A 142,466-nucleotide genomic window follows, 5' to 3' on the forward strand; every position below is an offset into this window, starting at 1 on the left:
ATATGTAGAAATTAAAATACGTAGTTGGGATGCTTCTTTTCTCATCGTTATAAATATTCTTTTTTGTGTCTGGAAATTTTTTGCAGACTTTTATTTGAGAACCTTTTCTGACTAATGCAAAGCTGGCTGCCAGAATTGTAGTGCCTGCCAACCTGCTACAAAACTACGGTAAGCACTAGTCTTCAACCTTGTCATCATGGTGGTGGTGTATCTGCTTAGATGCCAGAGTACATTTCTTTAGACTAGAGTCTCCTCAGCGTTTCTTTGATGTCAGTGAATTCATAAGTGGCATAACATAGGTCATAAATTCAGAGCGCACTCCATTTTTATTGAAACACTAGCCTACTCCTGCAAAGTGTCTTTCATCATTTGAAAGCCGGACCAGAAACTCTCCAGGTTTCATTGAAAATATGGTCCCTGACAAGAAAATAATTTTAAATCTAAATCAGATATGAGAGTAATATGAGGAATGAATAGGAGTTTAAGATCTGATCTACACCTAAATCTAACAAACATGTTAAAAATACATTCAGGGTTATCATTTAGATCGTATTTTAGAAGGTAGAAGGTATTGTATTTAGACTTTCCATAACCAGATATATGAGGACAACCTTTAAAGCACTAGCTCCCCTGAGGTCACAGGGAATGACTTGGGGTCAATATTCTCCTCTGAGAAACAGTGTAAGACCTGACTTTTGGGTACTTGAGTGGCTCTGTCTTCATATAGTGCCAAGATTTTTATTCCTTTTAGACTGTTTTAAGGAAAATTAGCTTCTCTGTCACTTTTCAAAACCTTGATCTTAGGCCACATTATTATTGAAACCCAGCTAGTAACTTAGCATGGCTGCTTTTGCTTATCAGAGCTCAAGGAATAAGTCATTGCCATTTAGAAGTACATGGAAACACTCATCTAGAAGACACTGCACAAGTCCTTGAATGACTATCTCTGGTAGACAGCCTTATGAAGTTCTAATAATATTTTGATTATTCAGCTCTGTTAGTTTTTGAGTGCTGGGCTATAAATTAGTGAAATCATAAAAACCGATGTTTTGATTACAGGGGAAAAAATTCACGTGTGAAACTGAAAAGAAGCATCATCAGTCTTTCACATCTCTCCTGTAGATATGGGCATCTCTGTGGAATGGTTTCCACAGCAGCCTATAATTAGATATTAATTTTATATAATAGATGATAAAATGACAGCTGATAGTGGGGAAAAACCACTAGAACTTCCAGATGTGCTCTGAAGAATATGAACTGAGGTGAATATGTTCCAGAAGAAAAATCTTTTCTGTTTGTATTTCAGATTTTGGCTTTACTCCTAAGTTCAGCATCATGCAAATTGACTCTGACAGAGGTATGATTCAGAGTTGTTACAGTCCACGGAAATGTTTTCCTCGCTTTTATTAGACTCTTGATCAGTCCTAAATGCGGAATTTGGAAGGGCTTAAGGAATAGTTTGCAGTAACTTAGACATTGCTTCTGGTATTATCAAATACTCTGGAAGCCTGATTACGATATACATTTGGTCTCTATTATGCCATGAAGTAGGCATATCAGTTAATTAGCTATCAGCTATTTTTTGCAATTCCTTTGTTTGTGCAATGTAATTGTTTACCATGAAAAAAATTAGATTATTAGCTTATATTAATTATTTAAATGTACCTAAAATAAAGCGGCATAGGGGATAAATTTAAGATCATTCTACTAATTGCTTAGTAAGCTAATGGAAGATTGAACTCCAAAATTACTTCTGCTTAAAACTTATGCAAAGCAACAAAAATTACAGAGCAAGTAACTGAGTGCTGTCTCTGCCTCTGGTTTTCATTTTGTCTTTTTTCAATGAAGCTGCATTCAGAAAAGGTGAAACTTCTTTATTTTTTTTTTATTCAGAGTCTGTATTTATGTAGATGATATTCTGATGACATATCTAGTGTAATAATGCTGAAGGTAACACAACATGTGGCACCCGTTAAATGTGTCTACAGTAATTCATATTTCTGGCCTCCTGTTTTACAGAAGATATGTTGATGTGCACCATCTACTTATTGAGAGTTTATAATTCTGGACTTAACTTACATTGGTGTCTTTCATAGAAAGCGGCTTATCTGTGTGTATCTACCTCTTTTCGTGGTTGGGAAGATAAATGTATATTTGATAAATCCAGTTTGTATGGGTTTTGGCTGCTGATTACAAAACCCTAAGGTTAGTAAATTGGATTTTAGTGCAGTTCTGTTTGAACAAGCTCAGTGAATCCAGAGCAACTGTGAGCTCAGATGCAATTTGACGTTAGCTATAGCTAATGAGTAAAACAGCAAAAAGGGATATTGAGAGACAGGGTTATAAGGACTTATTTTTGCTTTCAAGGAGGAATTTTAATGGTTTTGCAGAAATACCCCCATAATTATCAGTTAAAGCCCTCGCCAAGGTCATCGCCTTAAACTCAAAGCATAAAGGCTTCCAAGTGTGTTGGACACCTGCCCCATTTCTGAAGTCCTCTTATGCTCAGGGGACATTACAGACCCTTAACTATGAGCAAGAGGAAATGCATCTGGGAGTACTTACATGCCAAGGCTCTTACAGTGTAATGTGATGAAACCTTAGTTTACCACTTTGGGTTTCCAAATTTTAGTAGATTTTTAAAATTAAGGTTTGTTTTTTTTTTTTCCTTAAGGGCTTCTTTATTAAGGGGGTTATTCAAGAGCTGTCCAGGAGCAAATCAGAATGAAAAGTGGTAATCAACCCATCTTGATTTAGTATAGTTACCTTATGGACCATGAGCAGCTAAAGAGAGTCAATAGCTCTGACAGTAACTCTTGTCGTTAACTCTTCCAGAGCAGAGGACTGAGCAATGCTGCTGCATCCAACGCTGAGCACATCAATCCCAGGAACGAGCGCACCTGGTGACAGCTCCACCACTGCAAACCCACGCCAGCCTGTGGCCCCGCTCAGGATGGAAAGCCAAGCAAAGACAGCAGGAATAGAAAGGAAACGGGGGTAAAAAGGGATCCAGTTAAGGTCCATAAGGATCAAATCTTGTATTTTGCATTTGTAGTAAAAGATTAGGGTTTACTTTTAGTTGTTACAGCCTGTGTCTAGTTTTATAGAGCAATCTGCAAATGTTTACAAAGCTGCGAGACTAAAGTAATTATTTGCTTTATTTGCACTGTTTCTCTTCAACTCATTCTCTTCAGCTTCTCTGATTCAACTCATTGGATCATGAAGTGTTGAGAATGTTCTTGGAAAAAATAGACTGTGTGGACCAAAAAGGACAATCTTCTAAGACGTTAGAAGAGCTAGGTGGCATAGTTTAGCCTTTTCTTGAAGGAAAAAGAGACACATAAAAAGAGTAGCCTACCGTTATAGAAAGAAGCCTTGTAATGTACAGAAAAATGTCTTTCTCCAAATTGTCTCACTGGTAACTATGTTTAACTACTCTTCTTTGAAATGATGTTTAGTACAGTCCTCATCATGCTGCCAAGTATAGATAGAAGGTTTAGCTGAGCTGAAAGTTAGGTGAGCATAGCTGATCTGGAGATTTATAAAACCTTCTGATCTCATGTGATTATGTGATGAAAGGCTAGATGAACACGAGAGCACCATGCAAAATGTGAGTGGAATATTCCAGGAGTATTTTTCTATGATTCTTTTGATTCTAGGTTATCATATTTAAATCTGCTCGGGTCTGGTGGTGAATTAAATCTGTTCCTGGTGGACTTGTTTCAGGAAGTTTTTGAAGCAGAATTCTTAATGCGTTTTTTTAAGGAAAATATGACGCTGTATAGTATATAGCCCAGTTCAATATTTTACGCTAAAGATGGAAGCATTTATAAACTTGTCAAAATTTTTTTCCATAATACCTACAATAAGGAAATGAAAGACCAACATAAGGGAAATTCGGTAGACTTAAGAACTCCTTCCAATATAGGTTGTTGCTAATAACGAGGAATTCATTACCTATCTCTGAATGCTCAGCCAACTTCCTTACAAACATGCTCAAAATGACCTAAAGTTGAATAATTTCTATTCACTATTAATGCAATTAAAAATGCTTTTATTAAAACTAAGAGGAGTTAATATGAAGAGTTAAAGCTCTCTGGACCCATTGGAACTATTGTTCTGACTCCTGTTAAATTCTGTGGAAATCTGATGCTTCTAGAGGGCTTAAAGGAAAGAAATTCAACTTCAGAGAAGGTCTGAAAATTTCCCACTACCAAGTTAACAAAAAAATATAACTGTAACGCAAATGTATGTGTCATAAAAGATTGAGTGCTCGTAAGATGAAGCTGCTTGCAAGAAAATACTTTTAAGGCATTAAACCAATGAAAAAGAAAAACTGTATAGAGAGAGGGCTGCTGAGGGTTGTGAAAGGTCATGTAATCCATCTCTCTCCCTGAAGGAAGGATAGAAGAAATAGTGCCTTTAGAGCAAACCTTAAGGAAGGATGCTTTACATTTTCACTGAAGCTAGTTAGGCAGAAAAATGTAAACCTCTGTGGTTCAAGCAAGCAAGACTTTCCACCCCTTCCTCAGCTTTTTTGACACTGATGGTGGCTTATCTGCTCGTCTGTGCTAGCAGGCAGCTGAAGAGGACAACATGGAAAATAAGGAAGCCACAATATCTGGTCACGGACGAGGAGCCTTGTGCATCAGTAGAATCTTCACTGGCAGAAGAGGAGGCAGGCTTGCCCCTCTCTCTAGCAAATCAGTCACTTCGTTAGTCCTCCCCAAAAGAATCTTCTGTAATTATATACTCTACCTCAGTTCTTCCAAAACTTTTTATTACCGTCTCTGAATGTCATCAGGGTTTTCTCCAGTTATTTTCTAATTTACTTTGCTACCAGATATCTAGAGTTTCTCTATGGCTTTGCGTTGGTTACTTGTGCTTTCCCTGTAAGCAGCCTGGAAAGGATGGCAGAAATGTCTCTCAAATATGCTATACTTGCACATAATTCTTATCTTGTCATTGTCCTCTCAGGGCAGGTGTTTGGGTAATATATTTTTCTTTTGCTTTCCACATTTTCCTCTTTGGAAATGTCATTGACAAGAGCACTCAATGCCATTCTATGCAAATATAAGGAAAAAGGAAATAAATTTTTGCAGTTTTGTTCATTGCAGAGTTCCTGAGAGCAGCAGAAAAGGTGAGGAGGATACTAAAGAAAGACAGGCAAACAAGATAAAACAGCAGCCGTTTTCAGACGGAGGAGTCTCCCAGCTTAGCTAATAATAGAGACTAAAGTCAAGACATGCTTCTAATAAGGCCAGTATTAACTCACCGTAATTACCTTACAGTAATGCTAATTCATCATCACGGCACTGCTATAAATAGAATATCATCACTTGACATTATCTAACAAATTCAATACATTCTGAAATTAAGTAAGGTAGTAGAATTTGTGATTCCACACAGTAACACATAGCAATTGCTATTTACCACAGAAACCCCTCGTAATGAATGCAGTGTTAGGGGTTAGAGCTGATTTTAATTTCAGAAGAGAGACAGAATTTTCTCCTGAAATTATAATTTATATATTTCCAGTATATCTAGGTCAGTGCAGTTGTTTGGTGTATGTGGAAAATTGACTATTGTGTTCATTATTCCATGATGAAAGAAGAAATCCACTGTGTATCACTGAAGTCTTTTCACTATTGTACCTCCTCCCACCAGGTAACTTGACAAAGCCTGTTTGGGCAAACTTGCACAGAAAACAATGCCTCTTTTCCACTTAAATAATTTTACTAAGGCCAAAAGGAAGGCTTATAAAGCCATTACTCAGGCAATTATAGGAATTTATTTAAGAAGGACATAAATGCAAACATCTGAACTTTTAAAATATTTTCAGTTCTGGAATTCCAGTTAAGGTCCATAAGGATCAAATCTTGTATTTTGCATTTGTAGTAAAAGATTAGGGTTTCCTTTTAGTTGTTACAGCCTGTGTCTAGTCGTTTTATAGAGCAATCTGCAAATGTTTACAAAGCTGCGAGACTAAAGTAATTATTTGCTTTATTTGCACTGTTTCTCTTCAACTCATTCTCTTCAGCTTCTCTGATTCAACTCATTGGATCATGAAGTGTTGAGAATGTTCTTGGAAAAAATAGACTGTGTGGACCAAAAAGGACAATCTTCTAAGACATTAGAAGAGCTAGGTGGCATAGTTTAGCCTTTTCTTGAAGGAAAGAGAGACACATAAAAAGAGTAGCCTACCATTATAGAAAGAAGCCTTGTAATGTAAAAAAAAATGTTACAAAAACAGGGAATAAAGGTCCACTTCCTCTTTTCAGGGTGAGAAAGGGTCCTTGTTTAGGTAGGAGAAGCTGGTGTAGCTTAGGTACGGCAGCTTCTGTTAGCCAGTTCCCTCATACAGGTACATTTTGAATGGTGAATCAGAATGAGATTGGCTTTGCAAGTGGTTTGGACACCTGTGGGGTTGCAGGTTTTGTTTTGTCCCTAGCTGAGAGATACAGCCAAGCTGCTGCATGGCTGGTGGTGACACATAGATGACCTAAACAATGGCAAATTAGTGTGTATAAGAAATACAATATTCCTCCAAGAAAAAACATTTCCCAGAGTTACTGCAGCTTCCTTGAGATCTGACTGGAGTAATTCTCCAGGATCTTAGTAACACCAGCGCAATGTAAAGGCCATCTCAAAGGGTTCCTTGTTGCAGGACGCCTTTGATCCTGAACCCCCTAGATCTTTCAAAGAGCCACAGAGCTGGAAACCCATTTAAACTTTTCATTTGGAGTAGCAGTACTTGGCTGAACTGACATCAAAGTAAATTGGCAAATTAGCTATGCATTTGTATGCAGTGCTCTCACACGTGGGTCACTCAGGGAAATAACGTGGCCTTGCTCAGCAGGCTCCTAGAAGCTGCCACTCTGCTATGCTGTGCTGAAAGTAATTTAGATATATTGTGCTTCTGGGTCCTCCTCATTCTCCTGTTCCCAAAAGGCATGATTGCTGGTGGAAAAATATTCAAAACTGATGTTTTTGAAGGTGACTTGAGACTTCAAAAGCTCTTCGTTGCCAAGCTGCTGGCAGCTTGCTTCTCTAAGGAAGTCAGCAGCAAGCAGTGCTGTAGAATAAATAGCAACTCGGCATAACCATTACCTGATATACAAGCAGGAGAAATGCTTAGGCATATTAGTAATAAAATCCTACAACTCGAACTGGAATACAATAGAAACAGAGTGATAAAAAGAGAACAATGGACAAATATGTAAGTGAAAAGATGGATCCTATTAGTAATTTCTGGCTCTTTCATCTGCCGGTCCCTGGGTTATTTGTCACTTGTTTTAAATATGCATGTTCCTTTATAGGTTGTCAGTGTATCATATTTAAGTAACATTTTGGACTATATTGCATAAATGATGTCACTATTATGGCTGTACTGTATCACAGTAACAAATTTACTATTTTAGCATTCCTGCTTGGATTCTATATTGAAGTTTGTCAGCTACATGGCTTTCTTCCTTCATTCATTTTGTCATCAGTGAAAATTAATTTTCTTGTGTTCTGCCTTTCTTATCCTTTTAGGCAAACAGAAACCGTCTGCTGGGTAGTGACTCACTGAAAGGATATGAACATTCCTTCTTACTGCAAGGTGATATTAGCGACAATAAATTCTCCCATGACCTTATTTATCTATCATTTGCTAGTCAATTCACAGTTATGTGTGAAAACCTGTGATGTACCCTATGAGTATCTAAAAACAGGTTAGAAAACATTGGGAGAAAATTATGGTTGTTTTTTAGGGCTTCTTTTTTACGTATGAAAGCTGTTGGGGATCTATTCTATATTTTTCAGAATTATGTCAGTATTTAGACAAGCAATCTAAACCAACATATTAAAATTAGGCTTCTCAAAAAAAAGCGGGTAGGTTTTAAAAAATTCTGGAAACTCACAACTCTCATTGAGGTCAATGAAAACTTTGGGGTACCAGCCTTTTCAAAAGTATGACAAATGTCTTTGGGCTGTAGTGAGAGGGGCTCCAGAGACTTAGTGGTGTAGACATTGCTTATCTACTAGAGCAATTACTAACAGAAAATAGTCTGTGCCTGAAGATCTTGTTCTATTATATACTTCACTTTGTATTAAAGATTATATTCAAACTAGTGGTCACATAAAAATTATTTGGACTATAGGAGTGAAGTGACTAACAGAGTAACAGTAATTCTTATTGCACTGGAGCTGCAAAACCCCCTTTGGATGGGATATGACTGACAGGTATTTGAGAGCTAAGGGATGCTGTCAGAACACATTAACAAAAACCTGGTTTTGCATTTCTGTCATCATATATAGACATCTTTGGCTCACTTTGTTTGGAAAGATCTAGTGTTTTGAAATCCTGGGTCTGGAAAATCTTGATAACTTGTGTATTTTTGGCAACTGCATTTTAAGAGCAGTTAGGATTCATTCCCTAATGTATTTCTAATACCAAGACACATCTTGTGGAAAGATACTCTACAAATGCAACAGATTTGATTTCTAATAAGTACTAATGCTATGAAAGATTAATGACAACAGCTAGTTGTTTGGTTGGTGCCATAAATTAACCAAACTGTGGGGAGGGGGTTTAAAACAAAAAAGCAAAAATAAAAAAGAGGGCCCATTTTGATTTTAGTCCATAATGTGGGGAGATTGTCTATGACATTTACAAAATGCAAAACTTCATCTCTGTTGTCCTTGTATTCGAAGAGTCAGGTCCAGAGGAGGCACTGGGGAGAAACAACTTGTTCTGCATTACTGTCTGTCCACTATGTAACAGCCTACGGATGCATCTCAAAAGGAGCAAGTCAGGCTCAGAGCATACCTCTAAGCAGGCTCAGATGCAAAACAGCATCTGCCCCGTGACCAAGCTGTGAAACTACTCCAAAACCATTCAGAACCTTAAAAGGTCTTGAAATAAAGAGGATGAGTAAGTGAAAACATAATAGGAAGTTATTTGTATGGTTTGTGTTTGTGTGCAACAAAGTGAATACAAGAGAACTGGTAAAATATTTGTGGAAAGTAGGGGGATAGGAGCTACTGTATTAGAGTAGTTATTGTAAGTATTTAATTTATTTGCAACTATTAGATGTTTGATTTTTTTATTTAGTTCAGCATTATCCCTGATACGTGCTTAATCCACAGTCCAAAAAGTCAATGGAAAGCTTAACAGTGTCTCAGCTGTTGGTCAAGCACCATATGTACTTTAATTAAATTCAGATTTTAAGTCAGCTCACTTTTGAAGCCAGACTAGTTCTTTCCTCTGTTTGGGTAATAATTTTGGGGGGTAATAATTGGAGGAGGTGTTCATTTGTAGACATTCCCCATTATCTCTAGTTCAAAAGCACCTGGTTTACTAAGGCTTCTACATAATATGAGAAATTGCAGAATAGTTAACAAGAAAACACCCTAACACCAGAAAATAGTGAGGGAGTGATGACTGGAATGGCATGGGAATGGATTTGGCATGGGAATACATATATTTGAAATCTACTTTAAAGTCTGTAAAGATCAAGCAATTTAAATTCAGTGCAAAAGGTCACACAAAACTGAGAGAGATGCTACTACTGTTTTATTGCATTCGTTTTATTCAAGATGCGTAAATGTGTATTATTTATTCATTAAATTAGTCTTCTGTTCCTTCGATATTGCTTCAGCGTAATACAAGTGTGTAGTTCAGAGTTAACACAGACGAGTGTGGAGTTAGTGCAGCGCAGCTAGTGCAAATCAAGCCTGCTCTTCATGCTCTTCCATGGCTAGCACCAAGTTCAGAGAAGCCGTAAGACTGAGACACACACAGAGTCACTCAGGCACCTGAGTGTCTGGCCATGTTTTTCTGTGCCCATATTGGAGATATTTTGCCAGCAGAGCAGAGAAGGAGGAGTTGAGGAAAAGGAGATCCCAGGTATTTAAAAAATAAAATTCCTTCTTGAGGTTGTACATATTGTTTGCACATCCTTCCAACTGGTAACAATGCCTAACTATTTTCTTGTTGAAAGATTTTTTTACTGAAAATTACATAGTTCTGGCAGAGCAAGTGGAAAAAGGTTTTGAGACAGCTGTATAAAAGGCACGTAGAATCTGAATTTTCCAATTGCTTATAGTTACTAAAAGGCATGATAGCGCTCCCAGTATGGTACATCAATTCAAACTGTGCAGATGTACCACATTATATTGCAATACCTCTTCGCCTGAGATGTTCGTTGCTAAATTTATGTCCAAAGGAATGCAGCAATGGACAATGGAAGTGCTTTACTAAAGGTGAAAAAGTGCATTCCTCCTTTGCTTCCTTTGTTTACTAAAAAGTCTGAAAGTATTGGTTCTAGAGAAGAAACGTAGCTCTTTAGCATAAACATACAATTGGCCGTGTTGCTGTTGAACCTTAAATACTTGAAGAACATTTAAAAAACAGTGGTTTCTCCTCCCATGCCTCACACCAGCCCTGTTTTAGCAAAAGCTTGATCAGGCCTAAACTGTTTGTCACTATCCCAACATTATAGGGCTCAGCTGTTAATAGAAGTATTGGAATATATACTAAAGGAAGCATATGGCTTTGCAGATCAGGGAGGAATTTATTTAGTGATAGAATTTTATTTACAGATTGCTCATTAATTCTTTAAATCAGCTTTTGGTTACAAGAATTTGCTTAAGTTTATGCAACATAAATTGCATACAACTACAGCTCAAATTATTTCTTATGAATAATGTATTTGAACAAATACAGGCCTTTAATGTGTTTGCAGTTGATTTGTAGTCAGTTCATAATTTTTATGTCTGAGCTCATTCTTTCAAGTTGTTTACTCCTTTGTGTTAGAAGTGGGATTTTACATATCTCCAAGTATTTACTATGCGATTTTCAGGGTGTATGATTTATTGCTTGAGGTGCTTTTTTCCTCTGCTTGAAAGTCTCTGGGAGTCCACCTGCCTAACAGCCTCCTGAAACATTTACTGTGTTTGTTTGCCATGCAGGTAATGGAAATAGATGCATAAACTGATGAAAAACATTTCTGTTTCTTGTGCAAATATTAGTTCATGCAATGGTTGTGCTATCATCTAATTAAACGCTCTTGCATACCTCCTATATGATAATGCACATGTCCAAATATTCATGACTAAATAAATGTATGCATAGATTGTCATCATTCAGATTGAAGAAGTAGAATAAACCATGAGAAATATTCCAGGAGGAAATAATTTTATTGCAAAGTCATGTTTTCTGAAATAGGAATGTTTCTTTCAGATCAGTTTCTGAGAAACTGCTGGAATGGTGGCTGTTTCTGGACCCAGATGTCCTGGTGTGCAGCCCTGCTCACCCTCACGCTGGCCCTTTTGAGCTGGAATGGCCTCAGGTACATCTCTTGTTTCGTCTAACTGATCTGTTTCAAATTGTGATAGCTTAAGTTTCTGCTTGCCTCCCAGCCCTTTGCTTGTTATTCAGTCACCCAGAGTCTCCAGTCACACAGATCCCTTGAGAGGTCAGGGATAACAAGCCCTTGAAAATGAAATGGCTATTTTCTGTTTCGTTGCTTTGTCTGGGCAGCAGAATTTCAAGGCAGCGCAGGTCTGCAGGTCGGATGCGCACCATCAGCTCTGCAGCCAAAAGGCTGCTCGTCCTCCCCAGGAAGGAGAGTTGCCATCCCTGCAGCCCCTGCCCTGGCGTGAGGGCCCCGTGGCTGTGGCCCAGTGAGGCTCACCTTGCGGGAGACTTCAGACATTTCCAGGAGGTGTTGAGGCAAACTGTACTTGGGCCTCTCGGAGGAGGGAGTATGAGCGGAAAAAGGGAACAGCAGGCTTTGGCTGGGAAGTGAAGCTTCATACGTTGTGCTTTTACACCTGTGTGTGCAAATGGTGCTGAAAAGGAGGCATTTTTACTTTTGTGATTCTGTCCATTTCAGTCGGTGGGTGCTAGGCGTATGCTGTACAAGGGAAGGAGCAGCAATTAATACAGCATGTGCTTTGTCCCAGAGTGATGGTAACTTGCAGTACTGCTGCTTTAGCAGAAAGAGCAATCAAGTCATAACAGGCAATCAGGGAGAGACGAACATGGGAACACTGTCTAAGGGAAAAGGACCACCATTTGAGCTCCTTGTTATGAGCCTTAGGCTTCATTTAGGCTCAGGTCTGGGGCTGTGCTGTTTAAGTGCAGCACAGCCTTCCTGGAGCAGTGCTAGCTCTGATGAGCACCTGCGTCACTCTCCATGTAAGATACGAAACCCAAAGCTGTACGGCTTTTTGAAACTTTCACACTGTCTTCTGAAAAGCTACTTAGACAGAAATGTGCTCTGCCATTTTTATCTGTGCTCTGCTTAGTACTGTCACAGCTGTGTTGACTTACATTCTGCTGTGATTTCTCCAGTGCAATTTTCCTCTCTTGGAGAGTTAAGCCGGTCCTTAACATGACTAGCTAAAAAAAAAAAAAGTGTCTGTAAGGGTGCTGCCTATTAATATGCCTCATAATTATTACATCCTGAATCTATGTTCAAGAGGCAGAATTTCAGTTAACCTCTTTGGCTGGTGGGAGTTTCCTCTCAATGCAAGTGAGAGGGGAGAGCCAAATGCTGGGAGCTCTGCAGCTCGATTCCCTAGCTCCTCCAGTCTCTGAGAAAAATGACTTACAGTTCAGTTTCCATGGATCAGTGGCCATCATCTTCTGTGAAGAGACTTAGTTGCCAGGACAACTGTTGCCAAGACAGACTGGTTTTCCTTGGGAACAATTTTAGTGTGTTATTTCTGTACAGTGAACCATCTCCCGTGTCTATTGTTCGACCCAAGCGAGAAGCTGTTGGAGTTTTAGCTCCAGGTGGAAATTAGGAAACGGTAGGAAGGGAAAACAAGTCTAATTACCAAAAGGGAGTTTACAGTCCTACATAGATCTGCACCAAGTTCGTGGTCTGTCAAGACTGTGCGTGCACTCTGCAAACATGGGCCCCAAGACCCAGCATTGGAAGCCTCGTGAGATCAAAATGAATTCCCAACCTTACAATTCTCTTTAAAAATATTTAGTTGGGAATAGGATAAGGTCCTTGGGGATATGCTGTATCATAGTGCATAGCTATAAAAGTTCTTATGATTGAGTACAGTGGTTGTGATCCACAGCCTGCATATGCTGGAAGCAACAGATTCCACCACCTCACCTGACCTGGGAAATGCTGGTGGTTTTTGGAACGACTGGCATGCCCTCAAAGGACCACTCTGTTCCCTTTGAAATTGCTTGTGAATTTTATATCACCTGAAAGATTGCCTTAGTTTCACTTTGTTAATGGTATATATGCAACAGTCAAGAATGCCTCTTGTTAAAGAGGTTTTTAAAGTTTATGATTCAAAACTTAACCACTCCTGTATTAGTTTCCAGTTTTTTTGCATGAAATACTTTTGGTTCAAGTGGAAAATATCTTTGATTATTGTATAATATTAGACAATAGTCAACTGAGTGGTTGTAAGCTGGTTAAATGGACAAACTGCTCCCCCGAGAAATACAAAGCAAATTTAACACTGTTGTTGTTGTCCACCAGAGGTCACTTACAGGCCACTTTATTCGTTACTGGCCGTGCTTTCACTTGCCTAGTTAGCATCTGTTGCTTCACATAATAAGTACTTCTGGATCAGCTGTGCAAATGCAGGTCCTGAAGACCCTACTAATGACTTTGAATCTTTTCTAGAATCTTTAACATTAAGAAACAGGAAAGCAAAATCCTGCTAAAATGTAAGAAAAATCATGAAAAACTGTGAGGATTTCATTGATCCCATAATCTCAGTAACTACACCGTGCTTCACAAGCTTTGCTGTACATATTGAAGAATTTTCAGTGTGAACAGACTCTATCCTGTATTACTAAATCTACGTGGGATTCTTATCTGAATTCTTATCTGCTCAATCTTCACAAAACATCTTTCAATGTGCATTTAAATTGAGTAGCAAAATGTGTTTACAACTTCTCATACTTCAACAGTATGTGAATCTCAGCTGTTGTGTGCTTGCGGAGGCCTTTGCTTTGCAATTTTTTGTTGCAACATGAAGAAAACCCCTGAGAAGTCTTTACTTGACCGATTAGTTGTCAAATGTGAACAAATCATCCAATTTAGGCAAAAGATGCCATTCTGCATCTTCTATTGTGGCTAGAGTGAAAAGCTGGAAATCAGAGGTGGTGTTTTACGAGCCCTTAGGCATCAAGAAAAGGCCTGTGTTTGAAGCAGTCTGAACAGAAGATAACCCCGTTTCATTCATGTTTCATTCACAGCGGATGAAAGAAGAGGAAAAGCAAAGGGAAAGACCAAGAAAGTTCTTCTTCCTCCAAGATGAATGAAGGCCAGAAATTCTCCATTAGTGTTAGACCCCATTAGCCCAATGGTTAGATTATGTGCTCTGAACTTTGTATGAATGGCATTTATTTTTGTTTTGTTACTTTTTGATGGCAAGATTTAACCACTTCTTGCAGAGAGCAACATAGCACTGAACAGTTTGGCACCGTACACCCATGTAAGCATCAGCATATTTTTTTTTTATTCAGTTTATTAAATATCAAAGTGTAAACTGTGGTTTTATCATGAAGCACTGTAATTTATCCTTGTGTGTGGGTATGCTAGAGCAGAAAAAACCACTGTAAAATCCTCTGTCTCTCTATCTCCCTAATTCTTCTGATATTGGGACAAGATTGTAGCTGCTCTCAAATATGAAGGTGTAAATATGTCATGATTTTACACTGTGCTTAGTTTTCCAATTGCACTAAGCAGTGTGTTCTTTGCAGAAGTCAACCAGAAAGCTGGGTGAAAAGTGACCTGGTGGCGGGGTAAAAACTTTTCTTGAGTGATGGGTGGTCAACGCACAGATACATTACAAATTTACAAGGTAAATTCCCTTATATCTCTATGTAGGTGAATACAGAAGTTGTTTGACTTTATAGTCAAACTTTTACAATGTAGGTAAAGCAGAACAGCTGACTAGGGATGGTAAGAATAACATCTTGATGTTATCTTCTTTCTGAATCTCATGCTTTTAAAACTCAGATCTTTTTTAGCTCAGGTGACAGGAAGCTCAGTCAGCAAATTTTCAAAAGAGGAGAAACTCGGTATGTGTGTTCTTAATAGTCAGTAGCCTGAGTGAGGGATCCTGTGTGAATCGTGAACTTTATCTGAATCTCAAACTGAAATTCCTCTGAGTAAAGCAGGTTGGTTGGAGTTTTTTGGTCTGGTCTGCTTCAGAACTGTCTCAGTATCTTACAGCTTCTGTAAAGATTATATGGTCAATCTTGCAAACTCCAAAGTACAGACTCAGCACCTCTGCAAAGTCTGTTTTAAATAAGGAACAGGAATCGGTTTTGGTTTATAATCTTAGGTCCAGACTAATATGCAGTCATTTGAAGTTTGAGGGAGGGGAAGGTGGTACAAAATTCCACTTTTTTCCTAGTTTGTCAGCTTTCTGGCCCAGAACAGAAAAATAATTTAAAGAATATCTGACTCTTATTAGTGTCCACTGGAAACTTGCTGGGATCTGCTTGTTTAGGTCTTTATTTTTATACATAGACATGAACTCAGAGCATTTCTGCCGTGAATGAAGGGTGAGACTCTGTAATAGTAATAACACTATTATTCCTATTCCTACTTATCTGCGTTATTGGTATGGTATTGTTCCCACTACGTAAGTTCCCTCCTCTCTCACAAGCAGTTGATACTTTTACCTTGCTCTTAATATACAGAGTGGACAGAGGGCGTTCAAAGATTGGGGTTGACTCAGTGTGCAAGCCTAAAACAGGAAGCAACTGTTCATCCACGTAGTCTCTGTGGCAGCCTGACAAGTGAAAAGAAAGAGATAAAGAGCTTCAGCTCTGCTCCATCCTTCTTACTGTGTAGAGATACGGATGCATGGTAGGTTACACAGGCAAGGGAGAAATCACTATTAATTCAGAAGAAAAGGATCCTGCATAGGACAGCCTCCACTTTATATCTTTCTAAGAGCTCTAATTAAACTCACTGTATGAGCACCTATTAAGAATGGTGGTCCATAATGCCTGGTCTGAGGTTTTTCTGAAACAAGGTTATTCCTAGGGTTTTGTTCTTCAAAAGTCTTTAATCCTGACTGTAGTTGTTGCAATGAAGAGCTTGAAATACTTTGTAAGCACCTGGTTTTTGGGGATAAGAACACTCTGTTTGGTCTGACATCAAAGTGAATCAATGAGCTAGCTGTGCATTTCTATCCACTGCTGTAGCCGTATATTCTTTTGCAAGTGTCTAGAAACTGTCACCCTGCTATGCTGTGATGAAAATAATTGGGATATAGTTCCCACTTCTGTTATTCCCATATGATATTGCTTCTGGTGAAGAATACTCAAAACTGATGGCTCCAAAGGTAAGTTTCAAACTTCAAAAGCCAAGTGTTCTCATGTGCTGAACTACTTGCTTCTCCAAGGAAATCTGCAGAGAGCTGCACCATATATCAAAGAGCAGCCAGGAATAAGACCATTCCCCAAATGAATGATATGCAGAAAGGAGGTACATTCAAGGATCTAAATAGTAAGGAACTCAGTACTCAAACTGGGAATCAGGAGAACCAAATAATTCTGGAGGAAGGGAAGGCTGTATAGAAATAAGGAGATAGAAAATAAAATTACAAATCCAGTGAAGACAACAGGTGTCTAATAATTTATGAATACTAAGCTACCTGCCCTTATGATTTTTATTTGTCACTTTATGCGGGAATTTACAATAGTCTTGTAGGTTTGGATACCGCATAAAACATGCTGGGTTTGTCACAGCTTAGTAAAATTTCTACAGTGCGATAAAATATGTTTCAGCAAGATGGTGTCCTGACCTGGCGCGGACCTAGAGCTGGGGAAATTGCTGAGAATTCTATCTGCTTCATAGTTCTGCTTTTGTGGGCAATCAGCCTTCAGGGAAGTTCAACAGACATGCAACAAAAGAGACATTTTTGTGGGTTACAAGGTTACAAGATGAGCCTTGGATGCCATGTGTTGAGACCATATAGATACCATGTTTTGTTCTTGGCCACAATAGTAAAGGTCAGTGTGGAAAATTCAGCTTCCTATTTAAAAAAATAGATCTCTAATTCCAAATCTCTGTTTAATGATGTTGGCTCTGCAAGTTTTGATGAAATCACGGTTGCCAAATAGCACTGCTCTGAACTGATGTTTTCATTTTATTTTTACTGAGCCTAAATTTATTCTAGCTGCTGAACAGGAATCGTACAAAGGCAGCCTGACAGCCTACAACATCTCTATCTAATGCCACCACATCAAAGAACAACAGCCCCAGAAATGAGATCTTGGGAACAAAATCACTCCTGACACTGCTGCAGGGATAGAGAGTTGAAGCTGTTTTTTGCAGCTGGAGAAGTCATTTGTACTGAGACAAAGCCAATGTGTGTCCAAGGCCAGGCAAAGAGCAAAGGGCTCACTCCCAGAATGTCATGTGCAGTACCTGTAAATAGGGGTGGTAGGATTGAGGTAGGCAATCATTAGGATTATGCAAGACAGAGATAAGTCAGTAAGCAACCTCTTTCCAAAGTAGAGCACAAAATTACAGCTTTTAGTAGAACAGTAGGAGATTTTTTTATTTTTTTTCTCTTGGCAGGCTTGTCCTCATGGTAAAAATCCAGCAGGTTTCTGTTCATTTCTTCTCTACTAAGAGTTCCACTGTGTACTGATCAAGCAAAGGTGTTGATAAGTAAAGATCTCTTTTGCTGTGATAAGTATTTGACCATACTGAGGCCGTGCAACCCTTGCGGGTGCAGACGTGCCAGTTCGAAAGGACTTTCGTAGGCTGCTCTACTGGAGCATGGCAAGCTGATGAGGGGGACTGTCAGCAGGATGTAATCTGACAATTTAATAGCATTTTGTCCCTGAGTACTCTCTGTATAAATGTAATATCTGCTTTTGAGGAGCAGTTTCCCTAGTATTTGGCTTCAACAGGGTTGTCCTGTTCTGTCAGACTCTTGGGTTTTGGGCTAATGACTCAGAGATGTCAGAGCTCTGGTGACAGACTAGGTCTGGAACAGGGACTTCCTCCTGCCTCTTCCAGGATCCCTTCCCTGCTCTACCTGCATTGGGTGAATCATGTCCTAAAGCATGTTTTATGGAAGAACAAAAGAATAACCTGAGATCTCTGTCTTTAAATAGGACCTCCAGAACTAGCTACCTCCTAAATATAAAAGTTTCATGGCATCTTTCAAGGTCTAATTCTGATCTCCCTGCTAAGAAAGTCTTCAACTGTGTAAGCCTTGGGACCTGAGGATTGTCATTACATCCATGCTTTGTGGGATTCTCCATCTTCTATAAATATAAATATGGATTGCAAAACCTGTTTTTTCTATTTCAGGTCCCTAAGATTTACTCCATTTTTGTGAGAAATTTGGAACATTTTGCTTTTTTATCTTTTTTTTTTTTTTTTTTTTAATTTTGCACCATTGTTGGTGCAAATTATGATTAGTCTCTTTGGAAAGTGATTTCATTGCTAGGAACCCCTGCCACCCGTTTGCCAAAGGTAAACAGGCACTTCAGCTCTTCTAGAATGAAGGATTGGGGTGGCCAACTTGGAAAACTTCGCAGGTAAAAAGATCTCAGCTCATCGCAGGCAAAACCAAGAAAGGTTTGTGTGAGGTTGAATCTGTGTTGGCAGAGAACTCCTCTGAAAGCTTACCACTTTGTTTTCAAGTTTTCTTCTGTTGTGATGTTATTTTTAGCTTTGTTTTGCTGCCTTCATGGGAGACTGCAGCAATGTCAACTTCCCTGGTATTGGATAATTGACATAGTATAAAATTTCAGCAGAAGGAAGTCCTTAGCGCTGGAGGTAAGAACTGGCTTGAGTCCATGAAACTGGATAAGAAATATAAACCAGGATTCAACTTTTGTTATACTAGTTAGCTAAATACCTTTCCTTATTTTATTTTAGTGTATGCCATTGCCCCAGATTTTGATGTGAGCCTAATGGAGAAAGCACAAAGGAGCGTATAGAAAAATGGTGCTTCTTAAACTCCGCTTTTTATCCTGAGGATAATGTTCTCACAGTAATATGCTAGTGATTATACTTTATATTGTACTTTATTAAATGAAACATGACAGGAGAAGCCGCTCTCTGTGGGTAATCTTTTCTGAGGCTTAGAATAAAAAGAAATAATTCAGGTGACTAGCAAAATTCACGCTGGATTTTATTTTCTCTCCTTACCCCAACCTGTCAACCAAATGGTGCTTTCTTAGTCTTGTTTTTCATTTTAACTGGGAGAAAATAAGGCCAGTTGACTTTAGTATGTGGCTTAATTACTGTAAAAGTTTGTAAGCTCATGCTTGTCGTAGTTTAATTTTATTTTTTCAGTTAAACACAGAATACACGGGACATGATTGCCTCAAATTTGACCCTCATGTTAAAATCAAGGACAATTACTGTGGTGCAACTCATCAGAACGTCATGCAGAGCTTTACCTTATGATGTTACTGCCTGTTACTGTTCTGCTCAGAGAGGGCAGCAAAGTATTGCAGATCTGAGATCCAAGAGGACTTTAGCTTTGAGATGTAATACTGAGGAGGAAATGTATCTTATTAATATACAAGGTCTGAAAGGAGGAATCGGGAGGCAATCAGATCAGTACTACTCAAAGGCACTTAGGCTTTTTGTCCTTTAATCTATGGGTGTTTGCTAGTAGTGGAGATGCTATCAAGAGAAACAGCTTAATCACTCTAAGTTCAGACATGCAGCAATCCTGATAGCTGTGGAAAGAGTCAGAATACGGATAGTATAGGATAGAATAGAATAGAAATGAAATAGAGTAGCTGAAGAGTTCAGGATTCATCCCAAACTGGAATACTGTATGGCTCTTTGGCACAAAGAGAAATGCTTTAAATTTAGACATACAATGAGCAAAACACTGAAATGGATTTGCAGCACAGTGAGATTGTTGCTATATTAGGTATTCTCATTGCACCTGGAGATTTTCAGATTCTTATAAGCTTGGTGGTTTCTTTTCTGGTTTCCATACATAAAGATACAATCAGAGGCTAGATGAAATGGTTCAGACGCCATCCCTTGTCCTTGGTCTTTTGGCTGAAGATGGGAGTGTATTTCTTAGGCAAGGTAGGCAACTCTGTCCTAGGCAATCCTTTAAAACGATGTAATCAAAGAAATTAATGAAATTAATCTGCTTGATTTGTCACAGATCTGTGGACGTAGCAATGTACTTCTTCAGCCTTTCAATGCCTTGGTACTTTGGCTTTCACAGTTGATGGTAATAAGTTCAGTTAACAAAGATAAACCTGAAGAGAAAATTTATTCCTGACTGGTAATTCAGTGCAGTGCTCCTGTAGTCAATGGCTTACCAGGCAGAGGTGGAAGAGATGATCCCAAAGGTGAAAAGGGAGAACCAGGAACAGAACTATAACCCTTAGCAATATTGTATTTTTGACACTCCTTATCATCCCTTTAGTCTTGTTCCATGCCTCCTTCATTCTTTCATTTTGTCCTTTTACTTCTCTCTTTTTCTTCTGCCCCATTAACCTTTTGTAGGCTCTGCACAGTTTCAGGATGCTGAAAATGTTTTCTGCATTTATAATACTACTATAGATACTTGAATTTTAATAAATAAAAAAGTACAATATGCTTTCACAGCAGCCCATAAAACAGAGATATAATGAGATTCTAATCTGATTGTACCATTTGTACTCTGAATCACTTACAGAGTTTCCTATGATACTCTACTAAATGATTATTGCTTTTTCTTTCCAGGGGCCAGCTCTCAAAACCAGTAATCATGCTTGCTAGAGTTGGCTACTAATCTGATGGTCATAACTCGATTGCTTCACACTCACTAAGTCCCAACAACAGAATTCCCCCAAGGCATGTTTTGCCAGTTAGGTAACTTTTTTCATGCATCGCTGCAACCAGCAAATAGATCAGCAAGTGCTTTCTGTCATGTGGTAGAACCAAGTCACCTGCTCTCCCAAGTTGCCAAATCATAGTTTCTGTCCAAATACTTAATAAGTACATAGGGAGTTTTATACTTTCTTGCTGTATCCTGTCTGTATTATCATGTCTATATCACACATGTTGGAGTTAGATAATTGCGTTTCAACCTCCAAGCAAACTCACATTATCAATACCACTCGATATAAAATTTCAGTGGCATATATTGGTATTCTGTATAGACATTTTCTGGTCCACATACCCTCAGTATGCCTCTGCAATTTTTTGGTTGAAATAAGTAAAACCACCACTATCTGTTTCACCAAACTGCTTCAGAAGTATCCTTAATCTGATGATTTAGCTCATTTTCTAGGTCATGTACTGTGATGTGTGTGATTGGATTACAGCTGAAGTATATTGGCTTTCTGGTTTTAGAGCATGTGTACCTCTGCAATAACATGAGATAGAGCATTTATTTCATTGGATTTTCAGTGCCATAAGTAGGTGTAGTGAGAATTTTTCATCAAAGTAATGAATTTCCTAGCAAATGAAGCTTTCCGTGGGAGCAACTCATTTTTTTGAGTTGTTTTTGTTGTCCAGTGACGGGGTGGGGGAGTGTTTGGTACTCTTTCTGAGCATTAAGAAAACATACAGGGAGAAAAACTTAAAAAACATTCAAATGATTTTATTTTAAATCAATCTCTAGGAGAAGGATTGGGAGGTCTACAGGGTTTCCCTGGAAAAACAGGACCTCTGGGAATAAAAGGAGATTTAGGACCACAAGGAAAGAAAGGAGAAGGAGAACATGAAAGTAAGAAGTAAGTTTCTCAAATTTCTATAATCTGGTTTTCAACCTTTTAGTATATTTTCAAAAAAAATATTTAAGTTAATGTCCAGTATTCTTATAACATCATTTGAAGAACGGTGTGATTTCCTGAAGTGTGAGGAGCAGAAACTTAAACCATCTGTTACACAGGAGATGAGTTGACCAACATAACTAGGGGGAAAAAGTGTTTGGAATGAATCACGAGTTTACTGTTGTCTGTGACTGAAATAGCAAACCCTCTATCTCATATTATAAACAGCATTTTTTCTTTCATTCCTTGCCTGTTCATGTATTTTTTGACTTCAATTTTAATTAATATAAAAGTGTTTAAATGTGTGTTTTGCCTTTGAGAACTGGGCTTTTCCCTCTGAGTAAAAGATGACTTCAGCAGCCCTGAGAATTCAAAGCCCACCCAAGTATTCATCCCCGTCAGGGATAAGGTTCTCCCAGTTGGACAAATTCCCATGGATCAAAACAGCAATGCGGCCTGTGGTTTCTGCTCTGGAAACCAAATAGCTCTCTCACATGGCATCAGGTTACAGGAGAGCTAAGCATCTCAGAGACAGTTGTTGTGTAGTCATTTTAGTATAAATTACTAAATAACACCCTTAATTCCTAGTTGTAGTAACCAATGACCTGCGGAGACAAGTAACTGCTTTGGAGACAAAAGTACAGGTTTTGGAGGCTGAACTAAACAGATACAAAGAAGGTAAGGTCCAGTCATTGATTAATTTTCCTTTTGGCCTGGTAAAATGATGGACGTGCTTGTGCTGGAGAAGGGACTCAAAACAGTAGATTGAAACAAATATTTCAAATTTCTCTTGTGTTGCTCATGGGAGATGGTCATTAATTAAATGCTGTCCCACTGCATACACCCTTCCTGAACTGACCTGCCAAACTTTAAGGATCATTTTGCCAACATACAGGGCAGGGGCTTTGTTATGTGGACTTGCGGGATCATAGAATCGCTTAGGTTGGAGAAGATCGTTAAGTCCAACTGTTAATCTCGCACTGCCAAGTCGAGATGGACTAAACATGGACTAAACCATGTCCCTCAGCACCACATTTACGTGTCTTTTAAATACTTCATGGGATGGTGACTCAAACACTTCCCTGGGCAGCCTGTTCCAATGCTTGACAACCCTTTTGGTGAAGAGGTTGCATTACATTTCTCTTATTGCCTGTTATAGATAGTTTTCTGTGAGTATACATGAATTGTGACTAAACTGCTGATTTGAAAAAGATTTGGAGTAATATTTTTTAGACGTGAATGATTGTGTTCTTTCAACTGATTTTTTTTTTTAGAAATACTATTCCTAATTGCCATGTCATGCCATGTCAGTCACCCTCTCGAGTCTAGCGCTGAAATGTAATTTAAACTAATTTTTACATGATTTTGCCCAGCAAATCTCCAATATGGTTGTTAGAAATTTATGAAGCTTCTTGTAACCTTATGTTAAGATTGTTTGTGTGTGAAGACCACTACACATCATTGAAATGGGATGTACACAAACTGCAAAACTCTGCAGGTAAGTGCAAAAATATTCTTAAGCTTAAGACACTGGGAGTTCATGGAAGCACAATGGGAGAACATTCATATTGTATGCTCGGTTTCATACAGTCCAAAGTTATCAGGTAACTAAATTTTTTATCAGGCTGTGTACATGAAAAGTGTATTTGGCCCCAGCAAGGATAGCGTATGTAGCAAATTCAAGCTGCATTTCTTGAATCTGCTTGAAATAAACACCCGGTCAGCTCATCTCTCAGGCCCTTAAGATATCTCAGGCTTCAGTCTGGTATCCTTTCTCCTGTTCCTAGCATTCCCCGTCTTGTAAGTTTACCCTGGTGTAAACCATCTCAAGGAAAAAGGTGCCCCAGCTGAAACACCTTCTGTGCAGAAGGGAAGGTGGTAACCTCCCTTCCTTTGTAGAAAACCAAATTCTGCTTTGTATTACAGTGATGAAAATCCACCTCTGACAGAGCTGCCCAAGGAATGCAGCTGTGTAAGTGAAAGTATAGCTCTATTAGTCTGGGCTTACCCAGCAAAATGTCCTGTCCTGAACCATTGCTTGAAGGAGCAGAATAGCAGTGCTGAAATCTGTGAGCTTTGGCAGGGCATTGCTTGGGAGCAGGCTGATCGTCTCAGACCATAGGGCGGGAACAAGTCCTGGAAATAGAAAATGAGCTTTTATTAAGTCATTACTTGAAACTTTTAAACTCAGTGAGGTACTATTAGATGTGCCCTAAGTTCTGACCTTTCTGACTTTGCATGGTAGGGACACCTTTCTTCAGTAGGTGCTGAAAGAGAGAAATAGTTTGAAATTGTATTCTGTTATCTTCCAAGAGGCTTAAATCAGCATCCCTGACCACTTAATTTTGCATTAATTATAAACTAATCTGTATTTGCTGTTATACCCCTGATTAGCACCATCTCATTTGGTGCTAATATGACCTCCGCAGAGCTCCTGAGTAATTCAGGATGAGAGCTGCATTTATTAATCAGCTGCTGGGTTTATCTTTTTAAAACAGCACAATTTCAGGCTAAGCACAGGCTTGGGAAGAGCTATCCTGTCACATGTGAAAAACACAATCTCTGAAAAGCTCTTTTCCTTCTCTTTATTTTTCAAGTGGCAATTTTCCACGGGAACTACAAGGTGGAAACAGGAAGCTATTTCAATCAATAGCAACTTGTACTTACTGCTTTATTTTTCAATTATACCACATAAATATGGGGGAAGGGGTGGTTAACTTATGCTCAGAGCAGAGGAGAAACATGCCCTTTGCTCTGGCGTCTTTCCTGTTATGGAAGAAGGCATCACCCTCCGGTGTGAAACATGCAGAGGAGAAGTGTTATGCAGGGAAGTCTGTGGCTTTAGTGCTACCAAAGTGGTTCTACCCTTTGGCCTCGCACCTGGAGACAGAAGGAAAAAAAATAATTCCTGGATTGTAGTTTGGCCAAGAGTGCCCAGGAGAAGAAATAATGCAGAAGAGCCTGGAAACCCAGGTGTGCAGTCTCATCTCTCTCTTAAGCTCTCTGCCAAACCTCTCAGCAGTAGCAGTATGACTGGATCCTCTGTGTTATCTCTAGGGAATGAATTTATCCTGAGGCACCTACAGTTAATATCTCTTTTTACGCTCTGTGACCTTAGTGATGTTTCAGACATGGGTAGCTTGAGCTGTTTAGATCAGTGCTTCAGGGTAGACAGTTGTGCGAGCTTTTTCCTGGCTGGCTGTGTGTTCTGGTTTGTTTATGCCTTCAACTAGTGGCACAGTTTGTCCCACGGGGCTGAGCTTGTGCGTTAATCCTGCAAGAAGCTTCTGGCAGCTTTGCAGTGGGAGGAAGACTCTACAGTGTCTAGCTGGTTAGCATCCCCTTCCAGGGTTTTTAAATACAGACAAAACTTCAAGCAGCTGGACTAAGTATACAGAATGTAAGAGCAGTAGTCAACCCACGTTTACGTCTCTGATTTCAGAGGGTCTGAGTGTGCTAATGTTGGGCTTCATGGGAATGGGCCTGCATCAAAACTTTTGTTTTGGTACCACAAGGGAAGCTAAACTACTACAAGCTGCTTTAGCTGAGGTGGGCACTGCGCTTCACCAAATTTAGTTGCAAATCCTGAAACCTCTTAAGCAACATCATAATGAATACATGGGTGACTCTCTTGATTATCTCCCACCTTGCATTTGACACCTGTGCACTTGACACATCTAATGACACCTGTGCAAGAGTGTCCTACTCAGAAGTGATTTGACCAATGCTACTTTGCTTACAGATCACAACCTTTTAATCCCTCTATCCTCTTCTGCCCTCTCCAACCTGCTTAAGCAGCTATATGCATTCATGGAAGCAAGGTAAAGAGGGTAAAGATAGGAAAAGAGAAAGGCATGAGGAAGGAGTGACGCAATTTTTAAACCTTTCTACCTCTTTACCTTTTATAGATAGTTACGGCTAAACTGAAAAAAAGGTGGGGTATTAATGGTACTTCCTAAGCCTGCTAAGTTGATCTTTTATTTGTGCATCAAAAACTAGTAAAGTGAATATTACCTTGAAGCCTCGGATTGCCCTCTATGTGCTATTATTTTGTAGTACCTGGGATTTAGCTTAAAGTTGCAATTGCAGCATCTGGAGAACCTCAGCTTTCATTTCCAAGACTAAAGTGCATTTCTAAGCTTTTATGACTAATGGTGAAAAAAGCTTAAAAGCCTTTCAATTGGAAAGTTCTACAAACAAAGTGAAAATATTTGTTTCCTTTTAATCTCATGCTTTGAAGTCTATTTTAAAGCAGAACCTGTATTTTTAACAAATGGGGATTAAGTGTTAGCAACAGTATGGCAGGACTCTGTATGGCAAGAAAAGCTGCAAGCTCATCACCCAATAGCAGTTATAAAAGCTATTTAAGAAATGTTTCAAATGCTGTCTGTGATGCTTAAGTGTATTATATATCACTTCACTGAAAATTGTATACTACAGTCCGTCTTGAGTTACTTGGAGCTCTCCAGTGGTTTTGAATGCTGCTGCCCCGAAGTTTATCTTTGTCAAGTGCTCTCAGAACGGGTCTGAATTTGGCCTTTATTCTGGCAAATTGTGTGAGCCGTTGGAAAGTATAACAGTTTACATCATTTATCTCTGTTACAGTGGCACAGTATGTTACTCTGGAAAGGTAAAAGAACATAAAAGATGGAAGTTATTAGGCAGTTGAACCCCATTTGTGTGGAAACATAGCTGGGGGGAAATAGATGCTAGAGAAATGCAATGTACCATTTGCATGGTAACACTGGTACTGCAAAAGTTAGGAGCACAGTTGTTCTCTGCAGGTTTTGAAAAATAATTTTTAGAAGTTAATACTTAAAATCCATTTCAGCTTTAGAGGATTGTCCAAGATAACAGTGGATATGGAGTGACCTTGTGAAAGGGGCATTCCGTGTGCTCAGCAGGATGGGCTCTGCACAGGGCTGAGCACACCTCTGAAAAGGCACAGTTAGGAAAAACCTGTGCTACACTTATTTTCTAGCTTGAACCCCTGAGACAGTCTGGTAAGACAGACAAGTAATGAGATCGCTTAAAAAATAAGCATATTCGAAGCGCTCTTGTGTCGATTCCCACTCCTGATGAACAAGCGTATTCCTGCCTGCCAGCTGCTGATGTTGCAGGCGGGTCTCTGTCACAGTCCATTCCCTCACAAACTAGAAGTTTATAAGGTATCACAGCCCGCTTTTATAGAGGGAATGCTACAATCTTCTTCTGTCTCATGAACATAGATAGGAATATTCAGAGAACAGGTAAGTATATGACTGGTGATATATGTGAGAAACCACTGGGGGACTTGGGAGATGGGAGAAAGGCAGGAAAAGGAAAATGTTATTAGCAGCACAGCAGCTGCTGCAGTGATTTAGCATACTTGCATACTTATCTGAGGCTATTGGTCTAGACCTTTAGGTAAACTTCACTGTACCTGTGTCATGTGAGCTACACCAATGTGAAAAGGCTTGTTCTAGTTCAGTATTTGTTTGGAAGTTTGTGTCCCTGATAAAATGAAAAATAAAAAAACAGTCAACATTTTGTTGGGCACCCCCATAGATGTGCTGCTGTTTATATTTCCAGAATAGTATGGATAGGCCAGCGATCTGTACCAGCTTGCGTAGTCACTTCTGTGAAGACAATATTTGAACGAGACAATGGCTATGTAGTTGCATGGTACATACATACGGTGGGACCAAGACAAAATGAACAGAAGCTGCTGTTTGTGCTTTTGCATTTTGGGTGGAAAAGATATGGAGACACACATAGCCACTGTACAGCTATGCATATATTTGCCATGTTTAGCAGAATGGATCTGAAATCTCCAGGCCAGGCTGTAGTCCAGATTGCCTCACTAAGAACAGGACAGCTGCTCCTTAATCAGGAATAACTAGGCAGTGAGCTGCTTGAGCGTACAAGGGCTAGATTTCTGCATACCAACCCCCAAGAACGGTTCCTTGAATCAGAGTAGTGAATGCCAAACCAAATGTAAGTATACATACATAAATAAATAAATAAATAAAAATTCATCAGGTAGCTAAAATGGTTATTTATAATTTTTTCAAGTTTCTCTTGTCTTACTAAGAAAAATAATGTTTCAGCTTCAAAACTGCATATAAAGCTGCTATAAAGGCTGTAAGGAGCGACCCCCATGGAATAACAAATTTATATTTTATTAGTTAAGTAGTTGACATCCACGGTTATTACATTTCCCAGGGTTATTAAACATTCTCGCTGATTTGTCATGCAAACTGAGTCTGCTGTGTTTTAATAACCTACTAAACAGTTTTAGTTTGAATCATTCTGGCCTCGAGCAATATTCAAGATCTCCCAGTCTCTCCAGAGAGACTCAGGTTGGAGGGCTCTCTGTTCATTGCCTTCTGTTTTCATTCTATTTCTCTGGGTCTTCATCTGTTCCTTTTTTTTTTTTTTTTTTTACTCTACTAGATGAACTCCAAGGGGCTTTAATTAGCTAGCTAAAAAAGGAAACGCACTGCGGAGTTGAAAGGAAACAGATGTGAGTGTGTTTCTTTGTGCAACTTGCACTACAGGTTGCAGTGTCTGGTGCCTTGGCATAAGGAAAACGCTACCAGCGCTGTTATCCTAACTAAAGCCTGAATTGCCCAGCTTTTTGCCTCTCGATATCCAATTAGAGGGAAGAATTTCCTCCCAGGGATATCCCAGACCTTCTTTCTCCAAGTTCTCCCATTCCTCACTGGTTTTCATCTTTCTCCTCAACATTTTATGCGCCTAAGAAAGTTTCCAAAGGGAAATTAAGTACCAAATTCCCTTTGAAGGTCACTGGAAATTAGTTTTTAGAAGTGCAGGTGTTATGTTTTAGACTCAAAGGGAGTTGCATATTCCTACCTTAATATGTAGTGTTCCCTGAATCATTCTGTTCAGAACAAAAAAACTCTTTACTGGTTAAAAAGTAAAAAATTAAAGAACTTGCTGCTGTTCTGTTCTGTTCCATGTGGATATTTTACTTCGAAGAAAGAAACAAGGAAAAATTACTATTGGGTATTGCAGTGCTTTTTAAAATGCCACAGATTCAGCTGCTTCAATTTCAGTTACATTGTAGCAGTCTTCTAATCCTCACAAATGAATTAATATATGTGGTTTATTGTGCTAATCTTTCCAGTTCTGGGTATCAGTTTTCATATCTTATAATCAGAACAAGAGAGACTTGTTTAGCCCAAATTGTAATAATAACAAGCAAAATGGTATAACAGGGGTGTAGTTTTAGCAATGATAATCTAAGGATATAAACATGCCACATGTTTGCAGGGAGAGGTCATACTTTTAATTAGGGCACCAGACATGGGCTTTAAGCTTTTATTTTGTATGCGAAGAATTTCTGTGCTCAAATCTTGCCATTTTTACTGTATCAAGATGATGAAAACATGAGTCCTTATTCCTCAGGGAGAATCTCAAAAAAGTATATGCTGAATCAATGCAACAAGTGTTGCAAATAAAGCCATTTTGGTTTGATGTAAGTTATACTTCTGTTGAGAGAATCCTCTCAATTTTAACCTATTTACCCAATTGCTAATTATGAAGTAAAATTTACCTCCAATTCCTCTTTATTATCTCCGTTAGTAGATGAATAGTTTTGGTTGTGTCTCACTATATATAAAAATCCAAACAATTTTGACAAGCTGTGTTTATTTTCTTGCAAAGTCTTCCAGAGAACTCAGCAAGGAAACTGGTTTGTAATTAAAGAGTAAATTAAAAAGTAAAACTATAAGTATCTTTCGAAATACCACTTTAACCTAGTAATAAACAAATCTACTGCAGAAAACTAAAAAATAACTCTCTTTAGCATTAAGACTCCAGAATATTCTGTTCTGGATGCCCAGCTGCAGTCAGGGAATGCTCAGGCTAAAAGGAAAAGGGTTTTAATAAATATATGTATGTAGCTGAGCCTTTTTTTTCTCTTTGGCCCTTACAGGAATCTTCCAAGAACATTTCTACACTGAAGCCTCTGCAATAACTGCACCTTGTATAGTGTCACGTCAGCTCAGGTATCAACAAAAGGTAAGGAGATTAATCTACTTGCTTGGGCACTTCAGCCTATGGCCTTTCCTTGGCATCTCAGCGCCCTGCTGTCCTGCCGGCAATGCCCGCCATGGCTGGTTTGAAGCTGACGGGGATTTACGGGCTGCAGTGGCTGTAGGAAGGGCCACATGCCTGCGCTGCGTTAGGCTGCTGCTGTAAGGAAGAGCGGGATGCAGCCGCGGAGCACAGGGAGGGCTGGGGCCCCGCAGCACCGCTTGCTGCTGCCCGATCCCCCCTGCCCCTGGGGAGCGAGATCCTCCCCTCTGGAGGGGAAGCACAAAGGCACCACGCTGAGTTGCAGGAGCTGGATGGATGCGCTGCACCAGCCCACTCAGCTGCTCAGGAGCTCTGCTTTGCACGGAAACTGAAATAATAAAGTACCTTAATATCTTATCTGCTACCAAAGAGATATAAAGTGTTACCCTATACTTTTGCACTAATTAGAATCTAAAAATGTGCCATTACAAAAGAAACAGATTCAGTATATTAAATACCATATGCTTCAAACAACACAACCAGCTAAAACATGCAGAATTTTGTGTTCAATCTCCTGAAAAGTTCTGTGCAAAATGAAATTCTGTAATACCTATTGTCTTAATTTTCAGCTCATAACAGCAATGACAACCACGCTATGTGGTGTTTCGTGGGAATTCATTGCCAATTGGGGTCCCTTCAGTAAGATGCAAAGCAGCTTCATTCTACTGTGACCACCAGACCTTAACAGCAGCTTGGTGAGTTTATTATTTTCATCTGTAACATTGTATTTTCTGCCATGTGTTTTCAATAGCAAGTTTATCCCAAGGACTTTGAATTTCAGTTGCAAATAAAATGTTGACAATGCTTTTTGGATATATATGTTGTAACACTTATCAGTGAGACATTAGATGGGCCATTTCCCAGCAATAACAACGTAATCGCAGTTCAGCAGGATTTTTTTTTGCTGTCTGCAGGCTAGATTATCTTTATTTTAAATTGATAACAAGGGCCAGGTGGCTGTTTATAAGGGCAAGATAGAAATTACAAGCATATGTTTCCAAGGCAATGTTGGCCAGTGGCTGTTCAAGCATAAATTGCTTCCTATTACCACTTTTGATAGGAGGCACGCAGTACAGTTCATCTCCATGGGAACACAATGCAGCAGGACACCTCAATGATTACTCTTTGCACTATTTCCAGTAAAAAAAAAGGTAATATTTTCTCCATTATGATACCACTAATTGATGCTGCAGTGGGTGATTTTGTTGTGTTGTTGACCAAGAATTAGGAATCATCTCCCATACTGCTGTGTAGTATTCCCATAGAGGGCTACGTGCTTAGTGTGGGAGGTACAAGGAGGAATTACAGAGTCGATACAGGCCTACAGGACAGAAAAGTGAATAGATGCTTTGGAAAAAAACGGGCTTCCGCAATGATCCTAGGGATAGCATCTCTCTAAACTTTAGTTTCTCTAGCTGTGAAACAGGTAAGATACAGACCTTCTGGAAATCATTCTTAGGTTGTGAGGTTAGAATGAGATTATTTATGGGTTTCTGTTTGTTTCTAAAAGGAGAAGACAGAAGCTGACTACGGTATGGTTAAATTTTTACTAAACCTGGACAGACAATATGGGAAGGGAGGAAATGAGAATACTTGTCCTGCCTGAAGGAAGAAGGCGGTGTCTAAAAATCTGCCATGTTACGTCAAAGCAGGAGCTGCTTCCTGCCTTTATTTTAATGTGCTCTAGTTCATTTTTCTCTCATTTTTTTTTCAAGACATAGAAATAATGGCTTAGTCAAAATGACTTGTCAAGTCATTTGTCACCATTTTCATATAATCCAAGGGGATGCTTTGCTGATGTCCTGTAGTATGCTGAGTACAGATCTGTAATTGAATTCAGTTACTTCAAGTTTATGAGAAAGAGGAAATCAGATATAATCTGAAAACAAAGGACAAGTAGTTCTTCTGTTAACATAGTTCTAAGGTTATAAGTCTTTGGTGGGAGAGACTTATGCCTGTTTTTTTAACAAAAGCTCTGAAAAAACTGATCACCCCTTTTCTTGATAGTATAGTTTGCATTTGTTTTTCCTAGAATGGAATATAGATTGAAAGGGATGTGAGGGGTTTTTTTATTATTATTTCATTGCATAAGGGCCCTTTTTCCTTTTTTTTTTTCCCCTAAGCTTGTGTTTTTTGTACTTTGCAAGCACAATTCTATGCAAGGGCTGTTCAGTACCGTCTGGTGGAGCCAGCTGTTTAAAATACGCTACTCCAAGCTCTGTTCCCTATCTCTGCTGCCCTCTCTTTAGGAACCTTGTCATCTATGTTCAGCATTCCTTCTTCTCCTCCATCTACCTGTTTACACTTAAACCTAGAAATCTCTGCCCTGATCCATTCCCCTAAATAACAGTGTATTATTAAGCTGACAGCATGTCACTGATACCATGTTTGTTCATAAATATGTCTCATCAGCAATTACGTTCTTCCTGCAGTATGCTTATCCTCAAGTTAAAGTGGCATAAGTCTAGTGTGCTGTACTTACAGCAATAATACAAATTTTAAGACCTACCCACAGCAGAACTTGTATTATTTCAGTATTAGCAGTGTAGTAAGGTACCATACTCTATATTTTTCATCCTATTCCTGCATCAATGCACAGTAAACTAGCATAAAAATGATTTTTTTTCAGTGTTTCTTCTTTTACAGAGGCAGGGGAACCGTTGACCTTCCCATATTTGTTGTTTGGATTTGTCTCAATAAAGTTAAACCACAGGTGGGGAGGAGGCAGCACTTTACCCATTGTATCGTTTCATTACTTAATAAGCGATGTATGTTTTGTTCCCTGTATTTCTGATGAGGGCTTAAGCTGATGCCAGTGAGTCTTCTTAGAACTGACTATAGGCACCTAAGTTGGGGTGATTTTAAGATCTGTAGCAGCAGAGCAAATGGATTACAGTGGAAATACTAGGCAAATATAAAAAAAAAAATGTTGTTTTGAACAAGGTAAAGATGGAGAATTGACCACACCTGCTTACCACACAGATGCTGTGCCAAGGACAAGCTCAGAGAGCTGATATCAGGAACTTGCAGCACAGTGACACATTTAAGATTAATGTCTCACAGATTGCTAAAATAAACTAATGTGGCTGTATAGCACTGCATTTTACGTGAAAGAGTGAAATAGCTTTATGCAGTTTGGGCTATGTTAAGGTTTTTCGTAATCAGCTCATTTCAAAACAGTGTGCTGAGCAAAATGGAGAGTTCACCTTGTTTCTGAAAAATAGAGCTTTGAAGGCTATATAAAATCGGTTCTGGTTTTGAAACCACCTTGGCAGTTATTAGTTTTCAAATGACTTTTTTGAGGGTAGCGTGCACAGCTGCTATATAAAGAAGCAGTCTTTATGGGTACATGGCATCTTTGAAAATCAGATTCTGTTTTTTTTCCAAGTTCTCCTTTGCTGATACTTGAGCAGGCCATTGTGGGGTTTGGGTTTAATTTGCTGGCATTAACGACACAACATATTTAATACATTAGGGGACATCAGAAGGAATGTTTTTGTTCTGCTTAAGGACAGAAAGAAGAATGCAGTATCTGGGGCCCACTGAAACCATTAGAGTTCCCTGGCTGGGTTTTGTGCGTGTAGCCCAGCTAAAGATCTTCAGCCATTACCACACAAGTTTACCTGTAAATCTCAGAATACCAAGCCTGATAGCTATTCTACAGCAACGCCAGGTTGCAGAAAAAATATTTACTTACTTTCTTTCTTATTCTAGTATATTTGTTTTCCCTAATTATCTGCCACTTAACTAAGGAAAGTAAATCTAATGACTAAGTAATCTCTCATGTTGGACCACGTTTTAAATTTCTTATCAGCTTCCATTGTGTAAGTATAATCTGAGTCATGGGAGAATAACTGCTATCAAATGTATGTTTCTTTGAAAGTTTGGTAACAGATAATAATTTATAACACTTTTATACATCTTAAGCCTTTATCAGCCGTGTTTTGCTCATGTCACACTTTCCTGAATTGGACAGAGATAGTGTGTAGCTAGTGGGGCTTTACTGACTTCTCTGATTACTCTTTCCATTTAATTATGTATTTATTTATTTTTAAGTATGAACTGTGTTAGGTGGAAGAAACAGTACAAATCTGCAAAGATTCATAGTGTTACTCTTGTATTAAAGTTGCGTGCATTGTGTGGGGAGGATGCATATGGGCAGTGATATCACAGAACAGTATTAACCATTACAACTGTTGTAGAGTGGCCTAGAAACCGAATCTGTATAAGATTATGTTCCAGCAAGTTAGATTCCCAAGAACTTGAGCACCTAATAATTTTAAATGTTGCTTCCCAAAATCTGGACCCATTAAGTTCCATTTTATGTTGCAACTGCAGAAATTTCTTAGAGCTGTGGGTACCCCAGAGGTCTGTTGCCATTCAGAAACAGAATTATTCATGTCTTGATTGTGTTGAATTGCCTGGTATTTTACCTACCAGGTACTATCTAATCCACATCTTATACATTTAACACCAGTTCTTTTTATCTACCTCATTTGGACTACAGAAGGAAATAGCTTCAACTAGTGGGATAGAGGTTTTGTAAAACGACTAACCTGTGTTCAAAGCTTTGCTGCATATCAGCTAGAGGAAGGACTTGAAGATAGTTTGTTTATAACATACATTTGTGAGTGTTAATTGATTATTTGCTAAAAAGGACACTGATATATCTTCAATTTGCCATATTTTTGTGTGTGTGCAAGGGAGGACAGACCATGTTGAGTGGTTTTAACTGCAGGACAAGGCTCTCAGTTGTGAATGGAAGTGGATTTAAGTGACTAAGTTATTTCTAAAGGGGATCCTAGATATATCTTCTCTTTTGGTATTTTATTTTGGCTAGGACAGACAGTTGGTATTAGACATCTCTCTCTGTTGAGCAAGGAGCCTAAATATGTTAGCTTGCAGCTGTGAATTTTGCTAGGTAGAAAGACGCTACAGTTAGGCATCATGACAAACCTTAGGTAGTTTTGGTAAAATGCAAATGAAAAGTAGAAACAATTCTGTCCTTAAGAGACCACACTGTAAACTGGCAAAACAAAGAAAAGCTGTGAAGCAGAGGTATTGCTGTCTTACATGTGAGGGACTGATGTATTGGCTTGCTGAGGTTCAGAAAACAAACCTCAGCTAGGATCAAACATAAATGTCCTTACAGTAGAAGGCATCAGAACCAGGAAGAGTTTACTCACAAGATCCCTGGGAATGCTGGGAAATCAGAGGACCAAAACCTCTGTTTTCTTTTTCACTTGAAAATGTCGTCCCCTTGAAGATTTTGTGCACGTATACGGATTTTTCGAGGATCCATCTCTGACCAAGTGAGGAGCTATAGAGCTATACTCTACATGCAAAAGAGACCAGATGCTCCCAGAAACATTGAGTGTGCACACAGCTAGAAAATTATATTAAGGTAAGGTAAATACATCAGATACAGAGATGGGAAAAAATAATTCTGATTATCAGGTCAGACTCTATATGGAAGGTAACATGCTTCTGTAATGAACAAGAGCACCTTTCCTTCTACAAAAGCCACTTGTGGTCATAGGCCAGTTTTGTTTTTTAAAACAAGAAAAAATTGTTACATCACTTGGAATTACCGCAAGTTTCTTTAAATTTTTATACATTTTGTATGTGTCTACAAATCTGGAGTTATCTGTTAGTTCTAGATTGTTTTTTCTCCAACTTTGGCTTTCTATTCCTATAAAAGAAAAAGAAATTTCTCAGCTCCTAGAATTGTTCTCACTATTTGCATTACAAGTGTGTAAGCAAAACTAAAAACGCTCATTCATGCCCTCATTATCCAGTCTCCACTTCAGCGGTGTCATTTAACAAACACGACACTGTATAAAGGGGACTTGTCTGACCTGCTCTTTCATTTCGCTTTGAAGCAGAAGGGTAAGTTGAATTTCCTTTTAATAAATCATAAGGAACTTCAGCTAGAAGGCAAACCTGTTCCTTTTCATTTCCGTGGTCATATTTACATTTTAAAATTAAGTTTTCCTTTATTAGTATTTTTTTTTACTGTGCTTATATTAGCAATTTTAGTAGATGAGGAGACGCCTGAAGGACACCAGATTGTAATGACTGATGAAGGTCATTAAAAGTGGATTAAAAGTGAAGAGCCGTTTTTTCCATTTTGCTATATAACTGATCAGGACTCTGACTCTGCATCATAATCCAATTATGAGCTGGATGCAGTAGTCCATTCAAATGTAATTCCCTGAATGATCAGTACCAGACGAAGAATACCTGTTGTAATTGCATTGCCTTATCTCAGGGATGTACATATTGCTAGCTACCTAAGGTAGGTTTCTGTTAGAGACTTTAACAATCTGCTCTCTGAGTCATTGGCCAGCATTGTCAGAGGTGTCTGCTAGCCTTCAATATAGTAAAAGGTAAACAACCTTAGACAATTCAGATTCACACATGAAACTCAACAGCACTTTTAATACAGCATGTGTGTTCTCAGGCACATTTGAAATTTCCACTTGTTAAAATGGAAGTTCTCAACCCTGAGGAATAGACAATGCTATTACTTAAACAGATTCTATATGCAGCAAAATGCTGAAATTTATGACATAATTGAATATTCTTATGTTCAAAGGTATGTACCATTGAATGATTTTGATGAGACATTCCTCTGGGAAAACAGGTGAACTTTGCCCTTAAAAATAGTTGGTATTGATGCAGATTTAGCAGAATATCAAAAGCCTCCTATGATAGTCAGTCTCAAAGATGTAAACAATAATTTTTTTTTTTAAAGCTCAGACCAGTTTTAGTGTATCCATTTAATAAATGGTAATAATAATAAACTGGTATCATTATGTGTCAATTAAATGATCTTGTCAGTTCTGAATTTTTTTTAAGGATGGACATTTTTAAGAGAGTACAGCACGTGATCCTCTCTAATTCATGCCAAAAGAAAAGTGAAGTCATGGGTATGAAGTTGTATGCTTCGTATGAGAGTCAACCCATCAGGGTCATCTCATTAGAAAGGGATACCCATTCTGGCATCTTGAAGCTTTCTTTATCTCTCTGATTATTTTAAGTGAATGATGCCAATAACTGGATATCTCCATGCCATAGTGTCTTATGGTCCATGAGTTCAGGTTTTATAACCCCACTGGGTTACCAATGCTTCATACCCACTAGCTGCTTTGTAAACCCATAAACCCATGATCTATAGTTTCAGAGTGCTTTTTAGTCATGATATCTCAGCATTGAGATTATAACCCTACTTAATGTTGTATCTGAACAGATAAAATAAGATGAATAGGCCTATTGCCAACCATCAAAAATGCGTTTTCTACAAGACTAACTCTGACATTTTCAAGCTTGTAGAACTCTGTTCAAAACAAGATAGGAAGGTCAATTGAGCTATAGAAATTTGCCCATGTGTAAAACACTCTATCAGTCTGCTTATTTGAAATAAATGTACTTAAATAGTAGTGTGCTTATAGAGATTGCTAACTAGCTCCAAACCATCACAACAACCACTGTAACAGATTGTGCCTTTCAGGTTGGTAGCATATGCATCTATGTTTCATGGAGTGATTATAGCCCTTACAGACAACTAATGGCTTAAGCGTGATCAGTTACATCTGAGCCCATCACTTCTCCAGGATTAATCCAACAAATAGTCAGTGATAGCAAAAAGGATGATTTGTCTTCACTACTCCCAAATGTGTAGCTGTCATTCTGTAATGAGCATACCAATCTCCATCAGTCGAAGCAGTTTTGTGTATAAGCTATGCAACGGTAGCAGAATAAATCTGGGAAATCTCTTAGACCTAAACTATAGACTTTATTTAAACAAGAATGTAAATTACAAGAAGGGAAAGGGGGGAAGTTGTTCAATTATATAAGCCAACACCTACAACTTCTAACAGAATCACTAACTGACAAATACGTGGGTTTTCTTACAGCTGGCCTGAGCAATCATGTTGTCTTACTCATCCTACATGCTCATGGCAGTAGCTGCTTTGCTAGTGACTTGCCGTGCGCTGCCTAAATGTCCAGAAGTTCCTGGGCTCCCTGGTGTCCCTGGACTGCCTGGAGGAGATGATCTGAAAGGACAAGCACGCCTACCAGGTAATTCAACTTCCCTATTTTGCAACAGATCCTTTTCATGAAGGCTGCATGAATAAAAACAATTAACATAGAAGGACATGTGCCCTCTGCGTTAAGCAGAGGAGGGAAAACTGAATGGAGGAAATAGTAGCTTTAATTTTTTTTCCTAAAAGATAGGCTTCCTCTCTCCTCTGGGAGAAGAGGGGAAATTAACAGGTTATCAATACTTAAATGTATAAATATTTTTATTTTTATATATATATATATATATATATCTTTGTTGTGCTATTCCATTGACTTTCCAAAGAGAATTGCTGCTTTCACAGCAGAAGCTTTTCTTTCTCTTTAGTACGAAGAAAATGTTATTCCAGTATTTACAAGTGTAATTAAAAGGCTTCTGGCACATTCCTCTAGTATTCAAAGATGGTATCTGAAAAATTATTCTGGTGAGGAACACACTTTGCCCTATGTAATTTTCTTTCAATGTAGAAATGCTTTCTCCAGGTCCATTACCAAGGCTACATCACAGCTAAAATTATCCACAGATACAACACGTTCCAGTTTGAGATTAAGTTCTGTTTCATCCTGAAGCTCCCAGAATATGCATACATTTGAAAGGAAATTATGCTTATCTTTTCCAGGTCTCATAGGACCCTCTGGAAGCCTGTTGGGGCCTCCTGGAAGAGATATTCTCCCTTATCTGCAAGGTGAGAAAGGAGAAAAAGGGGATATTGGACCACCATGTGAAAGAGGCTGATGTCCATGTAATGTTCTGTCAGTCAAATAGACTCTCTCTATTGAGTCAAATGTGTATTTTAATGACTGTGAAGTGCAGTAAGAGTTGCAACATTGCAACTCGGAGAAAGGGAGATGCAGTGATATTTTGTGCTCCTACATTGCCATTTGTTTTAGTTGTAAATAATGGGAACACACTAGTAACTTTATTCTACATGTGGGACTTTGTTACTCATGGAAATTAGTATGAAAAAAGCATCTACATTTACAGTGCGTTCACATCTTTATCAAGCAGAGCTCGCTGGACTCTATTACACACAATCTATGCAGAAACCCTCCTATACCAGTGTTTATGGTTTCTGTTAAAATCAGATCCCACTAAAAAACACAAAGCATCCACCCAGAAGATAAAAATGAAAATGGCATGGTGCCATAAAACTGTTCCCTCCCCAAAATCTCCCTTGTGCCTTTTCACTAACAATTATTAGAATGAAACAAATTCTTTGTGGCAAAGCTGCTTTCACAGACATGATAAACATAAGGCTACAAACTAGAAAAAATCATTTTCTTCTGTGCAGAGGGTCATTGTCAGCATTTCAGAGGGTTGGAGGTTTTTGTTTGTTTGCTTTAATATAGGTTAACAATAGCATGGAAAAATACTGCAAAAATACTTATTTTACACCAGATAATCTTAAAAAAATAGATTGCATGCTAGTTAGTTTTGGAAAATGATTAGTTTTATCCAAGGAATTATTCCTATCGACACAGCCTAGTTTTGCTTGATTGTATAACTTTTGTTTTTATCTCTGTAGGTCTACCTGATTCGCTGGACACTGAACTCCACAATGTTTTAGTAAATTTGAAACACCGACTTTGCAGACTTGAAGGCGGTAATTTTTCCCATTTTTACTTTTTCAGCTCACAATCAGTTTTAAGTGCACTAGGCAAAATTAAATATAGAGTCATGACTTGCAGGAAAGAAATCTCACTTGAAAGTGGTACTATATCCCAAAACTCCATTTTCTCATCCAAAGCAGGGGAGCATCAGGGCTCACTTTTCCTGGAGAAGCATATTTCTCACAGGATCACTAATGTGCATTTATTTAAATTTGAGTTATTAAAAAAAAAAAATTGTTCTAACTGATGTTGCGCTTTCCACATGGATTCTTGGGAATTCCTCAGCTTTGCACCACTATGCTAGCATTTTTATCTATCAGCAGCCAGATTGTTAAAGGCGGTAAATTGTTTTTGTACTGAGAAGGAATTCACAAAAGTTATCATTTTTCTGTTTCACTTGCTCAAATTTGGAGCAGATTGATCCTCTTTAGAGACTACACTCAATATAACAGGGCTGACAGTGTATGTAGCAAATGTTAGTGGGGCATCCTTGTCTTGGAGAAGACGATAACAGATGGTCACAAACAGCACAACAATATACTTCATGAACTGGTAAAATTTTGAAGATCTTTATTCCTCTTCATTCTTTACTCTCATTCTTGACCTCTGTTCCTCCTACAACTTTTAATTTTCTCCACATCTCTTGATTCCTCTTGCTTTGCATCCTCATCAATATATGCCATAAGAAATTAAAAAACCTAACTAGGCTTTTTCTTTCCATGTTTCAGTGCTTGCTTTGAATGGGAAAATAAGAGAAGTAGGAGAGAAAATATTTGCCAGCAATGGGAAGAAAGTGGATTTTGGATCTGCAGTAAAATCCTGTGAAGAGGCTGGAGGAACTATTGCAAGTCCCATGAATGAAGAGGAGAATAAAGCTATTTTGAGCATTGTACAACAGTATAACCAATATGCTTACTTGGGCATTAAAGAGGGTGAGACTTCAGGTCAATTTAAGTATATAAATGGCATGCCTCTGAATTATACCAAGTGGCACCAATATGAGCCTAACGGCAAAGGGACAGAAAAATGTGTGGAGATGTACACTGATGGGAGCTGGAATGACAAAAAATGCAACCTGTATCGCCTCACAATTTGTGAATTTTAAAGAATGGCCTTTCAGCCACCTCAGAGTATGGAGACAATGAAATATCTTGTGTTTCAAGTTTATGCAATATCTGCAATTATTCTATGTTGGAAAACCTAAAATTAATCATAGTATGGTATTTTTTGTTGTTAAGAAAATGCCAAATGTAGTAGGTGATTAACTTAATTAAAATGTGCCTCATCTGACGTGTTTATCTCTTTTGGAGGATTGGAAATAGCTCAGGATCAATTTTTCATGGCAGACCGTCTCTGTGCACTGTGCTTTTCTGAAGATTTGAGGAGAATTCCAAGGTTTGATTTGGGATATTAGAAAAGTCTGAAGTTAAAATTGCCCATGGCTTCATATTGGATGCATTTCCTAGCGTTTAATAGTATCTGCCTTAAAAGAGACGTGCAGAGGTTGACTTCACTGAAGCAATTATGATCTCAGGTTCTGTATGTCTCTTTGTACTATCTGGCTTGTATTGTCTCATATTGAAGCATGCACAGAGTCATTCGGCATCCATATTTCACTTTTGTTTTATAAAAATATTAACAGTACCAGCTACAATTAATTTTCTTAGTTTCAGAAGCTACTCTCTATAAAACAGATAAACATCGCATTAGATCCATGTAGACATAGAAATACATGTATAAAATACTAAAGATTCCATTTTGTTGCTAGAACACTGCATTCTTTCATAAAACTATGACTATTGCAGTGTAGAAGGCCACCTGTCTTCTCCTAAACCACTAAACAATGCCATACTATTTTGGGGAGCAGGTAAGATTGGAAGTTCAATCAGTTCAAACACAAACTATTTCTCTGCTGATGTCATGCCAAGCAACCGCACAGTCAGACCATGACTCAAAGCTGCTAGAAGCAAGAAGCATCTTTTCACAAAGTATTTTCACCGCTACTCAGTTTGGGAAGCTGGCAAGCAGTGGGTGCTCAGTAATGTACCATAAGTAGCCAATTCTCACACACTTACCTTGCAGTGAGGAAGTCCTGGGTCCATCCATTATCATTTTCACACCACCTGAGGGGGGGGAAAAAAAAAGAAAAAAAAAAGGAAGCAGTGTTATTAAAATACATGCAGAAACAGTTTTGCTTCATCTTCTCCTCCACCCCTACATTTGGCTCTGTGCAGGGAGCCCATAGGAACCTGGACTTGACTCTGAGCAGTGTTGTCCCTTGTCCCACAAGGCCTGTCAAGTAGGAAAGCTTTACTGTCTTCAGACAGAGGAGATAAGGGGACGCTTTTGGCAGTGGAGGATTTGTGTCCAGCATCGCATACAGCACTCCAGCTGATCTGAGAGTGGACAGGGACTTTGAAATGGGAAAAGTAGACCCAGTACCACATTGGATAGATTCTAAAGTGTGAACCCACTTTACAGAATAGCTTCCTTGGAAACCTATGACAATGATCCCATTTTAGCCAAAAATTTCAAATGTGACCATGTTCAAATAGAACATGCCATGACAAAAATTCTGACTCTCAGGTTACTTTGAGAAAAGATAAGGCTAAACTGATACTTTTTAATTTTCCGAGGCTTAGCTCTGACCAGCTGCACTAAATCTGCTAGAAAGAGTTGAAGGTTTGCTTAAAACTACCTCTGCCTCTTGTGTTGTAATTATTAGTATTTTAATGAGTAAACCTTGTTAGCAATTTTTGAATTTTTCAACTGTACGGATTCTTTGTTAGAGCAAGATGATTACCTGGCACAAGAAGGCATCATGTTGGAGAAAGACCAAAAAAAAATAACATGAACTTTTATTATCTGAACCAAATTCACATATTCATTTACATAGATCTCCACCTAGGTTTAGAGCATCCTATTTCTTTAGTTAATCAACAGTGTATTTCCACCACATTTGTGTTTACAAAATGACTATACAAATCTCTTGTTAAAATCCTTAATATGTAAAGTCTTACAAATGGCTTAACACAATGTATCACCAATCTCTAAACAGATTTAGACTTCAAGACGCTTGGGTGCTTTTTGCCCAATTAAGAAAATAAGATTATTTTCTCAATCAAAAGCTGATTTTTATTACATCAATAAGCAAAACATCTAAGGTAGGTCTAAGAGTCCAATTTCTTTCTGCTTAAGCCATTACCATTAGAAAAAAAACCAAAACAAATCAAACATACATGCTGCTTAAAAATAAAAACTCCTTGAAAATAAAAACTCCTTGGATCCAGTCAAAGAACTGCTAGGCAGCACCTTCCCCTCTATGGTTCGCACTGAAATCTGTAACATTTCAAGTAATTGAATGAAACTCCTCAGTTATTTTCACAAAATATCTCCACATAACATCCTACTCAGCTCTTCTCTTGCTATGCTCCAGCCTTCCCCTTAGACCATTTTGAAGCAGCACTCCTTGTTCTGCATTAGAACTCTTGACTATGCCTCGCATATAAAACTGAAGATATCAAGGGGACATCTGCCAGTTTCCTAGCTTCTTTATAAAAAAAAAAAACCTCTGTCTGCCTTCTTTTGCATGGACTTTTATGTCCTAAATTTGAACTTCAGAGAAAAAAAAAAAAAAAAAGTCCAATGTCAACCATCATATGTGGAAGAAATAAAATTCCCTAATAAATGCAATATTCTACAGACAGGTTTGAGATGCACTTGTATCTCATGGGATTCATATGTGGTAATTAAAATCCTGGTGAAGGTACGTACTCAGTAGAATGTTACTGGATTATTCTTTGCAGTTCCAGAGAGGAATAGAAAAGTATCCAGAAATTGTTATTTTGTTCTTTTAGATGGCTTTTTTTTTGTGTGTATAACCCTATCAATTTAAACCCTCAAATGCTGTTTAAGACACTTACAAGCATTTCAGTCTATTTTTTGTGAAAGATCCATATTCTGCATTTATGTGTTAATGGATTTTATTTTTTTTATTGGACAGAGAGGTCAGGCGCAAGAAGAAACAGAATAAATTGTTTCTCTGTTCTGTTATAATAAGATAAATAATTTTTGATAAAAATCTTTCCTTAAAAATGCAATGAGTAAAAATAATCCCTGGTGAATAATGACCCAAGTCATTATCCAAGTTTGTCTTTTTTTCTTAATTTATAATACTTTGCTACAGAAAAGCAATCTAACAGTAAGGTCTTTACTTCAGAAAATAACTTACTTCTCAAATGCTATAAAAGCAAATTTTGAGAATTAAGATCTTAGTACAAGTTAAAAGGTCATAAAAATTCAGTCCCTCCTGAAGGAAAATGGATTGCATGTCACATAGGAGAAATTTACTACAATTGTTATTACAGTATATTTAACAGTGAGAGTTTTGTCTGGCCATAAAAATTATGGATATTGATTTCAGAGATAATTCTCTTTGGTCTAGGGTGATATCCTCTTTTATAACTGTATAATTTAATTAGGTGTTTAGCTTAGAAATATTATTAGCAATTTTGAGCACTCAGAAACCTCTCCCCTGCCCCTGTCAATGCCTACCACATGTAAAGAAATTGACCTTCAATTACAGGAACTAAGTATTTTTCTGTGGCTTCCAGATTTTGTAGAAATTTGATTTAAAAACCTAAGCCCCATGGTTCTTGGGAAAATGGAGTTCAAATTCAACTCTATGTGAACATAGTAACTGGCAGGGCTACCTTATCTTGTATAAATTGGGACCAGTGCCTCCTTTATTTATTTCTTTTAATTTCAAAGCCAAATTTAAAGAAGAATGATTTATTTCTCTGTTCTCTTTGAGAGAAAAAAAACATACATGGCGGAAAAATACCAGTACTTGCTGCCACAATGTCCTAGCAGTGCTGCAAATACAAAGCAGGATAAAGGTTAACCATACATTTTACATGTATTTGCAGCTTTTCTTTAGAAGAACAGTAAGAACAAATAGGAGAAGAAATATTTTCCACCAGGAAATTTGTTAGCTGGCTTTGAAACCACACTGAGAAGCGGTAGAAAGACTAATGGCCCTATTACAATTCTTATGAACCAGAGGAAAACAATGTTCTTAGGAGTGTTGTGTAATGGTACGACATGTCTGTCTGGACCTTGAAGAGTGTCAGATTGCAAGTGATTTTCGTTATCAGGAGTTGAAATGTACAGTTATAAAATCATATTAACCTGCAGTTATACAAACATACCTGGGTTTAAAACACAATCAATACAGGATGCTTGGAAGTTAGAATAGCACCTTTAAAAACAATAAGGAGACTTGGATTTGATTTGAAGTCCCTGTTAGGAAACCAGGATTTTGTAGAATTTGGCTCAAGGGTGATAAGCCAGGTGTGATGCCAGGTAAAATCTGAAATGAAACTTTCACCCATCTCTGCCCTTGTGACTCAGAAGCCAAAAGGAACTGTACAGCAACCTTAACCCTTGAGGAGGCTGCAGCAATGGTAATTATGGTAGTAAAGACCGTAGTGAACAATTTAACCTCCTTCTGCAGGTAATGGAGAATAACTGCAGAATATATGAAATAATAGTTTCATCTGGTTCATATGAGCGTTTTTTTTCTCTCTCCCACTATTTTGCTACTAACAACTATTCAAAAGACAAGACGTTGTCTTGCTTTCTATTTGTTATAAACACAAAACTATTTCTTTCTGTGTTTTTCAGCTGAGTTGCAGCAGGTGACATATCAGAGAAATCTAGTGACCTCCACTTGGATCCTTCATGCATGATTTAAGTCAGTGGAGCAAGGTGGCGATAGCATTTACAAGCATTGATCACACTGTCTACAGGTAAAATTAAGACTTTCTGCTCTAAAATGCTGCTCATAATTAAAAAAAAAAAAGCCATATTGAAGTTTGCCATCGCAGGTGTCCATATCTTGCTGTATTCTTTGCTTCCTGTTTTTAAAGCTCAGCAAAAATAGCCTCAGCCTCCTCTGAGAAAGGAAGACACCGGGTCCTGCATGCTCTGTGCTCTTCCTGGTATTCCCAGGCATAAGGGAGCTGCTGGGGACAGTCTGAGAATTCTTTGGGAGAGAAAAGCAAATGCAGAAAGCACAGGACAAGGTGGTAGCAAGGTAGGATGGAAACAATAGCAGAACAGCACAAAATCAACATAAACAGAAAACATAAGTGGGGTTGAGGCCACTTAAATACAAACTGAGATAATAAGAAAAGAATTTTCAAGGTTATCTGCAGTGTGACTAGCACCATGAAGGAAAAAAACAACAACTTTCAGGAGGATAAGCATACAAAGGAAGGGCTAACAGGCTGAGGGACGGAACACACACCCACTTTCATAAACTGAAATTCAACTCTTGTGCCTGTATTTCTTGAAGCAGGTAAGAAAGCAGTGTTGACCAACTTTTGTCCTTAGTATGTTTTGCATTTACCTACTACCTACATTGTGTAACATAATCTACTCTCAAAATATCCTTCACTTGTTTCACTAGCACTATATTATAAAACCTCTTAATGATAGATGTGGAAACAAGGAAAGTTGCCTCAATACTCAAAAACTGTTCGTTCATTATCAGATCCGTATCCTTGAATCGTGTTGAGCCTCTGTGATATGCTTCTCAAAGCAAGATCAGAAAGTAGTTTATAAATCATGATAGTTTTATAGAATATTCTATTAGGCAATCAAACAAGCGTAGAAAAAAAGTAAGTATTTTTAAGTATCTATTTTAGCTTAATTTCTAGCCTCTTAGTTTAGAATTTTTCAAATCTACATCAGCTCTTCTCACCAGTCTATTATACAAAGAAAACTTCTGTCTCCCTGCTGGTTTCCCAGGCCATAAGTCAGCATGTGAAACCCAGTAATGGAGGCCAAGCCTCATCCTCTTCTCACACTCGCCTAACCTGCAGTTTCTTCCAGATGCAGTTGAAGTGCTAGTTGTTCTCACCACAGATGCAAAGGCCCAGGTTCTGCCAATGACCTTTTCTAGGGCTCATCTGGACCTCCCAGGTAATGGCTTGTCTCATGTTCTCTGTTGGCTGTTTGTTTTTTGGGGTTTTTTTTCCATAAAACAATTAGAAAACCTCAGCCAAAAGAATGTTACAAGCATTAGGTCAAACACTCAAAAGCTAAGAACCTTGAAATTTAACAAGAAACTTTAAATAAAGGTTATGCGTGCAAATTTAAAAGAGCCCTCCTCTGTCAAGGTACATGCACCTGGGTACCGCTTATTTATTTTTCACAGGATTGGTGCCTTTTCCAGGGCACTTAATAAACATGCTGCAGGAATTAATCAGGCTTCTGTGGGCACAACGCCAACGACAAAGGACTCTACATCAGTTGTTGAACTAAGTATGAAGGTGCAGGGCACAGGTGCAAAGTGCCTATGGAGGCCATCTAGGCTTGCTTAGATCCAGTAGCATCTTAGACTAATATGGATGTTGCTCATGTTCCACATTTAATCTCAAAGCACCTATTCCTCAGCGAACTCGGTTGTTAGTCTCGCTGTAACATCAGGATGCTGGCCTGACACCACAAGGATGATGTGACCGCATCTTGTTCGTTTGAACTGGAGCAGAGCCTCAAACTCCTTTCCTAAAAGTCTTCATCAGATAGAAACAACTCTCAGGTGAGAATAACTTAAAAGTGAATGGCAATGCATTTCTAGTTCAGCAATGTTCTGCGTCTTGAGGCTTCTGTACTTACAGGACTCACTTAGAGAAGCTTCTTGCTTTACTGGAAGTTCATTGTTCTGTTGGATAAAACTGTTATTATTTATGATTTATAAACTTCCCCTGGAGTATTCTGTGAATTATTTAAGTATGTGCTTCTGTGGCTGTTACATCTACATATGCTGCAGAGGTACCGTTTTCTTTTGGCTTTGCTGCCACAAATATGATATTCTATTTAGTTATAAGACATCAAGTCATTATCACTGATAAGTCCTCAGTCTGTAATGAAAATGATGGTGGTGTTCCTTGTGCATATTATATTTCAGGTGAACTCCTTGTTTTGGCTTATCTTCAGTGGCATTCACAATTTAACATTTACACAGCCATTCTGTGGAAATGTTGCGTATTTCAAATATGTATTGAGAAATTGCTTTGTTCTGCTCCAGGGCTGGGTTTTTTAAAACACATGAAAGTGTTTCTACAAATCAGGAAAGTACCCTTAAATATTTTCCTCACATTTTAAGTGTTTACCTCTTGAAGAAAACACACACCCCCAACATTCAAGTTAAAGTTCATTAAATTTCTATTCATATGCAAATTCATATTATATTACATGCTATTTGTATTTCCTATAGGTAACAAGATGAATCTCAAGTTACATGCCCTATAAATTAGACAATTTAACGAGTCTTTCTTATTTCAGATTGGAGCTGCTAGGTAAGTTGAACATCTTTAAATAGGTTTCCACTTACATTATGTTGAATCCTCTTAGACTGTATCACAAACCTTTCCATTATAGTTTTTTTTTTCTTATCTCAACATTTTTATCAAAACTTTCACCAACTTTTACAGAGGAGATCATCTGAGGGGAAGATACTTTAAAAGATGAATGCTAAAATGGAAAAATAAGCCTTAACAATTGTTTTCCTTTTAAACCAATTGGTAAAGACAGCATGTTCCAGTTTATCTTAACCAGCCTTTCTCTTACTGAAGCAGACATGTCTATTGCTCGCCTGTAAAAATGATGGCTGAAACCATAGTTTTTTGCATGGGAAAAGTGCATATGATGATATCTGCTGTACAAAAAATAGCTTTGATATTCTGGTTTTTTACTCTGTAGCTTAAACTCTTGTAGACTAGCAGACTGAGTCTTTTGGAAAATATTTTAACTATTTGAAATAACATAACTTTGCAGCTACATCAATAACATTCACGTCACTGAGGGCAAAACTTAACATACATAAAACTTTAAACCCAGACAGAGAAAATCAGAAGCTTTTTTTTTTTTTTTAAATGCAGGACTCTACACTGGAGAGTAAAACAGTCTGTTTTACTCTTGGCTTTAAATAATGCTGTCTCCACGGTTGTTCCACAAAATCTTTGGAGTGGCTTTTTTGCTGTTCCCATGCTGTGCTCAAGGTAAACCAGCAGGAAGTTTTCCACTCTCCAGTTTTGCACAGTTGCCTGAAGATGGGATAGATCAAGGATTTATACCAGGTACATGCAGTTAACGTCTCAATTTTCATCCAGATGTACTGTTGTGTTCCATTTTTATGCTTTGTAAACTCAGTGCTATGCTGTATAATCTGATGTGGGTTCTACTTGGTGGAAAATCAACAGATCTGTATTAATTCCCTGTATAAAGTAAGACGCTTAAATGTCTCCTACTTAATGATGCAATGGTTCAAGTCACAGAAAGAAGGGTATCGTTTCCCATAACACAAGAAACTTGTTGCTAGGCATTAGGTTGGACCTGCAAGCAAGTGCTTGAACAGCCTGAAAGATTCTGTCAGCAATCCCTAGACACAATTAAAAATAACTAAACCTACTGCACAAATGCCAGTGTTTTGCCTGGAGTGGCTCATTCACTTATAGAGTGAAGACCAACAGTTTGCTAATACAAATTTTCCATAAACATCACTGATCTGCAGGTAGTTTCCGGCAATGTATTCCCTATCCTTCCAAGGATCAATGCCTGAAAATATTCCCAATTTAAATCTCAGCAGTAAACTAAAATAGGGTCAAATAAACATTCAAAAAATTCATATTAAATTCACACGATTATTTCTGCTTTATCTTGAAAGCCAAGATTCAAACTGTAACGCAAAGTGCATAACAACTGCTTTTGTTCATAGGTTTCCTACCGATGGTTGATAATGAAGTGGAAGACATTATCCGTCAATTAGAACATCAGATTTCCAGACTCGAAGGAGGTAATTTACCTGCCTTTACTTTCTGCTGTAGCTGGATTAGTGGGCATAAACAAGATGAACAACAAAATGGCTTCTTAGGAAAAAGCCAGAATTTTCTGCAATTTTATTGCATTTCATTTCTATTTTGATCATTAGTAGATAGGAGAGTGCTAGCTCTCAAATGGAAGGGGGGGAATTAGTTTTTCATAACTAGTGGGAGATACCTAGGTAACAGCTCTGAAGCTGGCAGGAGAGCCAGAAATTTATCAATTAGAATTCCTGCCTATGCAGAAGAGTTCCATGGGCACCTCGTGCTCCTAATAGACAAACAAACCGAATGCTATGAACGTAACAAAACAATCACAACCGGATCACATCTAAGATCCTAGTCACTCAAGGACTGACATACAACCTTGTATACTGCAAAACATCTCAGAGGGCTTATACAGTGTCTCAAAGAAAATAATAATATACTTTTTCCAAATGTAGAATTCCTCATTTCCTTCACTCCTCCAACCTCTTTTCTTCTTCTCCTATTTCATTGTCTGTATACCTACGTTTCTTCCCTTTTTCTCCTCCCCTCATCTTTTCAGATTTCTTCTAACTTTTGGTGGTTGTCTTTTTTCTTTTTTTTATCTTTCATTTCAAATTGTCCTCTCCTTTACCTTTTCCTGGGTTTAATCTGAAGTTATGTAGGAAAGTAGCAGGAATTACAATTGGCAGCAAGGTGACCGCAAAACAATGCATAAATATTAACAGCTTTTACCTCACCTTGCAGTCCTCCACTTGGAAAAGATGATAACAGAATCTGGAGGAAAAATATTTGCTACCAATGGGAAAAGAGCTGATTTCCATGCTACAATGAAAAAATGCAAAGAGGCTGGAGGGTCTATTGCCACTCCAAGGAACCCAGGCGAGAATGATGCCATTTTGTACTTTGTGAAAAGTTTTAACACCTATGCCTACCTGGGGATGAAAGAATCTCTAATTCCAAGCAAATTCCTGTTCCTGGATGGTACAGAGCTGACCTATACTAACTGGTATTTACATGAACCTTCTGGCAAAGGGGAAGAGGAATGTGTGGAGATGTACACTGATGGCACTTGGAATGACAGAAAGTGCAACCAGAATCACCTTATTGTCTGTCAGTTTTAGTGCTTCCCCTTGCTGCTGTCTAGCAGGCTCCCTGGAATACGCTTGCCTATCCCTTTCCTCTTCATTTGCAGCTAGTGAAATCAGAAAATGCAGCATGAAAAAGAAAAGTCACTCTTTCCTAGCCTGATCTGTCTTTTAAAAAATGTCAACCATAAAGAGGAAATTACTTATCATGAAAGCAGTGGCCATTTTGTCTGTTCTGGTAGTCATTGCCCACTGAGTTCCTTCATACTCCTACCTGCAGGCTCCTGCTTATTACAAGAGCAAAAAGCAGATTTCTTGGGCACATACCTGAAGTAACTTACAGCCACAAGAACTTTCAGCACCCCTTTACCCACAAGCCTCTAAGTTGTGTGTATTTTGATCCCTTTCTCTAAGTTTAGCTCACCAAACCTATCTGTACTGACACTTCTATTACCCCTGCTGTTGCTCAGCCTGCATTTTTTTGGCCATCTTCACCCATAACGGGTCCCCTGAAAGAAGAAATCTTCACCCATAACGGGTCCCCTGAAAGAAGAAATAAGCAGTGCTGCTAGGGTTACACAGAGCTATGAGCACAAAAGGGAGTCTCACCCACCTTACATTTCCTATAGGAAAGCTTTAGAGTCAGCAGGTCCTTAACCTTCATATACCTGAAAATTGGTGGCCAGAAGCCACCTGTCCTGAGCCCCTCAGCAACTCCTGACTCAAAGTGGTAGCACAAGAACGCCATGTGGGATGTGTGTGAAAGAAAACACAGGAGCCAACAGGAGTTACAGTGCCCGTGGGGTTTAGGAAGATCAGTAGAGCCATGACAAGGCCAATTTTGTTAGGCTAGATAGTAGAGGGATTCGGATACAGCTGATTTTTGGGCACCACAGGCTTCTTGGCAAACCCTCGTTGGTATTGCCATAGGGCTGAGCTTGGTGGATGCCTATATTTCTGAAGCAGCCTATATTCTGCGCTCATTGCAGAAGCTGCTCAGAGTCTGCACCCTCCAGCTCAAGCTAAAGGATTGAGACAAAGCTCTCTGAACAACTTTCTTACTGGAGTCCAGTCACCTGCTGAAGTTGAGTATTCACAAGGTTAGATTCACAAATGTGCAGTGCAACACATGCATCCAGAAATGCCTATTATTCTTTTTCCTTACTCTGGGGCCATTGACTTCAACATAGCTTAGGCAATGAAGGCTCTGCATAAGCTCCTTGACATGGTAGAAAAGCTGGTTGAGGATCTGGGCATGCCTCCATATACATAAACCCAAACGCCTGGCTATTAGTCACACTCATTTGTCCTTTGTTAGTTCCAGCTTGGTTGTGGAGAGCTGAGCAAGGAAGTACCCGGCTCCAGGGCCAGACCAGCTCCTCTCAGCCTCTGTGTGACAGGGAGATGGAACAGTCAAAGTATGAAGGTAACTGGGGAGCAAAGGCGAGCTCACAGCTGGTGTGAACGCAGGGGCCACCAAAGGGACCGCTTGGAGCCTTGTAGCTGTGCACGTTGCTGTAATTCCAGAGCAGCAACTGGCCATGCACAACATTGCTGCAGTGGCTTAAATTTAATTACTCAAATATTTTGAGTGCATGTTCTCACCACCTGCTCTGTGACATGGCATGAATCTTTCTGGCCTCTGTTCAGCCCTCTGCTTGATGTCATGGCCTGTGAATCATTCTTGCTGTTACTCTCTGCAAACTAGGCGATTTATCTTACAGGTGTCTACTTAGGATGATTAATGCAGCAGGGCTAACGTCAAACCAAGACACCTTTCTGCTTGAACAGTTTGGTGCCTGCAGGTGATCTACCTCCGCAGGTTACTTAATTATTCACTCCAGAAATATTCAAATCCTTCATCACAATAGAATCACAGAATGGTTTGGGCTGGAAAGGACCTTAAAGATCATCTAGTTCCAACCCCCTTACCATGGGCAGAGGCACCTTCCACTAGACCAGGCTGCTTAAAGCCCCATCCAACCTGGCCTTGATAATAACACATACTAAATAGGACCAGTTTTCCCTGTTCCAGGATCTGTAAAGTTATCCCGACATATGCAAAGAGAAAGCTTTTGTGAGCAAAGTCCTCAGTTTATCCAATGCATCTCTTTGCCAAGTAAGGAGAACTACAAGCTGTTAACTAATGCCCTATTTCTGGACAACATAGCCAAAATATAAACTACTGAATCCTATATCAGGTAGGGTCTAGGTAGACTGTTATGTTAAACCCATTGAAACAGATATGCAGAGGGGAAATGGGATCTCAGGAGTCCATAGGCACTGTTCCACATTCAAACTCTCTTCTTACTCTTACTTACAAATGTTTTGCAGGTCACCAGTGTCTGCCTGCACCCATGGGCTCACTCAGAGTCTTCCGCCTTGCGTGACTGCTGTTGTGAAACTAACTCTGCCATGAGCACAAGGAAACAGGAACACAGGCATCGCCTCATATAGTAGTTTTCCACTCATCGTATTCCAACAAAGTTTAGGAAGTTTACAATGATTAACATCAGCCTAAGAATGAAGTTGGACCCCCTCAAACATTTAAAGACATGGTAAGTTTTTTATTTTCTCCTGCTTATCTCTAGGGGGTTAGAGAGTCATCTCAAAAGTTGAGTTAAATCCAGATGTGTGAAAGAAAGTGTCTGCCTTCAGTGTCAGTCTAATGAATGTGTGACACAGCAGAAATGTTCCCCCACCACCTCATGTTCAGGCACTCTCTCCTGTGGTCTGTCAGGGAAGTGGGTAAAGGACTTAGTGTGTTACTCCACAGCTACAGATGCTGGCCCGCTTTGGACACTCTAGCTACTTTTGGTAATAGATGAGGCCCTAAAACCTCAAAGCAAGCAAATCTCTCTCACCCTGCCTGAAGCTGCTCCCTCTAGCAACCCTGCTGACAGCAGGCAGGTCTGGAACCAGCAATCTTGGCCTGGAAAGCAGATTGGTTTAGCATTTGGGCACCTAATTTATTTCCTAAATCCAAACAAAAGGACAGCACAGCACCATCTGATTTGTAGAAAGACAGGATTCCCCAAGGCTGGCAACTCTTTACTTCAAAGTTATTTTCTGAAACATTTATGAACTTATTTTAAAAGCCTAATCCACCCTATCCTAACTTCAAATACTAGCTGTGCCTTATAAGACTGCCATCATTCACCCCGTATTTACCAGTACTTGTGCATGTACTGGACCACACAACTTGCTGACAAGCCAAACTGTGTGATGTTCAATTTCCAGCCAATGGAGAGCATCACTTCCAAAGGTGAGTAATGACAATAACACCAGGATTAAGTAAAATTAAAGTCATATTAATCTTAAAATCTAGTGAAAAACAGGATAATCAGAATTCTCGCAAAGAAACTTAAAAAGGAACTTGGTTTTGGGGGGGAAAGTGTGCTGATGCTGCTTCGTACAGGGGAAAACATTTTTTCCCCCAACCAAATATTCAGAAAATTGTTTAATTATCCATCACAAGAAATTATTCTTAGTAATCATTATTTCCTCTAAAAATATCCTAGTTCATATTTTCTGTGTTTTGTAAGAGTTTAAAAAAAAATCTATTGCCAGTTAGTTGACTTTGAGGTCTAAAGGGACATGCTTGAAGTCTGAATTTACACCCCTTTGGCTATCTCCACTGCAAGACAGAGCGTTGCACAGATTTCAGTGTCCCCACCAAGAGGTTCTTAACCCAGGCCGCAATTTGGCCTTCACATCTTTCCTTGTCATCAGACAAATACTAGATGCAGTACCATGTACAGATAAAAGGGTAATTTCTCAGGGACTGTGTGGTGCCGCCTCCACAACAGTGTGGAGCGGAGCCAGAGCTGACTTAGCAAAGCCACTGAAAGGGTTTCCATGTGCTTTTTAATCGATGCAACAGACTCTGCAACAGCCTGACTATTACCATGATTTTTCAAATTTTTAAATAAAGTTAAGCTTGTAAGAAGCAAGTGGGTTGTGGAACGTACATAGTTGGAAGAGAGTTGGGTGTATGAATCCCTTGGATTTGCAATAGCCTTAGGGGTATCAGGCCTCACGTGCTGATGGCTGCATGTGCTACTCATTAAATAACTCAGATTCTAACTGGTTGTTATTATTATCAGATTATTCACTTCTCGGTAAATAAGATGATTTACAAGGAAAGCCCAAGTGGTTTCCTGGCAAGAAGAGGACCATCATTTCTCACTACAAGTGACTGTCTCCTAAAGCAACTTGTGCATGTGTGAACAGACAGCTATTGTTTTGCTGATCCTGAGCAAACTGTTGTCAAGGCAGAACGGCTTCATCCTTTCTTTGGAAAAGCTTGTGCCACTTTAAGAACACCAAGTGGGAGGTGATAGAGGCACCACTGTACAAACAAGTACCTGTGCAGGCTGCTGCGCTCACCTGAGCCTCGCAGAGCCGAGGGGACGCTGCCCTCACCTTCCCTGGTTTGTCTGGCAGGTTGAACACCACCTTCTCTAACACAGACGCCGGCTGCCTGACAGCAGAGGATGGACGCCCAGACAAAGCGACTCCATTTTACCTGCAAGACACCTTGAGGACTCTGAGCAGGTAAGAGTGGATGGAAAAGAGCTGAATGACTGCAGGACCATGCAAGCTTTAGAGAAAGCCAGAACTTATTTACTTATTTCAGGTAGTCAAGTTGAGAGAGATGCAAACATTCAACTCAAATTCAACCACTTGCTGGCCTTCCTGCAAAAATAAGGGGATAACTAAATTATTTCTAATTTGGTTACGAGGTTGTCAGCAGGGAAGGGATGAAGAGGAAAATACAGAGTTGCTGTTCATGTAATTTATTTTAAGTTCACTAGTATCAAAATAGTTTGTTAAATGGTTTATAGAGTTATGTCTGCAAGTGCACTGCATAAGGCAATCTTTATTTTTTTAATATTTTTTTTTTTAATTGAGCAAACCATCAGCTTGTGTAAGTTTATTCTAAAGTGTTTAAAGTCTAAATATTTCAGACCAGGAAAAGTCTATTTGACTTACAGGTGTATAACACCCCCCTCTGCAATACATTCAAAAGTCAGGAAACTTATATGCCAGGAACTCTAAGATAACACATAAAGACACCTTATTAGATGAAATAGAAAAATCAGAATTTACATATCCAGAAAAAGTGATTTATGCATACTTTAATAGCAGCAGAGAAACACTTTTGTTGCATCTTAACTTTCATGGTAGTCACCTGCTTACTTTGGAAGTGAGGTGAAACATACTGCAACTACGTGCATGATCAGCAAAACCCCAGCAGTGTGCTACAGTACTTTGCATTATTAAATATGCTGTCTTCATTATACCTTTCTTTTTAACATCTCCTCCCAAGTTTTGTGCATCTGATTTCTGCATCCAAACTTTTTTTTTTAATTCTTTAAGCTAGATTTGTGTCCTAGATTTGCAGCTAGAAATGAATGTGGAGACTTGATACATGGAAAGCTAAATGTACACAGGTTCTGCTTAAAAGTACAGCATGCTTTATAAAGGCTGAAATCCTTTCAAAAATGAATACTGAAATATTTATAATTATCACTGTGTTCAATTGTTACTTGTAGAGGATACATTTATAATACAAACAAATACAGTGATATCTCTTAATAATTTATGATTCTGAATATTTTCATAACACTATTCTGGTTTGAAAGGTTTGGCCCTCCAGGGATCAGAGCAGTGTTACTAGATCTTTCTGAGGTTTTTACATAGTTGAAATACAGCCTTTTCTCTAAGGTACTAAACTCATGAATTTGGTTCCTGGTTTTTACAGGATTTTTAAGTGACACTTTCAACTTGCAGTAATAGTTCTCTCTTCATCATCACCCTCATTTCTAGTCAATTACTGTGCAAGAAATCCAGGTCTCAGAACTTTTCACGTTCCTACTGTTTGCTGCCTCTGCTTACAAAACATAGTCACAGAAGTGGCACAGGAATTCACCTTTCTGCAGCTGCACACTATTACGAGGCACACTGCAGGCATTGCAGCAGTGATGACCTCTTCAGAAAACTAGTCTATACATGTATAATTATCTTTAAATATTAATAGGAAGTTGGCAGTTATGTTAGAGAGCAAGTACACAGTAACGCTCATTTTCCCTACTTGAAGGCTAAAGCTTTAAATCACTGACTGAGCAGAACAGGAAGCAGAACAAGTTCATTACTGTTGCCGGTTTAGCCCTTTTGACTTGTTCTTCCATTAAAATAAGTACATGCCTGGGAGAAGAAGTGTTTGCACATCTGCAAAATGGCAAGTGTTCTGCAGCTCCAGTTGTACTAAAGCAACTGGGAGTCGATCTGTGTATCTAATTGGGCAGCTCTCACATCTAGATAATGAAAACCCTCCCCACATAAAGAACTATAAGCCCTGTTTGTATAACATACCGGAAACTCAGTATCACATATCTGGTTTTATCTGATATACTAAATTAGTATATTTTAGTGGAATAGATGACCTGCTAAACTATCAAAAATGATTGTGTAAAGAGATAACTAATATTCAGTCTTTAACATTTCAGATATATATTTTTGCTTAGTACTATTAATTGTGGTTTTTCATCCAATCCAACTGCATCCATCTCCACCAGGAGATTAATCTCCAACAGGCAAACTAGTGATTAAGCACTGTCACTTGATTACGCAGAGATAAGTCTGTGACCAAGATATTCCCAAAAGTCCCAATACAACTGTATTATGTAGAAGTTCTTTTGTACTGTCTGTTCTAGCTTCAGTCGGTTTCAGTAATAATGAAAATCCAAGCTTATGCTGAATAAGACCCTGCCTTTGGGTGTGGAAAAGGGAAGGATTGATTCTCAAATATTACTGATATATATGGTACATATATAATTGTATGTAAGTAGTACAATGGAAGGCCTGGAGCTCTTGTAGAAAACTTGTCCTGGCTGATGGGTCTTTCTTAAAGCCACAACCATTTTCTTTGACGTAGGAACAGTTTTTCCTCTTCCCTCCTCCTCCCCCCCCGCAAGTGGAATGTGGAAGATGCCATCAAGCGAATTGTGATTAACGTGACAAAATACATGATAAACACCAATACCACGCTACCTGCTTCAGGGACAGCAGCAAAACCAAGTCTCCCAATATGTGTTTCCAGCCAGGTGTTTGCAAATGATACTTACTGAGATCCATATGCCTGCATTTGTCAGTATTTTCTTGCCTACAAGAACATCTGGGGTAGAACCTAATGCTGTTGCCAAGAGTTTCAAATAACACTAGAAACAAAGATCTTAAAGCAGGCCACCCACCACAAAATTAAACACTGAATTCACCTGTTTAGACATTAATCAAGGGTCTAATTTCCTTGATGCGCTTCCATAAATACTCAGTCACAAACCTATAAGCAAGTGTCAGCCTGAGGCATGTTTGTGCTTGCTTTACAAATATTTAGCAGCAAGGTTTTTACTCAGTAAGAGCACTGAGTAGTTCTCCAGTGGGGAGTTTGTTCTGTTGCAGGCACTGAGGTTCTTACCTGCCTGAAGTATTCCAACTCCAGAAATCATTTAAGAGTCACAAGATTTAAACAGAACCAGTTCTTTCCAAAAGCATGTAAATATGGGTGTAAACCTGAAACGCTGTGTTAGGGGAGATGAAGGAATTGCAGCTTTTCTGTTGGAACTGAAGAGGAAAGGCAAACAGTCTTTACCCACATTTCTTGTTTGCTTCCAACTGAGTCTCTTTTGCTCTCAGGTGCTTTTTGATTGACATTAAATGCTGTAGTTACTAATCAGAATATTCTGATAGAAACAAGAGGAAATATAACTCAATTCACTGATATGAAACAGGCCTTGCACACCGTTCTGCCTTTTAGTGGCTGCACTTATGAATTTACTAGTGTCCCAAAGACTTTTAAAACTTGCTTTTCTGTTTCCAGAGGTGAGACAGTGGTACTAGATCTGTGACCTTTCCAAGGAGGCAGAAAAAATTAATACATGATAGTGAACTACTCTGAAGTTTGGAGGTAGACAAATTATATGAATAAGTGCCAGTTCAGATCATCTTTCTGCCCTGTGCCAAACATCTTCAGAGGAACCATAACTGAGACCAAGTAACAGACCGGGAGGCCACCACCTCCCACAAGCATCTTGCTCGGGGACCTTCTCATGTTACAATGACCTCTGTAGGCTTCAGAAGGCTGTCTTAGAGCTTTACACTTCTTCTATAGACTGCAAATCAGCCTTTTTGGCATAACAGCATTGCTACTTTCAGTACTCAGCCTCATGACACACTGAGGGCCCCCTGGTTGAGATAGGGGATAAATACATGTGGGTTTTCATAAGGTTTTCCCTACCGATAGTTCTCTAAAATCAAAAGATATTCATGAGTAACTTGGAGGGGAAAAAAAAAAAGCAAGATTAGCACAGAAAAATAACTGACTTTTTAGCATAGGTTCGTTACAGCTAGAATCAAAGATTACATTCAATACAGCAATGCTGCAGCAGGCAGGACAAGCACTCAAATAGTTTCAGCTGGTGGGGAAAGATTGGGGTAGATTCCTTGCAGGGCAGAAGCCACAAGACAGCTGTCTCGGCTGCACCCTGCCCATCTGCTTCACTGGAAGAGAGCAGCCCATGCCGAAGAGCAAGTCACCCTGTCTGCCTATATGTGGTTTTGGTTTTTGCTAATAATCAAGAGTTAATACTGCAAATCAAATGGTCAAACGATATTTTCTGGCTTTCCTATATAGCAGCAGGCTGTGAGCTGGCAGACAAGTACACCAGCTAAATACTGCAAGTCTTTTATTTTCTGCTTATAGGCCTCTGCAACAGTTGTGTGCCATGATCTTAAAGATACTACAATTCATAAATAGATCTGTGCTAAGATAAGGGGAGCAGTGAAGCAATCCACAATCTAAGACATGCAGTTTTACGAGGCCTACTTTAGATTTCATTAAACATATGCAGTTAATGAAGCATACCAGCTTCATTTCCAGAACTACATAACAAGGTTACAATTTTGTTTTCTGGGGAGGGTATAAGGATAGAATTGTGATTTTTCTAAGGAAGGGTTTTGTCCTCTGTGATAAGATGACCCCTTCTTTAGGGTCCAAAAAGGCCCTCCATCAACTATAGGTAAGAAAAAAAAAAAAACAACTTTAATTTGTGTAGCTTCAGGCAAATCTTAAATGAAACACTGGAAATGGAAGGTATAACCAGAAATCACACTTCTCTAAGAGGCTTTTTTTTCCCCTCCCTAAATGCCTTCATTATTTTATACACCTCTAAAGTCATTTATTGCCTTCCGCTCCAGTCCTTGCAGAGGTTTTAGTCCTCTACCCAGCTGTTAAATTTAGGGGACAGATCTAGAGCATCCTTCACTGCAAAATATTTTGTGGTTTAGAGACCAGATTTGATATGCTCGCATGTTCACTGATGAGGATTTTAGTTGAGATAAAGAACTTGCAAAAGACAGTGTTTATTTATGCTGAGAGAAACACCACTGCTTTTGTAGTTCTAGAGCCATGTTTGCTTGGCTGCTATTTTGATTCATTCATACCCTCCCATAATCAAAGCTTAGAGGTTTAGAAAGTTGGCAGGGATACTGACTGTTTGGAAAGATTATTTAACCACACAGCCTGTGTGCATCAAACACTGTCAATGTGAGAAACACCTCGTTAACTGAGCAGCAGTCCCAGCTCTTTCACAGCTGTACTGAGTGAAACCCAGGCAAGCAACACTGGGAAGGGTCATTGAGTCATGGCCTCCAGCTTCTGTACTGCTGGTTGCACAGCACCGCAGTTTAGCGGACTCGCTTGTCAGTGCCCCTGTTTCTGTTTGGGATTGATTCCATTGTCGTGAGTGTACCTGATTTATGATGCATCTTACTGAAAATTATGTAATATATGATGTATGACATGACCCTCTCATCATACGGGTATAGTTACGAAGAGTTGGTGATGCATTCAGTCCCCAAAAGACCAAAGCAGGCTGCATACGCACCCCAAGCTGTGCAGCACTCACTCACAAGCTGAGAGCCCAGAGCCTTAAAACACGAGAACATGAGTGCAGGGAAAGAACAGAATGGGCGGGTGAAGGACAAATTAATAGTTTGGGGACATTATATAATTATATCATCAATCAGCAGCATTTCTAGCTAAAGCAAATGTAGTCAACAGCTCCAATAGGTGAACAAGGCCCTTGGCAAATGAACTGCTGCTCTTTACAGCCTTGACTCCTTGAAGCTGTCTCCACGCTATCACAGACCTTTCCATCACTTCCCAATCGCTTCTGCAATATCACCCTCACTATTATTTTCTGACTGCAGAGCATTTCGGCTCCTCAGAAGGTCCAAGGCAGACAGAAGCCCAGCAAGGCCTCCCAGGGAGTGCTTCCCCCAGCAGACACATGTAGAGCCATTTTGTCTGACCTTTGTTTCACTGACAGCGGTACAGCTAACAGGACAGCGGTTTCTTATCCAAGCATAGTGACACATTATGTCTTCTTCACCAAAGGATGAAACAGAGGGGTGCCTTCCCCATGGAGCCTCTCTTGTCTGCATGAACAAGCACACCTCACCTTCCTCACCTCAAACCATAGGATTTACTTTCTCAGCAGAGGAAGAGAACAGAGCTTTCCTTCATCCTCAGCATCCAGGGTGTCTAAGAATGTCTATTTCTTACACAACATGGTATATAGTTCAGCTGAAGATCACTGGACGTTTGTTTTGTGGCAGTTTAACTGCTGTGACCCTCCCTCACAGCCAGGATTTAAGGAAAGGGGCAGTGCTCTGCTCTCATCCCCACCAGCAGTGGATGCTCTCACTGGATTATTTTTTTTCCCCTTAGCCAGGTCCCAGTGAGGGATCACTAGAGCAGAAAATGGGGACAGGGGATTTCCCACGCAAACTATGGCTGCATAACTGCTTGTCCAAACAGGGGAGTTGCAACAGACTGGAAGAGGAGAATGAGGAAGAGAATGAAGTAACGAGCAGCAAGCATTGAAAGGAAAGCTGAAGAAGGAAGGAAAAGTAGCAGAAGCAAGAGGTTAACAGAAAATGCCTGACAGAGAAAAAGGCAGGAAGAAGAGACCACAAAGCAAGTCAGAAATGAAGATATTTAAAGGAATTAATTGATGGAAAAAGAAAACTGAATTAGAGGACAAGAGGCCTACCTCTGTTGTTCCCAGCGCAGCAGCTGCGTGCAGCCGTGAAGCAGCACAAGGCAGCTCCCCGAGCACAAACATCCCTCTCCCACAGCTGCCTCCCCTGGTTGTTAACAGCCTCACACTTACCTTCATCCACCCACAGAGGAGAAAATAAAAAAAATATCAAGAGAGCCGCAAGATAGGTCAGAATATAACGCAGCCTAAAGAGTTCCAGAGCACAGCCCCATCAGTCAGAGCCGCAGGCCTGACCAGATGAAAACCAAGCTATTCTGTAGCTCAGGTGACACCAGACACAGAGCACAGCTGGCTGCAGGGAGCCAACCTGGTGGGCAGCATTCCAGGACCATCAACCATCCTGCCACAGATATGTGGCTTAGCTGGCAGGGACACAGCCATCAGCATGCCCCAGGCCCTGAGCTAGGGGAGCTTCACCCCTGTTCTCCATACTTTTTCCAGGTTTGCAAGACATGACATTAATCAGAACTGTAAAACTTGACACAACCTTGCAAGAGCTGAGGTTTCTCAAAAGGTCTTGGTACTGTTGCAAGGCAGACACTGACCCTGGCTAGGCAGGCACAACTGAGCCTGGAGAGAGAACATATTTTCCACTGTCAAATTATGTGTCTCTCTCTAGAAACAAAGCTGAACTGGCACCTCAATAGCAAGAGGAGGAGGTAAATATGAAAGAAAGGTAGACACCAGAGAGCCAAGGTTTGACTGAGTATCAGAGTCCAGTTAATTTAGCAGCCAAGAGAAGCTCCATCTAGAGTCTGCCTAACAGATTGCTAGCCTTCGTTAAGGAATATCATTACCTAAATCCTCTAGGATTTGTTACCAGACATCTGCTGCTCCTCCTCACAAGCCACAGCAAAAAAGCTCTGAGCTGAGGGCAATTTTAACACCATTAAGCCAGGTACAAAATTGCTGGTAGCTCACTAGTTTCCCATATATGCTCATATTCTTCTACTCTCTCCAAATAAGCATATTCTATCAACCCTGTTTCAGTCTTCTCCTTCTCATAAGGATCATGATTTAGTGACAGAAACCCAGTATAGCACCCACTATGAAAAGTGACAGACAAACCTGAGATCTCCTCTGGTGAAAACTAGGCCAAATTCCCAGGCCAAAGGCAGCACTTGCAGCCCCTCAAGAAACCTCCTTACTACCGGGGTACAGGGGCAAGAGGTTGCGGGGATAAAAAGCCTGCTTAATGCCTGGCTACCACCTTTTATTCACCTTCATTATGGCTTCATTATGGCTTTCAGGTGTGTGGCTCCTGTGCTGAAGGAATTGCATTGAGCCCTTGACTAACTAGGACACACCTGTTAACAGTCCTGGCTCCATGTCCCACTCCTTCCTGGCTGGTCTACTCTTTCTTTTTCTATTTTGCAAAACTAAAGACTTGAGACTTACTATCTCTGCTTCTGCTCTGCATGTATGCCCCAGTGCCTGGATGCTAAACCTCCCTGCATCTTAAGCTCATACTTGTTTGATTAAACCATTTCAAACAGAAATTAGTTTTCAAAAGATTTAACAGTTTCTTTAAAATATATCTGTAGCCATTTTCAAAGCACGTAATTTTTTACTGAACATCTGTTGAAGCTCTCTGGCAAGCAAAAAGTTTCTAAAGCCTATTTTACAGGAAAAAAAAAGAGATAAAGTACACATTCTGATGACAGATGACTTACAGTTCTCCCTTCTTTCCATTGAATCCTTTTATTCTCAGCTTTGGCTTTGATACACGTCAGTGTAACCATCATTTTGTGTAATGATGCTCTAAGTGGGAAGGAAGGGCCTTAAAAGTCATAATTTTAAAGAGAAGGTGACAAAGGCTGGCCCAAGAGTCAGGAAGGGTGTTTCAGCGTGGACATATTGTCTTACACCAGAATCAGCGACTGCAACTGAGCCAAAATGGAAAGGTAGGCTGATGCTCCCCAGAGGCTCTCGAGGGGACATAGAAAGAGAGAGCAGAAGCTCCTCTAGGCCCTGCAGCCGGGGAAACTGTGTTTGTTCTTCAGGATGAAAAAATAATAGGTGAAAGACGCTGATAGCCCTATGCAACACACACACCTATACAGCCATAATGCCTATTTGCAAGAAAGTAATGCAGTGTATTTTTTGCTTTACAGCTTCAGGCTCTTGAAATGGAGGAAACCATGTTGGAAACAATCCTGGCCCCATGGGAAATACTGCTGGTCATTTTTGCTGCAGTGCTGATCATGAGTTTTCTCATGTTTCTGCCCCCCGCTGCGGTGGTTATCTGGAGAATGAAGCGTGTGCCACAGATCTCGCTGCATGGCTCGGTGTGAGCCAGCCCCGGTAAAAGTTGTAACACCACCCATCCCTGTGAAGGATGGTTCAGGATGATAACATCTCTGAGGATGACTGTTACTGTGTAGGATCCATCCAAAAATGATGGGTTTCCCAGTCTATTGCTGATAAGTTTATGTGAAAAGAGATTGTGTATAATTTTGTCTTCATTTACTGCGGTTCTCAGCACTTTGCCTTCCATTTTTTGGCTATATTGTAATTACTGTTGTTGGCTTAGTTCCTAGACTGACTTCTTCTCTTGCATTACAATGGACTGAAAGGAAGACTGAAAGAGAAGCAAGCATAATGCAGCGTTGTATTCCCTTAACTAACATCAAGAAAGCCTGCCTTTCTATAGTTACGCTGTAAGTATTGCCAAGGCCTTCAGCTGAGGTGACTGACAGTTGTGCAGGTGGACATACCGACAGCCAGCGGTGTGCTCTGGGGAGGCACTGGTTTACTCTGGTTGTACTGTCAAACCTAGAAAAACCCAACGGGGAATTGTGCAATAAATAAGGATCTTGTGCTGCTTTTGTCTGATCTGAAAACTTACTGGCCTAAAATATTTTTCCTTTCTTTCCATCTATATGAATGTTCCTCTCCCTGCAAATCCCGAGTGCCAGAACACAAAGCCCTCCCCATCCTGGGGTTAGAGCAGGAGCATGAGGGACAGCACAATGCTCAGACATGCCTGGCCAGACACCGAGTCGACATTAATATGTACAGCAACTATTTGCCTAAATTATGTTACGCAAATTTACTCTGGGAAATATTGTGATTAAGTTTCCTTTAGTTTTTAGCTGTGTTGTATAGGCTTATTGGTTTAACTTCCCTTTCTGATATATAAAAAATACAACAAAACTGCTTCTCTGCAAGTTTATGAAAAAAAATATAAAATCAATCTCCATCTTAATATCAAATTCATGCAACATCAAATTAAAGCTTTCCAGCCTGATTCTTCCACCTTATGGGACAAAGATTAGCAGGATTTCTGATGCACAGATTTAATGGTTTCTGTTAGTTTAAAAGAGCAATGGGTTTGATTTCTTCATAAAATCCAATATTGGGTTTCTTTTCTTTTGTTGGTTGGTTTGGAAAGCCACTGGAATAGCTTAATATAACTCAAAGAAAAATGTTTTTTAGCACCAATAGAAAAATTATAATGGAAAGTGCTCAGTGCTTCAGATATTCTGTTTGAGCATCAGCTCGTAATAAATTGGCTGGAAATGAAAGACCCAAAGACGTTATAATTTAATTTGATAGAGATTATTTGTTTGGCAGAAATAAACAAACCCACCAGTGATTGAAGAAAAATCTTGCTTTTCTTTAAGACTAGAGCACCTTTGTCTCCAACACAGTGACCTGAGTTACTGCCTCACGGTTGATGAGCAGCTAAAGCAGCCAACTCATGCCTTTGTTGGTGTAATTGTCTGCTACACTCATAGTCGTATGACTGACTGGTTCTGGGCCCAAAAACAACCCATGGTTTTTTTGCCTGTAATGACTGGATTCTGAGTCAGAAAAATAATGTGTAATTTTCTGTATCTGAATCATTTAACTGATTAATGAGGTAAAGGTCAATTAGACATAATGTATCGTGTAACTATGCTGTCTGTGTCTGAGAGATTCACAGGCATAGGGAAAAAGTAAAGAAGAGAAAGGAAACACAAACAGATGATCTGGCTGTCTTCAGATCTGCGGCATCAGTGTTTGCTCAACAGAAGAAAATTAAAACAAAACCCCAAGCATGGATTCCACTTAAAACCAAGCAAGCGGTAACTAAGCTTTTTGTTTAGATTTCGTAACAATTCACGTACATGTCTGTTCTGTAGCTACAGCTCCACAAATAAACTGTATCTCTAGCACTTTGGCCTTTGGTCTTCACTTGCACCAAGTGCCAGGTGGCCAGTGGCCCGGGCTTTCTGCTCTTTACACTTCTTACTCTGTGCCTTTGGTTTTCCAGAGTACATACGTGTGCAGGGGGGATGTGAAAGAGGGAGAGCTCACAGAAGGAAGGGGATTGGAGCAGGGACAAGTTTTTGTATTTCATGAGAAGAATCAATGACAAAAAAATCACTTGGATATTAGTTCATGTTTAAAGCTGTTACAAAATCAGACGACAAATTTTTGCTAACTCTAGAAACAGCCTGTTTAGACAGGTTTAGAACAGGTTTGGAAATAGAATGAAGAGGGGGGAAAAAATGGGGAGGATGAAGAGCCAGAAGCTGTGGAAAGCTTGGGCTAGGACCAGCAGCTGCCCTGGCATTACTGTGCTGAGACCAGAACATCTCATCTGGTCAGCCCAGCGCCCAGCCCAAAGCCCTAGAGCTCTACCCTACATGTGGCCTGTCCCAACTCTATTAACAGCCAGACCTCCGTTACTTTTGTACTTTGCCCCAAAGTGAAGTCATAGCTTGTGGTAGCCACAACCGCTGCCTAAGGGAGGCCCCGCAGGTGTGTGTGCCGCATACACCCAGGGAGCACAAGGATGTGTGAGCGCAGAAGAGCGCTTGCAGCCCTGCACCGCTGTTAGAGCGAAACAAGTGTCAATAGGACTTTCTTTCCAGAACCACCGTGGCATTGCCCCACAGGGATGGAACAGAAGAGACTGAAGCTGATCCCTGTCACGTGAACCAGAGAGCTTCTCATCCAGGTCCCTCAACACTCACCTCCTTCACCTTTTTGGCAGAGAAGACGTGATGCAAATATCTGCTAGTTTAGGGCAATGCCAGTTCTCACATTTTGTACTGGACCAAGATGTCACATTTCTCCTATCATTTTGCCTGGTTGCAGCAAGCATACAAGGCGCTTTTTGACTCCTAAAGGCTGTATCTTTCTGTGGGATGTCCTCAAGGTGCTAAATATAGGCAAACTCTTTGAGTTGTCCCACTAACAAACTGCAAGTTTGTAGCTTATGCAAATCACAGCACCTTGAACAGCTGTATGTACAGCCTGATTTAATCCCCAACCAAGCAGGTGTGTGAATAAAGAATTATACCCCTACAGCTGGTAACTGTTGTGACTTGCATTGCTTTAATGGTCATCAGAGCAACAATCATGACTAGCTGGCAACTGTAAAAGCAACTAAAAGTATAGCCCTTTCTCAGTAAAGATGACCCCTGACAGAAGATGATTTCTGATAACAATCATTGTGTTTAGCTAATGACTGCATCCATTAAATAACTCTAATTCTTATTTAATTCCAGCTAGACAAATTTAAGCCGTAAAAGTGATCTTCATTCTTTGAAACGCCTCTGCCATGAGCTGTTAGCCTATATATCTGTACCCAAGAGCTGAGGCCAGATTATGACTATGATCTCTAGTCCTTTAACTAAATAAAAGCTCTATGTTTACACATCTTAGCAGTGATTTCATTGCTCTGCTTCTCTTGTCGAAATACCCATGTCAAATTGCAGATGGCTGGTTGGTGGCACAAGTGTTTTTGGTGCTAGTAACCGCAAATGATACAATCAGCTTCCTTGTCACGGTTGGAGCCGTCAATGCCTTTCTCACCAAGTTCTTTGAGGAAGACGTTTAGCTGCTCTGTCTGAGTTTCGGTGAAGGCTAGTGTGTGCAAACAGGTGCTGTTGGTAGGGAAATAGGCAGATTCAGCTCCACTGATGGCGATCTCAGAGGCTGGAAAGATCAAAAATAACAACAACAAAAACTAACTAACTAACTAAAAACAGCTGAATTAGCATACCTTTGTCCTCATCTTTAAACAAGCGCCGGCATTCTCGTTTTCCAGACTAAAGACTTCAACTTGGAGTAAAAGTGCCTACAGGATTGCTTTTGGTAAACCTTGGGAAACAACTACTCTAGCAACAGGGCACTGTCAACAGTAAAATATTTTCCATTAACCATAGGAGAGATAGGCTGGCCCTTTTGTGTATGTATACACACATTTATTTTTAAATTAAGGCAATAACAACGGAGTCAGACAGCCTGTTTCAGGTCACTGGTTGTCCACGGGGCGCAAAGGGAGCAGCCTTAAAACCCTTGGGCTGCCACATGAAAACGGCAGCAGCGCTGGCTGGGGGCCAGCACCTGGCTTTCATGGTATGTACGCGCACAGAATAGTGCAAGTGGTGGCCAATTTTGCTGAGGTTCTGCAAGTACTGTTGCAAGATCTTCCCAGCGGGGCACACAGCCCTTGTGCAAGGTAAGGTTTGTGGTGAGATGATACTTATTTACTGTTTTTTTTTAAAAAAGTGCATCTTCCCACAAACGTTGCATACATGTCGTATTTGCTATGCCAAGCTGAAAGCTCACCAGCCCAGGCCTTTGTGGTAATTTTAAAACTGACATGATTTCTGGTTCGGCAGTTTGTCCACTCTCACAGTGTCCCATATACCAAGAAAAGAGAAACTTTTCTTTCCTCCTTTTTCTAAACCTAACAGACTGAGCCTCCCGTCCCTGCGACCATATGTGTCTGAGAAACACTCACGGTTACAAACAGCCAGTGCCTTTCCCCCAACAAGCTGCGTTGTCCAGGAGAACCCGGTGGCATTGCCACATACTTCATACAGCCTGCTTCTTCTGAGGAACTGAAAGTCATAACCCTTGGGAAACACAAATAGGGAAAAAACAAACACACGTTGTCTTAGGCTACATCATGGTAACTGTAAGATGACAAAACATTCAGCCAGTGAAGGTCAATACAAACACTACAACTTCTCCCTGCCCAAAAGAAAAAAGAAAAAGAAAAAGGTATAACAAGGAAAATTATGCATTACACAATAAACACTTGTAAATTAATGACTGGCGTCAGCAATACAGCAGCAGTAAACCATGACTATTACCTTGTTGCACATGGGTTTGCAGTACTGAGCATTGCCAATGGTGACACACACCAGCCCGCCATTGCGAGGGGCTGGTGGGAGCGGGCACGGAGGGAGCTGCTTGCAAACTTCCCAGTGGGTTAAAAAAAAAAAAGAAAGAAAGAAAGAAAAAAAGAAAAAACAACACATCAGAATGAAAGTGAGTATACAAGTCTCCCCTTCCCAAGCAAACCACAGGCATACTCAAGGACCTGGACATGGGTGGTAAGTGCCCCCACTAGCTGACTTGGTCAAAGTAAGCATCTTTAAAACCATTTATGTTTTTCTTGGCAACACTGAATTTTTCCATCACTTGTTACTGTGGCAGCGGAGTCCCTGTCAGCCTCAGTTACACTTTAAAAGTGGTATTTGCATTCGCAGCACAGCCAACTCGGTACTAATGTGTCAAAAACTACCCAAATTGCTTGGTAGACGATGACTGAAGTGCCTGTTCGCAGACGCCACGGAAGCAGTTGCCGGAGGGCAGAGCAGCCCTGCTCCCCCTGCGGCTCTGGGCTGCTGCTCAGCATCGGCAGCTGGGCTGCAGGATGGTGGCACCCCAGGCGCTGGTGCCTCCCAGACACCTGCCAGCACAGTGGTTAAACGCCCTGGCTTTCTGGCTTGTTGCTGACATATCTTTTATCTTATTTCCACCCCCCCGCCTCAAGAAATGCAGACACTTAAAGAAATTTTCTTAGAGCTTCTCCACTGCCACTTAGTCCAACAGCCAGCAAAGAGGAGCATCGGTGCAGGAGGGGCCTCACATTTCTCTTGAACAGGGCGCAGGAGATCAAGTGCTTCTTGCAGCCTCCAGGCAAGGAAATTGATTGAAGCTTTTTCACCCTTGGTCATCATTTCATGAAAGCATTTTGAATATTTCTATGGAGTTAGGGGAGAAAAAGGCTAAGTTGAAGAGAAAAGGCCTTAGAATTAATTTATGAAAGTGGTCAAACATTTTTTCCTTTGCTTTTTAAAAATGCAGAACAAGAACCATCTTGAAAATTATATAGCTTTACGTAACACTAATTTCCCCACAATGTTTTTGAAAACAGTGGCTAGGTAGGGTTTTTCCATTATATTGAGTTCAAGAGGGATGACTGGTATGGGGGTGGGGCTTTTTTTCCTATATATATGAAAAGATGCCTTTGTAAACAACAGTATGTATCATCTTTCTATACCGAACATTGGTTTGTTATTGTTATCTTGCAGACTTTGTGTGTGTGTATATGTGTGTGACCATGTGTGGACAATGCAGAGCTGTAGTAAACCCCACGACCAAACACAACGTCCTAACAGACACCAGTTACTTTGATCTTACACAGGTGCAAGAAAAATAACAAGTCCAGTTTTTGGTGGCGGCTGCTGAAGCACTAGCCAGCAACGGCTAACTCTGCTTCTCAGCCTGAAGCTTACGGAAACGTTGTTGAAGGTGATGGGCATCAGTCACACGAAGAAAATAACGTAATTCAAGTCTCAGGGGGAGAAAAAATGTCAAACGCTGGGAGAAAATCTCCTCAGGAAGTGCTGCCCTCAGCCTTTTTTTCTGCCCCCGTGTGATGAGGACGGCGCTCCAGGCAGAAGTTCACAGCGCATGTTGATAGTGGACCCACCTCCAGCCGTTAGGTCTGTATTGCTGTTGTCTCGACCATGTGTCAAAATTTTTTTTATAGGCTTCGTCCTGGTAGTTCTTTACCATTTCTGCCATGTTCAGGGGCACTGTCTGATCGCTCCCTTATGATATGCCGAGCATAGAGGAGACAGGGGCACTAACTCGTAAAACACAGGCTTTCAGTTGACTCTCTTTATTTGTAGTTAAAACATTTAGCACTTAATTTTTGAAAGTGGGATTGAAAACAACAATATGCATGTAAGGCAAAAGACGTAACTGTTTATGTTCAAACCACTTTATGTAGTTGGGGCAAAGCAAAACTGGAAAATACATCTATAAGGATGTGGTTTTTTCTTAATTTGACTCTCAGTAGCAGGGCCAAATACATGGCAGGTCAAATGACATTAATCTTTTTGTGCCTTTCCATCTCATTCCCCTCCCCTCCATGTACTTCTCTTTGACACCAGGCACCGGCAGAGCGATACCCCGGGGCGGTGGCAGATGGGGCTGGGCCACCCCAACACCACGGAAGGTGCCTGCAAGGCAGGGCCAGCCTCTTACCTCAATACTCTCATTCACATCATCTATGGTTGCACTTTCACATTCATCTGGACTGGCGAAAGCTCCGATTTCAGTAAAAGCTAAAAGACAAAGAGCAGCAGGTACATAGCTGGTAAATAATCCCTCCCGACACATGAGCAAACCCCAAATACCGCATAACGCTACTTGTTTATGGGAGTTGCGCCACTATGCTGCGGTCCTAGCGCTACCTCGTATCCCTGAGGCAACCAAGGATCAAATGTGAATAAACTGGGCAAATATTGATTTATTCTAAACAGTTAGCAATGTGATTGTCTGTTTGTGTCCACCCGGGGCTGGGTTCCCAAGTGGGATACTTCATTTCTCTAAGACAGCCACTCTTTAAAAACTTGTTAGTCCTATTCAAGAACAGCAATATCTTACCTGCAAGAAGCACTGCTAAACTTACAAAAAACAGTGTTTTCCAGAGCAGGCAGGGGTTGAACAGCATTTTTTTCTGCAGGAGACCAAGGGCTCGTTACTTGCTTGTGGAGCCGAAAAGCTGAGGCACTGGAGTCAGGCACGAAGCTGCCGGGCTGCGGGTCGCGAGTTGGTGACAGGGTGCCTCGTCCCGGGGCAGCGCTGTGATAAGGGGATGCACATATTGCCCAACTTGCTGGGAAGCCAGTGGAGAGTTTGCCAGCATGGCTCAGGAAGGGCGAGGGGAGGTTTCTCCTTATCGTGCTGAGGCAGTCTGGCTGCCCTGCTGCTGCCAGCCCCACCGGGACATTTTCAGATTAACTGGTTTACTGTAAACATGTTTGGTGTATGCACACTCCTGCAGGCTCTTGCTCTCTCCCTGCCCACCCATCTGTCTGTGTTTGCCTGTCTGTCTCTCGCTCACACGCAGACATACATTCATACAGAAAACATAAGTACGCCTTACCTGCAGGGCTCAACACTGTACATCATGGTCCAAGAGAAACCTCAGAGCATCAAATGATGGCTAAAGAGATTTGGACCAAGAGAATGTGCTCTGCATCCTGTAGCATCCAGTTTTGCTACTTGGTAAGGAGAGCAAGTTATAGTTTCCAATTCCAAGCTTCTGAGTTATTAAATACAGAATAAACAACGCAGTAACAGCAGCAGAAAAGGGAAAAAATGAAAAGGAAAAAAAAAACAACAAACCACACACAAAAAAAGAGTCCTAGAACATGAACCTGCTTTCAGCGTGTGGGTTCTATCACCCCCTGCTCTCTGTGTGTATATTGTATCAGCAGCTGCATAGTATTTCTATTTGTGGTCTTGGGGCGCTTTTTTCACGGTGTCAGAAAACTCATAGGCTTATACCCATTCATGGGCGAGGCTGAACAGCTAGGAAAATTGCCTCAAAAGTTCAACCATTTCTACCTTATACATTTACAAGCAGATGAATCCAATTATCCAGATAACGCTCAGGTGCTGGGGGTGTGACCGACTGACCTCAGCCTGTAAACTGCAGATTTCAGAGTCAGGGCCCAAGAGCCTGTGGCACCCCGGCCACTGCCAAGTCCCCGCGCTGGCCTCACTGGCCCACCAAACCCGCCCGACACTTGCTCCCTTGCCAGCAAACCCTGTCACAGCTGTTACTGTCACCCCCAGAGCAGAACTGTTTGTTTTGTCTGCAGACAGTTGAGACAGAGACATTCTGCTTTCATGTTCCCTTATGCAACACATTTATTTATACAGCGCTTTTTCAGGTTTCTTTTTATTTATTTTTTTCATTCGCTTGTTTCTGCGAGTTGCAGTATCACACATTACGGCCAGGAGATCCTGAAGAAGTGAAGCCCACGGTGAGGCCTCCACCACATGAACAACGGGCTCATGCCATCTCAGGGACAACTTGCTAAACAGGTGTGTGTGGGGCTGCAACACTTCCACAAAACAGTTCTGTGGCAGCATGAATGGTGTTAGTAAAATGCCTTTGTATACATTACTGGCTGGTAAAAGTTCATTAGCAAAACAAGTCTTTAATAATGAAGGCCAAGGTTTATGTTTCTAGGCAGACCAATAGGACCAGGCTGCAAACAGTTTACATTTTTGAGGCTGACACACACAACAATCTTTTTCCTTGTACGATGAGCAATATGCAGCTGGGAAAATAGTCCCTGGGAATTTTTTGCCAATACATTCTTTAAGATGCGGATGGACTTTAACGTATTCTCCTGCCAAAATGTATTCAGGTGTCCAAGGAGGGCCATTGATTAATACTATAAATCATTGAGAGATCAGGAGCTATGTGCAAACCTACTGCTTGTTCATCTCAATTTACACAGCACATGTAACACATTAGCACCATTAATAGCACTTTTATTAAGCATGTTAATAAAGTGGAGCAACTTCTGGCTTGAACAGCTTGAAGTCGTGTTTGTGACATACTTGGAAGGGAATGAATGGCAGCTTTTCTTTGCTGATCATCACAGTTGGGCACGCTCTTTCCACTTCAACATCTGTTTGGACAACACTGTACAAAGGAATGTAGTTAGGAGAGAAACATGGGGTGGCAGCATTTCTCCAGTGTAGAAGATATAACAGGATGCTGCTTAAACCACAATGCTAGGATTAAGTGACTCTTGGGGGCCACACCCAGGTAACCCTTGTATGGCAGGACTAAGTTCATCCTTGTTGACAGCAAAACTGGTCACAGAGGATAAACCCTCACAGTTTAAATAAACCTGAGATTAATCCACAGTCCTTTGCAAAAAGCAGTTTGCCACTTTATAGGACGATACAGCACGTGAGCACAGACACCTCCTTGTCCTCAGTGTGGATCCCAGCCAAGCCACCATCACACCAGCCCCCCCGACCTGTCAGAGGGAGCGGCTGTCACTGTGTCCACCAGGAGTACCAGGGGACCGGTACCCAGAGGCAGTAGCCAAGAACTGGCACAAACAGGGACGTGCTTCTGCACAGGCTTGCTCCCACAGCTGTGGAGGGACGCACAGCCATCTAGCGGCTAGTTCTTCCGGGAGAGACTGCTGCAGAAGGTAGCGGTCCAAATTTTAATCTCATGCTATATATATATTTGTTGATGTTTTGCAATTATTTCTACGCACTTTATTTTATTCCAAAATTACATCAAACCTAACATTTGGGAGCAATATTATGAGAGACTACTCTATAAGAAAAATCTAAGTGTTAAAGATAAAAACCTAATATTTTTTCTACTAATCACAAGGACTAAAGAGTGATCCCACACGTAGTAAAAGATGAAATCATATCACAATTCCAAAATCTAATGAAATTCAATTATGTTGGTAAATTAAAATCCTACAAGAATATAAGAAGGTGAGTTGAGATGGACCATTACACAGCGATATTAAAAAAATGGAAAAAGAGGCACCTCTACATACATGGTAGGAAAAAGCTTTTTATTCTATGATTGTTGTTTTATAGGAGAACGCTTATGTTTCAAAACCACAGGTAATTGAAACACAATAGTAAGAGCACATACACAGTGAAGGTAATTTAAATATTACATATATGTCAACATCTTCTACGAAAGAGGCTAACATACAGTTATGTGATATTCAGCCCTCTCCCATCAAAACAACCCCCCGCTGTATGCAATGCTAACTCCAGTAAGGAAATTGGACCCCAGAATTTCCCATTGTCTAATTAGAAGCAAGAGATCTGCTGATCCTTAGTCAGAGTTGGGAAAGTCGTCTTCGCCTTTGGCCATGAAAGGTTTGAGGTTCAGCCATTGGTTTGCGTACCTGAGTCATACTTTGCCTTTATCAGAAGAACCAACAGAGCAGCAATAAAAAGTAAACTGTATTTTTTTTGTCTTGTATTGATTAAAAAAGACTGTCCTTTATATCTTAGATAATGAAAGACATTGAGGGTTAAAAAAAAAAAAATCAATTTCCAAGAAAAATATCTTTTTCTTTCTTTCCATTTAAAATCTAAATTTCCATTTGTTGAATACAAAGCTGTCAGATTTGATTTTTGGAAGCATCCTCATCATTAGTGAACTTCTCTTCCTTTCTGTTTTTAAAGGGTGATTAATAGTGTCAAAACACAAGCTTTTTAGGCACCTCCCATGAGAATTCTTCTCTTCCAAAGTGACCATAACATGCAGTCTTCTGGTAAATGGGCTTTCTTAGGTTCAAATCCCTGTGTGTATAATAAAAAGAAGAGAAAATTTTTCACATTAAGATACTTTATGATAACTAAAATTAAAATCCTGACGTTGATATCCATTTCATGCCCTTAGTCAGGCATGCATATTGTGGAGATGCAAGCATACCAGTGAACATGTCCAATGGAGAACCGTAACAACGACAACAAAACTTAAACGTGAAGTACTTTAGGGCTACAGCAAAAGTTGTTATTGAGAATTAATAATTTTAACAGAAAAGGTGAAATAACCTCCAATTCCTTTTGTAAAACAAAGCATATCTTTCTTCACAGCAAAGTAACCTCAAATTATTGGAATAAAAATAATTATCTTATTTTATTTAAATTCCACATACTATATAAGGCCAGATGATGAAATGTTTATGTTTCATATGAAACTTGAAAAGTACATCTGTTGTCTTAAAAGATACGGCACACTGGTAAATCCATAAAAAGTATCAACTGTGAAGACTGACAATGACAAAATGAGAGAAAAGTCTCTTTTGTACTGCATGGAACAATCCCATGCTGGTTCAAGAGCCTGACTCTTACATTGTAACATCTAATGGTTTTACAGGAAGTCATTTCTGGGATGTGATCACCAAGATATTTTCCTTTTTGTGTGTTTCTATACCTGACAATGACTCCAGGCCGAAGATCAAAGTTTTTGTGCACAATGTCCAGCAGCTCTTTCTCTGTTATTTTGGAAGTTCCGTAAGTGAACAGTGAAATGGATAGTGGATGAGCTACCCCAATGGCATAAGAAACCTATGGCAAAAAAGACACCATAGTCAGCAAATAAACTCAGTACCCCAGTCGCCAAAAGTGTGCAACAGAAGAAAGAATTCATTCATGAACCATCTTAGGAAAACTAAAGGCATCATCTCCTCCATTTCCCATATTTGTGCAATTTGTATTTGCAGAAAAAAAAAAGATAAAACTTATGCTGACGTCTCTGGTAACGTTCTTTTCCATTATCCAGTTACCCCACGTTTATTTCCATGATAGGTGTCAGAGGGTTGAGGGCTCAATAAATGTCCAGAAAAACAGCCAATGAAATGAAAGTTAAATGAAAAGGCTGAGCTTCGAGAAGGTGATAGCCTATTAGTGACATTACAGTGGTCTTGAACCAGGCACGTCAAGGTCTTCCTTTCTTCAACCCCAAGTCATGATCAAGACTGCTTCTACTACAGTGTCTCATACAATGTGTGTTCAAGGTAAAATTGAAAAGGAAAAATCCTTTTGAGAAAAGCAACATTCATAGCAAAACCATACCTGAACCAGAACACGGCGACAGAGCCCAGCTTTCACAAGAGACTTGGCCACCCAACGGGCTGCATACGCAGCTGATCGGTCCACCTTCGTATAGTCTTTGCCAGAAAAGGCACCACCTCCATGGGCTCCCCAGCCACCGTAAGTATCCACAATGATCTTTCGACCAGTAACACCAGCATCACCCTGAATCAGCAAAAGAATTCGCCCATTTTACAATCCATTTTATTATAAGTCTCAAACAATGCTATGCATCCTTCAGAAGGCTACAAGAAGGTGTAATTTCACCACATATGGATTGCTGTGGGGAAGATGAAGGAATGAACTTGTCTCACCAAACTACAACGGTGGCTATAAGCGTTCTTGAAAGCCAGATTCATAGGACAAGCCATTCACAACTGCAATCAAGTAAACAGGTTTATACACAGATAGCTACAGCATGCACTGCCTATTTCAAAAGTAAATATTCCAGACAATATGTGAACTTTGGTTTAGAAGTGACATATCTACCACATCCAAACTGAATACAGAATATTGCTAACAATTTATGTGCCATATAGGAAGTATTGACAGGTTTTACACTGTTAAAAAAGTAATAATCAGGCTTTCATATCTTTTGGTCAAAATCTGAAGTTGTGTGAATATTAAATAGTAGATGACTTTTTTGTATTTACCATTGAAAGGTATGTCAGTGCTACTTTATCAACCCTGGAGACATTCAAAACCCGCCTGGACGTGTTCCTGTGCAACCTGCTCCAGGTGACCCTGCTCTGGCAGGGGGGTTGGACCAGATGATCTCCAGAGGTCCCTTCCAACCCTATGATTCTATGATTACATGGAAGCAAGCACCCAACACTTCCAGTGCGGTATCATTACAGAGACTGTCGTACAAATATGGACTAAACCCCACATTTTCAATCCCAAAATATTTATAGTCTAATTTAAACTATACACAACAGGTATGGAGTAGTAAGCAGTTACAGGTAATTGAGAAAGAAGGATTACTTCTTTCTAATAACAGGTACTTGTTGTGAATATTCTAAATATTCTAAATTGTGAATATTCTAAAATATTAAATAAGGAAGTGCAGATAAACTTCTAGCTGCCTACACAGCTATCCTGATTGCACCTCACAAGTACTTCATATTTTCATTTGATCTTGGCTAGCTGATCAGTACCTGTTTAATTGCCTAACCCTCCCAATTTACCAAATGCTTAATCTTTCCAGTGTGAATGGAAACATGGTCAAATTTGAAATTCAGTCTCCACCTGTGCAGGCAGGTTTGAGATTCTGTGGAATATCATGTCAGTAAAATTCAACTGCTGGAACGTTTGCATGGCAAACACAAGCGGAGAGTCAAAGTTTTTCTTAGAAAGACTGTGTGTCTTGTCTACACAGAAGAAAACCTTTGGCACTGTTTGTTCCATGCTGCTAAGAAAGCAGCAAAATGTAAATCTGAATTGCAGATAGCTGAGCTTATTTAAAGGATCCTGTCCTCCTGAGGCTCTTCTGCTTGAATCAAAACTTTCTGATGGCACAGACAGTTGCAACAAGAATGCCTCATGTGCCATCATGACTTGACTGCAGAACCAAGTAACAGGAAGAGAAATGGACCGGTGAAAGGGAAAAAAACAAACAAACAAACAAACAAACACCAAAACCTCTCATTTTAAAGGTGCTGAAAGAGCACAAATGCATTTGTAAGGCCTGTGGAAGCCACCTTTGAAACGAGCTGTAATGTCTTCATAGTACCAGTGGGTGTTGCGGTTCGAAAAATGGTGATAGCAGCAAAATTGCTAATTTTGCCATAGCCAGAATTCAAGGTACTACAGTGCTCAAAAACATAAGGTGAACGTCCCGAGTGAAATACATGTGTCTTCCTCGGATGAACTGAACTGGAGATTAAAATGCCTTCTATAGCTAGCGTTGTTAAAAATAAAACTGAGTAATACTCATAAAAAGTAATCAGAAAGTTCAAGATGTAAAAGACAAGGAAAGAAACAGTTATTTTCTGATTGCCGCAATGTTATTGTAAATTGCACAAGTGATGATAGCATTTGTAAGGCCATGGACAGACAGACAGATTGACCCATACTAAGTAAACTTGTCCCAGGTTTAAAAAGCTGCAAACACACACTGCAACGTGCCTCTGTGTATGTGCAAACATACGAAATACACAGTAGAAAAAGCAAAAAGAGTAGAAAAGGTATTCACAGTTGGCTTACCAAATGCAATTATATTACATTTTTAAATTGGTGCAGTTCAGTGCACACCTGAAAATTTTCATATGTGTAGCCTTCTTTTTATACGTAGCTGTGATTGCTGCATTGGTTTATTTGCTCCAAGTTAAAGCTCAAGTTTGCCTCTCCATTTGTCCATAGTCTAGGATGTCAATGATTGTATAATCATTATTATAATGATTCATCTCATCACTTTCCTACTTATTCCGTGGCACTAATGTCAAAAAGACACAGCACCTTAGAAATAATTCTGGGAAATTTCAGTAAATTAATGAACTTGAACAGCAAAGGAAAAACAATATCTACTTGGATTTGTTGTAAAATTGGACTTCATTTCAGGAAGGAGCTTTGAAGTTTTGCTGTGATAGTGAACTGAAGACTAAAACTTTGGAAATGGTGAATTTCTTTCCAAAAACTAAACCTCAGAAGTCCTGATCCTACAGAGAGTGGAAGTTCTGCCTGACTTCTGTGATCAAATTATAAATCCCAGGTCCTCCATTGCCTAGATAAAGCAAAAGCAACATTTATTTTTGTACCATGAGAAGCCTGTTAGGGGCTGATTTTCAGAACAGATGAACACCTTCAGCTCTCATTGGTGTCAGGCAGAACAGTGTGAGCTATACGGACCTGAAAACCAGGTTCACTGTAAGAGAAGTAAACCTTCTCTTGTCCATCTCTTTGTAAAGAGTGCTTTTCATGAGAAAGGATTGCATGTCTCTCTCAGTGCTGTAGTTGGGAGAGCTTAAGGAAACCCAGAGCTGTACATTCCACATGCAACATAAGATTCTGCTCAACTTGCCTGCCTAGTCACAACATGTGTGATACAACCATGCCCTCAGAGGTTACTTTGGCACACAAAGTGCTTCCCCCACAACTGCGGCTTGCTTTTTACTCCCTAGGACAGGCATGCCAAAAAGCTGAGCATTTATTTTAAGACACACACCCAATGACAAAGGCAAGTTGATAAAAGCACCAAAATAATACAACACAAACCTGAGGCCCTCCAATAACAAAACGTCCGCTAGGTTGAAGGTGATAAATAGTTTTCTCATCCAAGTATTTTGCAGGGACAACAGCTTGGATCACACGATCCTTCAGGGTTCTGCGCATATCCTCCAATGAAATGGTTTCATCATGCTGCACAGATATCACAATGGTGTGAACACGCACCGGGATGACTGCTCCATTCTCCTGCATATACTGAACTGTGACCTGAACAGAACAGGGAGATGGAGGAAGTAAAAAACAAAATTGCTATAAAAACTATTACTGGTCTACATCAAATGTCATGCTATACAAAGAGCAAAATTGTAGCAAATGTCATTGCGGATGTTATAGTGATCACTGCTCACATTGTTGCCAAGGTATGGGAGATGAAGCCTATTTTTTCATTCATCATTTTTGCTGTGCTGAGAAAAATAAATAAATAAAAAGACTCAATATGGACAACCAGATTTTCTATGAAATTGTCCAAATGTGTAGTTCCATTGGGATTTCCAGTAAAACTCCCAAGCCTCAGAAATGGATGTTTTCAGCGCATCTTCAAAAAGACCAACCCAAATCCCTAAATACAAAATCAATCCTTTGGATCTCCCATGGCTTTTTCAAAAAGTACAGATCACTTAGGTCTGAAGGGTTAAATGTTTCTTCACTGGTAGGTGTTTTAAGTGCTCCTAGCACTCTGATATAGGTTAACCATTTTCCAACAGTCAAGGAGACAATATTATAAGCAGTGGAAATGTTATATCTGCTACTTGTAGTTTATATATCTTCTACTTGTAGGTTATCCCGATACTCTGAACACCATCAATTGCTGTTTTTAAAAATATTTAAGATTTCTGCAAAGAAAATGTTTGCGTTTTCAATGATCTGGACTGTCTCTAGCAGTATTTACCTGTGTCTTAGAGTCAGGTCTCAGCCAAGGAAGTTCTCCACTACGCCTCAACTCTGCTAACTTGGCATTCAGTTTATGAGCAAGAATAATTGTTAGAGGCATACATTCTTCTGTCTCGTCTGTTGCATAACCAAACATCAAACCCTACAGGAGGAGAAGATATGCTTCAATCACTGTCAAAAGCATCACAACCAAAGGCAACAAGATTTCATCTGAAGCAAAGAGTAAACAGTACCCTCTGGTTTACTTTCTACTGTTTTACTTTACAGTGCAAGAAGCCTAAACTCAGGTCAGGCTCCAACATGTTGCAGTGTAATGAGAAACAAACCACGTTCCTAGAATTTTTCACTGAAAGCCTGAAGGTTTCCATGTTGAGCTGGAAACCTGGACAAAAAGGGAGAAGTTTTGGTGAAAAAATCAGGTTATTTCACAGAAATAAAAATATGTTGGAGCAAAAAAATTTCTGTCATAGGAAAGGTGTTATAATTAGCCTGGAAAGGTTGTACAGGCTTTTATGTATGAATACAAACACACTTGTACTGCAGCTTGCATCTGAAATTTCAGTGGAATGAGATGTGAATACTCCATGAAGGACATACGATTCAACAGTTTATGGCACCTGCCTCAGATTTTCAATGCTACATGCTTCTAGTCACAGCTTCTGCTCTTATTCAGTCATGTTCCCTGCATCAGGTTATCATTTGTTAAACAGAGTTACCAGCATTTTCTTTCTCTTCATCCAATGTATGTTGTGACCAAAAAAAAAGAAAAGACAGGAAGGTACTTTGATACAATGGGAAGGGAGGCCAACAAAGTGCCAAAGAAAGTCAGATATCTTTTCATGTTATGCAGTATTATGTCCCCATGACAGCATAAAAGCATTTTAATTTAGTCCTCAAGGGTTTTTTGAACAATATTAGCTTTGCTCCTGGACTCTGATAGCTCCACTTATGGTTCTCAACAGCGTTGTTATAAACTAGATATTACTACTAATGATAACTACTGTAAATGTTAAACTCACTCATATTGGCATCAGTCAGATTATGGTGGTTTTATGTTAGCATCTTTCTCTTGGGAACATACCATAATTATCTACATGTGTTATTTAGCTCATAGAAATGCAGCTTGGACAGCCTTAATTATGTGGAACACCTATTAAAATAGCTGCCTCTGGGAAATAAGTGAGAACTAAAAGTACTCTGGCATATTTGCCTTCATTGTACTAATGCTGAAGACAGTTGAAACATCGCCTAATTTTGTGCTGTGTAAAATCTCACGAGTTCTGTGAAAGTAAACAGATCCTTTGTTTATTCCATCTTACAAGACAAGTCTGGCTGCAAGACAAATGGTCTAATGAAGCTAGAGCTACTCAACAAAAACATGAAATACATAAGCAAAAAACCTTCCTGAGTTCTAAGGACACATCCTAAGCTACTACAAACTGCCACAGCTTTCCTAACTTGCATGAAGTGCTGTAACAAACACCAGGCAAAAGTTTGACCTCAAAGAACTTCCAGCTGTTTTAATAAATACATGGGTTTTATTCTGGGGTAGCCCAAGATGGAAGTGTGGAAATCTTCACTTGGGTTTTGATTTAGAAAATAGGGCAATAAGATGGGGTAAATTTTTTCCATTCAATAGCTTTGATGTTTTAGATGTGATGTTACATCTACCTGATCTCCAGCACCAACATCCTCTTCATTCCTGTGTAAATGAACACCTTGGGCAATATCAGGTGACTGCTGTTCCAGTGCCACTAAAACATTGCAAGTCTTGTAGTCAAAGCCTATTTGGAAAAAAGAATAGTGGTGAATTAGCTTTTTCTGTCACAATTAAAGAAAGTAACACGGAACCATATGAAATAATTTTCATTCCGAAGGATACTGCATTCAGAACTCAAAACCTAACTGCTATTTTTAGTGAAATTTTTTGTCAATACAACACTTGAAACCTTTTTTGGAAGGGGGGGGGTTATAGGGTTGCCTTTATTGCTTGTTACTGCTTGTTTTCTCTTGCATTGTCACCCTATGCCAAGCCAATTCACATTATGAATTGTTAACTGCAGAAAACTAGTGAAAAAAGTAAATCATGAACCTCTCCTAAATAAATAGTATTAAAAACTTCTACATAAATTTCTAAAAGCTGATGTTTTCAGGAACCGAAGGCTCTGCTCTCTGATACATTATTTGTAATATATGTAAAGCAATGTGTGTATTTAAGTCTCTTGCAGGAGTTTGTAGGAGAGCCACAAACAGAGAAAAAAAAAAAAAAGCAGATTCAAGTCTCACAGCAAACCTGGAAGTAGAAATTTACTCTACATTACTTTCAAAGAACAAAAGGAAGGTTTTAAAAAGAAATTGAAAGACTTACAGAAGACCGTGGCAAAATTTTCCACCTGTTCCTAGGTATATTAATAGCAACTTGCTTCTCTCCAAATCCAACCTTTCCTAGAACTGTAGCTGCTGACCAAACTCATGGTCAGCCAGTACAACATACATACATGTCCATATGCATATGATCCACTTGAAGAATGCTCCTCACCCTCTTTTACGTAGGCTATGTGGAGAAGAAAAGTTATATTTCTGTGTGCAATTGCTTGGTTTATCTTTTTGTTTTACTTCTGCATAGAAATTGTTTTTCACTGGGTCACCACATCTCCCCTTATAATTTTTGGCAGTTGGGATAAAAAGGAGATTTATGACCTACTAGATTTGCCAGCGTTTTCTGAAAGCACTGCTGTTACTTGATGGTGGAGGTAACCTGCAGGTGTGCTGGTATAGTACTCTCCCTCCACAACGTCCCTGTAAATTCAATAGCAATTAAAGGACTGCAGGAAACAACTTTTTTTAACCAAAAGCTCTTAAAAGATACACTCCACTGTAACAGTAAACTCAGAATATTTGTAATGTATAAACAGATACATGGCAAATTAGAAAATGAAATGTGTCTGGTATATAAAGCATTTTGTCTTTTTTATCATTTGTGCATCATACAAACTGGATTTGGGCTGCACACTGGGCAGTGTAGGAGGAGTTGTTCAGAGCTAACAAAGCACCTTGCACAGTGAGAACCTGCCTTACACAGAATTCAAGATGCTACCACAGTACAAATATATAATGGTACAACAAAATGAAGGAGCTTCCTCCTTCTCTCTCTTTTGCACCAAGATGCATCATTTGGCTTGCCGAATGAATAACCACGATTCAAGTTCTTGCAGGTTTGGAGGAGTGGTAGATTCTGTGGCTCAAGATGCAGTTAACCATTCTGGCCTAATACCACAGTCCAACGTACATTCTGCCAACTCCCTTTCAGTTTTAACTAATGTATGATGGTTTTTCTACTTACTGGGTAAAGCCAGAAAGCGTATCACGTAGCACCATGTAAGCAGCATTCACACAGGATATTCAGTTTTTATCAGGCTTCCTAAAGCCCATACATGGAAATGGTGACAGACCTGTTTTGCGGTTGCCTATTTCTTGCTCTTCAAGGATTTCATGAGTTTTTCCACCAACCTTTAGCTGAATCATCATAGCCAATATGTCTAATTGCATCTCGGACAACTCGTTGATAATCCACAACAGCACGAGATGTGATCTCCCCACAAAGCAACACCATTCCTGTCTTACATACTGTCTCTGAAAAGAGAGGTGAAAACGGAATTATAACAGCAGAATAACCCATCCCAATAAGAGAAATAACTATGCTTGTGATGATGGTGATTTTTCCTAGATGTATACCAGGTTTTACCCAGATTATACCCAGATGTACTGGGTATATACAGCTTAAGTCCTTTCTACCCATATTTTCAGCATTATTGGCCCCTTCAACAACAAATTCTTTTCATATACACCATAATCTGAAAGTAAGGAAAGGACTAATATGTCTAATTTACAAATGGGAAGGTCCAAACACTGAGCATGATTCAGTGATATGCACAGACTTTAGGGAAATATAGCATTAAACTGTGATTTCTAAATCCACTTAATCACTCTAAGGTACATACTAAGGCTAAATAAAACTCACCAGTGACCAACTACTTTGAAAACTTGCCTCCAGTCCCAGGAGGAATAATCTGAAGATGGGGTTTAGTTACATAATACGTGAACCTGAGAGTTGATGGTACAACTCTTTCTGAAGAGATTTCAAAAAATAAGCAGTTATGGCAACTTGGACTGAAAAAAATAGTACTTTATTAAATATAGTAAATTAACTTTTCAACAAAACATTCAACTGTTCTTTCAAAAATCCACTGTAATGAAGAAACATCTGTTTCTCCCAGGAAAATCTAGTCCACGCACAAAATTAACTATCCTACCCTTATACAGCCTGCTTAGCCTTCAGTCTTTATAAAAACTTGTACTGTTCATTCCCACCTCTCCTCGTCTTGGAGACTAATTCTTATGTATTTTTTTGAGAGAAAAAATGAGTTAGCACCGAGGTCTTTAGGAAGATCATAAAAGAAAGAACGGTGACTGACTGATGACTTAAAGCAGCAAACAACTTACCGCAAGCAACTTTGGCATTCGGGTCCTGTTTGAGATGGGCGTCTAGTACAGCATCACTGATTTGATCACAGATTTTATCTGCAAGATATCAAAGTTGTGATTCAAAACCATAGCACTCAGTACAAAACATGGAGGGTTTGCATCACTTTGAATAGGCAGGTATTTCAGCAAGGAATTATTTTATGGCTTATTACTGGAGTATTTAAGCTATCTAAATAGAAAGACATATGAAACATCCTGCAAGAAAAGTCAGTAGATACAATGGGAATTGCTTACTGTTGTAAACTAACGGTGACTACAACTTTACCTGTAGTTTTCTACACTTAAGTGTGCAACAAGTACGCTATGCATAGAATTACCTGAGAGGCTGAGGTTTTACTCCCAGCCTTCTCCTTCTCTAACACTGCAAGCCAACACAGCACACGCTCCACGTCAGAAGTATTCTAACAAGAAGGTGGTATTCCACCATCACCTTCCATCTCCCCAGCAGAAAGCTAGAATGTACCTGACCAACACTGCTGGTAAAGCCTGAGAAAGCGTTCAGATTAATACAGATAATGCAGAGCTCAGAGTCAAGTGCCTGTTTCGGGTTTGCTACTTCCCACCGCTTCCTACCATCCTGCGATGCCATCTCCTAATAATCCCTCCAACCCCCCTAAGGCAGGGGAGCGAGCAGCACACACAGAAGCAAGAAGGGGTTACCAACTGAAGTTTGCCTAAGGTAAATCTTGAACATATCTTCAGTTACATCCCAAATACTAAGGTTTCAGCTCAGGTTTATCATAATAATCTTTCTCTTTTTCTTTCTTTCTTTTCTTACCTTCTTAATGAATAATGAATCTTAATCAAATAATGTAGCTAATCTAATGAACACAGAGGGGCAGCACCCACAGCAATGCCTTTCCACAGGAAAATGCTACATTTTCTTCATATATTTTTATTTTATTGTTCTTAAAAAAAGTCTAGTATTGTATACTATGTTTAGATGTTGCCATAACATGCTGTGTGGCAAAATAATCTCCTACCTTGACGTTTGCAACACAACCTGTTGGAAAGCAAAGTTTTGTACGAATATGTCATTAGAGCCTTTTAATACGTTTAACCTCAAGTCAAAATAAATTCTCATTTATTTTTATGAGGAAGGTGTACATTTATCTAAGAGGGACAAATCAAAGACTAGAGAACTGATGTGATTCTGACACTCTTCAAAACAGAAAAAACGAACGCAAAAGACAATTAGCAAATGTAAGTTGCATTGGAACTTTCAGCCTTGCAAGAACTGTACATGGATTACTAAATTTGGGACAATTATTACCAAAACCAGGAATCAGACACCTTTCTTGCAATTCAGTTAGAAGTCCAAATGAACCTTGTTTAGCAAGACTGGGGACACAGGTGGCAGGGGTGATTAAAATGTATCTCCGTTTGCTCTCTTCAAAGTTTCTATTTTTATCAGTAAATATAGCTGTATTTTCAAGCATAAGAGCAAAAATTATTGATGAAAATATGTAATTTTTGATTACCTGGGTGGGACAACAGAGCAACTGGGATAGGATGACCTTCTTAGTGCAGGTCCAATGCCCTGCAGTAAACTCATAGTGATTGAGGTGGCTTTGTAATCTTTTTTCCACCACCCGTAGTTTCTATGCCAGGAACAACTTTTATCCCTGTCCTTGCTCCACATGAAGCACATCTCACCTGCAGTAGATGCCAACATCCCATGCTTGTCTAAGTTCCCTGTATGGCACATACCGGGATATTACATACATACTTTCCAAAGCATTTAAGAAGGGCACAGGTAATCCCATATGACTAATTCATCCTTATTTCTCCTCATGGTACCTATCTGGTACAAAGAACCTTATGTTGGTTTTGCATGCTGGGGTTGAAATCAATTAATGAACTAAAACTTTCACTAAATGTCTCAAGGGAGCATTAGCCATAGTAGGCAGTGAAATCAATAAGGGATGATTTAACAGGATGTTTTCATGGCTGTTTTTTTTTCTTTTGTATGAACCGTATCATTAGTATCTACGGTAGATAGAAAAGCAGCTCTTTTGCATCCCTCTCAGAGAAATAACACAGCAAATATTCATGAACAAAAAGCATAGTCCACATTTACAGAAGGGGAGAATTTGTCTTACAAAACTGTTACTCTGAAAAGATTATGATAGAAAACCAGATGAACAGTCGTCCATAGAAATGAAATTATCTCCATACAATAGGATTTGTGACATTGCTACAGAAATACTGAATTTTGGTGGTGGTATTCCAAAGATGATATTAAGAAGCTGCAGGAAGGTTTAAGATAGACTGAGAAGAATGCCCCCAAATCAGAAAAGTCTGTCTTACAGCATGAAATCAATCACGAGCAATCTAGATTTGAAAAGCTGAAGGAAAGGCAACCTACCAGAGGAAATCCTTACAGGCATTGGGATCACAGTCTCTAAGAACCTAAAAAGAATATGCTGAGAGAAAAGTTTTTGCCTGATGGACAATAATGTAACTACAGCTGAGAGCTGGAAATTAAAGAGAGACAGATACAGATTCAAAAAGGAATATTTTAAAAGGGTGAGAATCCAGTGAAAGGATTCCTTGTTCCTTCAAATCTTTAGATGAAAATTGGATATCTTTTTAAAAGGTATGAATGAAATTAAACCATAATTTACTGGCATCTTGGAAGAATTCTTGCACGAAATGTTATTACCTGTGTATTGAGGTCAGACCAGATTATATATGAGAGGTCTGTTCTGGTCTTTAAAATATATGTGAGAATTTAATCAATTAAAACAGTAAATCAGAAGAATTTAATCCACTATGCTGATAGCATATCTTCAGATTAAAATAGGCTAAGACAAATCAGTTTAACAACAGTTGCCAGTCATATCTAATCGTTGTTGCAACAACCAACAGTTCTAGTACAACTAGATCCAAATACAGATACAGACATATCTATCAAGACTGGAAAGAGAAATCTAGCTGGATGATTGGCTGATTAATGCATTAAATTAAAGGCACGTCTATTAGTAAAGGTCTCTAGTGTAAAATAAAACCAGGCGTTCTATTTTTAGCAATGCTTAGCAGCTTCGTGCACCCTTCATTCTGTTATTTAAATTTCCCATCCCAATCATCCCATTTCTCTTATTAGCTGCTAAAGGTGACAGGACTTGTTTGTCCAATATTTGCTTTCTTTTTTTGTTCCCTCTTTTTTGGAAACAGGGAAAGCATAATGGACACCCCCAACCCCACCCACCCCCCCCCGGTGAGGCCTTATTGTCTAAAAAAATGATGTAATAGGTAAGAATTCAGTTCATGCATACCTTCATGTAGTGAATTACTACCCAATAGGATGAATATTGCAAAAGGGATGTCTAGGCTGAGGATTTCTTGACTGAGTAGAAAAGTATTAGATAACCATGAATTCTTTTTGTGAAATCCAACCATCCCACAGACCCAACCTTATGGCAGAGGTGCCAATCAGCTGTAAAACAGCTCCTGCTAACTATAAAAGGAATGAATGAGTCCACGGGAGCTGATGATAAACCCTACTCAAATGCCCAGTTGTCAAATTCTGAAGTAAAGGAGGCATTCAACAACAAAAATGATCTCTAATAATTAGAAGGAGCTTCAGTTTTCCAGATAGTTGGACATAAGTTTGTGATGTGAATCTAGACTATGTAAGAGCCTAACACAAGCCATGACATCTGCAAGTTCTCAGGACCTCCCCAAGAATTCGGCTTCATGGATTCACCACACACACACACAAAATCTATGAACAGCAGTAACAACTGCAGTTAAAAAAATCTCCACCCTTTGAAGCACAACAAACAGGTACAACCACACTTTTGGCTTTGATGGTGTAGTAAATATAATAAACATTGAACATCTCAAAAGGGAAGTTTGATTTTCTTAAAAACTTGTAATCATCAAAATAAAATTTGGTATGTTATTTATATCAACATTAAAAAATCATTTTAAACTAGAATGTGAAAATACATATTCAAAATATGATAAACTGAGGAATTCTCAGTTTTCTGCTAAAAAATTAAAACAGTCAACAAACTCAGATACTTATCATGAGCACTTCATCAAAAAATAAGCTTTCCACCAAAAAAGTTTCACTAGAAAGACTTCGAATAGCTGAATTCGAATAGCTGAATTGTGCTGTATTACATTTTTCCTATTTTAAAAGACTCTTGAGGAGTCCTAATTGATAACTGCAGTGGTACTTCAATATTAACACTACACTGTTTAAACATCTTGTACATCTGTTCTCTTTGTTCAATACACAGTTCACTGGAATATTATATATATTGCTAAGTATATACAATGTTTGACATTGTTAAGTATGTATAACTTTAGATATAAGACATGCAAGCATCAACTTGCTGGAAAGATCTGCATTTTCTGTTCGTTTGTTTTCTTTTGTGTTTTTTTCTCTGAATATCCAGAAGATAAACATGTTTCTAATATGGTTGGAAAACTGAGGGTGCTTTTAACAGATGTTTTCTCTTATATTTTTAAAGAGATTCCTTGATACTTACTGGAAAACTGAATGACATTCTGCTTGCAGGCAATTCCACCCGAAGTCACACCAGATAGGGGAAGGAATTGTTCTTAAGTAGTTTGGCACCTCTACGACATTGTGGGTCAGAGAAACACACAACACCTTTCAAAGCACAGTGAAACCAATGTGCAGCACAGACAGACACTACTGGACAAAGCAAACTGGAGCAGTGACGAAAAACAGCTATCTAAAAACCACTGAAATCTTTTTCTTTCCCATGCTGCTATCTATGTGCTTTCATTATATTGAAATGAAGAAGTCACATGTAAATCTTCAGAGAGTTTGGAATTTACCCTACTAAATGCCAAAATTAAAGACCTGGAAGGAAGTCCCAAATTTTATACCCAAGTGATTTTGAAGAATTTGGACTGAGAAGATGGGATAAACAGAGTCTTCTATAAAGCCTTTGGGGAGCATAGGTAATACCTGTATGTTATTTCCAGCTATTACTTGCTTCTGTGGAATCTGGGCTTCTTAGTGACACACAACTCTTAGGCATTGCACAGGTATGAGGCAGTTCTCTGTATACCCAAATAAATAAGCATGTAATTTCTCCTGCTTTGTTTATTAAGAAGGAGGTCTCCATTAAAGCACTCAGTCCTCAGCTAATATAATCGGAACAATTCAAATTTCCACCAGACAAAGATCTGGTTCAGGATCTTTACTTCATATAATGCCCTCTAGCAAAATTATACTATTACATACAGAAGAGAAATAATCAGAAACATGCAAATTATCCATTTGGTATCAAACAGGGGAACTCAAAACTCACAATAAAATTCTAGTGCTACTGATAATGTCAGAAGGCCAGCTACAGCCTAAGACACTGGGCCCCATTTTAAGAAATAGCCAACATCTTCCTGGATGATAAAAACCTAATAGCAGGTCTACATAGCCCGTGTAAAACCACAGAGAGGGAAAAGGGGGTTTGGCCAGGATGTAAAGGTGGCCAATTTGCTGTCAGAAACTAAAGCTATCGCTGAGACAATTAAGACCTATTGCTGGGCTGTGTTCAGGAGCAAGAATTTGCAGGACCACCCAGAATTACTTACTGTCAACCTGTCCTCCCTTGATTTGGAAAATCTGTACCTTTCCTTCATCACAGGCGCTTGGGTTTTCAGTACCCTACATGAAGACCTAGGCTGTTTAAGAAAGTATAAGCATCACAGCCTTGAAAACATCTTGAGAAAATTTCAGTTTTTCACTCAAGCCTCTCAGGTTGCCACTTCGCATCTCATAGTACCCGCAGCCTCTGCCCGATGAAGGTCTGTACACAAATCTAACAAGTGGTAACACTGTTTAACAAAGGTCTGCAAGTGTTTCAGCACAGGAGGGAAATAATGCTCATGGGGCTTAGAAAAAGGCCTACTGAGGGCCAATAGACTTTTTTGAAATAAAGAAGGGAATCTGAATAAGAACTAAAAAAGAGCCCAAATTCTAAAAGAGAAAACAAGACAAAAAGAGAATTGGTAAACGAAGGAAATCAAGGGACAAAGCTAAACCTGGGGACTCAGTTGAACTCTTTCTGTTCTGAGACTTATCTATTATTGCCCTAGGGGGATTAAAAATAATGATTAAAGTAGCATAAACTGTGACCTGTCATCTTTGGAAATACCATCATCAATTTAAAATTACCATATCGCATAATATTATTTATCCTACAAAACTACTTTGCATGACAGACGCTGGATATAATTATATATAAATTTGAGATGAGACCTATGTCCCAAGGACTGAATGTTGTCATCATTTTCTGATTGCGTTCTGTCAGAAAGAACCCCAACTGGCTTAACCTGATGTAACTGCCTTGACATTGACAGAGACGTACTCAATTGCATCAGCCATGGGTTTGATCTGCAGTAATAAGTTAATATTATAGAAAAGTATCAGAATTATAGACATAAAATTCTCACTGCTGAACTTTCCATTCTCTGCTATGTCATTCCACCCATTTATGATTTACTCACATAACATGAGTACAGACATGAAAAAGCCTTATTATAGCAAAAGGTACAGGACACCAAATCAGCTTCTAAAATAAATAGACTTTTCAGGACATCAAACAGTCTATTGTGCCCCGGCCTCATTTGGGGGCACATTTGCTGTTGACATAAGGTATGTGTTTATGGCAGATGAACATTTGTTTTCAATAAAATTGAACTAAGCTCTGCTGACCATACATAAAGTTTAGCAAATAACTGTCCACTATTTGCTTAAGCAATTCCATATATTGCATCAGATGATGGAATGGGGGGAAAAAAGTCAGCAACTGTGCCACATACAGCTGCTGGGACCATTGATTTTCAAAAGCTTTAAAATAGCCTGCTTAGATATATTCCTGTCGTGGGTGACAGTTTTAGAGCATAGCATATATGCAGGACAGTTTCAGAGGGCCTGTAAAGAGATGGAACTTGAGAAGCAAGGTATGCATTCTTCTCCATATGTGAAACCTGAGTCTATCAGAAATCTAGTTGTGCCTCCACAGCAATACTGAAATAAATTCAGATTAAAAGGAAGGAGCAGCAACCATACACCCCACTGCCCTCCTCAGTGTAATACACACCCTGCATAGGCACTTAAGCTCCTGTTGGAAGCACCCTAGTTATAGCGGTTCTGTAGTCTATATGGACAAGGTCCAATAGAAATAAAGTAAAAAGCACCCTGTTACAAATAACTTCTATAATAAGATTAATAGAATATGACTTCTTCTTCAGGCTTTTAAAACATTTTAAATAAAAATACTATTTTTTAATGCATTTGCCAAAGCTGGTTTCTTACCTGGATGTCCTTCTCCCACCGACTCCGATGTGAACATGAAAGCCCCTTCATCATCCAGTGTGTGATCACATAAACCGTCCACTGGCCCATTCATGATTGTGATGTTTTTCCTGATGGATTGTTATAAACAGTCGTTGAAGAGTTCTACCTTTAGTGTCTGCTTTAAAGGAGAAGGTTCTTTATTAGCAGGACTACTGCTGTCTTCACTTGCTACCTCTTACACTAACCTGAATTTCAGTGTGTGAAATCAGCGTATGCTTGCATCTGTGTACACACGCAAGGAGTATGCATGTGCCTGAAGTCTGTATCCCTACCTAGCCTGATCTGTCAGTCCCTGAGCTGCTCCTATATATGGAAAAGTGAAAGTGCCTAGATAATCATGTGAGGAAAATGGAAGAGCCCATTTCTTGGCAGGGGAGTTAGTTAACTTTAGGATATTTCACTAATTAACTCAGTTCTTGGAAACATTCTGCATTCGACCCGTGCAAGATTGGTTATCTTAGCAACTCAACTGAGCATGAAGTAACGCAGGAGTACTGCTCACAGTTCAGGTCAGCTGCCTCTTCAGTTTGTCTCTCCCCTAATTCTGGGATCTATGTTGTGCTTCCAAGTGTGTGTTGTGGTTTTACAGGGATAGGTAAAAAAATCTGTAAATGCATGTCTTCCCTAGCAAGGGGCTGGAAGAAGTTCGCTCTGCATGATATAACTGTGTTTTCCTTTTACTTTTTCATCTCTTGAAAAGTAGAATTCTCTCATGATTTTTTTTTCATTTTCATTCATTTCTCATGCACATTTGAGAGACGAAACATCTGATAAGATCTTGCATGACGAGTGCTTCTCATTTATGCAGACCTCTCCCTTCAGCCTTTGCTTTTCTTTTCCTTGGTCCTCTCTTCTATTAATTCAGATCCATCTTAATTCTCTTTTTGTATGATATTCTCATATTGTATTCCATAACCCTTAGAAAAACAGTAACTGCCACATCTGAGTACTCTGTGCTCAGTTCTGCTACTGAAAATCTCTTCTAGTCAGATGTCTCGCGTCTGGAATATGCTGGTGGTATGACAGGTATGAAGACAGGTGGCATTTTTGGGTATATGTGTCTTTAAGTTAGTATACAAAAGACAAGTAAACATACCCATGGGCCAGATCCAGAAACTGCCCAGCACTACTGCACCATTATAAAAAAGTGTAATTATTCTTAATTCCTTTACAGAAACCATTCTAGTCACAAACTCAGGCCAAATCATTGGTCTATCAAAATAAAAAATTCCCTTTACTTCAATGAACACTGAATCATACCCTCTTAATCATTCAAAGTGTACCTGATACGTGGATTTGAATGAGTAACATACTGCTTGTTCCACTGATATCACTGATATCCAGTGATAAAGATCACTTTATATGGACCTTTGGATTCAAATTTCTGCTTTGCTACATATTTATGTAAGAATTCATTAGAATTTTCACTTTCTGCCTACATTCCTGAAAACAATAACCAATGCCTGTGAATGTTCACCAATAATCTGCTGTAGCATCGTCCCCATCATTGACGTGGAATTGTTCATTTCAAAGACATTTTCTTGGTTTCCTGTTGTACAGAATTTACTTCACGGAATGAAAAGCACTGTTTGCACTTAAAAATGCAGAATTCACACATCAGATACATGTTAAGAGGCATAGTTGTCTCTGGAGTAAACTGCCATTCCACTAACATGAAGATTCTATCCAAGCCTGAATAAATTACGCATTAACACCACCTAGAGAAATTGAATTTGTAAAAAAAAATAGAAGACCAAAGAGTAATTAATTACATTAACCCTAGTTAATGGGTAACATTCAAAAACTATATTAACTTTTAAAGCAAAATAACACCAGTGATAAATATTCATTCTTAAATGTAAATTATTTTTCTCTACGGAAGTAAAGAAAGACACGATGGGAATGGATAAAACACCTCTGATAAAAACTTTCTTCATACAGGTAAGAGTTTTCATTCTAATTCTACAAACAATCCTCCAGCAAAAGCAGACAAGACTGACTGGTGTCAATCTGTGAGTTCCACTCTCTCTTGCTTCTGGTTTTGCTTTTTTTTGGTTTTCAACGCCACTTAAGAACAGAAATTGTAGTTTGGGAATCAACGTTCTTGTTTTTAACAAGAATATTTTGTTACACTTAAGCAGAATGCAGAAACAGGCCTCTCACATAATCCTCTTATTCCATATAAAAATAAAAAAACCCACAAATTCTTAAAATGCTGAAGAGTGTAAGCAATTTGACATACATAATTAATGAGCTTACAGGCCCATTGTTTATTTTGCTTTTACAGTTCCTCTTTTTGGGCTCACTTCTGGCTAGTTAAATGCATTGGTCCTTGAGACCTTTGGAGGGTCACCCTTCATTAAAATAGTCTCTCTGATAATAGTATTCTAGAAATGCTGCACAGCTGCATTTCACGTAACTTGTGTAAAAACCTCTAGTTTGAACTGCTTCCAGTAGTGGTTTTACTATCAAGGGCAACACGTTTGCTTTATGGCCATGAAGCATCTCAGCATGTTCTCTTCTAGGACATTTGTGACCAACTCTAAACCACTGTAGGGTTAGGTAATGTTTAATTTGGCTTCTCTTCCCAAACAATTTGACTTGTTAAATATTTGTAAAAAGGTAAGATAGTGCTCTACCATCATGTCTTTTTGGCACAGATCTTCTGCTTATGCAAAAAAAAAAAAAAAAAAAAAAAAAAGGAGAGAGAGAATGATAGTAAAATAATGATTGATATCAGCATTTTTCCCCATTACATTTTATTGATAATGACTCATCAGTCAATGTAGCAGGCTTCCAAATTTTCTGCTAACTTCATTGTCATACTCAGCAGCTTTGTGGGACTGAGCCCTAAGAAAGTCAGTTTCTCTGCAAATCTCTTTATAATTCGTATAGTGTCCATCATTGTATTAAGTATCTTTTGACTATAGTCTATGACCTTTACTCAGAAGATTTCTAATGGCAAAATCCTCTCAATCAGTATGACTCCTGTGCTTTGAAATGAGGCTAAAGACAGGAAAATTACAATGTAAAAATAACACTGTCCTTCTGTATTGCTCTAAGTAGTTATTCATATTGACTATAATGTCAATCCCAAACACTGGAAGAGCAATGTGAATCTTTCTATTAACTGTAAAAGTCTTCATATTTGGTACCATCCCATGGTTTTACCACTTTTACTCGGCAGTTCTGCAAAACTACCCCCTATCTAGCTCATATAACACTTACCAGCTGTCAAGAGGCATGGTTTTACTGCAGCCTTGAGAAAGCCCTGAAAATAATGACGTGAACAAGATATAACCGAGAAAGGAATTTTATGAGTGATTGCTATTGATGCTGCTGATTCTCTAGACAGATATGACTGATAAATTGTCTTGACCCTAGACCTCTCATGACATAGTCTCATTGGATCATTTTACACCTTCTCCTTTCTTACCCTTATCTGCTTTTCTCCTCTACTCCCCTTTCCTCATTTTTTTTTGTTTATATCCTTTTTGTTAAAACACTTTTCCCTTCTTTTTTTTCCATTTACTTACTCTTTTCCGTCTCCCTACCTGTCTCTACTGATGTCCAATTTATATTAAAAACCACTGAAAATGGAGCCTACATGGATGAACCATGTCCATAGAAATGAGAAAACGAGTTTGAGCTAATAGCTTACAGATAAAACACTTCTAACTATCACAGCAGAAGGGGAAGGAAGAAAGTAGGTATCCTTAAGACCTGGTCATCCTCATTTCAGCTGCAGAAGACTCACATTTTCGTGGGAAGCGATACAGGTTTAGACTCATTCACTCATACTGTTTCACCACCATGGTAACTTTTAGGTGACTTCTTCTGAGTGAGAAGGAAATCGTACCAAGAACTCTGAAGAACTTCTGCATGATTGGAATCAGTCATAGGAAAACCATTGCTTAAGCTATGTAATTTGTCTCTCTCACCGCAACTTTCAAATGCAAAAGACAATGACTTGATTTGTAGAAAGCATACACTTCACAATAACTTAAAACTACAATTCCATTGTCATTAAAGAACCCAAACACGCTTAACTTTAACAATATACAAAAATATTTCATGCATACAAATAACACATAGGAAAGTGTTTTCCTAAATACTTTTATTCTATTCTCTCTATCATCAGATAAGACCTCATTTTATTAAAGTTGACTGTTTAATAGTTAACTGCTTAAGTTTCTCATCTTGCTGTTTTTTTCTCACTTTACAAAATCATACAAGGAATTTACTCCTAATTTATGCCTTTGGAAATAAAACAGTTTTACAGGTGTGTGTGAAAACAGCTTTAATACTAGTTTCATTTGAGCTATTTAGGAGGAGTAGTTCATATAATAAAAATAATGTGTTTTCAATAAGTTACTGTAGTTTATCTTTTTTCTATTGGAAATAAGCAACAAATTATGCAAGTCTCACAGGGATGTCTTTGAGGGCTTTTTGGTTTGCTGGTGAAAAGACTTGATTTAGCCTGTACCTTTTGGTCTGGGGGAGGTGGATATTTTGTTTTGTCTTTAAAATTAACATAAGGAAGACTTGTTTAGCTGGGTTTATTTCTTTTGCATGAAGAATGACAAGTCTGGTCGGAGCCATAGAGCTTGAACATCAGGAACTAAACACAGAACACCCACCTGCTTCAGAGCTCTCACCTCTATCTATTATTACCTGAAAATGAGAGTGGCTCAAGGCCTCTCAGATGCGCAGGTGTAGAATTTCACTGGCCCATCAAGATTCAGGGTAAAATAAATGTTGTGGGACAGAAAAACCAGTTGTGATTGTAGAAGGAAAGGAGGCAGTGTGTATTCCGACGTGGGTGTTTATCACCCAGCATTTGTTCTTTCATATCATCTTTCTCTTTCTCTGGAGTATGGGACCTCCTGCAACCTCTGCACACTACCATAAGCAATTCAACTCTTTCATTCTTGAGCTTTCTTATAACTTTTTGAGTTAATACCAATTCCACTCCCAGCTATTTCTTGGTGTGCAGTCTATGTACTATGTCCACAGTTACTTCAGCTTCAGAGAGATCTTCTGCTGGGTCCCCCATCTGCCTTCCCTTCCACTCCCTCAGAAGTTTTTCCAGGTTCTTTCATTCCTAACATCAAAGAAAATAATTAATTTTACTCCTCTCCCACGCGCTTGTCCTCTTTGCATCTGTTTGACCTCAAATTCTCTATTCTGACACATCACTGAATCATAGAATGTTTGAGGCTGGACAGTCTCTAGTCCAACCCTTTGCTCAAAGCAGGACCAACTTGAACAAGTTGCTCATGGCCATATCATGAAGTAACTTGTGCCAGGGCCTTATACATGAAGTAGCAACTTAAACTTGCTTCTTAGGAAATAATTAAAGCTACTTTAGGCACAAAATTCTGCTTTCATTAAACTCAGCTATAGTCTTTTGTACTAATTTCATTGGGAGCATTATTTCTTCAGAACTGGGATAGTAGACAGAATTGAATACAACTTAATTTTCTGTTTATTCACTTAATAAAAAGTCCTAGCTGTTTATGCCTCAACCCCAAGATCATTCCTCAAGGCTCTGTAAACTAAACACCTGTTTACAACCACAGGCATTTTAAACACCTCATAGATAGACACCTCGGTTTCCTGCATAATAATGATAAATAAAAAATTCTCTGTTTTCCAATCAGTCTTCATAAATTAGCATTGCTGTACCAGAAATGGTGTAAAAATAGCAAGATTAGTTAAAGTTTAAGGTTTCCATTACGCTGATTGTTTTTTATTGCTTCATTTAAACAGCATTAAACCATACTGGTATATAATTAGTTCTGCCTTTAGTCTTTGGCAGTTTTTCCTGTTTAAGTTATAAGCTCTACAGAGCAATATTCAAGCATTTGTTTGTGTTACATCCCTATGTGGAGCACTATTACAACAGAATCACACATTGCCTGGGTCCTCCATAAATGATGAGGGTGTAGATGAGAAAGAGTGGTGCCCTATTCCATCTTTGTCTCATACAGCAAAAAGTGTTTTCAGTTTGCAAACCTAACAGTGTGTAACTTACTGATTTAGAATTTTACTCATGAACTATTATGCTAAATTTAATAAACCAACCCATCCATTACTAAAGTTATGCCTCGGACAGGAATGGAAAATTCTTCAATTAGAAATTTCCCTTTAACCTTACAGAAAGCCATCTATGTATTTTCCCTGGATGTTTTTTCCAGTTGCTAAGGTCAGTTTGGCTAGGGGAAGATTGTCATCTGACATTTAACAAAGCACAACCATTAATTTAAAGTGTGTGGGGTGTGGCCACACATCAGATACACACACAGCCACGGTTCCTTTCTGGGGGAATATTTAGGACTCCATGCTGTTGATAACAGGTCTGATCACCTGTCCAGACTAAACCCCATTACAGCCATAGATCTGTATCTCAAAAAGAATCTGGCTAGGGAACTTCAGCTGTCTTTCAGCAGCTTGGGATCTGTAAGATCTGCTGCTTTCACGTGTCTCGTGACATTATTAGTGTGTATATATGTAAACCATTAGGATTTCCTCAGTACCTTAGGAAACAGACTGATGCATTTAATCAGCCATTACCCAAGAGATTTTGCTGCAGTGTTTCATAGATGTTTACAATACAGGTGGTCTTTGGACTTCGAAACAAATATTGACTCTAGTACATGAAATCAGGTTTCAGGAACCTATCTGCAAAAACAGTTGTGGAATTTGTAAATTCTGGCTTCCTGACAAGGAACATTAGGTTAAATTCAGACACTTTTGACTTTTTCTAGATATATAATGCCAGAGGAGACTTTTCTTTCATGAGGTATGGGACTATAATTACTTTTCTGAAACATTTAGTGATCAAAAACCGTCATAAGTCTACACTATATGCATAGTGTACATGAAACAATAACCAATATTTGCACATGTACCTTTTTTATGCTCACAATTAAAATATTTACATACTTGAACTACTTGACACAGGCAAACACTTACATACTCAGTACCAATCTAGTAAATAATGCATAGCAGAATTTTCCATTCATACATACTGAAAATGACTGCACAATTCTGTGAGCTCCAGATTTAGGTTTGTATGGCTACCTGGAAAAAAAGTTACAACAAACATGCAGCAACTTTTGTAGTCATGATTCCTATCTATGGGTTATTCACAGCCTTCTCAGACATGTTCCCACTATCATTACCACAGAGCTCAAATACACTACTGGCGCTCTGAGGTCTGCGGGAAACTTCTAACTAAATAATCTGATTGGTCACATCTTTCAGAAATCCCCCAACCTGACCTTGTTACCACAGCTGGTTCAGCCAGGGATGGCTGCCATCCAAGGAGCAATTTCACATACATCACCTGGGCAAATACATTAGCAAACAGGAAACATCATTATCTTTCATCTATGTCTGAGAGATTTCACTGCAACTAGTCATTTAGCAGTTTTAGATAAGCAAGTCTGAAATAAAAGACAGCCAAAAATATTCTTAGATATCTGAATAATCAGGGGACGTTAGATAATGGATGAAGGGTACATAGCATCAACCAACACAAGTATATAAATGATACTAGACAAAAATGCATACAGTAACCAGATCACACAAACGTTTCTACAGATTCCCATTCATAGATGGAATATATAATGGAAAATTCCAATTTCACCAAAAGATCTTCAGGCTTTTAGACATAGTTGCAATCTCACAGTTTCATTTGATACCCTTTTTTTTATTTTTTGAAGTCTTTTGCCCTGAAACAAATAAAAGTCTCATGATTTTTTCCAGATTTGTAAATAAATAAATTTGGTTTCTTAAAACAAGGCAAATAAGAGTCCTACATCTATTACTGTGTACTATTGACATTTTAAATAGCACTCCGGAAATGCTGCCTTGCAATTTTTTGAATTAGTTTTGAAACTTTGTGTTCAGAGGAAATTCTGGGGTATGTCAGCAAAAACTCCCAAGATGTGCCGTGCAGGATATCACTATGCTCCCTCCCCTGCCATCTTTGTTTTGGCTTTATTTTCCAAAAATTATTAAAATTACTATGTTAAGAATTGATTCATAACCAACTAGAAAGAAGCAATGAGGGTAAGAGGTCTCTGCGAACATTTTTTTCATATGCGTAAATATATATATATGTTTGTCCACATACATTTTCTACAGCATAAGGAAATTTTCCTATTACTTTCTTCATCTCTAAACAAGCATCACAGGATGCTTGAAAGCACCTAATCGTGGTGATACCTTGAAATGAAATAGATCAAGGTGCTTAGAAAAATTAGGCTGTAAACTTTCAATATCGTATCACGGAGCTTATTAAAATTATTGTTATAAACTTCCATATATACTGGGCTACATGCAAAACTGAGTCATGTTATCTATGCCATTGTTTTTCCAACAGAGTGCTTATCATAAGAGTGAAATGCACATAATATTTTTTTAAAAAGCAGTTTTTTAAAAGTCACATGCAGAATTATCAAAGTTTAAAAATAGAAAAAAGAGAATCTTTTAATGATCCTTCCAAAATTATTAGTAATAAAGACATATGCACCTAGTGGGTCCTTATTCCCATATTCTTTGTGACTGACAGCCTACTTGCTCTGCTAGAAGTAGATGTATAACAAATTCATCTTTTCTGTGAGGGCAAATTTTTGCCCTTCTGCCAAATGCCACTAGGTCTAGCTAAGAACTAATCAGGACTTGTAAAGTGTAATGATCTCATTTTGACCCTTAGCAACAACGACATTTTTTGCAAAGAGAAGTGTCAGGACTGAGAATGCCACACCTTATCTTTTGTACTGAAACATGTAAAAAGGACTAATACCAACAAAAAAATCTCCTGAATATGATCAGTGTTTACAACATGAATTAAGACTATGAATTCAAAAGCTGGTTCTTAAGGATTAAGATCAATCATTTTGTCATTTCTGCAATGCAGAGTATTCAAGTTATGCTCATCACAAAAATCACAGTACTCCAGGAAATGGACCAGCAACACTAGATCTCCCCAAGAAAGCAGATATAGTTTTAGTCCTGTAAAAGGAAGCTGAAGCCTGCAGCTCTACTAGGCAGGGAAGGAGAAGGACAGAACTACCAACTATTCTCCTTACCGTCCTAAACCCTACCCTACATAGGTACATAGGGTACTCACAGGTAGTAGCTCATAGCTAAACATGTGCAAGAGCTGCTCTTAGGGTATACCTTTTTCTTCTTCCACTCCAGTATTTACTCATCCCTTGGTTCTTTTTCTTTTTCCCTCTTCCAGCTTTTCCTACTAATGGATTTAAGGAGTGCTCTAATTTCCTAAATTCATACCAATTATTGATTCTGTTTCCTAGGCAGAAGATTGTTTCCTGTTTCTGAGGTTGACAGCTTACAGGGCTCCTGCTACTGCTCCTTTCTTATGTTCACAACCCACGTTCCTTGTAATTAAACATCAGTGTTGCCTTTGGCCTCCCAACAGTTAGCTAAGAAATCAAGCAGAAAATAGAGAACAGTGCAGACCTGCCATAATCAAAATGTATCAACTATTCTTATCAACTCTTAAAAGAAAAAGCATTTGACCCATACATATTAGAAGGTATAGACAGTGAAGCGAAAGATCACACTTTCTGCTTTTGAAAATAAGTATTGAAATTGGCACCCATCAGAAACCAGCTCCTCTAAGACATCCTCTTTTCTGTGTCTTTAGAAATCTTGGCTAATGAGAAAACCAATGGTAAGTCTAGCCTGCAGTTTATTATTAACCACTTCCCAATTACTACCAATGGCTTAGCATCCCAACAGTAACAGTCAGAGAACAAAACATCTGGGTGATCATTTCTATTTTGTTACCTCTCCACCTCTGCAGTACCATAAAACATGTCAGTGGGATTCTGTAAGTCTTTAGAAGCAAGGTCAGCAAAGTGATTTCAATGTGTAATTATTTTTAAGACACATACAGATATTCCCACGCAGTTGGCATGAATGTTTTACCAGGACTCAAGTGGGAATCCTGCCAGGAAGTTTGGTAAGCACAGACCCGATCTCCTTAGAAACTAACATATTCTCTACACAGACAGAAAACTAGAATACAAAATGCATTTCCAGATTTTGAATTCACAAATATTTGAACCTATTCAAAGCTGCAGGTTTCATTTTTACAGTGTTTATACTATTGAAATACTGTAAGCAATAAAATTTTATTTTACTTCATACTAGGAATTTACTTATCCTACCAAACAAAGCAAAACACAGAATAGTCAGTGGGGTTTTTTTTTTAAAGGTTAGTTGGTCATTTGGTTTAAAGAAGAGTGAAAAAGAATATTGGTATATTGCTCCCATCTGCATGAGCTTACCACACATAGAAGTGGCAACTTTCTTGTAGACACAGAATAGTGAGACAGTTGTAGCTGCTGGAGAGGCATTTGAAGAAACTGCAGGGGGGAAAAAAAAAAAAAAAAAAGGGAACCTGCTTTTCCAGTACTCTGATGTCAAGAGTCAGGCCAAGTACATAGAAATATATAGGTCTGATTTTTTCGTGCAAAGCAAAGCTTGAGCAAATTCTAAGACAGATTCATACATCATGTAATTATGCTGAATTTCCAAGTGATAGTTCAAAAAAAAAAAGCTAGAAAAGTCACATAAGAAGGATAAGGGTTTAAGGGAATATGTGTTTGAGTTAACAGTGGCCTACATCTGAGCTGTGGTGAAAACATTTATCCTAAAGGTATTAAGAGATCAGTGTCTTTAAAAACATGATCTATTGAGATAAGAGAATAGCTGGTGTTTCAGAGGGATGACTGATCATAGTTCTTGCTGAGAAACCTGACTAAATAGTCTTAAAATGCAAGCAAGTACAGTAACACAACTCAAGTCCAAGAGAGAAACAAAATAGTGGTGCATTTTTTCTATAGGCTCCACTTAGATACATATGTCCATTGAAAAAATGTTGAAGAACAGCTGTCTCAGAACTTCACAGCACTCACAGCCCTAGAAATTTTCAGCTGTCAGTGCCTAAGGGTAACTTTTCATTGCAGCTAGGTTTACAATGAAACAAACAACAGATCCTGTTTCCAGGGTTACAATTATCAGCTAAATAAATAGCATTTTTTAAACTTATCTACTAAACACATCAGTGGCAAAACCGCAATTGCTTAAGATAATAATGAACCAAATACAGGTGTGTCTGCATGCAGCCAGTCATTTCTGAAAGAAAGTACGTTCAGGAGGTGGAGTACAAATGAAGGAGAATGATTGGAGAAGCCCAACACACTCCCAGGAATGTGACTTGAAACTGAAAAACAGGGAGCTGCAGTGCCCCTTTGCTGCAATGGGAATGATTTATTATCTGAATGTTTCCTCTCTCCTACTCTTCCTGCAACAATTAATCTCTTTTTATTTCTGCAGTATCTTTCCCTACCTGTGGTTTGAGTCAATCAATTCTCTCGTGTTTTAATATTAACTATATTAAAAGTTTAATAAATTGGAGATGCCTTCTCAGAGGTAGAACTCATGCTCGTGTTAGTAAAGAGCCCAATCCTCTTACGATTGCAACCACAGCCTCTTCAGCAACTTCAATGAGAACAAAACTGAGATCCTTGGAAGACTACTTCCTCAGTGCACCAATTTTTTTTTTAAAACAAAGCAACAACTACAATGAGCTCTATTATAGAGCTGAAAATATAATTCAGTTGATTAAGAAAAACAGACTAACCAAGATACTGATCAAGTTCAGACATACTTCCTCCTTCTCCTCCCCCAGAAAAGCTAATTTCTTTATCTGGAATCTGGTAGACTACACCTAAATTATAGAGGAACCACTGATTAAAATAATTTCTTTTGTCCAGAAAACAATTTGCTGAACTGAAACACCAATGGCTTCTTGCATCAAAGTGAAATCACGTATTTTTTACACTTTCCCAAGATTATGGAAAAAAAAAAAATCCTTTACAAAAGCAACTTCGGTTGAGATCCATGAATGACGACATGCAGAAAGTGGCAAAATCCCCTTGGAGAGTTTGTTAAAAGATTACTGAACCTTCTAAATACTCCTTAGAGAAGGTAAAATTATTCAGGTAACTTTGGTATGATATTCCTAATTACCAATGTTTTTTTCTAAATCAAACTCAAGCTTCACATCATCGTTTAAAGTACTTTTAAATTATGCCAGATGCAAAATGATGGGGAAGAGGTTTGATTTTTAGTAAAGTATATATTTCTGTGTCAGTACAGAGACATCAATGCGGCCTTTGTAACAGATATCTCAAATAAGATTAACCAACAAGAAGCAAACGGCAACCTTCTCTACTTATTACATTACTTGACCATTTGCCTGTGTATTTGCTTTCAGGTGATAATACTAACATGCTTGGTATTAATAATAAAATGGTTTAACATACTCTTTTTTTTTTTTTTTCTTACCTCCCTCTCAATTAACTCATGTCCATATAATCAAAAGACTAACCTAAGCAACTGGTCATCTCATTTTTTTTCAAAATGGCTATTGATTTTGGGTGCCATATAACTAAAGAAAAAAATGGAAGCACTCAGCATCTCCACACAGGCCCTAGTGAATGTAATTTTTCATGATGTAGCATCTTCTAGAGTAACTTACTTCAAATAAAAAATAGTAGTATAAGTGACAAAAATTCTGATCTCTGATCCAAGTTAAACACTGATTTTGGTTTATGATAATTATTCTACGAGGTGCAGATTAACAAGGAAGACTCACAGCATTTAAGTTGGATATACATGTGAGAGCTCTCAAATTCTGTGAACCAGTTTTCTGATTTGCTTTAAGAAGCAAACTTCTTAAAAAGTTTGCTACACTGTGACAGCTTGATTAAATGGCCTGTTCCTCTACCTTGCCTTTCTTCTACTACTATTAGCCCAATAATACCTATATAAATTTTTATAATAGTATAACTTCTTCCATCATACGGATTGAAACAAATAGACAAGAAAAACACACGAAGACTGCATGAGGGTTTATAATGGTAATGCCAGAAAACAAACAAAAGTAAAAAAAGGTCAAACAAGTGTACTGGTAAGATATTTTAAAAAGTAGATCAGTCCTTATCAGCAAATAACAGGTTTAGACTCTCTTTTCTAGCTGTAGTCAATAGACAACACTGTTCTTTATCTAACCTAAGCACCGGAAAAACTTCACAGACGTAAAGCAATTAGTAGCTGACTTCAAATATGAGTAAAGTGTATTAGCAAAGTTCAGAGGAATTCAGTTTTACATTTAATCCAGACTAATTCATCTGACTCTCATTACCATTAGCAAATTACTGTATAAAGCTTTTGCTCACAAAAAGACAATTTAGTTCCTTTAGACTATGAGGGAAAATCATCCATCATAAGAACAGGGGCTGCAGACTTAATAAAGTCTATTCTGTTAAAAGATAACATTAAAACATGCTTGCTGCAACATGTATTACTCCATGTAGGAGAAAAGTTTCTCACATTGCAGAGCTGAGTTTCCATCTTTGTAAGCAGGCTCATAGTTAATTTGATTCATTTTGTCCTATTCTGGGCTACATATCTGTTTTCATCCCTATGCTTCAGTATTGCTGGAATGAGAACAGCTGTGAATGGGCACGTTACTATCAGCACGTTCTTTGGAGGATCTGTACACGGGGTCTGATAGCAACCTAAATAAGTCTGTTCCTATTCTGGAGAAAGGAAAAATGACAATTTCATAAATCTTCTGTCAGTATTTAGCATCTTATTTCAGCAACATTTTCCATCTCGGATTTCCATCTTCTTCATTCCACAAAGATGTACTCAAAGGGAATGTAAACTGTAGCTGAAGTTACATTAAGTAGTTGCATAATTTTTTTTTCAAGATAGAACTTCAGATTTTATGCAGAGGTTAAATTGTATTCACACTTCTGAAATCGCATCTCATGCAGTAACAATAAAATAGTATCTTCTCCTCTGTTCTCTTCCTGTTCCAGGCTCTAGCTTGCTATATTCCAAAGAAGGTTAAAGTTCAAAAGGAGAAGGCAAAGATTATTTTAAGCTGCCTTAATTTCCCTCCAGGCTTAGACAACCAAGCAGAAGTCGTCTTTGTTGTGAACTAAACTTCCAAGTTACCTACAGGCTGCTTTGCACCTTAAGCAAGCATTGAGCCAAGAACTGTTTACCCTCTGTTTCCATATCCAACATACGAATTCCTATAAAGTTGTAGAAGGCGATCAGTGCACCAGGTCTATGCACATAGACTGGAAAAAATGGGAATTCCTATAAGTAACATTTGAACAACTTACGTCTCCTGTACCTAATATAACAGCAAAGGAATAGGTAAACTGGAATCTACCATTTTATTTTGACTCTTGCTAAACAATTTTCTGATGAAAGTTTCCATCCAAAAATTCAATTCCTATCTAGAAAGAGAATAGGGAACACAAACTGCAGGATCAAAAAGAAAAAGTCAGTTAAAAATAAGCTGAAACAAAATGACAAACAAAGTTGTAGTTTTCATGGGTTGTAACTGACAGACACCAGTGTGTTTATTTAGGATGCACTCTAGTGGACACACATGTAACAAAATAAAACAAAGATACAAATGTTACAAAAAGATAGAAAATGAAAGCCACACTTTGGAAGTAGTAATTAGAATTATTTACTAAGATGTTTTTAAAATACTGTTTTATAACTTGAACCTATTTCCTAATTAAATATGAAAACTGTGTGATGGCTGAAATTTTCATAGTCAGCATAATTGGACATAAAATGTAAATGGTAACAAGTTACTTAGCAATTTTTGAAAATTTTAATCTAAATAACAAGATTCACTTATACATACTGCCTCAAAAAAGAAACTCCATCTATTTACCTGGTTACTCCACCCCTTTGAGATTGGCACAAGAAGCTGCTGTGCGTACAGTGTTAATAGGTGTTATTAGAACTGTGGTACCTTAAAATGTTGCCATAAAATGATTCTACATTAACTGTTACTAATAAATACTATCATAAACTGTGACAAAATCAGTTTACTGGGATATCAACCATAAGGCATATTCATTCCACAGAAAAGGTTCTTGACTGTCATAGAAATTGCAAACGTATACCAATTCAGAATAAATGTAGACAACAAAGCCGGACCGCCTAGTCACAAAAGTAGTTCAAATTTTCATTACTTAAAAAGTTACACAAACATTTCTAAGTATTTATATCTGGAAAGTGACATTTTTCTCTTTTGATTTTAAGGATGTTCATATAAGACTTTCCACTTCATAGCATCCCAAAAGCAATATGGCAATAAAGAGGGCAACAAGATTTTTTAAATAAACATACTTTATTATTTTTAAGGGGAAAATAATATATTAATATACAAGAAATCAATACTGCTTAGCTTTTTAAAAATTTATAGGATTATGCCTAGTATGAACAAGTTATTTAGAGCAGAAAAATATTTATTACATGATTGACCTTTGCCTGTTGGGTATATAGATATTTTTAACAGTTTGCCAAAGATAGCAAACCCCTTAAAGCTAGCTATAATATAAACAAATTAAAGTGAAATTATCCCCAAAATTGCTTTCATCCCAGAACTGAAGAATGCAGTGAATGCAATAACTATGCACTGGATTTTTAATGAAGAGTATTTTCATTATACAATATTGGCAATGACTTAGTGTTAATTGTCCAACTAACCTGTATTATTAGAAGGCACTGAGATGAAAAGGCACGTTTTAGCCAAGAAGCACAGGATTTCTTTAGTGCTGGTGTCTTTTCCATTTATAATGAACAGACAGGGAACATTCTTGACAACCTGTACCAAGATATCACTGATTACGGAAATTTGTCCTTACAAAAATTAATGCAATATTTAAGGATTATAAAACTTATTTTTATAGATAAATAAGGATCAAGATAAATATTCTTCCAAATTTTTTTAGAAGTGAAGCTTTGAGAATTAATAATGGTATTTGGTAAAGACAACAGAGATGTAATTTATTGATTTACCAATTCAAGACAAATGCAGAAAAGATTATTTTAAGACTTGACTAATCAAAACTGATATGCAGACACTTACAGCTCACCTAATATCACACAATAACCACAAAAGGTTATTATAAATCCTAGAGCAAACACCTAGTGTTACAAAAAGCACCCCATGATTTCAAAGACAGACTGGATCTTTTAGTACATCTGTCTACTGAGTCTACAGTCTATGAACTACAGAGTTCAATTTACCTCTTCCAGATAAATTGGATAATTTTCTGATTTGATTTCTGCATCGAGTTTGATGTGCAGAACTCTCTCTTCATCTTCTAATATGTAGAGCATTCCCTCTTTCTATTAGAAACCATTCAAATTCTTGGAAAATCCTTTTTCAGTAATTTTTTACTCTTTTAATATTGATTCAAATTCTCATGTTGCAGCCTCTACTCCAAACTAATCTTGATTCATTAATTATATCTGTAATTATTACAGTTACACTTCAAGAATCAATGGGCAATAATTAGAAAATATATTTACTGCTTTAAGTTTAATTGCAGATTTCATCATCTGAGTCAGTCACGCTAGCTACAATTGTTCATGAACAAAAAGGAAGCATGACATACCAGGATTAACAGACTTTATATAAATACCCAGGAAGCACAGAAACTCAAACAATGGGTATGTAAATCAGTTCTATGTGTAAAATACATAAATTAAGATATTACACTTCAGGATCAGCAAGTCATGAGTAGAAAATATATTTACTGCTTTCAGAACCATTGGGAACTTTATTGTTCTGCTTCTTCCATGAGATCTGCTATACTCTAAAAAAAAAAAAAAAGAAATTCTATCAGTTGCTAGCATTAACTCAACTTTTTAAAAAGGAAAAAAGAGGAAAAAAGAAAAAGAAAACACCCACATGACAGGTAAGTGGGTATTCATCAATATCATTATTTATTCTTCCATTCAGTGAAATACAATGAAGTTTGTCACCAGACTTTTATTATAAAATCCCGCGTGTATGGACAAAATATTATGATTCTGAGAGAAGTATAGTTTCAATAGTACAAGTCTATATATTTTAATTTTATTGATGTGCTCTTAATTTTTAGTTTAATTCAACACACATATGGCTGTAAGACCTGAAATAACACCACCAAAGGCCAATAGAATCCAACTTTAAACAAATTTAAGTATGAAAACTTAGAAGATGGCACATGTAAGAAGAAGGAAGTAAGTTTACTACTCATTTTCACTGCAGGTTTTGCAATTCATTGACTTAAGAACACTTAAAATATGCCTGAAGCCTCAAGAATACTTTTTAATATGTAATTACCAGAAAATTATAAAAATTGGGGCTACACAAGATCTTGAGAACTCATCTGACTTACCTTAGTGGAAAAAACACTTGTGACAACCTGCCCCTAAGAATAGTCATAAATATGTTCATAAATATACGTAAAGAATACTTATAAAACAGGCTGTTATTAAAGTAACCTTAAGCTTAAGCATATTAATATCACAATAGAAATTCTGAGCTAGAATTCCACTGCTGACACCAGAAATTAAGTGAGCAAATTATTAAGGCTAATAAAGGAAAAAGGGTTCTAATAATGATGTTTGAAAACTAGTATATCAAAATTTCCAGTCACACCACTTGGAATACTCCAACTGGAAAAAGTCAGACCAATATTAATATCTTTATGATGCATTCATAAAGCTGAGTGATTTTGCAGGAACTGACAATATCTGTTAAACGTACTGCGATGCCTTAAAATAAATGAAGGCTGATTCATGGCCTTTCATTTCCCTGGACTGTCAAACATAAAAGGAATGGGAGGAAATAAAAAATAAATAAAATGCTGGGCATAGAAGATGCCTGAGGATCACAATACAGGGCCATAGTTGTGGTACTGAAAGCAGTACCTTCATGTTGGCACAGGGCTCAGCAGGTTCTAGCCTTAGTGAGCAGTGTGTCCTTAGTATCTGGTCTTTTATGTTAAATGCTTGCTCTGACATCTCTGCACAAGAGTGCATTCTGCTGCACAAAAAATATACTTCAACCAGAAAAATAACTTCAATCTCTCAAAAATGAGTCATCTTTTGTGATTTAGTACATGTTGTATATGACATGTTCACATGGCAAAGGAAGGCTGCCTCCTTTCTGACATTATTCATACTTTGATTTGTAACATATCTAAATACAAAAAGGCATTTTACATCTTGAGGATTTAGTCAGCCAACACCACACAGTCTTTTAGAATGCCCTAACTTGTACCAGAGAACAGGCTATGGGCAGTTTGAAGGCTGTGGCCAGATTACCATCCCTTAAAACCACAGAAGAGAACAAGCACAGTCTGAACTGCAACAGTTTTAACCTTTGATATGTCAGCACAGAAAACCAAATCTGTAAGAACTAATCATTTAGAATCTCTATGTTCTTTCTGAACACTTACCTCAGACTGTCCACTCTCATCTAGCTCCTCAACTCTGGTCAAATTAGGCGCTCCAGGTCTATCTGTAAGTTCAGCTATTGTCTTTTCATTTTCCTATGGTAAAGAAAACCAGTTTTCAGTTAAAAGTATTCCATGTCATGAATAATTATCAATAAAGAATATTTCAGATGTGTTAAAATGACATTATGTATTAATATAAAGATAATACTTTAGATGCATGCTATACAAATGTCTTAGTCGTGAATGTGGACTTTTTATGCTTGTTAAGACTATTTTTATCAGGTTTTTTTAAATGACAAGAATTTTGGTTTAAATTTCTACATATTGATTTTTCCTGTCACTCTCATACTGCTGTCTTTCTACGATTATGTTCTGGCAGTATTTTAACAAGAGTGCTCTAAAACCGTACGTATGTCTAAAATATGACGTGCTCCATGTAAATTTAAGAGATATTCACATCTAAAAGCTTTATTGGGATAAACATACCAACTATCAGTGTATGTTTTTACTGAAATAGCATTAAAAGACCATACATTTTCACAGACATCTGTATATGCAGTCTTCTGTTAGTATAAATTCCTGTGCATCAGGAGGATCTCAGAATCAAGAGGCATCCCAATTCCAAACCACAGTTCCTTTTCCAGATACAGCAAATGGACTTTGTGCTAACACTCAGTAAAACATTACTGTCTAGACACCTAAATTAGACATGCTTGTTACAATACTTTCTCATAAATACCATCAAGGAATGTGAAAGCGTCAACTAGGCTGACCTTACGCTAAATTTTGCAATAAATTTATGTTCTGTTCTGAATATAAACTAAATAAACCTAATAGAACAGAACAAAATTCAAGTATAAAACACAGACTGAAAGCAAGGTGTTAAGACATTCTTCCCCCATTTTTACAATCTTTTTAAAAAAATAATCTGTTAGTTCAACACTCACGGGCTTCTGCCCTGTGTTTCTTATTTAGTGCCTGCATCTGGAAAAGACAGCTGATTAACAGTATTTTCAAACCACTGACTAAGCTTAAACCTCTTGATCTTTCCGTTGTAACAGCATTTCGTTGTCTTCACTCTGCACTTCCAACTTTTCATGTTCTTGTTCCAACTGACCCTGCAAGTCAGTTTAAGAAAGGACAAATTAGAAGGAAAAAAACCCACATTCATCTTACCCACCCCATTGCTTACAATGTATTTCATGATTGAAACCTTAAAATAAAAAGAAAGCAAGCATAAAACATAACTGCAATGTTAATAACATAAAGCATTTTCAGTATCATCTGACAATATTTTCATAGGTTTTAGACTCACATGGATAGAAAGGCTTTTCTAGCAAGAGGAAAAAGAAATAGAAAGCTGAAGTTAGTGTACATGCTTAAGATGCTGTCTCATTCCACGTCCTTTATCAGTCTATATTCATTATCTCCTGTACTTTGGATTAAGCTCTTTGATTCTTCACACAGTATCTAGCACAGACAGATGAATCCACACAGAATGAAATCTATAGAAAAGATTGGTAAGCAATGTCATTAACATTAATCATCTTCATCGTCAACCTTCAAAATTTCCAATAGGAAATAACTAATACCAAGTGTCCTTTCTCTGTGAGCCTAAGTCCTACTGCACCAAAACTTCAGAAACTCCATAATCTAAGTACTCACATTCAACTGCACTAGGGCCTAGAGAATACTATTTGCTGTAGCATTTTGTGAGTAGTTACTACAAATATGGTTATATTGTAGCAACTAGTTTTCACACTCCTTTTTGGTATGTAAAATCAAAACATGCCCGAGTACATGACTATAGCCAAAATTGTGGGTTAGGTTAAAAAATGTGTTTAATGTGAGTATTGTTCCACACCTTTCCCATAGTTTACATGAAATAATTTACTTAATTCTCTGTGAATTATCTCTAGACACAATCTCATATTCTTGATTCCATTTACTATCTTAAATGACTCATTAAATCCTTAAACATGTAACATTTCATCTGCAAATTAGTAAATTCCAAATTTAAAAAGTGCAAGTGAAGCAGAATGAATGTATCTTACACTAGAACAGGATCAGCGTAGATTTAAAATTACACTTTTGGTTTTAACATTGTGAAAGTCAGCCATGTAAAAAAAATCCAGTCAATGTCAACAATACCACAGCAACACTGGGGTTGTTACATGTGTGGTCAAATTCACACAACTCCTTTTCAAAGAATAGCTAGAAACACAGACATTATCTTTATTTCTCACACATAAAGTCCATATAATGTAGGATTCAAATTGCTTTATGCCAACAGAATGCTGGAGGAGCTAAGGAAAGAAAAAGGCACCTCATCGTATCAGGCTATACATACTACTTAAATATGCATTCTTCCTTCGCTAATTCCTAGCCAGTTTCAGGACTCTGTAATTGTGAATACATTCTCATCATCTTTTTTTACTTTTTGCATTACTGATATCACATTGAAGTAGCCTGAGACAATGAGCAGTTATTACTCCCAGGCCTCCTAGGAGGCCTGTCAAAAATTTTTGCAATGATTTCTAGATTTATTTGCACCAGTTTTCATTCATAACTAACTATAGAAGATAGTCTACTTATTTTAAGTTACTTCTCCTATAAGTCTTATACTGGTTGCTTTTTACCTTAGGCTTCTTTATTTTTTATAACATTTTACCACATAGTATGTAAGTTTTCCTTCCCATGTGCTGACTAATCATTGCAGTTATTATTTAGAAAAGTGAGATTAAAATAATTATTTTATACTACCTTCTATCCAAATCATTATACAAAAACTAGAAGTACAGAGAGCTACAAGATGCCACAGCATCATATACTATTTACAATTATCTATTATTAAGTATTATTAACCTGACGTTGCTCTTCAAGTTTCTGCTGGATCATTAGCTCTTCTTCCTTCATTTTTCTTAACATTTCAAGTTCTACCAGGGCTGCCTCCCGTTCTTGTTCAAGCTCAGTCCTTTCCAACATTCTCTATTTCAGAGGTAACACAGAATCAATTAAAAAAATAGAGGGAGATTAAATAGCATCAATTATATTGTCATGAAATCTTTTGTGCAAGATGGATCCACCTTTTTTTCTTCATCTAAGATTCTTCTGTAATTGTAAATCCAATGTGCCAAATACTCTATTGGATCTGCTGGCCGATGCTCTACAACTTCTGCCAGTCCCTTTTTCAAGCAACTTCCCAGGCATCTCTTCAGATACTGAGACTCCATTCACATCTACTAACAACAAACAGACCGACATTAGCCATCAATGTCAGAATTAAATCAGGGTTTTTAAGAATTATTGCCTCAGGCACCAAATATGATATCACTTTCTTAATTAACCTGGCAATTAATAGAAGAAAGTTATTTCAATTTAATATTGGTGAAGTTCTTAAAAGCTCTGGTGATAGGTCATTTATACCAGGCGCTGCAGAAAAAATGCTTAAAACCCATTTTACTGTTTAGGCACGTATAATTCAGAATGCTTGGAAATATGCTGATAGTTCTAAGTCAGCATGACGGCAAAAAACCTCACAACGACAACAGGACAAAGGAAACTTCTATACAGATATTTAAAGAACAGGAAAGTAGTTTGTGGATGATTAAGGATACATTTTAGTTTGAACTAACAAAGCTATCTTTAGGATGCATATGCAAGACCAGGGCCTGAAGCAATCACTCTATGCAGGGCACAAATCTCCATGCACACACGAGGTTTTACTGGCCCTTTGCCAGTAAACACATAACACATCTGAAACTGGGTTCTGCGGTGCTGAGACATCTGCGTTTGTTGTCAACGGGACGGAACCGTTGTCCCAGGGGCGGCAGCGGACCCCCGGCTCGGACGGGCGGCCGCCGAGCAGCCGGTCCCCCTCAGCAGGCCGCACGGCTCTGTGCCATAGGGCCGGCCGGCAAGAGAGAGCCAGGCAGGGCATGTCACACTGCCCGCCGTGAAACGCCGCGGGTGTAAAACCTCTCTCAGCCTTCACGTTCATACCGGCTCCTGAGACGGCGGGGCCAGAGAGAGCTGTCAGCGCCCTGAGGGCACCAGGAGGCCCTAATTGCCCAGATCATTTTCACCTGGAGCCTCCACCCACGTCCTCCGCCCTCGGGATCCATTTAAGGCCAGGCCGGTGCCTTTACCCCTCCCCTGAGTTACACGCCGGGCGGGCCTGTCCCTACCCCGGCTTCTGTGGCGCTATCCGGATCTCCTGTGTGGACCTGGCGCGTTACCCTGACCCGCCCGGTGACCCGTGGGCTGTCGCTGGGACCCGGTGCTGTCACCACCCTGCCTTTGGCGCCTTAGTGGGGCCGTCGCTGAGGTAATCACCTGGCCAGCGCTGTGACCGCCCTCGGCTCTCCCGCTCGCCTTCCCTCAGAGAGCAGCACCGGGACGGCAGCCTCCGCCACACGGACGCGCACCCCCCTCGCTCCTACCCACCGCCCGTCTCCGGCCCGGCAGCCGCCTCTCCGCCCGCGCCAACGCCGTTAACGGCCGCAGCGGCGCCAGAACGCACCGGGTTGCTATGTAACGCCGCTCGCGAGCGCGTCGCGACCTCTACGTAGGCGGCCCGCAGTTGGAGGAAGGGCCCGGCGGGGGGGCGGTGCCAGCCGCAGGGCCGTCACCGGAGCCGCGGCCGGGCGGTGCGGTGTCCCTCGGGACGGGCTCGCGCCCGATGCGTTCAGCGCCGTCCCTCCGCGAGCAGAGGGGTCCCGAACAGAAGGGGTTCGGGCAAAAGTGAGAAACATCTTTAATCGCTCCTGATGCAATGCACCGGCGACGTACAGGGCCTTCCTCTTCAGCTGGGAGATTAGTTGTTTCTGTCCGCGTATAGATACATACACACGCGCAGATAAAGCCTAGAAAGCAATTTAAGAAACAAAATGTCCTCGGAATTTTAGCATGAGGAAGCTGAGCCAGCGCTGAGCTGGGGGTTGGTAGCCAAGCAGGGGGCACCGCGTTGAGCCGGGCTGTCGCCGCCGTGGCCGGGGTTACAGCCGTCCGGCCCTAGAGCCCTGCCGCCTCCTCCGGGCTGGCAAGCTCCGCGGCTGACGTTCGTGTGGCCAGCTGTTTGTTCTACTGGCAACTTTTAATTAGATATTAACCCCCCCCCCCCCCCCCCCGTAAAGAATTGCAGCGGAAAGAATGGCTGCAGCGTCTGTATTAATTCTGAAGCTCAGTTGCACGAACGCTATCCCGGTTCTTTCCGCGTTAGAAATGGGAGACTGCGGAACGAAGCCTTTCCGGAATGAAAGGCTGTCCCGGCGTAACGAAGCGCTCCGCTGACAAAACCGACTTCCGAAAGGTAAGGAGCTGGTTTCGGTATTCTGTAGGCACTACAAGATAGGTGGGGAAGACGCGGGCCGGGAGCGGGTATTGCTGCTCCGGCCGGAGGATGTCGCTGGCGCTCTGCGAACGCGCCTCACGGGGCGGCAGCGCCGCGGCCGCCATTCCACCCGGGGCCGAGGGCAGAGCTCACCCCGGGGGCCGGCTGCCCTTCCCCGCAGCGCCCGCTGGAGCTTCCCCCCGAGGCGCGGGGCTTCCTGCGCCCGCCCCGCCGCGCCTGCGCAGGGCCCGGCGGCCGTCAGGCGCCTGCGCGGCCATGGCGGCGGGGAGCGGGGTGGCGGCCGAGTCCTGCGTGGGGCAGGTGGTGCTGCCCGGGGACGTGCTGCTGCTCCCCGCGCACCCCGAGGAGGACGGCGAGCGGCTGCGGCTGGGGGCCGGCGCGGCCCCGCGGGGCCGGCTGTTGTGCGGGCCGGGCCTGCGGCGGTGCGCCGGCGGGCTGCTGGTGACCAAGTGCGGCCTGCTGCGGCACCGCCCGGCCGGCGGCGGGGCGGCGGGCGGCGCCTACTGGGTGGACTCGCAGCAGAAGCGGGTAGGGGCGCGGAGGGGAGCGGGAGGGAGCCGGGCCCCGTCGTGTCGGCGCTCGCCTGACCCGCTTGTCCGCCCACCCCCTTTGCAGTACGTGCCGGTGAAGGGCGACCATGTCATAGGAATCGTGACGGCCAAAGCGGGAGACGTGTTTAAGCTGGACGTGGGCGGGAGCGAGCAGGCGTCCCTGTCCTACCTGGCCTTCGAGGGCGCCACGAAGAGGAACAGGCCCAATGCGCAGGTAATGCATTCGTTTATTGGAGGTAGCGCCTTTGCGACGTCCCTTGGTGCTTCTGTTACGCTTTAGTAGGCTTTCTTACTAAAAGGTATTTCAAAAGTTGCACGTAAGGAGAGGAGTGCAGGTTTATTTGCAGTGGTTTTGCTGTGGCCCTTCTTGGAGGTTATTGTGTGATCAGGCTGTGAGCTTCCTGAGGTTTCTTCAGTGAACATGTAACGAGTGTGGTTTGGTATCTTTCACATGGCAGGCTTCTTCACTCCTTACATTTTAACTTTCCCATAATACTGCCAGCAGTAGATGCAGTTCATGAGTAACATGCATACAGGGGGGCACTGCAAAGTTAGAAACAAACTTTTATGTCACCTGATACTGGTAGAAAACAGTTGGGTTCTTAATTGCCCTGTTATAAACAGTTGTGTGGCACATGCATGCCACAGCTTGTGCATTCATCTGAAATATCTTCACCAAAATGTAAAAATGGACTGTAAAGAAAAACGAAATAGGTTAGTGTGATTATTTAGTTGTTGTCTTGATAAATGATTACAAGAGCCAGGTTGCTTAGACTTCTAATAGAGGAATTCCTGTTTGGTATTTAAAGAAAAGAGGAATACTCCATGAAATAAAATTCTGTACTCTTTTTCTTTCACATCCCAGTAGTGGTACAAGATGATTGTTCCTAGCAGATGTTTTCTTTTGTAGAAGAAAAGAAAATGAAAATTTCTATTAGACTAGCTTATTTTTCTATCACCAATATTTTAAAACTGTTTTTTATCAACTGAGTATTTCTTACAAATGTGCAGTATGATCTTCTCTAATACTTTTGCTTTTTGACATTGCTTTTTTTAGGTGGGAGATCTTATTTATGGTCAGTTCCTTGTAGCAAATAAAGACATGGAACCAGAGATGGTCTGTATAGACAGCAGTGGAAGATCAAGTGGAATGGGAATAATTGGACAAGATGGCTTCCTCTTTAAAGTTTCCTTAGGTCTAATAAGAAAGTAAGTACTAAGAAAAGTAAGTACCCTAATGTGGAATATAGGGGGTAGGAGTTGCACAACTATTTCCTCTGAGCAGTGGGGACAGTTTGGTAATCAGAGGTTGTAAATGTTTTAGTGCATTTATACTAGTTTTAGTAAATAAGAGCATGGTTATTGACCTAGAAGGAGGATGTATTTTCCCCTGTAAGATATTCAGATGCTCTTCTATATGGTGTTATGTGACCTGTTTTAAAAAAAAAGTGATGTGGTTACCAAAGCAGTATGGAAAACAAAACCATTGACCTGGGGAAATCAAATATTCAAGCTGGTGTTTCAGGTATGTACCTACTACCTTGGAGCTTAAAAATTGGAGATGCATACTGTCCTTTTTCTGCCTAAGGGGCTAGTAAGGGATGTAACTTTGACAGATGATTAAAGGTTTTTTTCCACATCAATACACATTTTTTTGTGACTTCCAAAGAAAAAGAAATCGCATTGAAATAAGGATAGAGAGAAAAAAAACTTGTGGGGTTTTCATTTAAAACTGACATGTTAATCCAGGAACCATTTCATAAGCTTTTAAATGTATTGTGAACTGTGGAGTTACTTATACAAGGCTTTTGTGACTATCAAAGAATACCAGCTTATATGGATAAATAATGGTCAAACTTTATTGTTGCTTTGGGGTGGGGTTTTTTGTGTGTTGTTCTTTGGAAAAGTAATTTGGAGATGCAGAGCAGCTGTTTCATGCCTGGGTTTAAGTAATGATTTGTCTGGTTTACATGTCCCATCAGAAGTCAGTGAGAACTGATGCAAAATATTTTTGCAACCATTTTGCTTGTTTTCCAAATTTTGTCTGCATGCAAGTAAAGAAATAACAGTATTACAAGTAAACTGCTAAATCGTGATATGTTTGTTCCTTCTTTGAGAAAGCCTGTTGAAGCTTAATTTAATCCTTGATGTATCACAATATTCTTGACGCTTTTATTTTTCAGTGTGCTGTCACCTAATAAAAGCAACATCCTATGTTTACTGCTGTTAATATTGTCTCCTGAAGGAGAAGGGAAGTTGTGTTTTTAAAGACACATCTTTAACTCTGTCGAATTTACAAATAGCAGCACTTGAAAAATGTCACTTTGTCAAGCAGTGTAGTTTTAGAATTTATTAACTCGTAGAATTAATATAAAAGTATCAGTTCACTTTAAATTTGTCAGGTATTACTTCTGAATCTAATTAGCAAACAAGTTAATTCACAAGAGCTGTATTTTTTAGGTGCCTATATTTTATATGAGAGGAGAATTAAAAATCTGATACTGTATTGCTATTTTGGATGCATATGCAACTTGATCATCTTAGCTTTTGGTGTTGCCTTAACTGCTCCCGTAACACCAGTACTGCGGTTTAGTTGTTAATTGCTAATAATGTGGTGTCTATCAAATGTGACCATTTACTACTACTTCTGACTTTAAGACAATTTACTACTTCCTCTGACTTTTTTAATCTTGTTTACAGACTCTTGGCTCCCAAATGTGAAATAATTCAAGAGTTGTCACAATTGTACCCGTTTGAGCTGGTGCTGGGAATGAATGGAAGAATATGGGTAAAAGCAAAAACAGTTCAACAGACTTTAATTATAGTAAATATTTTGGAAGCCTGTGAGTATATGACTGCAGAGCAGAGAAAACAAGCGCTTGCCAAATTGTCAGGGAATCGATAAGAGAAAACCTTGAGGATCTGAGATGACTGTCGGGTGTTTCGGTTATTTTTGTATTCAGATTTATATTAAAAGCCCTTTTTTATATGAAGTACTAGACTTATGTTGTTCTTCAGTTCCCTTCTTTATCCACTCGGTTTGTTTTGTCTTGCCTAGGAACTTTGGTTTTAATCTCTTTTGCAATTATGAAACCCTGTTTGTGGTCATGAATTTTCTGTCTGATGTGGAGACAGTCTCTAAAAGCTTCCATTAGCTGTGAGTTTTGAGAAGTACTTAAGTCTTCTGTAAGAAAGCTGCTCAATTTGTAAACGGCATATGTTTTTCTTTTTTAGTCATTATTAATATTAAAATTTCAAATACACGTTTACTTGGAGTAGTAAAAAGCATCTTGCAGGTCATTCATTGTGGTCAGCTGCTCTATTTATACAGTGACAAGAAATGATTATTTAATATTTTATGAAACTTGGGAATAGAAACATAAGTGGAAAATATCAGAAAATAATTATAGGGTGTAGCATAAAATAATCACAGGGTGGTTAAGGCAAATCATCAGATAAGACCCAGCATATGGTCACAGTGACCTTACCACTTTCCCTAAAAGATAATCTGGCTAGTAGTCTTAAGGAAGTGGTGATTAGGACATAACTTCAGTATGAACATTCAGGAAGCTTGATGGCTTACTGGAGGTAAAAAATATACTCAATGCCATTTGAAGTCATGTGCAACTTTTTCAGAAGTGCTTTTTAACAAGAGACTAGGTAAAGACTGCGGTGGTAGTCATGCATTTCTCAATTCTAGACATTCTAGATTTATTTTGTTTAGTCACAGCATGAAGATTCCATATAGCTTTGCGTCAGGTTTAACAAAAGCAGCACTTCTGAAGAAAGCTGTATTAGGCTTGTGTAGTAGTTCCTCACATGCATATAGAAGAAATGCCATCCTAGGAAGGATAAGCTGTCTGATTTAATATGTGATTAGATTGCTGCTGCTCTTTTGAGAAAGAGAACCCTGGAGTAATGGAAGGGGAATTACTGATGCTGGCTTGACTGTACACCAATGAGCTGCGTGGGAGCTGTTCAAGCAGTTATTTAGATCTATGATGTTTTGTGGTTCTTAACAAGCTGAATAGTTTGATAGCAATAGTTAGAAGAAATTAGAAAAAATAGACTAATTAGAGTAAGCCTGAATACCATCTTAATTCCAAGTGGAAACAAAAATTCTTCCTATTTATTTCTTATTTCATCCAAAGTTCAGCTTTTGGTATTTGATACGGCTTCTTTGGCATCTCTCATTTAGAAACTGTTTCAATTCAGAACCACTCCTCTGTCTTATCTTTAATATGCTTACTTGGGGCTTCCCCTAATTCAATAAAAACACACTCTAGTGGTTTCCATATGAGTCTAATGACTACAATTCAGAATTTTTTCTGGGTTTCACTGGCCTCTCTATTTAGCATTTAGGGTATTGCTTATCTGTCTTGATAGATGTTTAGTCATCTTTTTTTCTTTCACCTGCCGCCTTCTGGCTGTGAAGTCTTTCATTCACATCCCATAAATCCTTTAGACCTATAATCAATCTATTGCTACACATGAAAAGCTGTAATTTAAGAATTTCACTAACTTTGTTCTTCTCCAGTGTTTTTTCAACTTTAGCTAATCGGAGCCTCTGCAAGTTGTCTGTTACTGGAACAATAGCTGGCATACGCAGAAAAGCATTTGCCAGATCATCTCAGGGTGCTAACTTTGTTTTCTGTGAATGTTCTTGGATCATGATAGTAAAACCACAGGAATGGGGAATGACGTGGATCAATTCCTGAAGAGTTGTGGCTTGAAATGCAATTAGCCTTACCACTCCCCCTTTTACCTGTCTAAGCAACCTCCCTTCCCTCCCAAAAGTCTGAGTTCTAAGCCTACCCTGCAAGATAGGTGAACAGGCCCTGGTTTTAAAATGCTGGTTCGGTGGTACAGCATAGCAAACAGTGACCTTTAAAGTTTTCCACATCATCAGTGCCCTCTTTCACACCACCCATTATTCTGTCCCACTGTCAACTGCTTATCACCCAAACATATAACCTTAGTTAAATCAAGAGCAGGAAACAAAATGCATTAAGATTATGCTTGTTTTTAATTTTACAAAATGGCATACCCACAAAGTATGTTTGTTACAAAGTATGTATATATTACCCCCTACACAATCATTTTTAGTATGTATTAGACTTATGTTTGTTTTGATAATTTATGCAGTGGCAAAAATCATGGTGGATGTTAGCAAAATGGGTATGGGGGGAAAAAATGCTTGAAAGCAAATACATTTAAACATCTTACTAAAAGGTGGCAATATTGGGTTTTGGTTGGTTTTGCTTTGTTTTTTACTTGAAGAAAATAAAACTATCTACATTCTTTAAACCAATTACTAGCTTTGACAAGCTTTATCTAGAGAACAAAAATATTCAGGCAAAATCTGTGTGATGTCTTTGTGAACTTTTAGTTCTAGCTTGGTGACAAAGCAAGTATCGCCAAGGAGAGTGATGTAGAATGTAACTTGGTTCTAGGAAGAAAGACTGATTGTGAGTTAATTATGTATTCTGCTGGAAATGTTAGAGGAAGGCCTTTGCATTCCCATGGAAGGCACATAAACACGTAGGTTTCAGGAAATGGAACTTGTGGCAGTGATGCTGTGGACTTGAAATGTGTCTTGCTTAGTAGAATGTCTTCTGTGTTTATCTGCGTGATGTATATGCCCATATCAATTTCAGTTGTCATTTATAGTTATTTGTATCAGATACTTGGTGATTGCACATTGGCTGCTATGTTCTATTGCTTTTCTTTTAAGTTGTTTTGATGAAAGTTAAGAAAGAAAAATTGTGGTTGTCAACATGAACACGGTGCGTATCCCCAGAGATGTGCACAATCCCTTAAAAAGAACTTTCACAAAGAATTAAACAGAAATTAAACATTGAAAATAGGAAATAGGTAGTTTGTGGCCCTGTCCAGTTTGTGTCATATAAAGACCAAGAACAAACGCTACAAGAAAGTACAGATATGCAGCACTGAAATTAAGTGTGATAATAAAACATCTGTGTTTTGCTGTAGCAGGAGAAAGTTGCACAGACAAATAGTTCAGTGTAATAAGAGGATTAAGAGCTTAACTCTAAGGCTATGGTTAGAGTGTGGCTGTAGCTCTGCTAGATGAAAAGTTTACGTGCCCAACTACTCATTATCACCAGAGGTTGCAACTGAGGTTTGCTGGCATGTGTATTTGATTCCCAGCCAAGTTCTGTTGAAATGACCCACCCCCATTGGCATCAACACTTTTAATAGCAGGGTTATTTTGTTTTTCTGACCCAGGTGTTCTTTTAACGGAAGAGGTAATGGAATTTTTATCTCAGATTTTAAATATTAAGAGCAGCTCATCTACTACAGGAGAAGCGTAAATTTGTTAAAGAAAGCTCAGTTCTCTTCCTTAGCGCTTGAACAAATAATTCTCAATAACAGCTAAATCAACCAGTAAATCATCAGATTATTTTAAACCTTACAAATTGGTCACCTCCAAACTTTACATACTTATATAAAAAAATATCTACACTTGTTTTTCTAGATACATACAACCAACTTGGTAAAATATGTTATTTGACTGAGTGTAGAAACTAGCTGTCTTAAGGACAATGTAGGACGCTAGTTGTATTAGTACCACAAGCAGCCTTGTCCTCACTAATGACTTGTATAGATTGCAAGATGCATAACTACTACTGAAGGCTATAGTAAGGAACTAAATATGCCAGTTTTGCCCCAACAACTTGGAAGAGCAATAGCCTAGAAATATGTTGGTGCCTGGATTTTAATGGAAACTATGTAGGAGTTGTGGGGGTTACCCAGGACCACTGCAGAATGACTGTTTTCCTCTGATGTCCTGATCTCGCAGCAGTGCATTTACTGCCTTTTTTTGGTGATATCGCTGTGGATATTTTGGGGTGTTCAGCACCCTGGTTTTGCTTATAGAGCCTGAAGCTTTGTTGCTATTCTAGTAGCTTGAACTGTCATTAGAAATAACTCTCTACTAGGCCTCAGTGTCCTACCTAGCATGAGAAAAACTAAAAAATTGGTATAGAATAACAGTATAGGTAGCACTGCAGTGAACGGGACAAAGAAAAAGTATAGGCCCTTGGAGATTATTAAAGACTGAAGGACAAAGAGAAGGACTAATGACCTCATCTACTCGTTCCAAAGGCTTTGGTTATCTATTGCATTGTTCTAAGTCGTAGGCTTTTCTGGGATTCAGTGTTTATTAGGCTATTGCCAAAAGAGATTTGTATTAGTATCTGTATACCCTTTAAAAAGACTTACTAATTCTTCCTGCTCTTGTCCAGATGGAGGGTGTTGGCACCGATCTCTTCTTGATGTTCTGCTGTGAACTGCTTGTGCGGGGGAAGCCGATTTCAAAAGACCTGTAGGTCCTTTGGTTTCTGCAGTGACTGCTGCACCCTAATCTTAAGATAAATGTCAGATCCTGTGTCCAGGCTGTCTGTAGACTCTGTGCTTTTATTTCCTGAGGATCAGGATGGGGTTGAAAACGCCACCAGATGAGTACAAGTCACTGTCCAGTCTCCAAATAAGAGATGGTTTTTGCCTGGTCTAGCTGAAACCTGCATCAGTCTGCATCTGTGTGGATATGCCTTTAGAAGCACACAGGTGAAAAGTTCAAGCTGTATTTTTTTGTGTATCCCCTTCCAATCTTATTGGCTCAATGTAGAAAATCTTCATCTGGAAATCCTTCTACAGACTTAGGGCCTAGACCCTGCCTTTGCCCACCACTCACTGTTTCCTTGTTGCTTTTGAGATCTCCTGTTTCCTGATAGAAAAAACAGTTGGTTTTTGTTTTTTTTAAGTCATTTGTCTAACAACGCCCTGGGTCTAAAGCTGATTTATAGAAGCATGATCCAACAAGAAAGAGAAATAATTAACTTCTGAAATAACGCACAGCTTTGTCATTCTGTATGTGATTTGAAAATTTCGTAATGCTAGATCATGTTTTAGCATAGATACTGATACAGTGCATGCTGGGTGACTTAAGCACAGGCATGCTAGGGAAATTTAATTAACTGATATACCAGTAGTTTGCAGACTGATATTCTTCATTCAGTTTAACTGCTATAAAACTGAAATATGAAAGCAGGAGGAGAAAGGCTCAATGTGCTTTTTAAGAGGACTATTCAAAACCTGAGAACTAGAAGATTAAATATTGGTGCCTGTTGCTCTGTGAAATATTCTTTTCATGTGTGTTAGGGACTTTATTATTCTCTTTAACAGGAAAAATGTGGGAACAACATCTGAATAGGTGTACGGAAAAACTAAACTATTGCAGATCAATCATAATATTTTATCGAGAGGGGAAAAACAGAAAACCAAAGTAATCAAATTCCCATTCAGCTTTCCTGCCAAAAATCTCACTACCTTTCTGAAGCAATGAAAGCAAAGGTAGTCTAATAAGCACAAAGTAATTGTTGCTGCAACTCCACTTGTGCAACACGATAGCTTTTCATGGAAAGCCAGCCTTTCTGGAGACATAGGCAAAGAAGTTTAGATTCCAGTATTTTCATTTCAACATTTTTCTTTGTGTTCTGCTTCTACTAGAAGTGTGCATGCATTCAAGGGATTTCACTGCTTTGTAAAGTGGGAAGATATTCTTGGATGGAATCCAGATGCGCAGGCTGCATTTTTCTGCATTTTTCCTTTTTACAATAGGGACAAATGAAGCCAGCATCACTTCTGTGATTAACTGCTTATTGTTCTTGCCTGATGCCTTGTCACGGACTCCTACTCAGAGCAAAGAATAAAGGAAAAGATGTTTTCATCTTGTGATCAGTGGGTTTTTTTCCCCTCTCAGGAATACTGGCTGCCTTTGAATTACAAAGGCCAGCTGCCAGATTGTTAGAGGTATAATGTGCAGAAGTATCATTAAGAAAAAAGGTTGTTTTTTTGTTTTGTGTGCTTACCATGGCAACAAAAATAATGGAGCTCCAGTTCTACCATTGACAGATGTTGACAGGTGGAGCCACAACCATTAAAAAATTCAGAAGAAAGGAATGTTGATGGCCTGCAGAAATTAGGGGTTTAATTACATGATGATGGCTGGCAGAATTTGTCAAGCATTTTTTTGTCATAATGTTTTTCTGAAGATTGGTGTGTCACAGTGGCAAAGATACATATGTTCTAATGCTGATTTCATTTCAGAAACAGTGAGAAAGACACTTCAGCATATTATCTTCGGTGTTGACAGAGAACCTTCCCACAATGGTTAAGGAGAAAAAGTAGAGGTATTTAGTAGGGGCTTTGAGCAACCTGGTCTAGTGGGAGGTGTTCCTGCCCATGGCAGGGGGGTTAGAACTAGATGATCTTCAACGTCCCTTCTAACCTGAACCATTCTATGGTTATTTTGTTTCATGTATCTCCAGTGGGGAAAAAAAAAAAAAAGAAAAAGCAGCCCCTACGGTCCTAGATTCCCCAACGCTTTCAAGTAGTCTAGTAATGCTGCTTCTGCTATGAAGTTGCCTTAGGTTGTTTTTTAATTGCTGCTAAGCCTGAGTAACTTTAGTGCTTCTTAAAATCCATTTGATTTCTAAAAGCACGTGTATAGACAAAAGCATAGCTACCACAATTTTGGGCAAAAAGACCCCAAATCTTTCCCCTGCAACTGTGAGACGGTGCCGCTCTGGCATGTACTAAGCAAGGAGATACAGCCAGGCTCTGTCTTGCAGAAGCGCTGGTTGGTGTGGGAGCCCAGCAGTGCGGGGCAGCTGAGCTCCTGTTGGAGCGGAGCAGGGCAGGGTGACTGGGGAGCAGCCAGCCTTGGGAAGCAGCATGGGCTTGTGCTCACAGGGGTCTGCAGGGTGCCCAGGCTGGCTTCCAGGTGGTGATTTCTGGTGCATCCCGGCACACGTGGCGTGTTGCCTCCAGTTTGGTCTGTGCAAGGTCAGAACCAGAACCATGGCGCTGTTGTTGCTTCCAATTAGTGGAGGCCTTGTTTTGTGGTGAGATTCCTCAAAAAACCAAGCTCTACACTAAAGATAAACAGAAAATGCAAATAAGGGGTAAACTGAGCAGATCTAACCAGAGTGGCTGGTGACTCCCAGTTAAAAGAGAGATAAGAAAAGGTCATTTGGTCTAGATAAGTTTGGGACATGCTGAAAAACAGTGTCTCTGGGTCGCTTGGAATGCAGACTCTCCAGTACCATCAAAGAGATTACACTAGTTCTCCTGGGCTGCTGTTGTGTCACTGACCAGACTCTGCTGTCATTCCTACAACCTTTTTTTTTTTTTATTGGTTTTGGGTATTATAAATGCCAGGTTAACAGGAGACCTCAGGAAATAGTCCCAAGGCAACAAAGACGAGTCCTCCGAGCTTCTGGCTGGAGCGGTGCCTAATGACCACAAGCAACCGAAGAGCGTGTTCGTTACATGACGTTGTGACGTGTTGTTGGCTGCCTTATCTGAGCAAGTATGTTCTTGAATGCAATATATATGTAGGCATTTTAAGTGCCTCGTTAATCAGACTGCTTGAATGGTAATCTCATTATGTTTTCAGATTTAGGTCTTTATGGTTTGGGGTGGGGGGGGTGGGGAGGGTTTGCCTTAAATATGTTTACGTGCAGGATCTGAAAGTATACGTTGTTTCTTTCTTTGATTAGCCAGAAACTGTAAAATCCTAGCGAGGGGAAAACGGGTGGCGGGAGGGAACGGAAGGTGTTTATTCATTCCCGTCCTCAATGGCGGGGATAATCCCCCTCGGCGCGGCAGCTCGGTGGGAGGGCACGGCGCAGACCGCCGGGGGACGCCGGTCGGTCCCGAGGCCACCCCGGGGGACGCCGGTCGCCGCGGTGCCTGCGCGGAGGCCACCGGGGGCGGCGCGACGGCGGCCGGGCCGGGATCGGCGGCGCGGTGCGGGCAGCGTGAGTGCGGGAACGGCGGGGGGAGACAGGCGGGACGGGGTGGTCCCCGCGGGGGAAAGGCGGCAGCGACTATTAAATTTGGAGAAACGAGGGGCTGGGGTGGCCCGGCGAGCAGCGGTACCGCTGCTCGCCGGGCCACCCCAGCCCCTCGTTTCTCCAAAGTAGCCACCTTCAAGGCTGCTTGGAGCATCAAGGTGGAATCCTCCCAGCCTTCTGGAACCGGGAGGACAGTTTCCTTATCCGACCTGGTTTGTGGCAGGACAAGGGAAAGGATAAACTAGGTCGTGGGGGAAATACTTCTCATCTGGGTGTATCTACTGAGGCTAATGTGTTACTAATTCATGCTTAGAGCACACGCACCTCCCCCCCCCTCCATGGGTTGGAGTTGAAACATATGTTGATTATCTTGTATTTTTGCTTTTAGTAACCAGTAATTGTGCTGTTGGGAACGGTGTAATGCAAGGAATGTGAAAGCTAAAATACAAGCGAGGCCTAAGAATCCCAAAAGGTGGGGAAATAATTATAATTCTTAATTTAAGCTTGAGTTTGCAGGAGTTAGGGCTGAGTTGGAACAGGAGGGACCGCTTGCTGCCCAGTGGGTCCCTGCGTTTGTGGTGAGCACTGATTTGCATGATTAGTGGGTCTGTTGGTATCCTTCCTCATCCCCCAGCTCTGCAGACTGCTGCAGCCTGCAGCTTTCCTTCTCTGGATCCCCAGCAGACCCAGAGTTTAGCCTGTATTATCTTCACGCAAGTCCTTTTTTGCAGTTCTGTCCTCCAAGTACTTCCTCCCATCTCCGTGGTGTCTCCATTTTGCTGACTGAGCGGAGATGTGAATTTCCCTGTACACCGTAACTAGCTGCCTGTCCCCTCTGAATACACCTAGAGATTTCCAAAGTGTTGTGCTGGAGCTGTTTGCTCTCCCTTGCTCAAAAGGGTTGTTGAGATGTTGGGTTTCTTTAAAACAGTCTCAGAATGGGGGAGATTATTTGGTCTGCCAGCTAACTTCCTTTTGAAGGATGGAGTATGGCTTACTTGCTTCACACTGACACAGCAAATTTCGCTTCAGCTGGAGCCAGGCGCAGTGTTGTACTGAATTCAGTAATGAAACATGCGCAGACTGGGAAGAAACCGGAAAAAAAAGCCTGTTATTCTCAGCACAAAGAATGGTTTGTTACAGGATCTTTACAATGGTGAAAAGAAAAAAAAAAATTGTTGCAAAAAAATTACTTACATTCACGCCATCAGAAATGTTGGGAGGCTTCTTTGTGCATTGATTTTGGCATTTAACGGACAATTTAGGTTGGAAGGGACCTCTGAAGCTTCTCTAGTCAAATCCCCACTTAAAGCAGGGCTAATTTCAAAGTTGGTCAGGATGATGTATTTTGTAATCCTTAATGGTATTTAAAAGCTCATGAAATCTTGATGAGCATGTTACCAGGTTATGCGGATTGTAAATTTTCTTTTAGGAGTTAGATTACGAAGATATTTGTAATCATATGACTCATTTCAGGGGGGAATGTCTCATAAAAAGTAATCAGCTCGACTTGTTTGGGGTATGCAAGTTGTGACAAAGCTCTGAAAGATTTTTAGGCTCAATATAGAGTGTCTTGGGGAGGTTGTGAGTGGGAGGGAAGGGAAGAATAAGCAATGGTCAAGGCCATTTTAGACTGAGAGAGTGTCCACTAAGTGTTTCCACTTTTGCTCAGCTGTTGTCTTAGGAAAAGTATGTAAGTAAATCTGTGTGCTACCCTGAGTTTCATTGACAACTTGAAAACATGGGCTTTCCTTTTTTTTTTTTTGACACAGCTGCAACAGGTTCTGTTTACACTGCTAAAATAAATGTTTAAGGATAGCTATCCTCTTAATGACAATTTTTTCTCTGGTTGTGGGTGGGAGGGAAATGAGACATCTCGAAAACCATGTTTTAACTGGTCTTCTTGACACAAAGTGAAGACCATCAACCAGCACTTAGAACAGGATTAAGGCTAAGCTTGTTTAAATTCTGGTTAGCTGAGTACTGACAGACCATAAAATAACTCTCTGTTATCTTGGAGATGTTTTGTGGTCACCATAAAAACACACAAAATGATGGTTTTCCCTTTTTTTTTTTTTTTTTTTTTTTGGCCTTTGCCTAAGAGAAGTGCTCATTCTCTTCCAGAGTTTTTAGAGTTGAGAACTTGGAGATCTGATAGTTCCAGAGAAAATGATGCTCTTTAGTGAAGGGATGTTGCCACTAAAGCAGGTAATCGAGCACAGAAACACTGGGTTAATTCACTAGTATAGCCTCTATATTTAAGCTTTTTACTAATATTGTACATCGTGATGGCTTTTTAATTGTTTCCAGGGTTGTTTGTGTTGTTTTGGTGTGCAGTGTGCATGTGGGGGAGGGAGGGCAGGGGGTTGGAAGTAGTATAGGCTGAAACATAGGGAAAATATTACTTGTAAAAATGCACAGTTCTACAGAAAAGCAGCGTAGCTTGCAGATCTTAAAGTTCAGTGCTGTGTTCCCAGCTTCAGAAAAGCTTTCTGTAATTCCTGTTCCCTGTACCCACCCACCCCATAAAGAGGGTAACCATGTGTTCAGTTTAAAAAAAAAAAAAAAAGGTTGAACGATTAAGATACCTTTAAAACAATCTTGTCGTGGATTGGCCAGCTGTGCTTTCGTAACTGCCACAGGGTGACTGTGGCCCGTATTGCTCAAAGACGCTGCGAGCCAGGTCCTGGCCGCAAGGCAAAGGCTCCAGTGCTGGACTCCTGCCTAGTCCTGCCCACTCGCCACCCGTGGCCGCGCAGTCTGTCTTCTCCCCTGCCTGCGCTCGCATTTCGGGGGAGCTGGTGGTGGTTGATGCTGGTGCAGGCAGTGTGGGCTCTGGTGAGTGCGTGCACCTCAGCGTTAAAGGCTGACGGGATGCTCTGTTGGATTTTCTCCTCGCGGATTATGGTTTACGGGATGCTTTGTTCTATCTTCTTATGGTGGATTGTCGTTTGATGTTTTAAAAACTCATAGAGTTTGATCACAGGGCGGTAGCGTTTGTATTTTGAGGTGGGGTGGAGGGTTGTGAAGTTATTTTGAGCTTCAGATTTCCTTAATAAACAGCAGCTAAACAGAAAGGAAGCTGCTAGTTGCAAATGTCCAGCTCTTTTCCATTTAGTCTCTTCACTTGGTGTTCAGTGACATAGCTGTGTCAGGGCTCATCAGCCTGTCTTGTTAGCAAATGTTTTAATAATCCTGGCTGCTGTTTCCCGTAGCTATTTTTCAAAGTGGCTCACTATGGTGTTTGCTTAGCAGGGAGGGAATTTCAGTATCACCACATAGAACTGCTTCTTCCATTCCACTGCTTATTTAAATAGCAAAAGATTTTGCAGATTTGAATAGGGTTTTTTGTCACTGACAAAAAACTGGTTGGACCAAGGAGTCCAATTAAACCAGAGATGTGTTGACTAAGCTTAATGATCTCCTCTGACCAACTACAACTGAGTGGAAGCTGGCTTTTAGTGATGCTAATAATGCTAACAACAATAATAATAACGTTAAAAGCTGTGAGAACTACTCATTAATCAGTTGCCACAAATTTGGCAACGTTTTTGCACGCAAATGACATGTGCAAGGGATTAATGCTCAGGTTCCCCCCTCCCCGCCATCTTGTAACTAAGAATTAAGAGAAGAACAGTTCTTGACCAGACAAGAGTCAAGTCCAAAGAATAGTTGGATAATCAAATGCTGGGAGGGAGCGGGGTTATAGCCTTTTGGGTATACTGCAGAGATTTTAAGTCTTAACAGGAGGACATTACTGCATTACAGCAATGTATTTTGAGTTGCGTTTTGGTTGTTCCAAAGGCAGGGGTCAGGATGGTCTCTAATAGGAATCAGAGGCAGATATCAAAAAATTGTCATTACAGTATGACTTTATGTTTGAAAAAAGTATGTAGAGAAAGCAGGCATGGTCAAAGGTTTCACTTGGTTAGAAATAAGTGGTGAAATGCGATAGAATCTGTTCTCTTATCTGCATTATGTTTGTGTAAACTGGCCTTGTTTCCTGCTCAGGATCACGGATTACTTGTTTCTAGATACTGTGATATTGTCTTCCTTGGAACCAAGTATGCTGTTAAAAGAATAAAGCAATCTTTGTTTCAAAATGTTTTCTAGCTATTTTTGTGGGTAGGCAGTTGGTTGTGTTTGTTTGCCAGTAGTATTCTGGAGCTAGTTTTAAGGATGGAAAGGGATTTTCTCCCAGAAAACTCTGACACAAAAGTGAGGAGCTACTCCTAGTTCTTACTTTCTGAATTCTGGCAATAGCTACCAGTAGGGATAAAGATTATGTGTTTGTCTGGTTTATTGCCACTCACAGTTCAAAATAGTAATATTTTCCTGTATTTATGAGAGGGGGAAAAAACTTTTCCATAGAAATGTATATACAGATGACAATATTTACCAAAACAGTCTATCAGGGAATAGGGTTTTGCAGATGGCTCTGGAAAAAATTTGATTTTCCGTATTGTGTAATGCTGAAGTTGGGTGACTGCAAATCTACAGCCCTTTGTAACACAAAACTGTTATGGTGTAAGTGTACAGTGACTTCTTAGACGGCCAAAACTCCAATGACTCTTGTACCAGTTATTGCTCAGAGCTGGATCTTGAATTTTGTCCATGAGGCAGGGCTAAGTGTGCTTTCCTGCATCCTCAGAGCTGACACTGCCTCACTGGAAGGTGGCTGTCAGCCCTTTCCAGGCTTGTGAAACATGTGCAAGGGTCAAGATTGGGCTGTGGTGGGGGTTGTGAATGGATGGTGGTTAAATAAAATTGCCACCAAACTAGAGTCACCAGTAACAACAAGCAGTGTTCATACTTTAAGACTCGAGCAGGCCCACGGAATGGCTTTCATTGCCATGTTATCAGTTCTGACTGGTGGGTGTGAGTTTAAGTTGTTTGTTCCTGATGTCATTTCTGCTTTAGCAAGAGTGGACGTTGGTTAGCATATAGAAGGTGCTGTCCAGGGCATGTTTGTAATGTTGGATCACTGTGTCTAATAAAACGTTTGCGAGTCTACATATTTCTGTCTGTAGGCATGACTGATAAGCTCTAATTTTGGCTTGGTTCCTGCTTTAGTTCTAGTGTGGAACTGTAAGGAACAGGAAAGGTTACCAGTTAACAGTGAACTAGACATAGATAACTTTTTTTAAAGTCTTCTGTGATATGTTTATAAAATTCACTGTTGAATATAGATTAGTAGGAAAAAAACCCCAAACATTTAATCTACAAACGCTTCTTTTTTGAAAGAAGCCACTGTCTTACTGTAATAATTAAAGTTACTAGCTAACATAGAGGTCATCTTGTTAGAGGCGCTTTATTATACACATATACTTCAATCATCTTTCTCCCCATTGCATCTGAGCACTTCAATCTGAATGTTTTTGTCAGTCCAGTAGTGGGAAAAGGTGAGAATGTCTTGTTAACAGTTTTTGTGTGGGTCAGGCACATAACTAGAATGTAATCTCGATCTTCTAAAACCCCGTTCAGTACATTAATAAATAGACAGATCATCTGCAAACCAAAAATGTCCATGTGAGCTTTGAGTTGTTCTTTTAATCCAGTTCCTCCTTGTCTGTTAGAGCTGCTTTTTTCTTTTTACAGAGATGTCCTTTCTGCCTGACTTTGGGATCTTCACCATGGGCGTGTGGTCTGTTGGTCTTGGAGCCATTGGTGCAGCAGTGGCAGGGATTGTCCTTGCGAACACTGACTTATTTTTGTCCAAGCCAGAAAAGGCTACATTGGAGTTTTTAGAGGACATAGAGCTAAAAACGTTGGGATCAGGTAAGATTCTGGATGTTTCAGGTCACATTCTTCAATAATTGGCTTTTATAATAATGTTTGTAAGGCCAGGGTTAGAAGAGTTTTTCTTAGTCTTTCCTAATTATAACACGTAGTTGGGTGTGCTTGATAGCAGATAATTCTTGTGAAGGAAAAGCAACCGAACCTGATATTTCTGGATGAAACACGACACACTTCTAAAAATCAATAAAGCAATAATACCCTGTTATGCATATAGATTTTTTTTTTCTGATAGAAATGTATTTGAATGTGGAATTCTCTGCAATGTTTTGTGTTGGTCCTTAAAGCATCGATCATTACATACAAGAATGGCTGATATTATTGTTGATGCTGTTTCTCCTATATAAACAGAACAAAGAACATTCAAAGCAGGTGAACTATGGAAGAAGAATGGTGCAGTGATCATGGCTGTGCGAAGACCTGGATGATTTTTGTGCAGAGAGGTACCTGCTGGGCTTGGGGATTAATGAGGAAGAGTTGAGATCTACTTGCATAGATTCCCTTTAAATACAGGGTGGGTGTGAATAGGACAGGCATCAAATGCATCTGAAGTATCTGAAAGACCTTGTTTCCTAGCCCAAACTGGTTGCCAGTGAACAGCGTACTTCGTTTTCTTTGTAGCTGGTTTGTATAGTCTAGGTTCTGAGCATTTTCCTTCTGAAGGCAATGGCTACCTGATTTTTACATCTGCCCAGGACCTAGCCCATGGTAATTAGAAAGACAGATTACACAAAATCCAATTGGTAATGAGTTTTATGAGCTAGTTGTATTCCCTATGTCCAAAATAAAACTCTGAGCCAGGTAGTCTTTGGTCAAAATCAGCCCAAGACTGGAGTGGCAGAAAGCTGTCAGATAAAGTCCATCAGCAAAAAAAGAGATGTGCATAAAGGGGAGTCACTAGCTGTTCTGGATGCTGAACATGAGGCAGTAAGGTAAGGAGTCTGAAGACAAAGAGTTACTGTTCCGTAACAAGGTGGGTTGGGAAACAAAATTTGATCCTTAAGTTGGCATTAGGCTCCCTGGGTGGAGGTGGGAGGAGGCACTTAAAATAAGATTTGAATGTACCATATGCCTGGGAACAGCCATAACTTGCACCTTGGCCATTATTTTTCTCATAGCTATGGGGAAAAATAGCTATTATGTTGTTACTCACTACTCTATAACATGAAGCAATTAATATTGCAACCACTTAATTAAGGGATCTGCTCCCATCACTAGTAACTGCTTAAGTATGTGTAGAATTCATGGAAGGTTAAAGATTAAAGTACTTTGCTCTCTGAACAGGTGTAGCGTAGGCAGGAAAACGTGATATGTGCTTGACTCTGTGCTTTTCGCATACAGTCAGGCAGGAATTCATTAATGGTTTTTTTAATGCTAAATTCCTAAGTAGAAATAAAAGGCCCAATTCAAAGAATTGTGTGGGTTTTTTTTTTTTTTCAGGAAAAAATTGGAGAGAGACATTTCATTTTCTAATTCTTATTTTTGCTTCAAAACTTACAATTTTTAAGAGGCAGTCACACTACTGATAAGCTAATTAGGGCAAAGAATTTTATTTTAACTGTATTTTAAATGTATTTTAACTGTGAAAGTATTTGAAAAAGATTTTGAATTGTCTAAACTGAAGTCATTTTTGATTGTTGTATACTCAAAGCAGTTTTGTGAGTTGACTCTTGCCTTTATCCTAAGAACAGTTCAGTTGCCCTTTTTTTTTGTCCATTAATGTTTCTTCATTGTATGAAAGGTGCTTCTTTCCCCGCTGACTCTGAGCTGCTGGAATTGTTTAATGCAGATGACTTGCTATATCTATTAACTTGCAGGCAGTAGAGCTTTTTTTTTTTTGCGAGAGATAAAATACACTTGCTTCCCACTATCCTATGTCTTGAAAAGGAGTTGAACTTTGTCCTTGTTGGCAGCACCAAGAAGGAATATGTACTTCCCTGGACACAGTGGTAGGGTTGAAAAGTGGCCATTCCACCTCATAGATCACTGACGTGATATCAGTGGTGAGGATGTGCTTCCATTATCCACTGCAAAGGGTGTCACAAATCCTACTGGAATCATGCCTTTGGATCCTTGAGAACTGAGACATGTAGACTTAAGAAATATGGAATCTTTTATCTGTATCATCTGCATCCAAAATAATCAGATGCCTTTTTTGTTATTTAAGGTTGACTGTGTTTAACAGGACTACACTTCTACATCTCATGGTCTGGGTGTGGCCATATAGAGATGCAGTGCTCCCGTCATTGGGAAAGTGACACGGGCTTGCTAAATATTGTAGGAATCAACTCAAGCAATCTGAAGTAGCAGAAGAGCCATCATTGAACTATCAGAGGGACAAACTGAAACAGGAGTTGTTCTTTTGGGTTATGCCTCCCTTGGTGGAGAGAGGAAGTATTCTGCTAGGGTGTACTTGTCTGCTTTTTACAAAACCAAGAAAAGTTTCACAGGCTAGATGAAATGGTCACAGCCCCACAGTAAGGCTGTACAGCTGTCATGTGTTATGATTTGCCCACAAAAATAGACTTTGTTTTCTTTTATTATATCATTTTTTAAATAGCAGTAAAGAAAAGCAAGTCGGGTCTAGTCCCAAGATGCTGCTTGAAGTCTAATCTCTTTTTAAAACTTAACTGTGCTTTCACAATATTGCTGCTTTCTCCCCTCCCAAAAGCTAAGCAAAGAGACACAAAATAAAACCCACCAAACTGCTGAAGTGCCTTTCTCCAAAAGGCTGATCAAGGTTTGATGGTATCGCTATCTCTCCAGAGACAGTGATTTCTGGTCTTACAGGGGACCCTACTGTACTACCTTGGAACATCAACTCTTGGACATTGTAGGTCACTATACAATTTTTTTGTTTGTTTTCTTAAGTTGATCGTGAGAGTTTTGAAGTATATCAAAAATCCCAGTTAAAATTGCCATTAACCCCCCTTTTAGAAAGGTCATAAGGCATTTTGTTGAGGGAAAACAGAAAATAATGACTAGATCTTTAAGAACAGAAAAGAGGAGAAAGATCTAACAAGTGTAAGCTATGATCCTTTAACTCTCACGCTCACTACTCAGTGTTTCTTGTAATACTGATTCATCCTTTTTCATTTCCTCTGAAAAAGACGGAGTAGTGAACTGGGAAGCTGCCCTTACCCTTTCACCTACTGATGGCTTTCTCTAATGTCTTTCCTCCTGTCTGTTCACCCCTATCTGTCTGCTACTTGATACTCAGTAAATTCTAGATATGCCGCTATTTCGGTTAGGTGGCTGAGGGTGTTCACGTAAACTGTGTCCATTTCTTGAAGTGTGGAGTTCTTTGTGGGGGTCTTGTCCAGTAAAAATGACCTTTCTCCACGGGAGATGAGAAGAAACACATTTGCAGGACGCACTCTGATCTGTCGGAAACCTCAAAGGCCTTTGTACACAGTGTGGGAACTGAAAGTCTGTCAGTGGAACAAAAAACCCAGCAGATGGATGACAACACCTAACACTCTTGCACACCAGAAAAAGCAGTATTGCTTTTGGGATACTGAAGGTGTATGAAAAAATTCCCTGATTTCACTGGGAAAGTTAAGTGATGTGCAGGCACTGTGTTTTAACTGTTCTGTAAATGCTTAAAAAAATAGTTGAAGCCCTGGCACAGGCCAGGTATATCTACAGCTTTCAGTTAAAACTATGTTTTACCCAGGATTTTAATATTTTATTCGGTAAATACTCAAAAAAATCTCCTTCCTCCGTATTTAATGAAGAAAATTCTAGTAAATATAAAGAAGACCTGCCTAGGAGTAGAACTAGTTTAAATGTCTGATTTACGGGTCTGTTTCTGTTTTGCACCTCAAGCTAGAATTTATGTATGTTTCTGAAATGCGAGGTGAGGCTTTCCAGTCTCCATCTACTGCCGTAAATGTTTGAGCCTTTTTTCCCTTTCTTAGGAGGCTTCTGAGCTCTCCTCTCTGAAACCCCAGCTGTCTCAGCTGGGTGTCCCTCTCTACGCTGTTGTGAAAGAGAAGATAGGGACTGAAGTGGAGGATTTTCAGCATTATTTCAAAGGAGAAATCTTTCTGGATGGAAAGGTACAGTGAAGTCATTGTTCTCCTTTTGTTTAAAAAGAAACTTATGAATGTCCTTTTTGAAGAGCTTGTAGAAATAATATAGATAGGATGTGGTCTGACTGAAAAAGGATTTAGTAGCATTGTAGTTTAAGGAGTTAATTAGCTTTGCTTTTCTATATATATATATCCTGCTCAGCTTACAAACTGGTCTGTAGCTATGCACTGATAACATGCTGTTGTGGGATTATTCCTCCCCTCCCCTTTAACAGGTAAACAACATGGCTGGTTAATATTTATTCCTTTCTTCCACTGGCTGTGTGACTTGCTGATGTTTATGCTGTGTGAATCAAGGTCTGAAGGTGATGGACATAATTAATTCATGATGTACAGCCCAAATTGCAGTGATATGGCTTGTCCCAGTACGCTGGCACATGCCAGTCTCCTGCCCTACAAAACCACAGCCCTGCTTATTCCTTAACCCAGAAGACGCATTTAGAAATCATTTGGCTTCTGAAAGAAAAAGAATATGTAATACTCAAACTCAATACCTTTATTTTCCCTCCCTGCTCTGCCTGTGTAAATCAGGCTGATTTAAAACAAAACAGAACAGAACAAAAAAATGAAACAAACCAAACAGATGTCTGATAAGTTTGTTATCAGTTATCAGCACCAGTTGTCTCTTTACCAGCATTTTTATTGTCATACTTCAAAAATAAGAAAAAAGACATTTATCACAAAGCACCTTGTTGGCAGCAATATGGATGCGGATGTACATGGGGCATAAATACCTGTGAATCAGCTTGAAAACCACATGAGTGTTGGTAGTACCACTAGTTGGCTGTGTGGAGGTAAGTGGTCAGGTAGTGTGTTAAAGAGGTTAGTTCAGGTGCAATTTCGTTTTAGCTCTGCCTGGTTAGTTTTTGTGTGTTGTGACCTTTCTTGGCTACAGGGTTGTCTGGTTTCCTGAATTTCATTTGAGAGGAAAAGTCCTTTTGACTTTGTTTGCTGAGATATTTTCTGTTTCCCTGCAGAAAGGCTTCTATGGTCCACGCAGACGAAAAATGATGATGTCGGGCTTCTTCCGCTTTGGGGTCTGGCAAAATTTCTTCCGTGCTTGGAAAAGTGGATATAGTGGTAACCTGGAAGGAGAAGGATTCACCCTGGGAGGAGTCTATGTGATTGGAGCAGGAAGACAGGTACTGCAGGCCATGCAGGGAGGCTTTTGTGTCTTTTGTGAGACCAAAAGTTTCTTTTCTGGAATCATTTAGTTGCTGGTCAGTTGATCTCCCATGGGTAGACTAGTGTATGAATTTCTCTCTTGTGTCTTTGACTAGGGTGTTTTACTGGAGCATCGTGAGAAAGAATTTGGAGACAAAGTCAGCCTTCCATCTGTCCTTGAAGCTGCTGAGAAGATAAAACCACAAGCTTCATAAGCGGAAAAATAGTTGCACATGTTTGTGATTACAGCTTGAAATGTAGAAAGCATCTGTTTCTTGAACGTGCGGTTTAATTGCTTCTTAACTATTTAGTGATCGACACAGAGGAAAGATTCCCTATTCAAACATAGAAAAAGATGAAAATCCTCCTGGATCTTTTGTTGCTTTGCAGCCTTTCAGGTGGTCAGGATTTCAACTGCTCTTTTGTGTCTGACTGTATTAATGAAAGGCTGGGTCTAAAATCTGACCTAGCCTAGATGCTTTCAGTCAGAGACGGTCGGTTGAAAACCTGTTTACCTAGGGGAGCAAAACTCTGATAAGGCTGGAGTAATGGAGTACCAGCTGAGGTAGAAGGATAATAAAACTTTATGTAAATGAAATGCCTTTGCTTTTTGCTTTTTCATTAACGTGTAAACACATCTGTATTTCTAGAAAACTAAATCCTGCCAATATAGATTATTCTGAGATTCTGCATTCAAGACACACCACTATGCTACTGAGTAAGTTTCTTGTTAGTTAACTATTGGCTTTAGGTCTCCCAGCTCTTTGTGTGATTCCCTGCAAGGGAGATTGAAGGCATCTAATGTTCACTTCAGAAGGTAATGGTGGCATGAGGGTAAGTTCTTTCTTGTGCTTAAGATTCTAAGGAAAAAAAAAAAAAAGGGAACAATATCAGAGAGCAGATTAGGTAGAATTTCCATCCTGGCTTGAGTTCTTCAGTAAATGGCTGGGTTGTTACTTCTAAAAATAGATGTAACATTACACAACAAACAAAGTCTAAACAAAATTTTAACATTGCACTTAAGATTATCAAGTGTCGGGTATCCTTCATTAGCTGATGTACATAAAAGGCTAGGTACCTTTGGAAAAATGTGCAGGCTAGAAGAATTATTAAAGGGAAGGATTCTTTTGTCCTGGCAGCAGGTCAGTCTGGACTGTTACTCTGATTTCTTCTGACCTTCAAATTAGTGAAACCTTCATGTATCATTGGTACTGAGGGCAGGGATACTTTGCACCTCCGAAACTTTGGTAATATGCCTATTTTTGCTCTGCATGCCAGTGCCTGTCCATCTGTATTGTTGAGCTGTGTGCAAGAAATGGTTATACATGATGCTGACTGTATGAAACCTAAACGCCAAAAACTCTAAAACTTCACAAACACTGAGACTGGGCCTTGGTCTGTGTTCAATGTTATGCAGGCTTTAAAAATTGCATCATTATGGATGAAATCGTGACTCTTTTTTTAACATTCAGGCATAACTAATTTTAACTAACTTTTCAGAGTCTGTTCTTCAGACTGAAACAGTACTAGCAGTGAGGATTTTGAGTGATTCATATCTTCACCAAGATGTTTCATTTGAAAACTAAATGGAAATTGGACTCATGTATGCTACTCTCAGCTGAAATTTGTGTTTGACTGTTTTGGGGGATGGAGGGAAGAACAGGAGTTTGGAGAGTTGAGCAGCAAAGTCTACAGCAAATGGACTACATGATACGGGCTTTCTTTATAAAGGCTCTCCTGGCATTCATGGACTGGTGCAGAGAACCATGTGTTGTCTCTGTCCATGTTCTGAGATGCCTGGGGGGAAGTACGCCTGTAAGATGGTGTTGAGATGCTGTTGAGAGCTCAAAGACATAAAATGACTGACTGGAGGTGAGCTCCTCTGAATGGCATCCAGAGCAGGCAGCCAGCTGCCAAGGGTTTGCTCCATGAAATAAAGAATTGTGCCTGAGGGCTTCTTGTCTTGGGTTTTATCACTGAGAAGAAGTACCTGTATCATGAGTGCTTGCCTGACACAAGGCACCTAAATCTCTTCCTCTACAAACCTGCAAAGTTCAAAGCATTGTGGAAGTGGCCACCTGTCTGCAGTAGGCATATTGTTACTTTGGAGTGCAAGTGGTAGGAAAAACAAAAGAGATGCTAAAAGAAATGGGTGCGAGCTGCTGTTTCTTACAGTTGCAAGATGCTACTAATAACAAAGATCTTTCTTACAATAGGAGGAGAATTCCGGATCATGGCTCCTATAGAGTTTTGAATTTTCTTTCCAGTGGGAACTGGAAAGCTTTGCCATTTGCAGAGGACAGATCTTGCACAAAAAGACAGGCAAAGAAGGTACTGATCTTAGACCTGGATTTCAGGCCTTGTTCCAAGGGCTGTTTATGCATTTCACATAAACATGAAATGTGAAAGGCATAAACAGTCCTTGGAGAATGGGGTGGAAGCCAGATAAATTCCAAGAAATTTAAGATAAAGTGCCTTTAGAACCTGCTAGATCTGGAGAGCATGTACTTAAAATTTGTGTATGTGCAATTGAATCCTACTCACTGGGACAGAGCTGGCCACCGGTTCTTTCAGTCAGGCTGCAGAAAGTCCTAGATGATGACAAAGACGCCACAGGGTTGCAGCCCTGCTGTTAGCCCACCCAAAGGGGCTGTGTTTTGTGATCTTGGAAACAGAAGCAGGAAGCTGCCACGTCCAGCAATTAGAATGTTTAGCTAAAGTATAATGGCTGTTAAACATACTAATGCTACAATGTGATGAATTGTTCCTTTAGTGTAGAAACATTTTTAGAAAGAGCCATGAAGTCCTTTTGAGTATGTTTATTAAAATCCTCATGGAGACTGAAAGTTTTCTCTGTCAGCTTCAGCAAAGGCATATATACGGTAACTGCATCAGACCTAGGTCTAGGAAAGTGTGTTTTCCTACTGTTGAGAGTGATAGTTCCTGTAAACAGCTAGCGGGACAATGTACTTTCTGATTCAGAAGTTACGTAAGCGTACTCACACTTCAAAATTCTCTAACCTGTATTTCAGAAATCAAGTCAAAATTTGGACCCATAAAAGGCCCAAATAGTATTTGAAAATGTTCTGAAGAATTATTATTGATAAACCTGATTTTGTTTTTTTTTTTTTTTTAAGATAATCTTGGGATTATTTGGAATTGACTCATCCTTTCTGAACTCCATGTTGACAAAATACAAATGGAGAGGACAGAAAATATGCGGTGCCTAGGAGCTAGGAACAGTAAATAGGAGTTGGAAATGGGTGGTCTCCAAGAAATGTCAGTGAAATAGTAAAGGAGGAACAAATGAATCCTAAGTGAATTTCCAATGCTGGAAAGTGCAAGGTCTGACTATCTGATTTAAAAAAATGTTTTCTTCTTTAAATGTAGAATGTTCACTGGAAAAAATTTTTTTCATAGTTGTTGATTTTTGTTGTACTAACAGCTACCTCTGCTGGCCCAGTTCCTTATATACATTTAATGTTTTGGTTTTTTTTTTCTTTTAACCCAACATGTACACAAAATCTAAATCACTTCTCAGTGCATCAAATACCACATCACAGTTCAACACCCAGCTGGTTACTGGAAACTCTAATAAGTTTGTTTATTCTGGGCTTAAGAAACAAAACTCCGCTGTAGAAATTCCTCTTCAATCAACTTTCCCTTGTTTGCAAGCATATTCATCTTTTTTTTCCAGTACACAACCAGGGCTAATAAAAAAAAAAAAAAGAAAAAATGGAGGAGGAAAATGCTGTGAAGTCAGTGGGGTAGGTGTAATCTAGGAAGGTGCTTTTTACTTGAACTTTTAAAAATACTAATTACGTTTCCTATCTGCAGTGTCCTTTTAAAGCCATTAGAAAGATGATCTGCCTCAGAGGGTGTTCTCTGTGTTTTTGTTTCCCTGTGTGGGTTATCCATTCCCATTGCTGTCAA

The 142,466-nt window shown here is 39.3% G+C and overlaps 7 protein-coding genes across 21 annotated transcripts; 4 read left to right on the top strand and 3 right to left on the bottom strand.

Moving 5' to 3' along the window:
* Positions 1-30,420: 30,420 nt before the first annotated feature.
* LOC134517038 (pulmonary surfactant-associated protein A-like) lies at positions 30,421-47,035 on the top strand. 5 transcript variants are annotated; one of them, XR_010071536.1, is made up of 8 exons: positions 30,421-30,522; positions 37,747-37,912; positions 38,533-38,598; positions 39,439-39,516; positions 40,252-40,455; positions 45,209-45,333; positions 45,454-46,510; positions 47,001-47,035. XR_010071536.1 is itself a non-coding variant. In XM_063338082.1 (5 exons), exons 2-5 carry the CDS (start codon positions 37,762-37,764, stop codon positions 40,626-40,628), a joined length of 672 nt encoding a protein of 223 aa, XP_063194152.1. In that variant the 5' UTR covers positions 30,421-30,522; positions 37,747-37,761; the 3' UTR covers positions 40,629-40,813. The 5 variants fall into 5 exon arrangements, 2 of the variants coding, with proteins under 2 accessions (XP_063194152.1, XP_063194153.1); XR_010071537.1 differs by having other exon boundaries at positions 46,411-46,510; XR_010071538.1 differs by having other exon boundaries at positions 46,421-46,510.
* Positions 47,036-47,406: 371 nt separating this feature from the next.
* Positions 47,407-66,777, top strand: LOC134517039 (pulmonary surfactant-associated protein A-like). The gene is made up of 8 exons (XM_063338084.1): positions 47,407-47,889; positions 48,472-48,669; positions 49,308-49,385; positions 50,143-53,041; positions 53,615-53,748; positions 54,590-54,819; positions 54,930-55,040; positions 63,724-66,777. Exons 2-4 carry the CDS (start codon positions 48,522-48,524, stop codon positions 50,517-50,519), a joined length of 603 nt encoding a protein of 200 aa, XP_063194154.1. The 5' UTR covers positions 47,407-47,889; positions 48,472-48,521; the 3' UTR covers positions 50,520-53,041; positions 53,615-53,748; positions 54,590-54,819; positions 54,930-55,040; positions 63,724-66,777.
* Positions 66,778-66,914: 137 nt separating this feature from the next.
* LOC134517037 (uncharacterized) lies at positions 66,915-71,535 on the bottom strand. The gene is made up of 6 exons (XM_063338081.1): positions 71,297-71,535; positions 70,895-70,974; positions 69,489-69,603; positions 68,707-68,813; positions 68,352-68,466; positions 66,915-67,540 (listed from the first exon to the last, which is right to left on the bottom strand). Exons 1-6 carry the CDS (start codon positions 71,361-71,363, stop codon positions 67,353-67,355), a joined length of 672 nt encoding a protein of 223 aa, XP_063194151.1. The 5' UTR covers positions 71,364-71,535; the 3' UTR covers positions 66,915-67,352.
* Positions 71,536-74,241: 2,706 nt separating this feature from the next.
* MAT1A (methionine adenosyltransferase 1A) lies at positions 74,242-92,611 on the bottom strand. Its single transcript, XM_063338336.1, has 9 exons — positions 92,268-92,611; positions 84,923-85,000; positions 83,930-84,052; positions 82,091-82,203; positions 80,418-80,561; positions 79,517-79,735; positions 76,286-76,468; positions 75,645-75,778; positions 74,242-75,007 (listed from the first exon to the last, which is right to left on the bottom strand). The coding sequence occupies exons 1-9, from the start codon at positions 92,359-92,361 to the stop codon at positions 74,905-74,907; spliced, it is 1,191 nt and encodes a 396-aa protein (XP_063194406.1). The 5' UTR covers positions 92,362-92,611; the 3' UTR covers positions 74,242-74,904.
* Positions 92,612-106,931: 14,320 nt separating this feature from the next.
* On the bottom strand, positions 106,932-115,918 carry LOC134517136 (DPY30 domain-containing protein 1-like). 3 transcript variants are annotated; one of them, XM_063338349.1, is made up of 6 exons: positions 115,139-115,918; positions 113,779-113,931; positions 113,558-113,680; positions 111,730-111,810; positions 110,693-110,785; positions 106,932-109,060 (listed from the first exon to the last, which is right to left on the bottom strand). In XM_063338349.1, the coding sequence occupies exons 2-6, from the start codon at positions 113,923-113,925 to the stop codon at positions 109,025-109,027; spliced, it is 480 nt and encodes a 159-aa protein (XP_063194419.1). In that variant the 5' UTR covers positions 113,926-113,931; positions 115,139-115,918; the 3' UTR covers positions 106,932-109,024. The 3 variants fall into 3 exon arrangements, with proteins under 3 accessions (XP_063194419.1, XP_063194420.1, XP_063194418.1); XM_063338350.1 differs by having other exon boundaries at positions 113,779-113,934; positions 115,028-115,232; XM_063338348.1 differs by having other exon boundaries at positions 106,933-109,060; positions 115,028-115,230.
* Positions 115,919-116,171: 253 nt separating this feature from the next.
* Positions 116,172-133,257, top strand: EXOSC3 (exosome component 3). Of its 9 annotated transcripts, none has more exons than XM_063338337.1 (11): positions 116,172-116,573; positions 116,661-116,810; positions 117,654-117,805; positions 119,297-119,384; positions 123,865-123,944; positions 124,049-124,186; positions 125,729-125,811; positions 126,842-126,992; positions 127,868-127,951; positions 129,604-129,687; positions 133,078-133,257. In XM_063338337.1, the coding sequence occupies exons 1-6, from the start codon at positions 116,301-116,303 to the stop codon at positions 124,131-124,133; spliced, it is 828 nt and encodes a 275-aa protein (XP_063194407.1). In that variant the 5' UTR covers positions 116,172-116,300; the 3' UTR covers positions 124,134-124,186; positions 125,729-125,811; positions 126,842-126,992; positions 127,868-127,951; positions 129,604-129,687; positions 133,078-133,257. The 9 variants fall into 9 exon arrangements, with proteins under 9 accessions (XP_063194407.1, XP_063194408.1, XP_063194409.1 ...); XM_063338339.1 differs by having other exon boundaries at positions 116,173-116,573; positions 124,055-124,186; XM_063338338.1 differs by lacking the exon at positions 129,604-129,687 and having other exon boundaries at positions 133,078-133,126.
* On the top strand, positions 130,150-139,131 carry PRXL2A (peroxiredoxin like 2A). The gene is made up of 6 exons (XM_063338347.1): positions 130,150-130,317; positions 133,078-133,257; positions 133,627-133,718; positions 137,196-137,336; positions 138,347-138,511; positions 138,650-139,131. Exons 2-6 carry the CDS (start codon positions 133,080-133,082, stop codon positions 138,746-138,748), a joined length of 675 nt encoding a protein of 224 aa, XP_063194417.1. The 5' UTR covers positions 130,150-130,317; positions 133,078-133,079; the 3' UTR covers positions 138,749-139,131.
* The last annotated feature ends 3,335 nt before the right edge of the window (positions 139,132-142,466 follow it).

Source organism: Chroicocephalus ridibundus, chromosome 6 (genome assembly GCF_963924245.1).
Source record: "Chroicocephalus ridibundus chromosome 6, bChrRid1.1, whole genome shotgun sequence".
Taxonomy (NCBI): domain Eukaryota; kingdom Metazoa; phylum Chordata; class Aves; order Charadriiformes; family Laridae; genus Chroicocephalus; species Chroicocephalus ridibundus.

What these genes read in the sequence shown, in the direction of transcription:
- LOC134517038 (XM_063338082.1), top strand. Translation starts at nt 37,762, where the DNA reads ATGTTGTCTTACTCATCCTACATGCTCATGGCAGTAGCTGCTTTGCTA. An exon ending in AGGACAAGCACGCCTACCAG is followed by an intron (nt 37,913 to 38,532) that starts GTAATTCAACTT and finishes TATCTTTTCCAG; the next exon opens with GTCTCATAGGACCCTCTGGA. An exon ending in ACTTTGCAGACTTGAAGGCG is followed by an intron (nt 39,517 to 40,251) that starts GTAATTTTTCCC and finishes TCCATGTTTCAG; the next exon opens with TGCTTGCTTTGAATGGGAAA.
- LOC134517039 (XM_063338084.1), top strand. Translation starts at nt 48,522, where the DNA reads ATGCTGTCTCCACGGTTGTTCCACAAAATCTTTGGAGTGGCTTTTTTG. An exon ending in AGATCAAGGATTTATACCAG is followed by an intron (nt 48,670 to 49,307) that starts GTACATGCAGTT and finishes TTTTGTTCATAG; the next exon opens with GTTTCCTACCGATGGTTGAT. An exon ending in GATTTCCAGACTCGAAGGAG is followed by an intron (nt 49,386 to 50,142) that starts GTAATTTACCTG and finishes CTCACCTTGCAG; the next exon opens with TCCTCCACTTGGAAAAGATG.
- LOC134517037 (XM_063338081.1), bottom strand. Translation starts at nt 71,363, where the DNA reads ATGCTGTTCAACCCCTGCCTGCTCTGGAAAACACTGTTTTTTGTAAGT. An exon ending in GCAAACCCATGTGCAACAAG is followed by an intron (nt 68,467 to 68,706) that starts GTAATAGTCATG and finishes GTGTTTCCCAAG; the next exon opens with GGTTATGACTTTCAGTTCCT. An exon ending in GGCACTGGCTGTTTGTAACC is followed by an intron (nt 67,541 to 68,351) that starts GTGAGTGTTTCT and finishes TGATCTTTCCAG; the next exon opens with CCTCTGAGATCGCCATCAGT.
- MAT1A (XM_063338336.1), bottom strand. Translation starts at nt 92,361, where the DNA reads ATGAATGGGCCAGTGGACGGTTTATGTGATCACACACTGGATGATGAA. An exon ending in GAATGCCAAAGTTGCTTGCG is followed by an intron (nt 84,053 to 84,922) that starts GTAAGTTGTTTG and finishes CTCTCTTTTCAG; the next exon opens with AGACAGTATGTAAGACAGGA. An exon ending in GTCGCCGTGTTCTGGTTCAG is followed by an intron (nt 75,779 to 76,285) that starts GTATGGTTTTGC and finishes TTTTTGCCATAG; the next exon opens with GTTTCTTATGCCATTGGGGT.
- LOC134517136 (XM_063338349.1), bottom strand. Translation starts at nt 113,925, where the DNA reads ATGGAGTCTCAGTATCTGAAGAGATGCCTGGGAAGTTGCTTGAAAAAG. An exon ending in AACTTGAAGAGCAACGTCAG is followed by an intron (nt 111,811 to 113,557) that starts GTTAATAATACT and finishes ACTGACTTGCAG; the next exon opens with GGTCAGTTGGAACAAGAACA. An exon ending in TACAACGGAAAGATCAAGAG is followed by an intron (nt 110,786 to 111,729) that starts GTTTAAGCTTAG and finishes TCTTTACCATAG; the next exon opens with GAAAATGAAAAGACAATAGC.
- EXOSC3 (XM_063338337.1), top strand. Translation starts at nt 116,301, where the DNA reads ATGGCGGCGGGGAGCGGGGTGGCGGCCGAGTCCTGCGTGGGGCAGGTG. An exon ending in TGGACTCGCAGCAGAAGCGG is followed by an intron (nt 116,574 to 116,660) that starts GTAGGGGCGCGG and finishes CCCCCTTTGCAG; the next exon opens with TACGTGCCGGTGAAGGGCGA. An exon ending in GAATGAATGGAAGAATATGG is followed by an intron (nt 119,385 to 123,864) that starts GTAAAAGCAAAA and finishes GCTCTTGTCCAG; the next exon opens with ATGGAGGGTGTTGGCACCGA.